Here is a 128,027-nt window from a genome sequence, read left to right as displayed (position 1 = left end):
TACCTCTTCACGGCCAAACCGCTGGACCGATTTTGCTGAAATTTGGCATGGAGATACCTTGGGTCTTGAGAAAGGACAAAGGATAAGTACTTTTCATCCCGGAAAAATGTGTGGTTCCCGCGCGATAAACTAATTTTGTCGCAACGGAGTTACGAGCGTCATCTGTAGCCTTAGCACGGCCACTAGTAGAAATGCGAAAGTATGGACAAACTGTGGAGATAAACTTAAGGTAGCGTTCCGATCTTTTTACGTTCCCAAAAATTCAACTAAAATGCCACTTTATGACAGACTATAGGTAGTCCTAAAAATTCAAAATATAATATCCTACTCTATGACATATATTATAGTCTGTCATAAAGTCGCGATTAGCCACGGTGAAGATCGGAACGGCACCTTTAGTTTATGTCCACAGTTTGTCCATACTTTCGCATTTCTATTGGTGGCCGTGCTAAGGATACTGGTATGCATATAAAATTTGGTTAAAATCAGTAAAACCGTTTTATTATAAATTAGATTATAAAATACCGGCTCGTTTGAAGTATAAGATAATAAGGCCGAGCTGGACTCAAAAAGAACTCGGAAGTTACGAGATGACAAAATAAAAGTCACTGTTACGGATTCTCCGCGAATTTCTCAAAAGTGGACCAGCACACCCGTGTTAGTCAGACGGTTACATAACCCGAATAATTTACGATGGTCCGTTGCCCTTATGATGTGCATCGTTTTACATAACCCGCTGGAATTTGCCGCTTTACATATTAACGCGTGAGAAAGTGACGCGAGCTAGAACATGTAGTACTAATTGTCCAAGATTCCGCAATTAAGTTATCAACTGGTTTTTTTGTAAATATAAAATAAGGGGGCAAACGAGCAAACGGGTCACCTGATGAAAAGCAACTTCCTTCGCCCATGGATGCTCGCAGCATCAGAAGAGCTGCAGGTGCGTTGCCGGCCTTTTAATGGGTAATAGGGGAGGGTAGGGAAGGGAAAAGGGTAGGAAATTGGGTTTGACCAATAAACTAGATGACGCCTGCTATATGTTGCACCAAAATTCGTTTATCGCGTCGGAACCGTACATTTTCCGGGATAAAAGTATCCTATATCCTTTCCCGGGACTCAAAGTATCCCTATACCAAATTTCAGCAAAATCGGTTAAGTGGTATGGGCTTGAAGACAGACAAACAGAAACACTTTCGCATTTATAATATTAATATGGATTGGTCAAAGTAATACAGAGGTTTATATCATTCTTCCGTAACGTAAACGGATGCTGAGTGTGATTATATTTGCTAATTAATTCATATGCCCTGAATTGTTTCATCATCCAAGAAACTTCAATACTGCCTAATAATGTCATTAAGCAGTATTCACTGTATTCAGGGGAATAGGAAATGAGGGGAATGGAGCGCGTTCAGACGTGCGCGTGTTCTGCGCGTGTTCTACGCGTATGGAAAAACACGCGCGGCACGCGCTGAATCCGCGCAGAACCTGCACGCAGGCCGCTCGCGTGTTTTCCCATACGCTATAGTACAACACGCTCAGAACGCGTGCACGTCTGTACGCGCCCTTAGAAAACCTGCAGCTAAGCTAGGCTAGCAGTCTCAAAAGAGATTGCTAGGCTAGCAGTCAGTCTAGTAGCTAGACAGCTAAAAGGGTAGCAGGCGCTTCACCTCACTTGGTTCTTACTATACAAAGTCGAATTTTACGACCTCTGTGGCTCAGTTGGAGGGCGAGTTGGTAGCTCAAGCCGGGGGTAACTAAAAAAATTTCAATGTTCCTGGGTCTTTGATGTGGAGTAGTTATGCAACGGATTTTAATGCGGTTTTCTTTAATAGATAGAGTAAATAGGAAAGTTTATAAATATAATAAATAACATTCATTAAATAGTGGCGAAATACTGTTATTTTTGGGGTGTCTAATGTGATATCGTAAATAATTTTTAAAAAATCCGCTTACATTGCAAACGCAGGCTGAACCCTACGAGATTTATCAAAATATTGTACTAAGTATAATTGTAGACTATGAAAAGGTCTATAGAAAACTCCGCGATGGTATATACCGTATACCATCGATTAGACATATACTAGAGATCGCCCAATGGTCGAAATTCGACCTTAGTTTCAACGACATTACAACTACTACCTATATTTTGTAAAAAATAATATTGACTCTTGTCTCTGGGACTTAGCTGATCTCAGACTGGCCGTGTAAGCATTGTCTAATGCATAGACTTAATATATACTGTCGTAGTCTAATAGTATCTTAGATTCAATAAAAAAAAACTATAATCCATTTTCAATTTGTCAACTTGTTGTCAACAGACTTCAACCATAAATAAAAGAGTATAACTCGTATGTATAGGCTTGTCACTCAAAAATCTGACATTTCTCATGTGTGTGTGTTGTAGTGTGTGTAATGTTTTATTTGTTAAAAAAATGTATGATAAAAGCATAATTTCAAAATAATATTAGCTCGATGCACTCCTTCACCATATAAACTATAACTGTGCAAAATTTCATGCACCTACCTAAGGTTCGTAAGTAGAAGTTTTTCTCACCCAAAACAATCCTCCTTAACCCATGTCACCAACATTTAATTGACGTAGGTTCCTAAACCTTAGCCAAATTTTTCTAAGTATTTTCACCATATAGGCCGATATGTGACAAGGGTCACATTTCGGCCTGTCATTCGACGGTTGATTTTTGAGAAAAGTTTATCTGAGCTTTTTTGCTTCCCTTGGCGCCCCCTATCGATTGGTATAGTAAAAAGGGGTGGACATAGGGGGTAGTATTTTTATCGTCAACATTTTTTTAAGTATTTTCTCCGTACTAACGAGGGTCACATTTCGGCCTGTCTTTCGACAGGGGTTGATTTTTGAAAAAAGTTTATCTGAGCTTTTTTGCTCCCCTTGGCGCCCCCTATCGATTGGTATATTCAAAAAGTGTGGTTATAAGAGGTTAAAATTTTGACCTCTTATAACTTTAATATAAATAAGATTTAAATACTTACCTGGTGTGTACCTTGGCTTCGGCCCGTACATATCAGTTTACCGGTGAAAGCCGAGAAAATCGAAATAAAATATAATAATAATAATAATCATTTATTGGAGGCAATAAACCCATATAAAATTAAATTATTAAATTAAATTAAAAGTTAAAATTAAATAGTACATAAACATTGTGAATTTTAAATAATAATACAAATAAAATAAAATGCTACAAAAATATTGTTTAAAAATAATTCTAAAAGTCATTTCTAGTTTCTGTCGCGATGTACCGATAACCAGTAGGCTGGAAACGAGTTCTCCGGACACCCGGCACACACACCGAGAATTTCGTGAAGAATTTAAATAAGAGAATTTAAATTAATATTTTCGAAGATATTACAGATTTAAAAATTGCAGGACGTAGCTTTTGCGGCAGTACCGACCAATTCGGGCCACGGGTAGTACCTAATAAATATAATTGAGAACTACTGAATCGATTTTAATCATTTCTTCAGTGAATGACATGGGCTATAATATATTTTATACCCGTGCGAAGACGGGGCGGGTCGCCAGTTAAAAGTAAATTATTTTTTTATGAACAGGAAACTCTTTTGTTTAATATGATACTACTGAGTTCACATCTGGCAGTAAAAGAGAACAAAATAAAAAATCACGTGAGATTCCCTCAATTAATATCTCATTTGGCAGAAATGATTGAGGAGGTTGTCGCAACTTCAGTCACTTCCGGTAACGAGACGTACATTAAGATGCGCCTCATCTAGAACATATTTTTATACAGAACCGTCTTTTTTTATAAAATTGGGGGATAAACGAGCAAACAGGTCACCTGATGGAAAGCAACTACCGTCGCCCAACATCAGTAAAGTTGCAAGTGCGTTGCCGGCCTTTTAAGAGGGAATTCGTTAAAGGTCTGTTCAATTATGCAAGCTCAGGCCACGACGAAGGAGAAAATCGAATAGTCACTAAATAAATGCTTGTGAAGTGCTGAAAAGACGACCATTATTAAGTACTAGGTTGCCGATATTTGTTTCTTAGAAAAATATAAGTCGATGTTATAAGACTAAAGACGATTATAAATAACTTGCTAAAAGATACGGAAACGGTAAAAGAATAAAATATTAATTTCTCTGCTTTCCAACCTTATAGCAGCCTTTTCTAAAGTAGGCGATAACGCCGCCTTGTGGGCGCTGAAGGCCTAAAGGGGGGACGACGTGGGACCCATAAAAAATGAGGCGTTGTATAGAGACTCGGGTCGGTCGGTCGGTTTGTAATTTCATTTCATCTGGATGCATTTTAAATTAAATGCTATAATTCTATTCCCTCACATTCTTTTTAATTTTTGGCTAGCAATTTTTGGAGGCGACTTTTTAAGATATAATATGTTGTTAAACAAAAATCCCGGAATTGCGGAAATTTTAGAAAATTCGGTAATGCAAATTAAGTCGGTGGTAATGGTAAAAATATAGTTTGAAAACGACTAATTTAGCATTTGAATTTACATATTTTATAGAATTTCCGGCACTTTTAAAGAAAGATAAGAAAGTAGGTGAAACAATGGGGGCGCTAAAAATAATTTGTTCTCAATGTGGGCAGTAGACAAAATAAGTTTGGGAATTATATCATGTGAATGTAAAACTTAAACGCCTAATTATTTTACGTGAACATCTGTCTCTGCTATTTTATTGTTTCATTTTTCCGCAATTTTCTACCTCATCTGTCTTTCATCTGTACTTATAGCAATCTACCATCACGGCACTATGCTCGTCTGATATAATCACAATTATATCAGACGAGCTAGCTCATAAACACACTTTAATGTGTTAATTATGTATACAGGTGGTTGCTACGTTAGCGATTCCGCCGGCACGTGCGCAGCCTACTTCCTATGTTGTCAATTCTGTTGAGAATGCAATAAGTTTCGATTGTGAATTGTAATGTTAAAGTTTTAATACCTCGATCGTGGAATCGCAGACACAATAGATTTTCAATTGCTATTCGGCAGCCGGGTGCCGCTTGGGGATTGATGGGGTAAATAAAAAAAACATTACTAATATCATAAATGCGAAAGTGTGTCTGTCTGTTACATCTTTAAACCCAAATCGCTGAAAGGATTTTACTATGTGGAGATACAAGTACTTACTCAAAAGTATTGTGTCCCGGGAAAGGATATAGGATACATTTATCCCGGAGAAATTTTACGGTTCCTGAGCGGTAATCGAATTTTAGTGGAACGGAATTACGGACGTCATCTAGTTGACAAAAAATGTTACAAACAATGCACATTGCAAATTGACGAGGCGACGCGACGCATTTTCAAAATGAACATTCAAAATTGCAATAGGCAGCCCGACACGGCAAGCTGGAACTTGGAAGTTTGTCAATGCAACGTGTATCTTATTCTGTAGTAAATAAAGTTCAGTGTAATACCTTAACCTGAATCAAGCCTTCATGGATTTTATAGCTTAAAAGTAGGCTTAAAAGGAAAACCTCTCAATTTTCAAATAACAGTAAGTTGCGTGTTTACTGTAAGAGTAACTGGTAACACTGGGTATAAATAATTGCGGGTTTTTTTTTTAATACACAAAAAAGTAGGACTCGGATTTTTTTGCGTTTTAAAATTACCGTTTTCTTGTTTTAATTTCTATTCTTATAGCCAGTCTACGGCACCAAATTTAAATACAGTAATAAATTATACAACAAAATAAATAATAGAATAAAATGTGTTTAATTTTGTATTTAAAAAAAAAGCTTATAAATTACAATGGTGCACAGATTGGTCTGCATGTTTGTAGCATGAGATAACATAGCCAGACACGTTTTTATATAACCCGACCAGCTTTCGTTTAACAAAATTAGATAAAAATCTGCGCCAAAACTATAATAACATAATGATTACATAAACCTGATAAGTATTTTAATAATTTGTGGGTCGAAAGGTTTTTTTCCGATTTAATTAATCCAAAAAATAGTGTCTTTGCAGCTTAAAATCGTTAATGGTAAAAAGTAGGGACCGACCGAACTTTCGGTTTCGGTTTAGGTTTCTGCCAGTTTCGGCCAAAAAATCTAGTTTCGGCCTTAGTTTCGGTTTCGGCCAAAATATAGCCGAAACCGAAACCGAAACTCATGCATCGTTCGGTAAACTTCGCAGTTAACTCGAGCTTGCTTGCCAGCGAGGCCCTGGCACAGTTCGCCACCATCTATTTAATGATGTTTTGAGATTATGTATTCCAGATTAGTCTCAAATCAAAAATTAGCACTTCGTTTTATTTTCATTAAATTGCCTTAACTTATTTTTATCGAAATTATATTATTGAATTTTATTTCTACGAAAAAAACAGGCTTATTTAATATATATAACTGTTGGCAAATTACGTGCTATTTTAACAATGTTTCCCAAACAAACGATTTAGTAAATGCTATGATAAATTGATTATAATATTGTGTGTGAACTTTATTTACTTAAGAATTTTGTGTAACTGTGAGATTATAAGATATCTTAGGATATATCTTGTGAGATTTATCTAGTAAATCATCTCGCCTCACTATTTTTTTTGGACACGCAATCTCTTAGGACTTAGACCGTTCCTACCCTGCTAGAATCTTATCTAGTCCACTTCCCCGTAAGCTTCACTCTTGCAGCCCTCAGTATATTTTTCAGGTTTAGTGGCAAAACGCCTTCTGGAGAAAAAAAATGTGACGTCAACTGCAAGTTTGCTTAGTCATTTCGTTTTGAACTTCGACCGCGGTCGTGTCCATGTCTCCCATAAAAATAGTATACTGCAATTATTGATTTTGTTTTCAGTAGTACGTCGTTCAGTAGTATGTCTAAGGGAGGATTTCGCCAATCGCACAACTTTGTTTTATAATAACACTTAGTTCTCATTAAACGCGTTCGTACGGGGATCAGTAAAAAGCAAGAATCGATTTATATAAACTACCCAAACGCATAATTTTTTTCGTCTATGATTTTCGATTCGCCATGACATTACAGTCACTACACTGGCAGGACTTTAACAGCTTTAATGAAGTTTAACCGTGCAACATTGGACGTTCTGAAGATAAAACTCGGATTTGTTGTGAACTTTATGTTAGTAAAATGCAATTTGGTGCTATGAACGCGTTTATACGTGTAGAACCATTTTTGTGTACACTAAGCGCGTTCTATTTCTCAGGTGAATCGCACCTAAATAAAATGACTTCAAATAACTTCTGCTCTTGTTTCTTAGGGTAATCCTTCGTTTTAATACATTAAGGGGAATTTCACCAATCACACTTAAACGTTTTTTTTTTTTTAATGAAATAAGGGGGCAAACGAGCAAACGGGTCACCTGATGGAAAGCAACTTCCGTCGCCCATGGACACTCGCAGCATCAGAAGAGCTGCAAGTGCGTTGCCGACCTTTTAAGAGGGAATAGGGTAATAGGGGAGGGTAGGGAAGGGTAGGGAATAGTTGAGGGTAGGGAAGGGAATAGGGTAGGGGTTAGGGGATTGGGCCTCCGGTAAACTGACTCACTCGGCGAAACACAGCGCAAGCGCTGTTTCACGCCGGTTTTCTGTGAGAACGTGGTATTTATCCGGTCGAGCCGGCCCATTCGTGCCGAAGCATGGCTCTCCCACGTATAAAACTAAGTTCTCATTGAACAATGAACGCATTTATATGGCGACGTGAATCTCGTTTTGTTTCTAATAGATTTTACATTCTTCATTTAATCGCAATTAATGAATCTAAGTTTACGTTATACGTTTGATTAATGATTTTTATCATCTCTGAGCCTTGTCACGTTGTTTTAGTAACAAATAGCAAGAAACGATAAATAAGCTAACCAAACGCATATCTGTGAAAACTGTCAACTTAACAATTTTTCGCCTATGTTTTTCGATCTGTCAGGACTCAGGATATGTGTTTTATGAAGTTAAAACGCGAATACTGGGCGTTCAGAAGATAAAAATCGGATTTGCTGTGAATGAGACGAAACGCATCTACTTGGAATCGTATAAAAAAACGGAATATAGTACAAAAAGTTATTGGAGTCTAAGAATAATAATATTTATGGTAAGAAATGTCGCAAAAAGTAAAAAATTCAATGTGGTACTTTTTCTTTAGTTTAAAAAATTGTAATTTATGTTAAAAATCAATAAATTTCAGTAAATAATCGTAATTTTCGGTTTCGGTTTCGGTTTCGGTCGAAACTAAGGGTAAGGCCGAAAGTTCGGTTTCGGTTTCGGTTTCAGCTGAAAAATCAGTTTCGGTCGGACACTAACTAGTAAAAAGAAATCCATTATCATTATAATATTATAAAACTTATTGATATTATTATTATTCGAAGTGCATTTTAAATGCAGCCATTCTAAATGTTACGTGATGATAGTGTTACAAACTAATAATTTAAAAGATTTTGAACTTCAGCTTTCCTTACATATAGAACCAACACAAATATGCTGTAAGGGCCGGGACACTAAAATACGACACAACGTCGTGTCGTACCACGACGCCACGTCGTTTCACGGTGCGACGTCGTGTCGTGGGAATCTCCGACGCGCGTCGTAAAAAACTACGACACGACATCGTACGACGTTGTACGACGTCGCGTCGTAGAAACTCATCATTGAATTTCTACGTGATTCATTTAATAATTTGTGGGTCGAAAGGTTTTTTTCCGATTTAATTAATCCAAAAAATAGTGTCTTTGCAGCTTAAAATCGTTAATGGTAAAAAGTAGGGACCGACCGAACTTTCGGTTTCGGTTTAGGTTTCTGCCAGTTTCGGCCAAAAAATCTAGTTTCGGCCTTAGTTTCGGTTTCGGCCAAAATATAGCCGAAACCGAAACCGAAACTCATGCATCGTTCGGTAAACTTCGCAGTTAACTCGAGCTTGCTTGCCAGCGAGGCCCTGGCACAGTTCGCCACCATCTATTTAATGATGTTTTGAGATTATGTATTCCAGATTAGTCTCAAATCAAAAATTAGCACTTCGTTTTATTTTCATTAAATTGCCTTAACTTATTTTTATCGAAATTATATTATTGAATTTTATTTCTACGAAAAAAACAGGCTTATTTAATATATATAACTGTTGGCAAATTACGTGCTATTTTAACAATGTTTCCCAAACAAACGATTTAGTAAATGCTATGATAAATTGATTATAATATTGTGTGTGAACTTTATTTACTTAAGAATTTTGTGTAACTGTGAGATTATAAGATATCTTAGGATATATCTTGTGAGATTTATCTAGTAAATCATCTCGCCTCACTATTTTTTTTGGACACGCAATCTCTTAGGACTTAGACCGTTCCTACCCTGCTAGAATCTTATCTAGTCCACTTCCCCGTAAGCTTCACTCTTGCAGCCCTCAGTATATTTTTCAGGTTTAGTGGCAAAACGCCTTCTGGAGAAAAAAAATGTGACGTCAACTGCAAGTTTGCTTAGTCATTTCGTTTTGAACTTCGACCGCGGTCGTGTCCATGTCTCCCATAAAAATAGTATACTGCAATTATTGATTTTGTTTTCAGTAGTACGTCGTTCAGTAGTATGTCTAAGGGAGGATTTCGCCAATCGCACAACTTTGTTTTATAATAACACTTAGTTCTCATTAAACGCGTTCGTACGGGGATCAGTAAAAAGCAAGAATCGATTTATATAAACTACCCAAACGCATAATTTTTTTCGTCTATGATTTTCGATTCGCCATGACATTACAGTCACTACACTGGCAGGACTTTAACAGCTTTAATGAAGTTTAACCGTGCAACATTGGACGTTCTGAAGATAAAACTCGGATTTGTTGTGAACTTTATGTTAGTAAAATGCAATTTGGTGCTATGAACGCGTTTATACGTGTAGAACCATTTTTGTGTACACTAAGCGCGTTCTATTTCTCAGGTGAATCGCACCTAAATAAAATGACTTCAAATAACTTCTGCTCTTGTTTCTTAGGGTAATCCTTCGTTTTAATACATTAAGGGGAATTTCACCAATCACACTTAAACGTTTTTTTTTTTTTAATGAAATAAGGGGGCAAACGAGCAAACGGGTCACCTGATGGAAAGCAACTTCCGTCGCCCATGGACACTCGCAGCATCAGAAGAGCTGCAAGTGCGTTGCCGACCTTTTAAGAGGGAATAGGGTAATAGGGGAGGGTAGGGAAGGGTAGGGAATAGTTGAGGGTAGGGAAGGGAATAGGGTAGGGGTTAGGGGATTGGGCCTCCGGTAAACTCACTCACTCGGCGAAACACAGCGCAAGCGCTGTTTCACGCCGGTTTTCTGTGAGAACGTGGTATTTATCCGGTCGAGCCGGCCCATTCGTGCCGAAGCATGGCTCTCCCACGTATAAAACTAAGTTCTCATTGAACAATGAACGCATTTATATGGCGACGTGAATCTCGTTTTGTTTCTAATAGATTTTACATTCTTCATTTAATCGCAATTAATGAATCTAAGTTTACGTTATACGTTTGATTAATGATTTTTATCATCTCTGAGCCTTGTCACGTTGTTTTAGTAACAAATAGCAAGAAACGATAAATAAGCTAACCAAACGCATATCTGTGAAAACTGTCAACTTAACAATTTTTCGCCTATGTTTTTCGATCTGTCAGGACTCAGGATATGTGTTTTATGAAGTTAAAACGCGAATACTGGGCGTTCAGAAGATAAAAATCGGATTTGCTGTGAATGAGACGAAACGCATCTACTTGGAATCGTATAAAAAAACGGAATATAGTACAAAAAGTTATTGGAGTCTAAGAATAATAATATTTATGGTAAGAAATGTCGCAAAAAGTAAAAAATTCAATGTGGTACTTTTTCTTTAGTTTAAAAAATTGTAATTTATGTTAAAAATCAATAAATTTCAGTAAATAATCGTAATTTTCGGTTTCGGTTTCGGTTTCGGTCGAAACTAAGGGTAAGGCCGAAAGTTCGGTTTCGGTTTCGGTTTCAGCTGAAAAATCAGTTTCGGTCGGACACTAACTAGTAAAAAGAAATCCATTATCATTATAATATTATAAAACTTATTGATATTATTATTATTCGAAGTGCATTTTAAATGCAGCCATTCTAAATGTTACGTGATGATAGTGTTACAAACTAATAATTTAAAAGATTTTGAACTTCAGCTTTCCTTACATATAGAACCAACACAAATATGCTGTAAGGGCCGGGACACTAAAATACGACACAACGTCGTGTCGTACCACGACGCCACGTCGTTTCACGGTGCGACGTCGTGTCGTGGGAATCTCCGACGCGCGTCGTAAAAAACTACGACACGACATCGTACGACGTTGTACGACGTCGCGTCGTAGAAACTCATCATTGAATTTCTACGTGAGTTTCTACGACGCGACGTCGTACGACGTCGTACGATGTCGTGTCGTAGTTTTTTACGACGCGCGTCGGAGATACATATAGGTATCGTGTATCCCTGTAGTTACTTAAAAATGTAAGGCCCAATTTAACAACAGGATAACTCCAATTGCGATAGAAATGCTGTCTATATTGATACAGTAGCAGATTCCAGTAACTGGATACTTAAAAATGAATGAATGAACTAGAAAAAATTAAACACAGTGCTTTCCACCACATCCATATTCCATACATAATATGCCTGTTAAGTTATTAGGATAGCTTCTTCCAGGCAAGACTATGCAAAATATATCACGTTGTGTGTGTATTACGCACAATATAACAGTACATAAACAAACATGTTTTGTATAATAGTTAGAAAGTTGTGTATAAAATCTATTTTTCCATTTAAACGAGCAAACGTAACCTGTTACGACTAAATTAATGGCTTATTGCTGTAAATGTAAGTTTTTCGTAACAATATGAGCATAATATCTCACCAGCCCTTATGTCGCTCGTTTACATGATTGATAGCGTTCCTAGCATTTCATCATCATCAACCCGCTCAGTGCTGGCAGATTTAGAGTTAAATAAAAAGTACAATATTATAAATGAATAACATACTAATATTATAAATGAGCAAGTGTGTCTGTCTGGCTGTCTGTCACCTCTTCACGCCTAAACCGCTGAACAGATTTTTCTAAAATTTGGCATGAAGATACTTTTAGACCCGGGAAAGGCAATATTATACACTAGATGACGCCCGCAACTCCGTTACGCTAAAATTCGTTTATCGCGCGGGAACCGTACATTTTTCCGGGATAAAAAGTATCCTATGTCCTTTCCCGGGACTCAAAGTATCTCCATGCCAAATTTCAGCAAAATCGGTTCAGCGGTTTGAGCGTGAAGAGGTAACAGACGGACAGACAGACAAACACACTTTCGCATTTATAATATTAAGTTTATTTATTATACATTTTGTCCTGGAAAAATGTACGTTTTCCGCGCGATAAACGAATTTTGGAGCAACGGAGTCATTTAGTATTTTGTAATTTGCAGATTCCTGACATACTTAGGTACTTATATATTTTTTTTTTTTAAATAAGATGATACCAGAATACGAACTTTAGCATGGTTTTCGTGGTGGCCACAAAGTCATGTTCCTATAGTAACAGTGACGTCCCTGCGACTATTACTGGGGTTGCTGAGTGTGCAAAACGTATTTCGCCTTGAAAGGAAGGAACTTAAATTTTTAAGCTATCTTCAAAATGATTTGATCTGATGATTTGACGACCTCTGTGGCTCAGTGGTGAGCGCGTTGGTAGCTCAAGCCGGGGGTCGCGGGTTCGAATCGCGGAACGGAATTCACAACACGGAACAAAAATATTTTCAATGTTCCCGGGTCTCGTGTGTTATAATAAAAATCTTAAATATATGTATAGTATAATAAAGTATTAAATATTATTCCGTTGTCTGGTACCTGTAACACAAGTCCTTTAGGTACTTAGCACGGGGCCAGACTGACGTGGTGTGAAGCGTCCATAGATATTAATATTTATAATTTTTTATGACGCACGAAGAGCGAGGTGATTATATCGGCCAATCGACACTACAAAGTATTGCTTACGTAGTATCCGTCATCTGAGATATAATTTCGTTTACATAAGTTGTACATAAGGAATACGGCCATTCTATTAATTTATTGACGTTATGCATTGATAATGGCCGGTTTACATTTTTCTAATCCAGTGCTAGATTGCTAAGGCCTACGCGGAATAACGTCAACGGGCACTGGAATGCCATGAAAATTCTTAAAGCATAGGTACACTTAATGGCCGCAAAGAGGGCATTAAGGAGGCGGTTGGTGAAAACGAGCATCACTCAATGTCTACGTCAACAACACTAGGTCACGAGTTTTTTTCCAGTATACTGATTACTGGGCGATATTTTGAAACGACCATCACTCAACGTCTACGTCAAAACACTACGTCACGAGTTTTTTCCAGTATACTGATTACTGGGCGATATTTCGGAACGAGCATCACTCAACGTCTACGTCAACAACACTACGTCACGAGTTTTTCTAGTATACTGATTACTGGGCGATATTTCGGAACTCGAGCATTTTCTACACAAGCAGGTGTAATCGGCACGTCACCGGGACGGGACGTCACCTTCTAATAAAATTCCACTTTATGTCCTAGGCTATAGGTTTCATTTTCCTCTACGACACTACAAAGCACGACGGCATAGGTCTAACCAACGGTCGTCACACTTTACTGGCCAAGAACACATATGAAAATGTGAGTGCCAACACCGGGCCGCAGAGTATTTGAGGGGCGCTCCAAGAACGGTTCCATACTAATGCTTTTTTTACACCTATCGAGTAGAGTGGCGAGACAGTACTCTCGGCAAATTTTAATGGTAGAGAACATAATAATATTGTCTCGCCACAAACTTAACGACAACCGGCCAAACTGGCCGCTTAAGTTTATCGTTAAATATGGCGTAATTTTAATCATTGTGTAGTATATTTGACCATTAAATTTTTAATTTACTTTGTCGCGAGCCGCACAAATAACGGCCTCGGGCCGCAACTTGACGACCACGGGTCTAGACTAACTTCTTTTTTTTCGGTGACGGTCCAGCGACAGTGGCGGTGGAAAACGACCGTAGGCTGTGTTCACGCTAGTGTGCTAGCCTAAGCGTTATATCGGAGAAATGTGTCTGAGCTAAAGCGATGGGCATGGCGGCTTCAATTGTCCAATTACCTTTCCCAAACCACCGCCCTGTGCCATTACGTAACTGGATGAGTAAAAGTCCACTTCCTAGTGATTACCGCGATAAAGACAGTTGCCTGAATCTGAATGAAATAATGGTACTAATTTAGAAATAGAATGAGTAATAACTTGTTAAAATGGCTGTAGATGTTGGATGTCCTACTTATTTATAAATATAGCTTAGGAGAGAAACAATTTTGATAAAAAGTAGGCCATCTGGAATTTGAACTACGATACACTTTTTAATAGTTCACCTGTGATACCATTTCACCTTAAGAGGTAAAATGTAAGCATTTTAAAGACCGTTACCATGCTGATAGCTAGCTGTATTCTAGATGTGATAAAAATTCAGTCAGATATCATTATAGAAATGCTAAATGACGCCCACGTCCATTGTGCCAAAATTCATTCATCGCGCGGGAACCGTACATTTTTCCGTAACAAAAACTATCCTATGTCCTTTCCCATCTCTCAAAGTAATTCAATACCAAATTTCATCTCAATTGGTTTGTCCGTTTAGGCATGAGGAGGAAACAAACAGACTGACACACTTTCGCGTTTATAATAATTAGTCGCTATTATGCATTAGTATCCTAACGTACATTTTTTTGTTGTTAAATTTTGAATGCAGTCTTGTTCTAAATAATCTAAAGAACATAAATGCATTCATATCTCAATACGTTTTGTGGGTTAGCACTTAAAGGAATGCTTAACAGCGTCCAATTATTAGTAAAAATAAATCCCACCAAAACATTAAATGTAAAAAGGAGCCAAGCAAAATATTGCATAGCCATGCAATATATCTATCGTAAAAAGTTTTCAGATCACATTCAAGCCAAGCCTTCAACTTATTTTGTAATTTAAATCAACATTAAGTGAATTTATCAATAGTTTTCTTTATTTTATAATTATTACAGTGGCTAACTTAAAAATCTTTTCTTTTATTTAATAAAGTTAAATTATACTTTTCAGTTTTTAGGTTTCCTTGCCCAAAGGATGAAAACGGGAGCCTATTCCTAATGAGTCTAGACTTCGCTGTCTTCTGTCGTCCGTCCGTCTGTCACGAGGCTAGATCTCGAGAACCGCAATAGCTAGATATTTTTTTTTTTTTATAAATTATGTACTTTTGTTTTTAAGCTAATAGTCCAACTAAAATAAAATAAAATATGATTAATGGAGGGTCTCATACAACAAACACGTTTTTTTGCCCTTTTTTGCTCTATATCCATAATGGTAAAAGTAAGGTTTTTGAAAATTTTAGAAAATACTAAGTTGTATTTCAATTTTAATAATAAGTAATAAAAAGTACATAAACTTGTGATTTAAGGGGGGCTCCCATACAAATTTACGGTACGGAACCCAATGTACGCCACTCCGACTCGCACTTGGTCAGTTTCATAATTTTTCCTTTCATTGTGGATAACTACCTACCTTTTTGCCAAATTACAAGGTTCTAAGTCTGCTAGAAGTACCTTAGAATTTTGATGATCTGTCAGTCAGTGAGTGACAAAATGTAGTAACTTTGATCATCCGTAACTATTAAACTATTTATCGCAATGTTATGTAATTTGGAGGTTAAGCTAGTTTTAATACTTGCTCCTAGTCACCGAAATTCTAAGTCCCTAGCTTTGTTAACATCGAAGATAAAGGGGGTGTGAAAAAGCCGCGAACCGCTTCGAGAAAAGTATGCTACGACCGTGCCTTTGCTAAAAAGCTTGGCTGGAGCACTGCCGTGCTCCCAGATATAAGATAACATTGAGAATATAAGTGTCTTTATTATATAGTATAGCAATTGCAGTTGGCTCTTATTCTGACGTTAATACAGCGACTAGCAAAGCGGACAATACGTAACTAACACAAAACAAACAAGAGTAGCTTTTGTTCATTTATTGCATTCACTGACGACTTTTACTATCACTATGTTCTAAAACTAGTTTAAATATTCAATTAATCTATATTTAACACACTTTGAAACGGAAGTCTGAACTGAAATTAGTGGATGAAGCAGGTAACAATTGAAAAATTGCTGTTTTTTACATAAGTGGAGGCTTTAGGGCCGGGAAAATTATTTCATATAAAAAGTGTAGATGTGTGTAAGTATTATGTATAGCCAGATATATTAGCCAGATGATTAAGTAGGTAAGTTACAAGTTTTGTTCAAATTAGAAAAAAAATGAGTATTTTTCCTCATGTTATAAAACGTTAGTTATCTGGTTCACGTTTTCAATTCCACTAACGCTTGTCACAGTTACCTAATCGTTTATCTTAATATTATGCCTTCTCTTTCACATAATAACGAGAATAAGGGAGATAACATGATATTTAATTAATAATTAACTTTAACATTAATGAAATTGGCTATTATTATAATATCTTATTCATCGTCTTCTAAATAAGCCAACATCAAAACTTTGGCTTCCGAGCTCGTCCAAATTTGTGAAAATGGTTTGTTGGCCGCCATAACCCTGAAAAAATAAAACACTGTTTTGAACATAAACTTATATAAATAAGTCTATGGTTATGAAGCTGTCGAAAAACGATATAAGTAATATTAACAATAAATAATCTCTATCAAATAATATTTTTTTTATCCAGAAAAAAAATATGGTTTCCGCGTGGTTTCCGCGTGATAAACGTTATAAACGTTTATTTATTTATTTATTTGATAAACTTATTTTGGTACAAAGGAGTTGCGGATATGCTATAATAAAGTAATATAGTGGTTTAATATTAAAGGGGTCCATAATTACATTATAACGTTGGCTCCAAGTCGTCGTTCCTAGAACACCAGGCCCGACCACATTTGATGAAGCACAAGCGACGACAAAACACAACATGAAAATTATCTGAAAAATTTTAACACACTTTAATTACCTATATGACTTTGAAAACTTTTCTTTCCTGATTTAGGGTCAATTCAGACCGCAACGCGACGAGGCGAGGCGAGGCGAGGCGCAGCGCGGCATTTTGTATGGATTTGACAGATTCCAATTACGGGTGACGTCTTGCGAATCTGTCAAATCCATATAAATTTAGAAATGCATCTACGCGTCGCGTTGCGGTCTTAATCAACCTTAAGTCGCGTTAAGTCAAACCCATCCGACTGATCACAGCTAACATTGTATTGACATAAGCCGACCACATGACGTAGGTCCGTCAACTGCCTAGGAATCAATTTCCTCGATGGTACATTCTTCTTTGTCATAAATACAAAAGAGGAACCACATTAATCAACAACTTTAATCCAAATTTACACAAGTTGGTCTAACTGCCGCAATCACAGACGAATACTAACTACCTAACTGTAATTAAATAACGATTTTGACATGAGCGCCACATCTGTCAAACTCTTCATTTAATTACTATTGCAGTAGAAGGTCAAAAAGTATTGAACTTGAAAAAAAAATAACTAACTAAATACGTACAAAGTACTTCATCATACTGACCAAGTTGCGTTCTAAATGCAAACTATATCGGTAGAGGAAGACAGGCAAGTTATATAGAGCGACACAAGGTCATCTAGTATACAAAGCTTTTATTATGATTAATATTAAATAGAAACATTGTTTAAATATCATCAAAGTTATAAAGTATTTACGTGTTACTTAAAATTTTAATTTTTAATTATTATAATATGATTCTCTACATTATTATTTAATATAATAAGTACATTTCTTGTCTTGTCGATCTTGTTTATATACCTAATATAAACAAGATAAATAGAAATAATGCACTCAATTTTTAGGTAAAAGTTTTAATTTAATTGCAAATATTATAACTACGTAGAACAACCAATTTTCAAATCGTTGCCTAAGAGAAGATCAAATCTAATAAAAAAATTGAAAAATATCAGTCCTCCGAAGAAATGAATTTATTTAAAGATAATTGAAGTAAGTCGAAGAAGTTGTAATACATGTACTACCAGAGAAGGCAGGTGGTGGACCTGAGTAATTTGGTCGCGTTAAGTCAAAGTCATCCGACTGATCACATCTAACCTAACACTGAATTGACATATTAAGCCGACCAAACTACGTTGGTCTGTCGTCTGCCTAGGAATCAATTTCCTCGGGTATACTTATGAGTAGTACGTGCAAACGGAGGAGTGGGAGATTCGGAACTGGAAAAGTTTGTAGATTGAACTGTGTGTGAGAGAGTTTATATTTTTGACCAGAAGGTCTAGACACGCGGTAGCGTGTCAAGCCAAGTTCCAGCATAACAGAACTGGCGAGCAGCACCGTGTGTAATATAAAACATACCCTATACTATTATTTTTAAAATCTATATGCTATAATTTAGTGATTTGAAAATTTTCTCGAATTAAGGAAAAAAATTAAATGTTATGTTTCTTAACACAAAGCCGTTACTGTTTTTGAAATAAAACATACCAGAAGGTAAACATTGGACCAGGGATGTTGCGGATCCCGATTTTTTCACATCCGCGGATGCGAATGCGGATGCGGATTTTTAGAGGTTCACATCCGCGGATGCGGATGCGGATGCAGATGTTTCGGATCCTACATAAATATAGATTATAAAATGAAAAAGTATTATTTTAATTTTTAATTAATGTGTTACAAAATAATAGTACAGGTTCCCTAGAACAAATTTTTTAATTTATATCAAGCTAATTTTTTGTGAGTAGCTTCATTTTGAAACGCATTTTGAATAGAACAATCCATATTTTAAGACCATCAAATCGAAATATTAAATCATATTTATCTTTGTTAGCTACCACTGTCGCAGAGGAAATTATTGTTCCTTTTATCAAAATGAAACTACTTACAAAAAATTACCTTGATAGTATGATGATAAAAAAAATTGTTCTAGGGAACCTGTACTATAATAATATTTTTGTATTAAAGAGATAATAATTTGTAAATGAAAATTACATTAATTCCCCTGTATTTTTGTTAGTATGTACACCACTTTTTTGTTAGTATGTACACGAATTTATAAATAGGAGCATAAAGCATAGCAGCATTATTGCTATTAAATATACTTAAATTATTTAATAGTAATAATGCCGCTTTTTATTAAGTAAGAAGCACAAACAAACATGTAGTGATTAATTTACACAAGACAGTAATTAATGCACCACAATAAACGCGTCGGATCATGTGACCGTTTTTAGGGTTCCGTAAGCAACAAGGAACCCTTATATTTTCAGTCCATCTGTCCGTCTGTCTGTCTGTTTCTCCGCGGTTTCGCTCAGAGAATAGCCTACGAAGCCGAAATTCGGCATGAATGCACATACGTATAAACGGTGTCGACAAAATGGTATATAAAACCTTTAAAAAAAATTATGGGACTTCCCTTACACACCAAGCGGGGATAAGTCTTTTTATTTTGCGTCCACTCCACTGAAAAATTCACGGGAGTAGGAAATATGCTAAATTTAAAGAGAAAATTATCACGGCTAAGTAGACTTTATAAGTTATTAAGAAGTACAAAGGAATTTCTCATTCAAATTCCTTTGAATGAAACTGAGATGATGTTGTTAGTAGCGCAAAACATGTTATAATTGTACATTCATTGACGATACAAAACTTATCAAAAACTGACGGTACTACGGTACCCTCTATTATGCGTGGCCGATACGCACTAGGCCGTCTTTTTCGCTCCCAATGGTCATTTGTCACGCGCAAACGGCACGCGCCATTCACAGACCCCGCCGCTTTTTTTTTCGTGTTGCAACTCGTATGACATTCGCATCCGCATAAAAATCCGCATCGATTTAATGCGGATGCGGATGTAGATGCGGATGTCGAAATATATGCGGATGCTCTGCATTTGCGGATGCGGATGCGGATATTCGCAACATCCCTGCATTGGACTATTGTAAAGAAGCTTTTGTTCTGAGACAATACCAAGCGTATAAGAGGCATTTCAAATTCATTTTTCACGCCTGACTTGTCGACATAATATTAACAGCAAAGCTACTGGTTTCTTTAGAGTGTAAACTGGACGCCTTCACATAACGTCGCCAGTAGTGCGTCAGCCGCGCGACTGGCGACGCAATGTGGTCCTAAGATCCTAGGCGCTACATATATTTTGTTGAATTAAATAGTATCAAATCAAATAAAAAACAAAATTAATCGTTTTGTTATCATAATTGGGGCAATTTAAGTTGCCAGTCCAATTGGGACTTGTCATTTATTATATTTATTTTACTAATAGAATACCAACAAAATATCCAGAAGTATCTCTATCCCTTGGCAGGGAAAGTGAAAAAATATGAAAACTACCTAATTGAAACTTTAAAGAAAGTGTACCGACTTTAATGGTCTATGGATTAATTATTATAAAATATTATTTGCAAATATTCCAGAGGCCGTAGCCAAAGTCGAAAGAAGTCTCTTTCGTTAAAAACATGTTAAAAACGATGATGAAATTATCAAAATGTATGGGATTTGACATTAGTCTTCGAAAGCGAAATGTCATTTAGCGATGACTTATGTCAAACCGCATACATTTTGATAACGAATTTCGTCATCGTTTTTAACGAAAAATACTTTTATAAGAGGGCAAGCCTCAAATATAAACCAAGTTATATAAATATAACAATGGAGTAGTTTGTTATTCACGTGCGAGCCAAACTATGCCACTCCACAGTCAGCCGGCCAATCACGTACGGAAGATAACGAAAAGAAACGTAGTTTGATACACTGTATTTAGTTTAGTTTGCAAGCGAGTATAAAATATGTAATTAATGCCCAATAATGCTTAGGCACAGCAGGGAAGTAGATAATCTAATTTATACAGGGTGTAACAAAACTAAGTGATAACACTTTAGGGTATGTACCAGCGTTGCCAGTTTTTTTTTTTTGTGCCAAGTCGGGACTTTGGAAATTTTAAAGTGAAAAACCGGGATTCTTCAGTCAAAAGCGGGAAAAAATAAAAAAGGTATAAAATCTAAAGATTTTAATTTTTATCTTTTTATTTGCGTTAAAATAACGTCCATCCACGTTAAAGAAAATCCACCCCTCTACTCCCACACTCTTATTTTCATTACGCACCTTTCTTTCTCAGCACGCTGCACGCGCTGCACGTACGTTCGGGCTTTCCCCGAAAAACGGGACTAAGCCTGTCCCGACCAGGACATTTAATTTTGATGAAAAAATCGGCAACGCTGGTGTGTACCCATACACGTCATGTAGAGTTAGCTGTGAAATTAGTAGCGCTGAAAGAGTAATTTTTTTTTCATCTTTGTATTGAAAAATTCATGACGCGCAGGCCGTAGGCGCTTGTCTATACAAATCCCAAAAAAATTTTTGCTCTTCCAGCGCTGCTACTTTCACAGTTAACTCTATATAAGGAACACATACACACCTTAAAATATTATCACTTAGTTTTGTTACACCTTGTAGGTATACGAAAACAGAAATAATTTTCTGAACAATTTCATAAATAAAAAGATACCATTTTATTCACTGCATTTTATTAGTCAAACGTGACAGAGACGGAAAATTAACCGGAAACGGAAGTTATATGAGACCGACGACTCCAGGGGTGATGATGCGGCTAAGTCCGAGCGGGGCCACGCCGTTGACCACAGTTGGGCCAGCTACCACGGTCTGAAATGATTACAATATTTTAAAAGAGGTTTATAAGGCACTAGATGACGGCCGCAACTCCGTTGCGCCAAAATTCGTTTATCGCGCGGGAACCGTACATTTTTCCGGGATAAAAACTATTCTATGTCCTTTCTCGGGACTCAAAGTATCTCCATGCCAAATTTCAGCAAAATCGGTTCAGCGGTTCGCGCGTGAAGAGGTAACAGACAGACAGACAGACGGACAGATAGACAGACAGACGCACTTTCGCATTTATAATATTAGTATGGATGTCATTTTTGACGGGCATTTGGCCTGCCACATTTCGATCATTGTAACTCCTATAGTTTAAGTTTAACCGTTCAACTGTCCAGCCATATTTTTTTTATTGGCACGTCTGGATAATACTAGATTTATTATTATTATATTAATATCTTCTAAAATATGATAATGGCCACAAGCGCGTTGAAGTTTTTTTCTCAATACAAACTTTAGCCACTCTTTTCAAATTCATAGCGATTTTTTTGTATCAACAAAAATAATATGTAGCTATACATACAATGTGTCCCGACACCGGTGTCCGATCCATTAATGTCATGATGTATGGCATATTTTATCGACAAATTGGCTCTCAAATTTTTTCTCTCTCTCACGGTTGTAAAATGGCAGCCATTTTAGTTTTTCTCGGGCGTTCACACTAATCTAAACAGTACTTCTCATGTAAATATCCTATGAAGATAAAAAAGGTCTCATTTGATAGCTAAACTTGTGGACTACGCTTACACAGGCAATATGTTATAAATTTCGTGGAATCAAACATAGAAAAACCAAAGTTTAAGAAAAAAAATTGTGCATTTTTTAATTAATTTGTGAAAAATCTAGCACATTAAACTGGTTCTTTTTTATTTAAAGAAAATAGAGGAGGTTTTCATCTTAAATAAATTCTTTACTTCAATGCTCTAAGTCAGATAGTTTAGAAGTTATAATGATTTTCCTATGAAGTATAAGTCAGATTAGTATGAAGCCAGAGAAAAAATATTTTTTTCAAAAGTTGGAGAAAAAAATATTTGAAAGCCAATTTGTCACTTAAATATGCCATAAATCATGAGTTCAAATTATTTTTCTCCAACTTTCGAAATAAAAAAAAATCTCTGACTTCATACTAATCTGACCTTTACTTCTTAGGAAAATCGTTATAACTTCTAAACTATCTGACTAAGAGCATTGAAGTAAAGAATTTATGTAAGATGAAAACCTCTTCTATCTTTTTAAGACAAAAAAGAACCAGTTTAATGTGCTAGATTTTTTAGAAGAAGCCATTAATTAAAAAATACACAATTTTTTTTCTTAAACTTTGGTTTTTTTATGTCTAATTCCACGAAATTTATAACATATTGCCTGTGTAAGCGTAGTCCACAAGTTTAGCTATCAAATGAGACCTTTTTTATCTTCATAGGATATTTACATGAGAAGTACTGGTCAGATTAGTGTGAAAGCCTGGGAAAAACTAAAATGGCTGCCATTTTACAACCGTGAGAGAGAGAAAAAATTTGAGAGCCAATTTGTCGATAAAATATGCCATAGATCACGACATTAAAGGATCGGACACCGGTGTCGGGACACATTGTATATTTACTACGAAAAATCTAATTCAACGTCTCAAGCTTTTTGAGCTGCAAGAGTCTAGTGCCTGACAAAAAAATAATATACTTAAATATTAACCCGTCGATCGTGGAAAAATGAGGCACAATAGAATTTCTGTTGTGTCTTGGACACTATGGGGCTTGATGAATTAACAAAAAACAGTTTGTTTGTGAATTAACAAAAAACAGTGTGTTTTGAACAAACCTTTTCTTTAGTGAAAAGTAAAGCCGCAAGCGTGTTGAAGTCTTTTTCTTCGTACCTACTAATATTTTTTTCATTGTAACCCTTGGCAAAGTTATCTATACATATAAATAAAATTGGAGTGTCTGTTTGTAATATTAAAATAACCGTTTTTTACTACATGCATATGAATATTTAGATGGTACTTACACCAAAATAACAATTTTTATAATTTTTGTCTGTCTGTATGTCTGTCTGTTTGTTCCGGCTAATCTCCGAAATAGCTGGACCGATTTTGACGGGACTTTTATTGGCAGATAGCTGATGTAATAAGGAGTAATTTAGGCTACTTTTTAACCGACTTCCAAAAAGGAGGAGGATATTTTTTTACTTTTTTTATTTTTACCTATGTATTTTACATTTTGTTGACGCGGACGAAGTCGCGGGTAACAGCTAGTTTTTAATATAATTTCAATAAAAGACAATGAGAAAAAGTGGTCCAAAGGCCTTCACTGATGGGACTGGTGCGAAATGAATTTTCATATGATTCTGATAAAAGGTTAACATGGAGTAAAAAAGTTTTCCCTGGACGGATTTTGATAATATTTTGCTACAATCATAAGACAAGTACGTACTTTCATTTTCCACTAGTCTCATCAGTGGAGGCTCTTGAACCAATCTCCATACATTTTTACTCATTGCTTTTAATCATGCCATAGCTGTATGCATGGCCCATAATATCATGGTATCGTAGCAGACACCAAATAGGGTCATATTAAAAATAATATTATTTAAGCTATACAAAACTAAAATCTTTTATAATTTGAATTTTTAAATAAAAAATATAGTCAAGTTACCCTTGGACCCACAGGAGTGACCAGGCCATTCAGGAACAGCTGAGGCTCAGCGGCCGCCAGCGCCACGAAGCAAAGGACGAAGAAGATCTGCAATAGAATCCATACTATACTAATGCGAAAGTGTGTCTGTCTATCTGTTACCTCTTCACGCTCAAGCCACTGAACTGATTTCGCTGGGCATGGAGATACTTTGAGTCCCGGGAAAGGACATAGGATACTTTTCATCCTGGAAAAAATATGTACGGATCCCGATAAACGAATTTTGGCGCAACGGAGTTGCAGGCGTCATCCAGTATGTTATAATCATATCTGAAGCTTAGTAATCCTTTCGCGATACTGATCTACACGCTGTAACAAAACTAAGTGATAATGTAGTATAATTAAGACCTTGGTGAAAATTTCAAGTGCCTATCTGTTGCCGTAGTTGAGATCACGTTTATTGTATGGGGCCCGCGCGGCAGAATTGTGCTATGGGAATCGATATTTTTCGAAACTTTGAATGCCTATATAATCAAAACTACTAGGTATTTTTGACTGCAACAAAAACTAGTGTATTTGTATACACACAGGCTTTACTGTGACAAAATTTCAAGCAATTTGGCATACCTAGTAACATTCTCCATTGTCATTTAAATCGTTTCAACAATTCGATTCGAATTAGATTTGATTTACAGCGACCATTCATTGACTTACGGGCAGAGAAGAGTTTGAGTCCAAGATATAGACCCAAGAAGAAAATACTACTAAAGGGGAATTATAATGAGTAACGACAATAACAATAATATAATATCTGAATTTCATACTGTATATAAAAAATCCTTATTATAATACCTTCTTCAAAATACTTTCAAGTATTAGCTATAGGTAAAGTTAGTAAATTTTTATAAAGGGTCTACCTACCAAGTATTTCATTTTTTAGGTTCTGTTGCTAGCCCTTCAGAGAACTGACTATGCCTACCATGAAGGTTTGGACTTTATATAGCTAGGTAGAAGGTCGCCTGGTCTAAGCTCAGCTCTTTGATAAGAAAGCACATTTTTATTGAATACATATTGCAATTTAAATCATCTGTACGTAGGGTTGTCACGTCACCAAACCGAATAGCCAAATACAAGAATCTATGCCTTATATTCAGGACTAATCAAGACTAGATGACGCCCGCAACTCTGTTGCACCAAAACTCGTTTATAACGCGGGAACCGTACATTATTCCGGGAAAAAAGGTATCTTATGTCCTTTCCCGGATTCAAAATATCTCCATGAAGAGGTAACAGACTGGCAGACAGACACACGTCTTTCAAATATATACGATAATATATAGGAAAACCTAACGTTATTAATAATTCATTTTTAACCAACTTCCAAAATCGAGGCGTTTAAAATAACAATAAAACTTTGAAACTGTTATAATCTATTAAAGTATTGGTCTTTATGTTTTCTTTTTTGTAATTTGTTAAGTTTAGATTAATGAGCACGATAAAAATAGCTCACATAGCTAATATTTGTATTGTTTTATCAAATTTCTTTTAAATCGTAATTAAGTAAATGTTTTAGCTACGAGTGCCAACATCTCTAGCTTTTTTGAAACTATAAAACTTAACTCATAACTGCCAAGAAGAAACCATTCGATGTTTACTTACGATTTTTGAAAGCCTAGAAAAAGCTGGACTGCCCGGACATAGTTTATTCTATCCGGACATTTAATCACGCTGACTGTGTCCGCCTTTAGCTGGACGGGTGGCAATCCTTTTTTTTTTGATGCGCAGGGGAAACCCATCATGGGTGCCCCGGGTTGAGGATGTGCCTCAGTAAGCTGAAGCACCCCGGGGGTATGTGGGACTCTCACCCACTAAAATCACCTGCGGTTTGCCTTCAGCCGTATACGTCCTGGATCTGTCTTACACAGGACTCCCTCCACGACCAACCGCTCTACCTCAAAAGGAACCGGACTTCCACCAAAGTAAGAGAACGCTCCGGCAAACTGAAGTGTTTCCCTCGGTGCGGGACTAGGTAAGCCGGGCAGGTTCCCATCCTTGCCCGGAGCCCCGAATTAGACGGAAGTTTGGAGGTTCACGTAACGACGCCTCCGCACTCGACGGGTGGCAACCCTAGACATACATATTTATGTACACGATATTCAATCACAATTGTAAATGCGTAATGAGTATGCAGGAATATGGAACAAAGATATTAGTCGGGTGTCTTCTGTAATAAACAACATCATGTCGTCATCACAGTAAAGCTTCAAGTGCGTTTGAATCTAAAATTCATAAGTCGCCTTATTCCCAGCCAAGCATGAGTTGTGAAGTTGTCATAATCATTACACTAACTGCCGTACTTAGAGATGAATATTCGTATAAGCACGACACATTATTATATGTCAAATTCTTCATTAATTAAAAGTTATATAAATAATGTTCTCTTATTGTCTTTAAGTGCAGTAGTTAACTTCCGAAGATATGTACTATCCATAGACTTAATATATAGCATTATAGGTTTATGGTACTATCCATAGACTTAATATATACAGAGAAGTTGATTCCTAGTCAGATGGGGTATCTACGTAGTTTGGTCGCGTTACGTCAAACCCAGCCAGACAGATCACAGTTAAGGTACAATTCCTTGCATCGCGACAGTCGTAAGCCACGCGCGACCTACGACTGTCGTCGGTCGCTCGCGACAATAGTTATTGTATGAAAATGTATGGCACCGTTTCTAACTTAGACAGACGCGCGCGGCCGACGACAGTCGTAGGCCGCGCGCGGCTTACGACCACAGATTACTAGTATATATATGCTTACGACTGTCGCGTTGCACGGAATTGTACCTTTAACATTGAATTGACATGATCCGACCAAATGACGTTGGTCTGTCATCTGCCTAGGAATCAATTTCCTCGATGGTACATAATAACTTTTTAGCTGATTAAGACGAAATTATATAAAAATACCTACGAATACCTAATGTTGGCGGTCTATTCATAACGTACTGTATATCAAATACAATTATCTTTGTCTAAAAGTTGTCTAATCTGTAATTAAATAGCCATCCGATGCATAATTGCATGTTTTCACCAAAGCTCCGTGAAGAAAAAGAACTCTCTTTCTTTCATTCTGACGAATAAGATGGACGCTGTTAAGCATTTGTGTATCATCCCACAAAAAGATTACGTATTGAGTTCTGAATGCAGTGATGTTCTTTAGATAATTTAGAACAGACTGCATTCTCAATTCAACAATAAAAATTGTGGATTAGTACACTAAATGCTTAACAGTGACCAGATGACGTGCATCGAATGGGCATGTAAGAATTCTGCGCCTGCTTTTTCGTGTCAGTTTATCCGTCCTAATGTTTTAAGCATAGAATGGTTTTAAGAGAGTAAAGGAATATCGAGTCACCTTGTTTGTTACACATACCTACACTTATACAATATTGAGCCTATTACGTGTGGCTTAGTTTTAATAAAAGATACCAACAGTCAACACGAAAATCAGTGGGCTTCCCTTGTGTTTCTATTTGCCGCCGCGGCGGCGAAAAACGCTGCCGCTGCGTTTTCCGTGTGTAATCACACGTTCTTCTTCTTCTTTTGGCGTAAGCCTCCCCATTTAGGAGTTGCCATAATCACACGTTGGTTGAAGTCTGCTGACAACAAGTTGACAAATTGAAAATGGATTATTGTTTTTTTTTTATTTAATTTTAGATACTATTAGACAATGCTGAATCGGCCAGTCTGAGATCAGTTGAGTTCCAGAGACAAGAATTGAAAAAAACTATGATGAAGTCAAAATTTTTTACTAAATATAGGTAGTAGTCCTAATGTCGTTGCAAGAAAGGTTGAATTTCGACCATTGGGCGATCTTTAGTACTTTAGTACTTATAATTTAAACACGAAAGTGTATTCTTCTGTCTTTCTGTTAACTCTTCATTTTTAAGCAATATAACCTAATTGAGTCCAAAGAAAGGAGGCGAACGTACTGTGGAATTACCTCTACAGGTACCACAATTCGTACTTGTAAAAGTAAATATTCATCTCTTTAGCAGTACTTAAAAATCCACCATTATTTTGGCCCTAGTCCTGTCAGCAGTTTCTGCATAATAATAACATGTAAGTATTAAGTAAGTATGTCAAACTTTTATTCTTAATACCTCGGTCGTGAGAGTCGCAGACACAATATATTTCAGCCGGGTGCCGCTTGGGGTTTGATGGGTTAAAAAACAAATCGCAGGTTTTTCATTGGGTAACATTTTTCATGGAAACATTCATAGGATGCCACTATATTATTATGTAAAGGCGAAGCTGAGTGATATATCAATCCACAAGAAAACCCTCATTGGAACTAGAAAATTGTGCACTTTTATCATGCAGGCATTCACTACAAGAGAAAAATCTTTAAAAAATTAATAAAGGATTAAATTGTTATGCTACTCATCGTCATGCAAGTAAAAAACCACCTTCCTTTCAGAGATAAGGAAATTAGAAGCTTATTTATTGTAATACCCACTTCCAATCAAAAAGCTTTGTTTCTATTTAGATGGCGACGCATAAATCTAGACTACGTTTATAATTAGAGAAAAAAAAATCAGGCGAGAATTAAGTAAGGAAAATATGGCATTATGAATATTATTGATCTTGTACAATGATATCTTTATTCATGATCAATATTACTTTGATTGAACATAGTTTTTTGTCTTATGTCTGAAGTAAGTTCATAAAACTAAAGGGCATTGGGTAACTTTGTATGGATCTGTGGCGTTATTTTTTTTTTCCAGCGGCCAGGGATAAAACCATAACTATTTTGTAGCACTACATTAGAGAAACACATATTAGTAATAAAAATTGTTCTAAATAATATCGGAGCTGAGCTACGATAATTTTAGTATATTTATTTTTGCACCTTATGTTCACAAAATCAATAGTAATTAACGTTACTTTATGGAGCTATCCTCAACAAACAGGCGTAGAAAGGGTAGGTATATTAATCTGTTGGATATATATTTCTCACTAACTATTGCCCACGACTTCGTCCGCGTCAAATATAAACAATTTTTGTACATATTTTCACACTGGGTTTAACTCTCGTCCGGCTAAAATACAGTGGATTTCAAAAGGCCTGATGCAATATTCGGCAATTATAATAATAATTATTGTTCTTGTGTATTAATGTGTTGTGGGTAAAATGACTCTAGGGTGTTGTTCCCGTAATATAATGTCGATTATTTCCACTATTTAGCGAATTTTGCAGTATGCAAAGTAGTATGACGGCCAACGCCACCAGCTTTCGGCAGAATTTTCAGTCCAGCTTTTAATCTACTTCCCGGCTCATTATAGAATTGTACAGCTGCAGGAATGTTTTATAGAATACTAGCTGTCCCGGTGAACTTCGTGTCACTTTAAAACCTTCCCTGGACTTCTACGAATATATTTTAAGACTAAAATCAGCCCAATCCGTTCAGCCGTTTTCGAGTTTTAGCGCGGCTAACACATTTGAAAATCTATTTTTATAATATAAGAAGATTAACTATGTACTCACACAAAAAATATAAAAAATCAAAACGAGATTAAGAAATTCGAGAAAAAATGGATTTGAATTTTTTTGCAAAAGCAAAATAAATAGTTAAAATCTCATTGTATGTTAAATGGTTAAGTCATTCTCTAAAATGTACAAATAACTAAAATTAAAAATAAATGATGAAATGAACAAGTATTTTTTCTTGATATATCTACAGTTTTTAACATAAGACGTGATAATACTTTAGTTAGGGTAAGTATATAATATTATGTGTCCCTTGTATAAAGTTCACTCTGAATTTTTTTTTTTGTGATTTGCATTTTTTTTAGGTCGGGAAATTGGCTCTACCCACTAAAACCCGATCGTGTTCCTTTCTGCATGGGCAAGCGCCCTGGCGTAAAGAGTTTCCCCATACGAAAGTGAAAAAAAAAATGTTCTCTTTCAGCACTACTACTTTTACAGTAAACTCTGTACACGGGACTCGTACACAGTACACACCCTAAAGTATTATCACTTAGTATTGTTATACCCTGTATATTATGAAGCTGAAGTGTTTGTGTCTTTGAAAGTGTTAATCTCAGGAACTGCTTGTTCGATTTGAAAATATATTTTTGTGTTGGATAGCCCATTTATCGAGGAATACTTTAAGCTAATAAATAACGCCATTTTTTTTTGTATTTTCCTGAATATTCAGGTTATTATTGAATTTACGTTTATTTGAAAATGCCTAATATCTCGGCTCCGATATAGTTTAACTGTATGTCCCCCATAATAAAGTTTACTCCCCTTCATATGCTCTTTCATAATATGCTAGTTTGGTGAGTGGCCGCGAGATTTGAAAATGACGCCAATATTACCCAAACCCCTTTGAGTGCACTACGGTACAAACTTATCGTTATCATATTTAAACTTTATTCTACAAGTATAACATAAATCTTGTTATTATATTATGGTGTCAGTCAGTAGCGATTGGGGAAGGCTTATTTTTCTTACATTAAGAGGATTCCACACCGCCGTTTTTCCATACAAACGCTGTCCCCTGTTTCCTCCCTGGATAATGCCGGTAGAGTGATGTTTTTTCCTGAATATCTATGGCCACTATTAGCATGTCCCTATGTTTTCTTTTTTTTCATAATTTAATAATTAAAAAAGATAAGAACGTCCAAAAACCCAAGAAAATGGCCAGATTTTCCTCTGTGTTCAAACACCCACAAAACAAAACTGGCTAGAATATACAAAAAAATAAAACATAGGAACACAGCTCAAGCCTTGCTTTAATTTTTAATAAAAAAATTACTTAAATCGGTTAAGTTTTGGAGAAGGAATCAGCGTACAACGAATCGAAAATTTTCTGTTCTTTTATTAGAACTTTTGTCGTGTTGTCTCTATCGCGCTCTGCGGTGGGAGACTTGAGATTGGTAAGACAGCAATACATTTTCAAATACCTATTTTCAATTTCTCTCGCCCCTGGTGTCTCTTAAGAGGAGTCCTCGCACCGCCGTTTTTCCATACAAACGCTGTCCCCTGTTTCCTCCCTGGATAATGCCGGTAGAGTTATGATTTTTTTCCTGAATATCTATGGCCACTATTAGCATGTCCCTATGTTTTCTTTCTTTTCATAATTTTATTATTAAAAAAGATAAGAAAGTCCAAAAATCCAAAAAAATGGCCAGATTTTCCTCTGTGTTCAAACGCCCTGAAAACAAAACTGGCTAGAATATACAAAAAAAATAAAACATAGGGACACAGCTCAAGCCTTGCTTTAATTCTTAATGAAAAAAGTACTTAAATCGGTTAAGTTTTGGAGAAGGAATCAGCGGACAACGAATCGAAGATTTTCTGTTCTTTTATTAGAACTTTTGTCGTGTTGTCTCTATCGCGCTCTGCGGTGGGAGACTTGAGATTGGTGAGACAGCAATACATTTTCAAATACCTATTTTCAATTTCTCTCGCCCCTGGTGTATCCTCTTAAGCACCTTCCCTACGGAGATTCCGTAATTTACCGTATTTAGAGCCTTATAAACTCATAATTTGAAAGCTACAAAGCTATAATGAAAATACAGCAATAATCTTCAGTAATCAACATTCTTTTCCACGTTTAAAATTTTCTATTTTAGTTTATTATACTCATGATATCAGCTTCCAAAGTAAAACCAATTTATTAAAATTCAAGCATACATTCAGCATCTCCTTAGTATTTACTTTATTTGAAACACACGCTAATAGATCGACAATACCATAAACTACATATTCCACGTTTAATTTTTTTAGGTCAATTTTGAAAATAAGTAGGTATAAGTAAAAAAATAGGGTTTTGGTGCGATCTCGGCAACGCGGCAAATGTAAGTATGGTCAAGGTCGTTTGCTCGGGGGACGGCCTTAATGAAAAATCATAACATAGTAGAGCATCAATATATTGTAATAAGACAGAGACGGAAGATGCACGGTTTATATAACGCCGATGACACCGGGCGCGATGACGCCGCCCAGGCCCAGCGCGCCCAGACCGTTCACCACTGTTGGGCCGGCTACCACCGTCTGAAAGAGATAGACATAAAAAGAGATAGATACATATTTTAAGCAAAGGTAAAGTAATACGCAAGGTTTTTGCTGAAATATAACTGACTACTGCAGTTGATTAGAATATTCCCTAATATTAGATAGTATTGCAATTTCAATGACTTGCTGAAACTCGAGAACGACTGGACCTATTTAGCTAAAGGTCTTAAAGTTACCATTTTTGATCCAGTAAGTATTAAGTGCTATAACATTAATTACACTTACGAAAGCACAAAGTTTCTTGGGACAGCTAATATTTAATTAATATAATAAAGCTCTTCACTGTAAAAAAAAATAATTTGAGGTGTGTTTTATGTACACTTACCCTAGGAGCCAGTGGCGCCACTAGGCCAGGCCCAACCAACACCTGAGGGTCGGCTACGGCCAGGGCCACAAAGCACAGAACGAAGAAGATCTGAAAATATAAAAAAATGTATATCATATTTCATATTCCAAAGTATAAGCAGTTTGTGTGAAAATCTTCATGATAACTTGTCTTACAAATTAACAATAAAGAAGTTTAAACTTCTAATTGTTTTTATTTGCGCAGTATAATACAATACTTTGGATAAGCTTTATTTACATTCAGATCAAAATGAAATAAAACCAAAATTGGAATAACCAAGTTGGCTAACAATAGCCGTGACAAAAGGAATGGAAAACCTTTTGAAAGATCTTTGGCCAGCAGTAGGACAACATAGGCTTATAAAAAAGTTGATTTTTTTATTTATTGCAATAAACTATTACAATACTTACGAGGAATTTCATGTTGTTGTCGTAGTAAAAATGATGCTGATCTAAGGGCTACAATGTATTATATAGGGTGAACGAAGGCCAACTACAGCTAAACTCAACTCCTCGGGAAAGCTCATTTGACAAACAGTTCATCAATATTAATGCATTAAGCAATATTTATTAATATTACGTGAGCTGCATTATAAATAACTACATATTTATGTGCCGGGTATATTTATTTAGGAAAAAAAATAAAAATGTGAATCTATAATATATCAGGTAAGTAGGTATCCTAATTTTGCAAGAACTTGTGATTCCAGAGATGATACACAGATTCCAAATTTTTTGCCAGTATAAATTATATTATGGGACATCACCCTACAAATACTGTTTTTTTTTTTCATGAAATAAGGGGCAAACGAGCAAACGAGTAACCTGGACTCCACGGTAACCACGTTTTCGTATACGTTTGGATACCGTGGACTGTGAAAGTGTTAAATCATCACTCGGTCAGTCTCCGAAGGAAAAAATACCACAAATATAAGACGGCAAAAGTATAATATTCTGAATTAAGTTAGCAAAATAAATATCAAATATTTTTGTACCTAGACAGGGATTAGGGAACGCTAAAAGTTCTAAGCTGGTTAATAAATAACCATTTTGTCTATGAAGAAAACTTGTAAGAAAAGCTTTAACTACCTAATTACCAGGAAACGAGGTGATAGATCACGGTGGTAATAATAGAATGGCTACCGCCGCAGAAAAGTTTCATGTGCCCTAGTCCCTAGTCCTTTTTTGCCTATTGAGCCATGGTGACTACCAAACTCAAAATCCTTGGTGCGAAAAATCGAAATAATAAAATAACGAAAAAAGGATATGGGCGAACAGTCCATAGACGGCCCCAATTTTATAATAATAAAAAAAACTCAAAATCACCACCGTAACTTTTCTCGGGGGTGAAGCCAAACGAGCGTAATTTTGTCAGAATTTCGGTCGCGTAAATTATTTTTCATCCAATAATGACATACAAAATTACGCTCGTGTGAATGAAGTAAGAGAATTTTCTATGAAACTGAATGCAGCAGAATTTCTACCAACCGAAATTCTGCGACTCACGGCTTACAAAATTACGCTTGTTTGGCTTCACCCTTACGTAGGTACTCTATAGTATTGGATATACTTAAATAACAAGTGCGTGTATGCTATACTTACCTTTTTTTAACTTAGCTGTTTATGGGTTACGATTTACGAACAGACATACCTACCTTTGATTTTTTAGATGCAGTGCCAGTCGCAAGCTCGTTAAGCAGGATTCATCTTTGGAAAATTCTCCATACCCATCAAAATTGGACATACAGACGGATACACTTCCGCGTTTACAAAATTAAGTAATATGAATTTTTATTAATTGTTAGTAATTACTGATCTAATAAATTTCTTTATCAGGGCGAGAGAAGCGAGCCCTAGTATATCACAACTAACATTTTGTGGTACACTTTACGGGAAAACTATCACGCCTATTGATTTGTTACGCACGCCTTTAACATAATAATATTTTTTATTTATGTGTACATGTGTTATCATCAGTCAGTCAAAGTGGGACGACGCGAGCCTTCAACAAAGCTCGGCTTTTAGCTAGTCTAAATAATTGACTGCCAAGTGGTAACTGTATTTAAATTATAATGTATTGATAATATAATTAATGAGCTCATATTATTTGCTTTTGATAGCCTTTTCAATTTCCATAGATGTAATTACAATAATCCATTAAATCGTATGCAGGTGTTTCAATCATGTTTTCACTTTAACGAAAATTAATCATAATTTCTACAGGTCTGGTGTATCCACGGTGTTCAAGCTTTAAGGAAATCGTCGTCGTTTTCACAAATTGTCTGTCATTTGTAAAATAGTTATAATGTAATGAAAAATTAAAATTGCAATTTCACTATTATAGCTTCACTATTATAGCGCGGCCCTAAGAGGGATACTTACCAGGGTTTTAAAAAGTTTTTAAATTTGACACAAATTTTGTTGACACCGCGCGCTATAAACTAAAGTCCGCGCGGACGTATTTCCTCTAAATAATACATAATATACAATGTATAACAAAATAAAGTATTACCCATACCTATACAAAGTGTAACAAAACTAAGTAATAATATTATAAGGTGTGCATGTGTTCCTTGTAGAGAGTTCAATGTGAAAGTAGCAGCGCTGAAAGACCAATTTTTTCACTTTTGTATTTAGAAACTCGTGACGCTGGGGCGCTCGCCCATACAAAAGTGAAAAAAAAATTTGGTCTTTCAGCGCTGCTACTTTCACAGTGAACTCTCTACAAGGAAAATGTACACACCCTAAATTATTATCACTTAGTTTTGTTACACCCTGTATAGTTCATTGCATAAATATATACTTGTGCATGGAAAAAACGCCAACATTATGAATATGCCATAAAATAGTTATAAAGAAATACTATATTATTTATCATATTGGCGTACTTTCCATAGAAACATGGAACTCAAAAGTAACTCTTTTAGCACTGCTACTTTTATAGTGAAAATTATAATATAATCATATAGCGCCTGTGGAATTATAGTAGCAAATTCAAATCAAATCGTTGCTTAATTGTAAAATAACAAATCGTTTGAATTTGTGATCTAAACTACTTATTTTTATTATAATTATTATTTATCAAAAACGAAGCTGACCAGGACCTTCGAAATCATAATTTAAACATTTTTGTGTAAAAATATTTTTTCCTGCATTTATTTTCGCTGAATTCTAGTCGAAATAAAATTTTGAAAGTATCATTCTTTATTACTCTTTTTTTAGTAGTAAATGGATTTAAATCAAAATTCTAAGCTGTCAGGAACCTTGGAAAGGAACGTAACAAACCTACAAAAAATGTTTAAATGCTTATAATTACTTCTGGTCAAAGTTCTAGTGAAAATAAAAACATGAAATTTCACTAATCGTCGTTGTATACGGCCTTTTTGTGTGTGTGTGCTGTCCGTAGCGTCCAAACGTTTCAGTCAATTTCGATCTGATGGATTTTTTTAAATATAAAATAAGCAAACGAGCCCATACGAGTAAACGGGTCAACTGACGGAAAGCAACTACCGTCGCCCATCATGGACACTCGATTAGAAGAGCTGCAGGTGCGTTGCCGGCCGTTTAATCTATGTATTAAAAGTTTTTTATCAGGTATTTTGTAAACAAAATATAATTACCTAATTATCTCCTTCTATTACATAATATATAGGTAAATTGCTTTTAGTGGTAAGATTGGATAGTAGAATAAAAAACATAAAATAGGATGTAATTTTTTATTGCGGGATCATTCTAATCCAAATATAAGGACATCGGGGATTTTGGTTTGTTGTTGGAGGAATTTGGAGGAAATAGGGGTTTGTTGTTTAGATGATGATGCCGGGAGCGACGATGCGGCCCAGGCCGAGGGTGGGGGCGGTGAGGCCGTTCACAACAGTTGGCCCGGCGACAACGGTCTGCAACAACAATGAAATTAGACATAAGAAAAACTGAAGATAAAAAATATCAAATCATAAATAATATAATACAGCAACAGCTTTTGTATGGAGAAAAGAAAACATTTTAATTTTTTAGTGCCAATGTCGTCTCCTGTGGCTTAGTTGATATCTGGCCAAATTTTGTCAAAATTGGTACTGTTGCTCTAAAATATATTCTTAGATACTAACGATAAAGTTATGTAAATAAAATATAAGTTGTTTGTTACAAGTTACAACACGAATACAAACTTTTATTGTCTGATTTATTCTATTACAGTTAAAATCTCTACAAGTCAACTCTAACTCATCACGTGTAGAGTTTACTTGATTCAAAACTGTATCTGGCAAGTTGTAGCAAGTGATCATGAAATAGAATATTTACCCCTCCCAGTCCAGTAGGTGCGACGACTCCTGGCCAGATCAGCTGGGGAGCTGCGCTGGTCAGAGCGATGAAGCAGAGAACGAAGAATACCTAAAAATAACGAGTATTGTTTAACACGCTGAAGTTAATTAGGCACTTGGTATCAAGGAAACTCTATGGGAGCAGGTGTCCAGTTAATTTATGCGTGTTGCATCAATATTATAGTAAAAGTGATGTTAGGATGGATGATGACCCTACAACTTTGACAAATAATAAATTACTAGCTATTTGACCGAGCTTTGCTCGGTATTCGATAAAAGACGAATAAAATTACATTTTCTAAAAATTATTCCTAGCTAGATCGATTTATCGCCCCCGAAACCCCCTATATACTAAATTTCATGAAAATCGTTGGAGCCGATTCCGAGATTCCAATTAGGTATATATATTATATATATACAAGAATTGCTCGTTTAAAGATATAAGATACGAGAAAGGCATATAAAAGTTTTAAGGTGACGCGAATACTCCCGGTGAGGGAGCACCTTTATGCGTTGAACAATAAAGTATACAATATTATTATGAACAATTAATCGCAGCGCAGTGCAAATGAAAAATGATTTAATGCAAGTGAGAGAAATGCAAGAAAATAACTATGATAGAAATTTTGAAAAGTCAACTTGCAACTTCGAAATATAAAGAAAAATATGAAATGCTAGTTTTAGTAAAAAAGTTAACATGATGTGCTTTGTGTGAGCTTTTTCGCTGAGCTTTCGAAGCTAAGACCCAATTTCACCAACGACTGTTAAAGTTAACGATCGAATTAATATAATTTTACCTCTCTCGTTTTTCGTACGAATGAAAGAGAAGACATGAGATTTTAACAAGCTGTTAACACAGACGTTGGTATGCCTAAAGGAGCCAACATAACAAATCGATTAAAAAAATGAATACGTACTAAGAATTTCATTTTGATAGATTTCACGAGAACTGCTGTCGAGCCTTCAAGTGCAACTGTGCTGGTCTACAGAAGACGGGCGCGTTATATAGGTCTACAGAAGGTCGTCTAGTACTAAGCTGCGAGCCCTAAGGTCGGCATAATCAGCTGGAGCCCTTAGAAAAATGCCTTACACCGATATGGTCACGCTATAATAATTTATAGCGTCCAGTTTTATGATAGATTCATTAACTGTGGAAGTTTTAAATAATAACTTTTTAGTGACTTTGAAAGCTATTTATCATTAGAACTACATTATTATAATTTAAATTCTATACGTGGGAGAGCCATACTTCGGCACGAATGGGCCGGCTCGACCGGAGAAATACCACGTTCTCACAGAAAAACGGCGTGAAACAGCGCTTGCGCTGTGTTTCGCCGAGTGAGTGAGTTTACCGGAGGCCCGATCCCTTACCCTATTCCCTTCCCCACCCTCCCCTATTCCCTTCCCTTTCCTACCCTCCCCTACTACCCTATTCCCCCTTGAAAGGCCGGAAACGCACCTGCAGCTCATCTGATGCTGCGAGTGTCCATGGGCGACGGAAGTTGCTTTCCATCAGGTGACCCGTTTGCTAGTTTGCCCCCTTATTTCATAAAAAAAAAAAATTGTTGCATTAGGTTTCAGAATTGTACTAAGTGTAAGTTATTTTATAATAAAACGCAAACGTTTCTTTGCCATATAAAGGATTTCGCCCAATAATTATGTTTTCGCCCGTATCATTCTATTGAAGTGACTAAATAAGTATGTCACCATGGCAACGTCCATCGCTATCCCGTCGCACAAACAATGGTCGCCATCAGTCTCGAGCTGCTGTAATAATTTACTATTATTTATTCAACAAATGCACTTATGAATATAAAATGTACCCAGTAGCCGATTCTCAGACCCACCGAATATGCATATAAAATTTGGTTAAAATCAGTAAAGCCATTTCGGAGGAGTACGCGGCCTAACATTGTGACACGAGAATTTTATATATAAGAAGAAGATATCACATGGCGAAATAATTTAGATGGTAAAACAACGTTTGCCGGGACAGCTAGTAATTTTATAAAATGGCAATTGTTGATATGTTTATAGCCGGTTTACATTTTTCCAGTAGCAATCCAGCGGTATATTGGACCACTGGATTGAAACAATTTAAACCGGCCGTTACCCAGTGACGGATTAGCCCTTAATCAAATTAAGCAATTGCCTAGGGCATCACGTCTGAGGAGTTAAGGTTCAAGTACCAGAAGAGTAAAAGTTCAAGGCTCCATAAAAACAAAAAAGTTATAGAGCAAATTAGTATATTATACAATAGTTATATTTATATCTCAAGTATGCCTACTATCTACTAATAATTCAAGTTATTTATACTTTACACCTTTCAATTAGAACCTTCTATATTATAGTTTTATAACACAGGACATTCTGTTAACGTTTAAAAACTGTTGCTAACATTGACATCGTTTCCTTTGTTTACATAGGTTTACATTGTAGAAATACGACAGTTTACATCTTGATTATTGATTGAAATGTGGGAGTGGAATATCTAGATAATATTCATAATAATAACATGGTTCATGCCTATGTTCGTTTATAATAGCTTGCCACATGGAAACGCCCTTTCCCGGTACCTAATCATCTCCATGTCAAATTCCTTGTAAATAGCTTCTGCGATTTGTAGTACGGGAGCCATAGAACAATTTTTTTTATTACTAAGTAGTAAGTTTCAAGCTAATTTTTTGTTTCGAGATTTTTCGCAAATAAAAATGTTGTTCGTCTTAGCAAAATAAAGCTACTCATAAAAAATTAGCTTGATAATAATTAAAAAAAAAATGTTCTAAGGTTTTTGGTACTTATACGACAATACCGATCCCGTATGGAAGTTAGGTAAGGAAAGACCAGATAAAAGAACAAGCAGCTTAGGTAGAGACGAGAAGCTAATGATTGTAAATCTTGTTACAATTTATTAAGACGCTACCGAGGTGCCGTAATTTACCGTTTTAGAGCTTCTCATAATTTGAAAGCTACAAAATTATAATAAAATACAGCAACAATCTTCAGTATTTGAACGTCCCTTTTATAGTTATTAATTTCCTATTTTTGTTTTTTATACTCATGATATCAGCTTCCAAAGTAATACCAATTTATTCAAATTCAAGCATACATTCAGTATCTCCCTAGTATTTACAAATTACGGTTATTTGAAACACACGCCAATAGATCGATAATTTCATAAACTACATACTGTACGTTTGATTATTTTTAGGTCAATTTTAAACTAAGATAATTAAAAAAATGGATTTTGGCGCAATCTCGGCAACGCGGCAATTGTATGGTCAAGGTCGTTTGCTCAGGGGATGGCCTTAAAATGCAAAACTCCGTCAACTAGACACATTTTCATCAAGCAACTTGTTCAAGTTTACCAGAATGTCATTTGCCCTTAGATAGTTGTTATTATATTCCTATTATGTATTAATATATTTTCTGATGCATGTTCGCCAAGCATTGCATCATAGCAGGTAGCTTAGATCTTTGTACTGAAGGCGTGGTACTTGTGACCATCATCATCATCATCGTATCAAAAGGAATCAACAATTTCTGGAAGTGTGGCTAAGGCGGTGGCGAAGCTAAAATTTATATTTGGCATCACCTAGGCCTACGTATGCTATATAATTATTATTATATGCTAAATATTACCTGCCTCTTAGTTTATGCATTTGTAACGAAAAAACATATAATACTGTTGTGTCTGGCCCAAATATGTAGAGGATAAAATTTTATTCATAATATTATATTATGTGAAGATTTCTTTTTCATGTACCGCAGAGACAGATGTGGTGACGCTTTCTTTTCAGTAAAGGGCCTGCTTTTAATAAATCTATGAGAAAGTTGAGCAATTGAGCCGAATGACTCTACATTAAAAGAGAGAAACACTGAGTGCCATGACTCTGCATTTAAGCCGTGGGACACGAAGACTCGACAAGCTATATCTCTCTAACCTAGCAGATAAGTGGCGTGTGCGCGTCGAGACGCATGTGGTCGTCGGCGCCCGTGTCTTCGATGTCCAGGGCGTCCGCGCGGTAGACAGCGCGCTCTATCCACACTGCTATGCGGTCGGACACGGCTACCATGAAGCGGGCGAGGCGGCCAGGATGCGTGCGGGATGGCTTCGGCTCACCTAGAGAATGTCACTACTCATTTACTCAATAGAAGATATCATGTAATTTTTTTTTGTAGTCAAAATGCAGTATTTTCAATAGGTCTGTATTGTCTGGACGTTGTGTAGGATATCCTGTATACTTTTCACAGTTGTAGATAGTGGTTTAATGTGGTTAATACTTAATTGTCGGGACAAAATGCTGCAGGGCTGAATGAGACTATTTATATTATACTTACTCAATTCAGCACTTGATTCTTAAAACTTATGAATATTTAGGTAGCTGTTTGAATCCTAAGGCTGCCTTCACATTACGTCACAAGCACTGCGGCAGCAGTACTGCAGGCTGCAGCCGCGGTGCTTGCGATGCGATGTGTAGGCGCTCTAAAGAGGCCATATCACGCAAAGGAGAATAAAGCTTAGGCCAAACCTACGCGACCAGGCAACTGCGAAGCGGGACATCAAGTTGTCAAATGTGTGTTTTGTATGCAAAAAACACATTTGACAACTTGACGCTCCGTCACTGACGTGTAGGTTTGTTCTAAGCTTAAACCTTTGTGATGTGACCCGTGCGTAGGTTCCGTTCGAAAAGGATTAAAACGCGAGACCTTTTCAGTGACGGATTAACCCTTAACCAAATTAAGCAATTGCCTAGGGCATCACGTCTGAGGGGACACCAGAGGAAGCACAAAAAAAAATATGTCCTTAGGGCACGTTCACGTCTCACTCTCACCCTCACGTCACCAAAAACCACATCAAAAACAGTTTCTAGGAAAAAACTGATGTTTTTAAGCGGCAAAGGTTTAAAGATTTATCCGATTCTAGATGACATAGTACAGATAGGGGGGCCCGCAGGCATGGATTGCTTAGGGCATCAAGTAGCCTTAATCCGTCACTGGACCTTGTCGATCTGTTTACAGGCCCTTTCTTTTTCGTTTTTTTCCAATAAAGAAAGGCGCGCAATACAAACTAGTACAAAGTAATATTACAAACCTAGAATTTCTGCGACTCGTTCCAAAACCACGTCAGCTATACTTCTCAGTCGGTTTGTCACCAACATCTCCTTCTGGCCTTTCTCGACATAGTCGCATAAACGATACGCCACCTAAATAAAATAATAATATTTTATAGATGTAAGTACCTAATAGTTACTTGGATTTATTTTAAAAGATCGTATAGGTAACTTGAGAGTATAATCCAAAAGTGGCACAACAAATATGTCCTCAACTGTTCTTAATATTTTATCAAGCACTAGAATTTGACGCCCGTAACTCCGTTGCGCCAAAACACGCTTATCGCGCGGGAACCGTGCATTTTTTGGGACGAAAAGTAAAGTATCATAATATTATCATGTCCTTTCCCGGGACTCAAAGTATCTTCATGCCAATTGCCAACAGCCAAATCAGTTCAGCGGTTTGGGCGTGAAGAGGTCACAGACAGACACTCTTTCGCATTTATAATATTACATAGTATGGATTTCGTCATTACTCATTAGTCATTACTTAAGTACGTAGGTGCTAAAACCTTTATAACCTTGAAGAGTCAATAAGAATAATTATTATTATTATATTAGTACTTATTAGTTATTATCTACTATTGAACACTAATAAACACGGAATTTCCTTTTATGATTTCTTAATTTTCCTCTTTTCGCAATTAGGAATATAGCTAAGATATTGTTTCTGGAAAATTATTTGTAGAAAACATTGAGATGTATGTAGAAAACTTTTTCCACTGGAGCTGCATTACGATTTGCCAGGAATATTACTCGTATGTTTTCATAACGATCAAAAATAATCGCTAAAGCGAGATCACGCAAATTTTTGTTCTAATTGTTGTAGTTATAGTTATAAATTACTTGTGCACTAAAGTCCACAAGCCACTTCTGTCTCTGCTGCAGCTGTCTCTTTCGCTCCATCTCCGCTTTCCTCTCGTCAGCGCCGGCCAGGGACCGTCTCTTCATGGTCTCATTTAATGCCAAGAAATACTGCTCCGTTTGTCTACGGGAGGAATAATAATTAATTAGTAAAATTAATACGTGAGAGAAAAACTTTGTAACCCTTATAACTTTTATACGTGGGAGAGCCATGCTTCGGCACGAATGGGCCGGCCCGACCGGAGAAATACCACGTTCTCACAGAAAACCGGCGTGAAACAGCGCTTGCGCTGTGTTTCGCCGAGTGAGTGAGTTAACCGGAGGCCCAATCCCCTACCCTATTCCCTTTCCTACCCCCCCCTATTCCCTTCCCTTCCCATCCCTACCCTCCCCTATTACCCTATTCCCTCTTCAAAGGCCGGCAACGCACCTGCAGCTCTTCTGATGCTGCGAGTGTCCATGGGCGACGGAAGTTGCTTTCCATCAGGTGACCCGTTTGCTCGTTTGCCCCCTTACTTCATAAAAAAAAATAAAAAAATCAAACGCTTATTGCTTACCTACTGGAGGATACCTAATTACCTACGTAATCTTTCTGTGGGGCGGAGTCTTATTTATCCCTCTCTTGATGTCAAGGTCAATGGTCAATTTGATGCTGAGATTATTTGATGAACAACTTAAGTAAGTAGGTAGATACGTACCTACTAATTAGTAATTACATTCGAATGATAGCAAATAACTATAGCAGGTAGAGATAGCAGATAGAGGACAAGATCTGCTGTGAAATGCCTGTCGAAAATATTGTTTACCTGTCGCAAGATACGGAGTTATTAGGACCAAGTGGCGATATACCCAAATTACGGTACTAATTTAATTCTCGAATTTCTACGTGTTCCATAACCGTGCTATAGTTTCTCGAACACTATTACATACTCGGGTGTCAAAAAGTAATCCTCCTCCAAGGCGCTCTTGATCTTATCCCGCCTCTCCTTGGGTAGCACCGCGCATTTCTCCTGCCATAGCGTGCGCAAGCGCCGCGCGTTGGGCCGTGCTAGCATTTCCACTCGCTCCTGGTTACGACGGCGCCGGGATTTGCGCTGGCTGGGATCCGTTGCTATGAAGACAGTGGTGTTTGAGACTTATAAAGGAGCATACGGATCAGGTGCTAACTTAAATTGTAATTATTTATGGTAGACCAGATGTAGGACGTAGCGGCCGTATAGGCGGCGGCCTAGCAGCGTGCTAATGTGGCGGTAGTTTTCGCAATTGGGCGGGGGAAATAAAGTGGCCTACTGCCAAGGGCGTCGCCAGGGGGGGGGGGCATAAAGGGGCAGCTGCAATTCATACCTACTTTTCTCATTCATAGAGAATGAGAAAAGTATGAATTGTAGTAGGTAAAGTAAACTTGCCCCCCCCCCTGCACCATCGGCTGGCGACGCCCTTGCCTACTGCACTCATTAAGAAATATAAATCCGACACTGCTATTGCCTCACAGAATCACAACTCCCCAAAAGCTCTTGATGCAGGATAATATTATAAATGTTTTCAAGCACTGCCAGGAATCTGTGCAGGTTAAACTTATTTTGCAGTTGAAATGCGGTCCCTCTGTATAGACCTTACTTACCTTGAGTTGCATTAGTGACAATTTTTACATTTTCGCCAGATTTGTTTGAATGTTTTGATGTTGTACTCTTTGGTTCCGTTTCTGATCCTTCCGAACCCGAACGCGATTTACCTCTAGGCATCTTGTATATTATTTAACAAAAATTTACGATCAAAACCAAACATTAATCATTAAAAATTGAAGTTAAAAATTAAAATGACGAGTGACGAATCTTATTTCATAACAGCTGTCTAATCAAAAAACGTTTTTTATAAAATATAAAAGCCAGTAAAGGCCATCTAGATTCATAAAATAGCTCTTTTTTTCGAGTAAAAACCATCCCATGTTCTATATTGTTACGGATGCGGTGCCATCTAGCGTCCACTAGTGGAACACAGACAACATAAATCCCCTACTCGATACTAGATGGCGTTAGGTTACGATTACATGCTCATGGAAAACGTTCAACACGAGTCAGGTGCGTTCTAGAATAGGGTTGTTGAGGAAGTGATTATGGAGAAGAGGAGGAGGAAGAGGAATTGTCACACGCAAATTTAGAGGATGCGGAAGAGAAAGCGGATGAGGAAGAGGATGATAGGAAATTATAAATACTAGCGGACCCAACCCAAAAGTCTTTGTCCTGCCTGTACATAACTAGGTACATACATTACACAAAAAAAAGATGATAGACTGCAACAATTCTCTGGCTCTGGCGTGTGCGTTGCCGTAATTGGATACGCCACGCGCATGCGCAGTGTAATTCCTCATAAATTCCTCTTAAATTTTGAGGAAGCGATAGCGGAAGAGGATTTTTTTATTTTTATTTATGAGGATGCGGTAACGATTGAGGAACCCAAAAATTGCGGAACTTCCTCATTATAAGGAAGCGGAAGAGGAATCCTCAGCAACCCTATTCTAGAAACGAACTCTCTTGAACAGTCTGGGACTCGCCTCGGTCCATATAAATAGCCACAGGGAGACGGGCCAGTGAATCAGTTCAGTTTGAGCTATCTTCAAGGCGACTTCGGAGTGAAAAGTAGTGTTCAAGACTCAAGAGTGATACCAGTGATACCTACGACTTGGCTATGACCTAGGACATAGTGAGTGCTTAGTGTTTGGTCCTAGTGCTTTGTGTTGGTCAGCCGGTCTTTCTCTCCAAATCCTTCGAACCCTAACACGTAACAATATTATACTTAGGTACGTCTTACACCCATAAAATTTGCAGTCTAAGCGTGAAAAGGCAAGAAGCAAACAGGTATACTTTCACATTTATTAAAATAAGATCCACGCCTATGTGCGGCTGTCAGTTTAGTATGAGAGTCTCATACTAAACTCTGTTCTTCGTTGTGTCGCGACCATAAAGTTAATATACCTTTTTTTTTTTTTTTTTTTTTTTTTTTTTTTTTTTTTTTTTTTTTTTTTTTTTTAAGTTAATATACCTAGCGGAATAGAGAAACAAAGGCCAGAGCAAGAGAGATGTCACTATCAGTAACACTACGTGGTAAAAAGAGACGGGTGATACATGACAGCAGCACTCTTTTTTTGACGTAAAGTCGGCACGTGCCGCACGTTGACAATTTAATCTCATAGAAATCATGTTTAATCATGTTTGTGTAAGTGTATAAGTACGTACACATATTTTTACACACAGATGAAATCAACTTCGGTTTCGTTTGACAGATCGAGATTGTTGCTCTATTCCGCTAGGTATATTAACTTTATGGTCGCGACACACTTTTATTTTTCAATAATAATACAACAATGTGTAATAAGATATTTAAATATATTTGAACGAATCATGACTTAGGTAACAAACACAGCCATCCCATGTTATCAGAAACCCCGGTGACAGGCCGTAATTGTACATCAGCGTTCTTCCTCTCGTACGGTAAATGCCAACCTTTAGAACTCTTCTGAGCGCATGGCGTAAAGCTTAGTGGCGGCTGAAAAGTAAAAAACACATTTTAAATAGATACACACATCCAAATATTATCATAGTAATGGACATTGCCCACAACTTTGCATACAACTTTGTAAGTTATACGGAAATCGGCAATCGCATATTATGCCGCCAAAAACGATCCTACGTCGTAACACTCCCAGCACATTATCCCCCTTACTAATAAACGCTGTATAAACTTTGAATAGTTATACACCCCCTTACTAATATAAACGCTGTATAAGTTTTGAATAGTTATACAGTGTTTTGTCTTCTTCAATCCAATTAAAAATGTCACTTGTATGACAGGAACAAAACACTGTATAACTATTCAAAGCTTATACAACGTTTATAAGGGGGGTATTACATTATCATTTATATTGGATCATTTCTATGATCATATATAGGATCCAATATATATGATCATTTGATCATATCTGCTTATTACATTATCATATTTCATTGATCCTATTTTACGTCATATGTGGTTTCAATAGCCAATGGAGAGCGCTAACGCTGACAGGTATTGACGTCAGGGTTACTAGATCTCAGAGAATTCGATGTGTCAAAAGACATCGTCATTTTTAATATGGCTTGTTTTTTATTATTTCAGCAAGATTATCCAAGTATATAATTAGAAAAATAATTACATTACATTATTTGAAACATATTAACGAACAAGAAATTAAAAACTCTTTTTTATATTAAATAACTGGCAACACCTATTTCTATGACCGTATTGGATCCAATCTCTCAGCAAATGTCAAAAATCTATGATCAAGGAAGAAATGAATCATATGTCTATATTATATTATCCAATATCATTGACTCAATGATCTTGGATCCAATATATATGATAATGTAATATCCCCCTTATGCCGCCAAAAACGATCCTACGTCGTAACACTCCCAGCACATTATCCCCCTTACTAATAAACGCTGTATAAACTTTGAATAGTTATACACCCCCTTACTAATATAAACGCTGTATAAGTTTTGAATAGTTATACAGTGTTTTGTCTTCTTCAATCCAATTAAAAATGTCACTTGTGTGACAGGAACAAAACACTGTATAACTATTCAAAGCATAAACAACGTTTATTAGTAAGGGGGATAGTGTTTTGTCTTCTTCAATCCAATTAAAAATGTCACTTGTGTGACAGGAACAAAACACTGTATAACTATTCAAAGCTTATACAACGTTTATTAGTAAGGGGGTCAATCTCTAACGGCCGTTCCCAATATTTGATCTATCTCTGGTTTTGCCCTACTAGAGATAGGAATAGCTCACATTAGACATTAGAGACATATATTTTATGTCAATTGTGAGCTATTCCTATCTCTAGTAGGGCAAAACCAGAGATAGATCAAATATTGGGAACGGCCGTAAGTAAGTATATCTAATTGTATATAAATCGGTTAAGCAGTTTAAGCGTGTTCCTGAAAGACATACACACTTAAAAAAAATCTAAAATAATATTTCAGGCGAATAATATAAACGTGTGGCGTCGCATTGGCGGCTTAGTTTTATTAAATTTATTAAATACCTAATAGGATAGGATTATGTTTTACAGCATAATATTAGGTACAATTCTGCATCAGCAGACTGCTAATAGCAGTCAATATCTAAAGGTGTAAAATGCTAATAGCAAGCCGCGTAACGCCGCGTTTACATGTCGGTAATCGCATCTGTTGATGCCCTCTCTTCACGGTACAGAAGGCTTCAGATGACGGCAGTACGTCAGACATATAGCGGCTTGGTACAATTCCGTGCATCGCGATCGATTGCGGCCGCGCGCGGCCGACGTCTGTGGCGGGCCTCGGAAGCGGTGCCATACATTTTCATACTCTGACTATTGTCGCGAGCGGCCGATAGTCGTAGGCCCGGACTGCAGGTGACTGTCGCGATACACGGATCTGTACCTTTAACGCAATGAGGGATATAATATTATATTATGGTGCTATGTAGCCGTAGGGTCTATCCTGTCAATTGTCGTGTGAAACAGCTGCCATATGTCACGAAATAGTTTCCACATGTCCGATATGATATAGATGTCATATGTCTGTCTGACACATCACTTGACTAGAAACCATACCTCTGGTTGCAAATGATATATCAGTAATCCTCATTCCAAAAGGATTGTATGGTATCCTAACAGCATTTGAATTAATATTAACAAGACCCACACCTGAATGATTGGAGTTCTCTTCGGCATGAACATCATCCACTGATGCTGCCACTGCCACCTTTGGAACAGCCTCCTCAAAGTATCATCTCGTAATATGAACTGATGATTACGAAGCAAGTCTTTTGACAGTATATCTGTGTTAGGCCCACTTAAAACTGCCGCTGTGATGAAGTAGGGATCATCTTGTGATCTGGAAACAAGAAGAAAAGGATGTAAGATAAATAATAATTATAAGTAATCAAATTTTTTGCTACCTACGTAGTTTGGTCGCGTTACGTCAAACCCAGCCGACAGATCACAATTAACATTGAATTGACATGATCCAACCAAATGACGTTGGGTTGGTCTGTCAACTGCCGAGGAATCAATTTCCTCAATGGGACTTTACTAGAGCAAATGAGAATTAATACTTATATACTTATAGAAATTTCGCAGTCCAAATACCAATTAAAAATATAATTATTATATTTGACGATTTTGCAACAAAAACTTAAATAGGAAACAACTTATACTTATTTAATATACTTATACTTACATATCCTCAGTAAAGAAAGTCAGTGCCTTCTTTGATAAAGTTTGTGCAATATTGGACCTCCATTTTAGCATATGTTTTCTTCCTAGCAATAGCACTTTTTTATTTTTTCTTACAAAATAATCGGTTACAGAATTAACTGCATGTAGTCTCTCATTCACACTAACTACTCCTCTTGAATAGGATATATTCAGAGCGTCCAAAACAATATCATAAGGTGCAGTTTTGTTGATAAAATCCAAAAACCTCTTCAATTCTTCCGGTGATGTCTTCAAAAACAAATCTTTGCCAACTATCAACTTGTCCTTAATATTCTTTTGTAACTCTTCAAACTCTATATCAGATAATTTTAATAAATTTAATGTTTTTTTGCAGGCCGAACATTCACCACTGAAATGATAAAGTATTTAAATTATTGTTTCTAATCTAATTATATTAATAAAAATATAAATCGGTGAAGATTGATTCAATAAATAACAAGCAAATACAATATTACAAATGGATATCTAATAATATATTAAATTCTCGTGTCACACTGTTTGTCCTCAAAAACGGCTCAACCGATTTTAATGTTTGTATGTACATTTGTTGGGCCTGAGAATAGGTTCTTATCTACTTTTAATATTGATACTAGAAAAAATTTATAAGGAAAAACAATGTTTGCCGGGTCAGCTAGTCATATTTGTATACAATGTGTCCCAACACCGGTGTCCGATCCTTTAATGTCATAATGTATGGCATATTTTATCAACAAATTGGCTCTCAATTTTTTTTTCTCTCACGGTTGTAAAATGTATTTTAAGAACAGCAATAGATGTGACATATTACATGGAAAATGTAGAATATACCAATACCTTCTAATATGAACTGAAGAATAATCTGCCATCCAATCTAAAGAAATGAATGTATTTTTTAATATTCCTGCTGCCTCTTCAGGCAACACTAAGGAATTGTTAATAAGATGAGAACAAATTTCATTTAAGTGCTTTAATTTTGTTTTTTTATCTTTGTACTTTCTCATAATATAATTGATCCATTCCTCATAGGCAGAAGTTAGGAGTGGTCTACGATTACTCAAACTTCTGTCTATCAATTTCATAGCTTCAACTTTTTTATTATTTCTAAAAAGAGTTCCCACAATCATACTAAATGCATTGTGGCTGGGTGTACTCGACAAAAATATGTCATCCAAAACTTTTATACTCTTCTGCCATTCATTTATTGAACATAGGGCTTGGATGAGATTTTCACAAGTTGTATAGTCTAAAAACTTATACTTATGATACAGTTGGTGGTATAACTTTAATATAAACTTCTGTTCTTCCTTAGACAATGCATTGACATTTGAATATTCAGCATAATAATGCAATAGCCCATTTATTACACCCAAAGACAAATCACTCTCATTTTTTGTTATGTGATCAACAAATGATTGGGCAGCTGCAAACTTTTTAGTATTCACAGCAATCTTCAGGATAACTGCGTCTATATTTTTTTGGTTAAACTTTCCAGGAATACTTGTAACATTCTTTTTTATTTCATCCCAATCAAAGGTATTGTTTTCAGTAATTGACTTGATGTACTCTACCTGTTCAATTGAGTTTTCTTTTTGAACAAATTGTGTACCGTACCATAAACCTACAAGCAGTAAGAAGTAAGTAGTAAGACATTTTTTTTCTTAACTATGAAAAGTTTATAGAAATAAAAAGTGTAGGTAATATTTTTTTTATTATGTTAGTAAAATATACATATTTTAAGCACTTTAAACCAAAATTATTATCGGAAAACCTACAGGAAGTTTTTCTGTACGTCCTACGACTAAATAAAACAATTCTTGGCACATAATTCATTACGAATTTCAATATTATTTCATTGAATAAATATTAAACTCATTTCTAATTATGGTTCATTAATTCACACTTTAATAACAAAAATCATTTTTTTACATGGACCAGACAAATTTTAAGGTTATATTTTTAACATCCACAGATCTTCTTCTTCTTCTTTTTTTTTTTTTTTTTTTCATATAATGGCACTTCGGCTATAACCATGGCCAGTGTCGAGTATAATATTATGGCGGGACAACAATATTCTTTAATACAATTTTTTATATATTTATATATTATATTATCGTCAGGTCAGTCAGGTCCAAAGTCTACGTATAAAGTCAATACAGTCAAGAAGTCAAGTCGGTCGATTCAGTAAAGTGGTAGGACGCTTTACTGAAACTTTTGATGGAGTTTTAGAGGGAACACACACAAGAGCACGTTTCTGGTTACTACATCACTCTCCCACACTTGTGCACGATAACGAATATTTAATGGTTAATATCCTACCAATATTACACATTAAAAACCCAGATAACACAATTTTAGGAAAATAATATAAAAACACAACATCACTCTTTCACATTCTCCCAAAAACTCTTCTTCTTCTTCTTTTATTTATGGCAAACAATCGCACAACATCCACAGATCACTAGTTAACATCTGAATGACATCTGACAACTGGCAGTGACAAGTGACAGTTTTTGTTTCTTATTATGGCACTTTGGCTATACAGTTCGACAAGGCTGTATAGCCATTGACGGGGGCGCTGCTGGTAAAGGAGAACTGTCAAACACATATCAAAAATGAAATTTTTCTATGATAGAAGCGTTTAGTTCCTTTTCTTGCCACGTTCAAATAAAGCCTTGTCGAACTGTATAACCATGGCCAGTGTCGAATATAGTGCGTCAAGAAAGTGAAGAAATTAAAAAGTGGCAACATCGTAGTGTCATCCCTTTCAAACCAATCTATAGAAAAAAGGGATGACACTACGATGTTGCCACTTTTTAATTTCTTCACTTTCTTGACGCACTGTATATTATAGCGGGAAGATAATATTATATATTATTACAATTTTCATCATCGTTTTACTAAATCGTCAATACAGTCAAGAAGTGAAAGAGCACATAGCCACAGTGAAAAATCGCCAGACAAATAAATCCGCGGTAGCAGAACATCTGCTTGATATGGGGACTAATCACTGGATGGAGCTACACGACCCTAAAATCCTCTCTACGGGTCGTAATTACCACACGAGAGTAATACGTGAAGCCATTGAAATTAAAAAGTACAAAAATTTCAATCGTGAGGACGGATTTAAATTGTCACCCGCCTGGACTCCAGTGATTAATAAGTGCAAACCGCGTGTACCACCTGTGTCTATAAGTGTAAACCCGGATACAGTAAGTGTTGTGTGTCGCAGTGAACCTACTGACTTTCAGTGTATTGGAACACAAATATTGGACAACTCGAGGGTAGTCGTAGAACAGACCGCCCGGTGCAAACGAAGACGTCGCGCTACTGTTGTCCCCTCGTGACCACGGCCGTTGCAACACGGCCGAAACGTCGAGAAAAAGTACGTACTCGTAGTACTAGCATTACCACCAGTGTTAAGACCAGTGTGCAACTTGTAGTAAGTATAACATGGCAGATGCAGAGAAAAAAAAGAGATGGAAGCTGACTTATTTCTGCATATTATAAGTAAAACAGAATGTAATGAAGCAAAAACGCTGGATAAAAATAGATAAGAAATTGACCCAACATTTAAATCAATCACTTTTGATTTACAGAGTGTGTTGCAGGTGCCCTTTTCTGCAGTGTCAACTTTTTATTACTTACGTAAGATCTGTATTTATAATTTAACAATTTATGATGCAAATGGCAAAGCCTTTTGCAATGTTTGGAGTGAAACTAACGGAAAACGAGGTAGTAATGAAATTGGCACTATTATTTTAAAGTACATTCAATCTGAAATTCCTGAAATTGTGACCGAGTTGTCTATGTTCTCAGATACGTGCGGAGGGCAGAACCGTAATCAACAAATGGCTCTTGTACGCTGTACAGAACACCCACTTACAGATTATTGAACAAAAATTTTTAGAATCTGGCCATAGCAATATGGAATATGATTCAATGCATGCTGCCATCGAATACGCCAGTAAAAACCGGGAGATATTTATGCTCAGAGATTGGATTGATGTTTTCAGGGAAGCTAGATCAAAAAGAAAAAAATCAAGTAATGAGCCATACATAGTAAATGAGCTGACTTTTAAAGACTTTTGAGATTTGCATTCATTTTCTACAGCAAACATAAAGAATAGAACAGTGGATGAAGACGGCGATAAAGTATCGTGGCTAAAAATAAAATGCTTAAGGTATGAGAAAGCCCATCCTAATACAATACTCTATAGATACGATCATAAATCTCCATACAAAAAAATTGACGTAACTCCTCGTGGCAGTCGCAGACTAAACCAAAATGTCGAGCTCAAACCGGCCTATGGTCATCAGCTTCCTATATATGTTAAAAAAAAAAAAAAGAGATCTAGAAAAGTTGTGCAAAGATGGACTCATTCCTATGGAACTACATGGCTGGTATCAAAATGTACCTGTCTCGTCTACATTGCCCGAGGATGAAGTATTTTTTGATTAAATTATAATGAATGTTAATAAAGGAATAAATCCAGTAACGTATTAAATTAAAGAACAATTTCTCTTTATTGATATTTTTTATTCACTAAGTGACCTTTGATGGAGTAATTATGAAAAAGGTAAAACTAATTATTTACTTTTTATTTATTTATAATTGAAATAATAAAAATGGGTCTCAAATAGTATTAGTAGAACATTGTAGTATTACTAGAACATTGTTTCCCGGGGAAACTTCCCCCCATAATTTACTCGACACTGGCCAATGGCCATAGTTTTATAGCCGAAGTGCCATATTAAGAAAAGAAAAAAGTTTGTGGTAATATGTCAATGTCACTGTCAAATCGACTCGTTGCAAGTTGACAGTTGTCAATTTGGTTTACAGTTTGACGTTTGTACTGCCATGGGCCTATGCATTTTATTTAAATTTATTACAAAATAGTGTAATAATATAAAATCTTCCTCAACCTTTTGAATAATTATAACAAGTTTACACCCTTCTGAAACAGACGACCATAATACAAGTTTATAATATGGAGGGAAAACCTGCGAAAATGCCCAAAGTGGCTAAGGTATAAACAAAGCATATTAATATTTTAGCTACTAAAAATTACATTTACACTCCTTTCATAACCTTATTAATAATTTTGTACATTTAGGTCAAAAACAAAGCTCCAGCAGAAATACAAATTACTGCAGAACAGCTTCTACGTGAAGCCAAAGAACGAGATTTGGAAATATTGCCACCACCACCAAAACAGAAAATCTCTGATCCAGAAGAACTTAGAGATTATCAGCACCGCAAAAGAAAAGCATTTGAAGACAATATAAGGAAAAATAGATTGGTAAGTAAACATTAATAAAAATACCAATAATTTCTCTATAAGTACTTACTTAGTAGTAGTGTCCTATTTCATTTTTTTAAAATGGGTTATGAGCCTATTAAGCTTGTTTATGCAAATACTAAATACATATAGAAACTGTATATTTTAAAGCATGCTGTAACTGTGTTGAATTTACATTTCAAGTTGTATATTATATATATATACAGTGTAAACTCCATGTAACGTCACTCTATTTAATGACAAACTCTCTAAAGCGTCGAAATCAATTGACTTTGGTTGGTTTAGCTTGTCTACCATACAATGGTACACTCTACATAGCATCACACCCACTCTCAATAACGTCAGCATTACAACAATTGAACAATAAAAAGTACCTTTTAAATTACTAAATTTAGTAAAAACTGCGCAGCTGTGTACGTTTTTTTGACGCATTGTTATCCTAGCCCGCAATAAACTCGACTTTCGGTATCATGCATACAGAACTTTCTAAAAAATTAGTTCTTTTGTTTACAAATTGAGATGATTGTACGTGTAGGCTGTTTTAGACCCTAGTCCATAACTAATAATAAGTAGTCATGGATTATTAATATCTATTCGTTATCATATTCTCAGTTATACATAAACTTTCAAACTGTAAATACGGTTAGTAAAAGAAAATCACTGTATATTGACGAAAAAGTATTGATTTTTTCTTCTCTCCATTTAACGACAACTCTATATAACGTTACAAAATGCACGGTCCCTTCAGTGTCGTTATATAGAGTTTACACTGTATATTTATATATATTTTTTTTTTAATTTCCAGGTAATAGGAAATTGGCTTAAATATGCTCAATGGGAAGAGTCACAAAAGCAGGTGCAAAGAGCCCGTTCCATATATGAAAGGGCCCTGGATGTGGATCACAGAAATGTTACCCTATGGTATGCCTTATTAACTTATATTTTTTGCTTAAAACTAACTCCAAAACTAAAAAAAATATTAATCAAAATATAGATAAGATATATCTTCTAATATATATAAAATTCTTGTGTCACAGTGTTTGTGCACAAACTCCTCCAAAATGGCTCAACCGATTTTAATGAAATTCTTTATGTACATTAATTGTTAGGCCTGAGAATAGGTTTCTATCTACTTTTTATATTGATACTAAAAATAATTTATATGGCAAAACAACATTTGCTGGGTCAACTAGTATTTTTATAATATTATGTAGCCGTCTAAGTCTCATGCTTGGAACATGCTCTCATGTTATTTACCAGAAAAATCCAGCAATATTGCTTTTAAACTTGAAAGAGACTTATTAGTATTTCTTGTTTTCAGGCTGAAATATACAGAAATGGAAATGCGCAACCGACAAGTGAATCACGCTAGGAACCTCTGGGACAGAGCGGTGACTATACTACCAAGAGTGTCCCAGTTCTGGTACAAGTATACTTACATGGAGGAAATGTTGGAAAATGTTGCTGGTGCCCGACAGGTAGTAATAATTTAAAACAGAGGAATATGAAACAATATCAGACATTCAAAATTAAATCTATGTCACTTATTTGTAAGAAATGAAACAAAATGTTATTTAATTGTTCTTCATATTTATTAACCCGGAGTGAATGAAATAAAAAATGTTTACACCAGCACCATGAGGTGGGTATGACAATACCCCAATATTGAAGGAAGGGTTAAAAGGAAATCATGATATTTTCACAAACTACTAAAAATAGTAATAATTAATTTTCCAGTGTAAGTGCTAATTAACCTAGGAAGCTTAATTAAGTTTTTTTTTTTCTATTTTAGGTTTTTGAAAGATGGATGGAATGGCAGCCAGATGAACAAGCATGGCAGACTTATATCAACTTTGAACTCAGATACAAAGAACTGGATAGAGCCAGACAAATCTACGAAAGATTTGTAATGGTGCACCCAGATGTAAAACATTGGATAAAGTATGCAAAGTTTGAGGAAAATCATGGATTTATCAACAGTGCCAGAAAAGTTTATGAAAGAGCTGTTGAATTTTATGGAGATGAGGAATTAGACGAAAAACTGTTTATTGCTTTTGCAAAATTTGAGGAAAATCAAAAGGAACATGATAGAGCTAGAGTTATATACAAGTATGCCTTGGATCACATCTCAAAAGACAGGAACAAGGAAATTTATAAAGCTTACACAATACACGAGAAGAAATATGGTGACAGATCAGGAATTGAAGATGTTATAGTCAACAAAAGGAAACATATGTATGAACAGGAGGTTGTTGAGAACCCGACTAATTATGATGCGTGGTTTGACTACATCAGACTTGTTGAAAATGAAGGTAATGTTGATGATATCAGAGACACATACGAGAGAGCTATTGCAAATGTTCCACCATCTAAGGACAAGCAGTTTTGGAGGAGATACATCTATTTATGGATTAACTATGCTCTGTATGAAGAATTAGAGGCGGAAGATATAGAAAGGGCTAGGCAGGTTTATAAGACATGTCTTCAGCTGCTCCCACATAAAGTCTTTACTTTCTCTAAAATATGGTTGATGTATGCCCAATTGGAAGTGAGATGTAAAAATTTATCAGTAGCCAGAAAAACACTGGGCATGGCTTTGGGTATTTGTCCCAGAGATAAGTTGTACAGAGGCTACATTGATTTAGAAATTCAGCTTAGAGAATTCGATAGATGTAGGATACTTTATCAAAAGTTTTTAGAGTATGGCCCAGAAAACTGTGTGACATGGATCAAGTTTGCAGAGTTGGAGACGTTGTTGGGCGACATAGATCGAGCGAGGGCGATATATGAGATAGCTGTAGGCCAACCCAGACTTGACATGCCTGAATTGCTGTGGAAGAGCTACATCGATTTTGAAGTATCCCAGGGAGAAACTGATAAGGCGAGACAGCTTTACGAGAGATTGTTGGAGAGAACGGTACATGTAAAGGTCTGGTTGTCCTATGCCAAGTTCGAATTGAATGCGGAAAATCCTGACAACATAAATGTCGAGCTGGCCCGGCGTGTTTATGAACGCGCTAACGATAGCCTAAGAAGCGCCGGAGAGAAGGAAGCGAGAGTGCTCCTATTAGAAGCTTGGAAAGATTTTGAGACTGAAATAGGAAATGAAGTTAAGTTAGAGAAAGTCTTGGCCAAAATGCCTCGAAGAGTTAAAAAGCGCCAAAAGATTGTCAGCGAAGATGGCGTCGAAGAGGGTTGGGAAGAGGTATTCGATTATATCTTCCCCGAAGATGAGATGGTTAGGCCCAATCTTAAACTTTTGGCTGCTGCTAAAAACTGGCGCAAGCGGCAAGAAAAATCTGATGATACAGTTTCGACCAATCAAGAAGGTACAGAAACAGAACCTGGTAATGACAAAGAGTCGGGTAACGATAAATCTGGTGAGAATAAAGAAGCTAGTAATCAAGATAGTGATGATAGAGATTCTGACAGTGATGATTCCTCTGATAATGATGCCAGAACTCCACCTATGAATAGTGAAAAATAAGTGCATAATTAAAATTAATAAATTTTTTAAATCTTTATTATTTTATCCTCAAATAGAGAAAAAATCTAAATATTCTTATTGTAAGCATAGCACATTTGAAATAAAACTCAGGGAGGTACTTAAAATTCCATTTTTTATTGCATATACCGTCAAGATAGTATCGGAGGGTGTTGATCACAGTCCATGAAGAATGCAATATAGCTAACAAGAGCAATCATCATCAATAAGCTAACTAGTCAATCTACATCCTCTGGTTTAACAGGATGAGTTAGAGCTATCACTGATTTTTTCTCAATATCTCTAGAACACGCTTTTCTCATGTCTGAAAAAAAAAGTATTTTACTCATCTAGTCAGAATTAGATTTACAATAAAAACAATGTTTTATTGATTTATTGAAACAGATTGATAAAGCTTTTACTGTAAACAGCTACAAAATAAACAACAAACTTAAAACTTTGCAACCCATGATTCTTCAATTTCTTTTGAATATTTAATATACTACACACGATAAGAGCAAGTGTCTAAACACACTAGGCCGTCCGCAATGTCAAGCATACAAAATACGGATGGAATGTGACAGAATAGTGTGTCATCGGTAATTTAAAATACATTGCAGGCGTAATCATGCGGAATTTACGCCGCGTAACTTCGGCCTAGTGTGTTTAGACACTAAGATTGATATTTATGTAAGCATCTTAAGGACTTATAAATAGGAATAATGTGGTTACCATAAGCATCTTCGTCTGGATCTCCAGAATAATACTCCAATACTGTTCTATACACAATATATCCCAAATTTTTATACATATTTATTGCCACTTTATTGCTGACTCTTACAAACAAGTCAACAAAGTATGCCTTTTTCCTTTCCGATACTTCCTCAAGTATATTCATAAGTGTGGCAGCAAGACCTAGTCGTCTATAATCAGGGCTAACCGTGAGAGCTGTAACATGACCATGCCAATTCTCTCCAAGGCCTTCAGCCTTTCCCATGACTGTAAAACAAATATTACTATGAGAATACTTTTTTGTTTTATAGAATACAGACTGGATTACAATAGCAAAATGCTGTCTATTCTATCAATCCTAACCACTGATTAACTGAAACCAGAGCTGAGCTGCCCTTATATGCAAAGCGTGTAGTGCACACAGGCGCCAAGACAATAAGGGCGCCGCGGCGTAGCCAATTTCGGTCAATTTTAACTAATTAGTATTTAATTAGTTTTAGTAATAAAAATAAGTTAAAACATTTAGATTCGAGAAAAAGAGGTGCTTCATATATTTCGCACACACGCGCTGTGTGGATTTGGCGCGGGCCTGGCTGAAACTTACTGTATCCCATGATTTCACCACTAGGAGATTCAGCAACTTGGAAATACTCTGGCCAGTGAGCTAAGTATTGTGTATAAAACGACAGACCATAAGTTTCTGTCAGTGGGTCAAGATTCCTGAAAAAATGTATTCAACCATATTATGTTTTCAGAGAAATATTGTGATATCGATAAAAAATTATGGGAGTTCAATGACCCCGTTGTTTACAAACATTTTTATTAACAAGAAATTAGATAGAAATAACTACTTAGGTTATATTTAAAAAAAATAATACCAATGTTCTATGGATAAGAGAAAGTTTATTATATATGTAATTCTATTTTAATTAAGCGGCAAAAGGATGTTTATACAGACACATTATTGAATTTAAGCATATCTTCGCATGTAAACGGCCGTATTGTTGTCATCCTAACAAAAAACAGGTCAAATGACTTGTTTGTGTATTTCCTGGATTATAAGATTTGGTATGCTTGTAGATTATAATATTTAAAATAGAAGGTTGTAATTTTAATAAATTATTAAACACTAAAATGAATAAATTTAAGCCTAATAAATTTTACACTGCAAAAAGATCTCATACTATGTTGAGTGTGTTCTTAAACACTTCACAGTACATAAGCCAGTGCAATTTGATGTGTCGACAGCTAATCAAATCTTATTGAATACCATGGCCATTACACTGTTTGAACTTAGGAATACACCAATTTTTAGGCATTTCTTCATCTTCTTCTTTGACTTTTTTGAAGGAGCTAATTGCCTGAATATATGTAAATTGTCTATGGAAGCCGATAGGATCAGAAAAGTCTGTCAAAAAAGTGAAGAAATTAAAAAGTGACAACGTCTTTAATACCTCAATGGTCATCCCTTTCAAATCAATCAGAAAAAAGGGATGACACTACGATGTTGCCACTTTTTAATTTCTTCGGTAATAAAACATATTATTACCTACCTATACTATTTACTAAATAGTATAGGTAGGTAATAAATTAATAATATGTTTTATTTTGAATCTGCTGCCTTATATTCATAAATCATATTAAATAGAAACCAAACTTGTGAATGAATATTATTAAATATAAAATAATATTATTATTAAATAATAAAATAATATTTTTTACTTATCTTTAATATTAGTAAAAATTATTTTTATACGTGGGAGAGCCATGCTTCGGCATGGGCCGGCTCGGCCGGAGAAATACCACGTTCTCACAGAAAACCGGCGTGAAACAGTGCTTTGCGCTGTGTTTCGCCGAGTGAGTGAGTTTACCGGAGGCTAAATCCCCTACCCTATGCCCTTCCTTACCCTCCCCTATTCCCTTCCCATCCCTACCTTCCTCTATTACCCTATTCCCTCTTAAAAGGCCGGCAACGCACCTGCTTCAAGCTTCTTCATTCTTCAATCAAGCTTATATATATATATATATATATATATATATATATATATATATATATATATATATATATATATAAGCTTGATTGAAGAATGCAGCATTAAAATTTAAAGCTACAGGTACACTACACTAATTCGTGATTCGACATACATGAAGAATACTGCATGCTGCACCTGCATTTATGCATTATGCATAATATTGCGTATAGCATATTATTATTTTATGCCATGCAACTACACTTTTCGTAAAATGCATGACCTACTTTTTTATCTGTAATGTTGCCATGATCAACGACTTTCATCAAACATTTTTATACGTGACATCTAGCTCCTATCCTAGCTCCATTCAAAGACATAATATTATCTTACTCGTTTTACCACATGTCGAAAGCCATATTTATTACTCTTTTTATTCAAACCAAGAGCTCAACTGGAGCGATCTATGGGCATCTTGCAGTTTACCAACACGACAATGGCCGAAATGTCCGTACATGATATTTTTTATTGGCTCGTACATCTCTACCTGCCATGTCTTTGGTTTTAAAAATGGCGTATACAAGCTTTTTGTTTGCCGGTTTACGCTGCTGAATGAATACTTTTCAAGATCTTGTGTGTATTCGGAGGACACGTAAACGACGTGAATATGAAAATAGAGTACAATGTGTAGGTACAATTATCTTTACCGTAAATCAGTGAACATATTTTTGTAAAATTATGGTGAATTAGAATGGTGCTTGTGGTTTGTCAAGCTCGCACGTCGACAGGTTACCAGTTTGAAGCGTAAATATCAATCTGCGGGCGTTTTATATTTCAGATATGACAGCGTCGCAAAATAATAGATAATGGAGACTTCAGAAGAGGATGCGGGCGCCTCGGCAAACGCTTCCCGCCGCGTATCGGCGCGGGAAAAGGACGTCGGACGGATTGAGGACGTCGATGCAACCAATATCGCTCACCAGGAGCCATCTGAGCCTCGAGCATCTAACGAAACTAACGCCATGTCGGAGGATAATTTCGATGGCGATAGCGTTCCTTCGCCCTCAACGCAAGACGTCAACACCAGCACGGAGGCGATCTTGGATATGATCGACGAAATTGTCGACGGTCCGGGAGCGCCTAAGAGGTTGAGCGAGTCGCCAGAACAGAGGAGCGATGCCAAGACCGACCCCAAAAATCCACCTGTCACCGACGTACCGACCGAAAGTGATGAACCAATTTGTTCCACAAGTGTCTCCGTCTTGTCGAGTGAAACGAACGCAAGTGAACCCCAGAGTGAAATAACGGAAAACGTTAGTAATTCACAAGCTACATCATCTGAGCTCGAAACAAGTGTATCAACGGAGACAACTGACAACACTGAACCTGTGCAATCGTGTTCAAAAGAAATTTCTGTTAGTTCTGTAACAGATTCCCCGTCTAGTAGTGAAGTTACGAGTGAAAAAGACTGTGGACCTAGTGAAAGGACAGTACAGAGTGCGGCATTATGTGATAAAAATGACAAAATAAATATAGAAAGTGCTGTATCAACCTCTAGTGACAATAATCATGACTCCAGAGACTCTAGTGTTAGTGTTTCGACACGGTCGCCTTTGAGGCGCAGACTCGTCCGTCCTGTGCCCAGCCGACCAGACTCAACTGTGACCTCGTCCTCATCGGTAGACTCAAGTGTAAATAGTGAAGTGACGCAGAGTGAGTGTGCCGTCAAGGATGTGTCCAGTTCTTCTGATGTTGTGACCACTTTAAATGAAAGTAAGCCCGAAGAGATTAGAAATATTAGTGAAGTAAGTCCCTGCAGAGCAGAAACTTCAATGGGTTCGCCCAAAAAAATTAGGCTTATTAGACAGAAACTACCCCAAACAAATGTTGATAATGTAGATGTTAAGAAAGAAAGAAATATTGATGAATGCCATTTGCTTTCTACAAATTCTCAGTGTCAAGGCTCACAAGCTACTAAACCACAGAGCAGCTCTTTGCCAGAAGAAACTGTTCACTCGAATGTTGAATTACCCTCAAAAGACTTAAGTGTCGAGGCAATAAATATAAAACAAGATACATTAGAGGTCAAAGCTCAAGAAAATACTCAGGAAAGTATAGAAGGCTGTAAAGAAAGTCACAATGAGGCCTCTTCTATAGAAAAAACTGCGGATGAGCCTAAGAAGGTGCCGCCCATTAAATTAAATTTACCTGTAAAAGAATCACCACCAAACACCAGCAATTTGACTAGTGGAAATGAAATAAGTACACCTTGCAATGACTCAGACAATCAGAAACAAGTTCCCAAATTAACTATAAAAATTGGTTCAAAACCATCTGAAGAAATGAAATCGCCAATACCTAAATTAACTATAAAAACTTTGAGGCCACCAGAATCCGAATGTAAAAATGACAGTATTATTGAGCAAATCTCTGTTGAAAAGTCCCAAGAAATAAAGTCACCAATACCTAAATTGACCATAAAAACTTTGAGGACGTCTGAATCAGAATCCAAAAATGAAAATGTTACTGAACAAATAATAGTTGAGAAGTCAGAAGAAATGAAATCACCTATACCTAAATTGACTATAAAAACCCTGAGACTGCCAGAAACTGAATGTAAAAATGAAAGTTTCAATGAACAAAAGTCTGTTGAAAAGTCAGACGAAACAAAATCACCAATACCTAAACTTACCATCAAAACGCTAAGGCCTCCCGAATCTGAATGTAAAATTGAAAATGTTAGTATAGAAATTCCTTCAATTGAAAAATCAGAAGAAAAGAAATCACCAATACCTAAGCTAACAATAAAAACCCTGAGGCAGCCTGAGTTGGTACATAAAAATGAAAATGTCAGTGAAGAAACATCATCAATAGAAAAATCTGAGGAACAAAAATCACCAATCCCTAAATTAACAATAAAGACATTAAGGTCGACAGAATCTGAAGGTAAAAATGAAATGGTTAGTGAGGTAATGTCAACTGATAAAAAATCTGAAGAAATGAAATCACCAATACCCAAACTGACAATAAAAACTATGAGGCCACCAGAATCAGATAGTAAAACTGAAAATGTCAGTGAACTATGTTCTATTGCAAAATCTGAAGAAATGAAATCACCGATACCCAAGTTAACAATAAAAACCATGAGGCCACCTGAAACAGACACCAAAAGTCAAATTAAGCTACCAGAAAAAATAAATGAACTACATAGAAAATCAAGTAGCAGTGAAATATCAGAATCTGAATGTTCTGAGAATGATGAGAGTTCAAATACATCAGACCAGGCATCAACGTCTGACCATGGTCCTTCTGACGTTGTACCAAAAGTAACCATTAAACTTGGAAAACCAGGCACTGTTGCAGAAGGACAATTCTATACTGAAAAAAATAGTTCAAAATCAACAGTAAAAACAATACAAAGCTCAGAATGTGAAGCTCCCCTATCTCCATCCAAAATGCAAGTTTTTATAAGTCAACCTGATGAAATGCAGTCAGATAAAATTCCAAAATTAACTATTAAAACTGTTACTAGTAGTAAGTTTGCAAGCCAACCACTGAGTCCAAAACTGACTATAAAACCAATAAGACCGCCTGACACTCATCAAGATAATGTGAACAGTCAAGATACTGAGACAAATGCCTTAACCGAGGATTCAAAAGATAATCTTCATGTGCCTAAAATAACGATTAAAGCTATACCTAAACCTGATAGTGATTTAAATAGTAAATCTAAGAAATCACACCATATTGTACCTTTAGTTAAGCCGACTGACAGTATAGATATAGAAGAAAATGATGATAATAAAGTTCCTGTAGTTTCCAAATCAAATATTAAATCAATTGTAAAGCCTAATGATAGTGTTATAGAAAGTAGCAAAGATGATATACCTAAAATCCCTAAATTAAATATCAAACTTGTGAAAAACCCGGCTTTAAATTCTTGTCAAGAAACAGTATGTGATGATTTAAAAGTCGAGAAACAGGAATCAAACATTCCTGTTGTTAAGAAAATCAACATCAAGCCAATTATTAAGCCATCAGATGCAGATACAACAATGCAAACAAAGAAAGAATCCCCCGAGATAGCTGATTCAAGAAATGAAAATGCTGATAACATTGTAGAAAGCACAAGAGCAGACATAGACAATACAGAGGAAAATGTTCCTGTTGTAAGCAAATTAAGACTCAAATTGAATATTAAACCAGAGGAAACGAGTGGGCCCTCTTCACCAAAAAGTCCAAATATCACGAAATTGAATATAAAACCCATAATTAAACCAGATGAACTAAAAGAAAAAAATGATGAGCTAAGTGAAAGCCACGTTAAAAATCCTCCCCTACTGTTAAAAATTAACATGAAAATGGCCGAATCACATGTCGGTGATCAGCTCAATTTAAATAAAAATGACTATGGTCACTGTAATAATATTGACAAAGATACTTCAACAAAATTAAAACCTATATTTAAACAAAACACAGACTTCAATCTGGAAAATGTAAATAAAGAAATAGTACATGAAAAAGAATCGCCCAAAGTAAACTGTCACAGTCCTAAGGACTCAATATCAAAGGCGAACAAATTAAGAAGCGAAAGTGATACTGAAAACCCCGTTAGCATATCTGCTATAGTGGAAGTAAAACAAAACTGTGATTCTAAATCTGACATTAATCCTCATGTAGACCAGAGTGAAAAGGATAATATTCAAGAAGACATAAAGGCTACACAAAATAAACAAGATAATGCAAGTTCTCTGGCAGTTAATAGTGGAGTATTGCCACATACTAAGACAGTTCTACAGGATTGCAGTGAAGAACCTGCTCATGTAATAAATACAAGTAACACCAATGATCTTTTCTCAGAATCTATAGCAAAATCAAAAGTTAAACATTTATCAAGTAAGCAAAATTGCACATTACTCAAAAAGCTACTTGAAAGTAATACAGATAGTACAAGTGAGGATAAAAATATAACAAGAATTTCTACTGATAAGAATCAAGAGGAAAAAATGACACCAAAACATTTCAATTCAGTAGATGAAAAGCTTAATATAAAACACCAAAGCAATGTACAACTGAATCATGATGACCTCGCTAATGACAAAAAAGATTTAGCTTGCAATAGCTTAACTTTGAAGTCAAGTATGCCTCCGGACAAAAATAAGAGAGTCAATGAGAATTTGACAAAGCCATTAGAGATAAGTGTATCTGAAAAACTTCTTCACAGTCCTGACCAAGACTCACCACGGATAATACTAAAAATTAATAAAGTTGACCTAACATCTAAAACATCCAATGATGAAACAAATGTCCATAACGCTTCGGAAAGTCCAGGAGAAAACATGAATGAAAAACAAGGTAAGAATCTCACAAACAGAAGGAAGAAAGTTCATGTAGATACACCAATGCCAGATGGGAAAAGGCTAAGAAGTTCCCGAGTTGTAAACAGTGTTGAAAAGGGGCAAATTTCAAAACAGATTCTCAATAAGAGGCCCTCAACTGACAAAAGTCCTCCTCAAAAGGATTTAAAACTATTAGACACCAAAAGAATGAAGCTTGGTCATTTGATATCAACTAAAACAATAGCACCAATCACTTCAAAGGACTCATCTTTGTCGCCACCTACTAAAATCGTTGAAGAAAAACAGGATGTAAAAATTTTAAACCACACATTACTAAATAACGAGAACTGTGCTAAAAATGGAAGTTCGAAGTTGCATAATATTTTGACAAATTTACAAAATAAACAGTTGCATAATTTGCCATTTAATGATCTTACACATAGAGAGAATAATGAAAGTCCTGATTTGAAATCTAGTACATCAACTGGTAGCATAGAGATAGAGATTGAAAGAACATCTCCGATAAGGCCAAAAATTCATGAGATGATTTTTCAAGAAAGTTCCGAATCGCGTGATTTTAATATTGCTGCTGAAGAAATGTTAAAAGATCCTTTGGCAGTGGACACAAACATAAAGGATACTCCTTCCTTTTTACTCGACAATTCAGACATTCCCAAGACTGTAGATATGACGCCGCAACCAAAGAAAAGAGGGAGGCCTAGAAAAATTCCCCTTTCAGAAGGTGCCAAAACTGTTCAACTGCCGGTAATGGCATTAGAAGAAAGACCCCAAAGATCATTGCGATTATCAAGGTAAGATTTTATTTCAAGTGTTAATTTACTATTTTCTATTAAAACACTTTTACATGTCTTTGTCTATGTTGAGGCTATGTGCCAGAAATATGCAGCAGAACTTGTATTATTCACTGTGTAAATAAGAGGGTAAGTATTTAATTTCATTATTTGCTAGTTAAGTGTGTAATGTGCACATGTTAATTTCATTTTCATGTTATTTGAAATGTTGAAAATAAATTAACAAGACTAGACTGAAAATAAACATAGTAATTTATGTTCAATACAAACTAAACTTTCAGGTATGTTTTTTATTTTTTTTTCCAGGGAGCGCCCTCCTTTAGTGGTGAAACCCCGAGGCAGGGGGAGAGGTAGAGGCAGAAGACTGACCACTGAACCCAAAGACCCTGAGTGCAGCGAGGACAAAAAGTTCCAGCCCGTTCAACTGGTTGAGCCGAAACAGGAGGAGGAAATCGATCCAACGAGCTCCCGGATCAAACTGCCGCGCATGACCGAAGCGCTCGACAAAATGCCATGCTCAACTCCATTATCGAGTAGAAGAAGAAATTCTTCTTCGTCCGACCTGTTGGAGGAATCGCAAGACTTCAAAGGCGATATGGAGACAGACACGAGTCTGCCGAAGATGGAGAATCCGTTTCTTAAGTCTCCGGAGATGTTCGGCAGTGGCCGGAGCTTGCGCGGGCGCGGGAGCCGCGGGGGGCGTGGCCGACCCGCCAAGACGCCGCGCGGCCGCGGTAGAGGGCGGGGTGGCGGCAGAGGTGCTATGTATATGAAGGTATGTAATAAGTTCTGATTATTTATTGACAATAATAAACATAATCTCAATTAACTTAAATTATGAAGATATTTTTAAAATTGAATGTAATATATTTTTAATGTTATTCATAGAGAGTGTAATTTATGTTATAAGGGAAGAAAGGGACCTGTACACATATTCATTCAAAGATCAAATAGAACGAAATTACAATGTTAGATAATTTAAGTAATTAGTAAAGGACAAATGTAACACCATTTCGTCTTCGATCATTAAATGCAATTTAATGAGCTTTAACAAGCTCATAAAACGTGAAGGTTTAACAAGTTTGTACAATTTCAGGAAACAATGGGTATATACGGGCGGGTGTGTGGGCCCGCCACTACCACCGTGCAGTTGTTTGAAGAGGAGACTTGCATGATGGACGATAATGCTACACCTTCAAAGTAAGTACAGTAGGGCCTCGTTATTCCGGAGAGGAAAAAACAAGACCCTTAACGGATTATCCGGATTATATTATGCAATATTTAATATTAATAAAACACATGTTTAACCTTAGTTTTTTAATATCAATGTCGAATATTTACGTGGCGGCGCCATGATCTTAGCGTACGCGCTAAATTGACACTACTACGTAATTACATGAAAGGCGATAAACAAAAGACGGCGCGTTGGCTCATGACAACCCCTACACTCGCCGGCCTCCCCCGCGAATCCCATTGGCCGGCCGGATTACAGCGATCACCGAACAAGCGGGAGTCCGGATTACCGAGGCCCTACTAATTATTTTTACCTTCGATCGCCTCTTATTTAAGTCTTATAATTTATAGTTTAGGTGTTTAGAAAAGACTGATAAGGATAGCGACATCAATTAGCAAGCACTTGGAGTAAAGAGGGTTAGAACTTAGGTGTTTGATTTTTTAAATTTTTTCCAGACCTGCACACCTCCTCGATGAAGATTCACAGAGTTCTGTCAAAAGCTCCACCAACGAGAGCAGCAAAATGAAGAAATCCAAGTTTGCGGATCTGTTTGACAGGTATATAATAATAATGATTGCAGTACCAGTGTGAGATACAAATTATAGGAAACGTAATTTAGTCTTCGGAAAACCATATTTTTTTCTCCCTAGTGTGTATTTATTTATTATCTTTTACTTAAACTTTATGGAGTGTATGCACAGTAAACTCTATATACAGGATGTAACAAAACTAAGTGATAAGAATTTACTGAGGAAATTCTCGGGTTAAGGTGTATCCAAAAAGTAGTACTAAACAAAAAAACGCATTTGAAATTTTTGGAAAAAACGCATTTGAAATCTTTGAAAAAAAATTGAATTACAGCACTGTCCACTACTGTACACTACTGCACGTGGACTTTCATTCATTGACTCAGATTCGAACGCATCGATTGGTCTAACGCAGGCGGATCGCGTGATCGCGTGAACCAATCAATGCGTTGAAAATTTTTCATTTACCGGAGCCACAAAATTAAAAAGCGGGTGGAGCTACACCCGCTTTTTAATTTTGTGGCTCCGCATAATTAACTTAACCCATTTAGACCCAAATGAAACTGAACCATGGAAAATATGAATTTTCTTTATTAATTTATAGAAACCAATAAAATTATTAGGAAAACACAAAAAACTTATTTTTTTTTAATTCTTATATTAAAAAAAATTGCCGTCCTCAAATGGGGCCAATGGGATCATACGGTGTGAAAATTTTCGATATATATTTTATGAATGTTCCGTGTTTTCACACATTTCACAAATTGTCTTTGACCTTTTTCATGACGTAATGCTAGCCCATCAGAACAACGCGATTGTTGCGACAGTTTTTCGTGAAATTGACCCTTCATGCTGCAGGTTTGGCAGTACAGATATGTATTGCTGGTTGCAGGATTCTACCGCTTGTATGTCTCAAGTAATGACGACCAAATGCCGTCGAAATTGGAGCTGATTCAATTCTTGTTTTTATTACTTTGATGATGCAGCCGCCATGCGTTTGCTACTGCTACATCCAGCATGTGCGTAAACAGTACCTACCAGTTACCACCAACTTTTGTTTCGTATAACAGTGCGAGAAAATCGATTGACCAGTTGACTTGACCCCACGCATATCCTTGTTATAGCTTTGATAAAAATGTAGGAAGCTAACGTCCACATTCTTTCAACAGTAATACATCTGTTTAGTTTTCCCAGAAGAAAAACGCTGTAATGGCTTCCCCCGATTGCATAGACATTATAATCCAGCCGATGTAAAACAAATTCTGATTTAGTTGGTCGAAACAGTAGTCAAACTCGTCGTTTTCTTTTTTTTTCATATCCCTTGACGAATACGAGAGGACAATTTTCTGTACTGCCTTGGCCAACAGTATCAGTTGCACAATAGCCAGCTACCCCTTGCAATAGTGAAAAATTGGTATAGAGACACATGGTTGCGAAGGAAATACGAATAAATATATCTTTCCACTGTCATCTTCTATCATAGCAACTTCCTGAAGTCCATAGTATTTATCATAGCTATTGAATACCCTTCAGTTCATTGATTATACGACATTGATCGGTGGACAAAAATTGGAATAATTTACATCCAATGTGCCCATTGGCCCCAAATAGGGACACTTGTATAAAACTACTCCTAATCTTATAAAGACTAAAGCTTTTCACACTAATATGTATATTTTTATATGTTATAGTGTAAAGAGCTCTTTCAAGTAAAAAAATATAAATGCTTAAAAGAAAAACTTGAAAATAAAAAATACTAACTTGGCGTCATTTCGGATGTTAGAAACAGCTTCAGAAAAATCGTTATAAAACACTGTGAACAATTTTAATATTATTTGTTCCTTCTGGGAATAAAAATATACTTTTAGCAAATTGACACTTACAATAAAAATAAGTATAAACTTGAAAGACAAAAAATTTAAGTAATTTTAAAAGTGTCCTTGTTTGGGCACGGCGGGTCTATATGGGTTAAGGGAAATAAGATTGTAAGTTTGTTCTTATGATTTTATTTTAATGTATTTCTATACATTATAATAGAACAATAAAATAATAAAACAATAAATATAATAGAACAATAGTTCTGGATTAACGGTATGAAATAATATTAAATAATATTAAAATCTAAAAGTTTTACATTATTTTAAATAAGAAATTACATATGTAAATGTGTTAAACTTTTTAAATTTTAATCAAATAAAAAATCTTGCGTTACTGAAACCTCCAGTGGCTTCGATCACCTGATCGAGGTCATTGCGCTCTGGCGTTGACAAAGATTTTTACGACGCGGTGCTTAAGAGGAGTCCACACCGCCGTTTTTCCATACAAACGTTGTCCCGTGTTTCCTCCGTGGATAATGCCGGTAGAGTTATGATTTTTTTTCTGAATATCTATGGCCACTATTAGCATGTCCCTGTTTTCTTTTTTTTCATAATTTTATTATTAAAAAAGATAAGAACGTCCAAAAACCCAAAATAAAAAATGGCCAGATTTTCCTCTGTGTTCAAACACTCAGAAAACAAAACTGGCTAAAATATACAAAAAAAAATAAAACATAGGAACACAGTTCAAGCCTTGCTTTAATTCTTAATGAAAAAAGTACTAAAGTCGGTTAAGTTTTGGAGAAGGAATCAGTGGACAACGAATCGAAGATTTTCTGTTCTTTTATTAGAACTTTTGTCGTATTGTCTTTGTCGCGCTCTGCGGTGGGAGACTTGAGATTGGTGAGACAGCAATACATTTTCAAATACCTATTTTCAATTTATCTCGCCCCTGGTGTATCCTCTTAAATAAAAATGTATGGAAGAAAATTGAGGGACACATGCACACCCTAAAGTATTATCACTTGGTTATGTTACACCCTGTAAAAATGATTTTCTAGTTACACAATATAATGAACTAGAAAATATTTTTTTAGCTTTTCTGTTGTTGGAGGAAAACTCAGTGACATTATTCTATTTCAGCAACAAAATATGGACTGCTGATGATGTAAAGGAGTACACATGGCCGCTGGAGGACTCTGGAAATGGGGAACATCAGGTTAGCAACATTATTTTATAACTAGACGTTCTGTGCGAAATTTATAAAAGGAATTCCGCGGGAACCGGAAATTTTCCAGCTAAAAAGTACCATACATCCTGTTCTATGGTCTAGTGTTGCCTGTGCCAAATTTTATAAAAATTGTTCCAGTATTCGTGAAATTAAATTGTCCCAAGAAACTTTTAAGATTTATAATATTATTAATAAAAATTGGGCCCACTTACTCAGATGTGGGTTAAAAACAACTCCGAGTTAGATTTCTAGTTATTAGTCTTATATTATCTGTCTTATTATTAAACTCTTTTCTTCAATTTATTCTGATCTGGCACAGATTAGAATTTATAATGTAAATAAAATTATTATAATGTTGGATACGACGGTACTTATGTAATTATAATTTTAAGGTTATGATGATACAAGAACAAGTGGCCATGTTTCTTGGCATAAAGAGCTTTAAAAGAAGATATCCAGAATTGAAAAGAAGAACTATCACAGGGGACGAGAGGAACTATGTCCTACAGAAAGGACTGGTGACTGAAGCCCTATGTGACCTAGGTATGTATTTATTTACTTTTGTTTTTATAGTCAGGGAGCCCTAGAACAATTTTTTTTATTAGTATCAAGCAAATTTTTTATGAGTAGCCATTTTGATAAGGCAAACAACATTTTTATCTGCGAAAAATCTTGAAAGTGACTAACAGAGATAGAAAGGATTTCATACTTTGATTTGATGGTCCTAAAATATGGATTGTTCTATTTGTAGGACAACGTTACTCTTAAATTATATAACTATTAACCTACCAATATACAAAAAATCAGCTGGTTAGGGTTCCGTTTTAGGGTACCGTAGTCAACCAAGTTTTTTTTATTACAGAACCCTATTTTGGGTTTACATACTAACTAATCTCACGTCAGAAAAAAGCCAACACATCTGAACCGACATGAAAATAATAATAATTTTCCTACTTTTAGTTAACGCTGGCAAGCCATTCCCACCACTCGATTTAACATTTTTTTTTGTGCACAGGAAGTACATAGCAACTGTGTAGAAAAAAATTGAAAGTCCTGAACCTACATTTATTCCACCGCCTGCCAGCACGCAGATTATCAGAAAAGGTTGTTCAGCTAACTGGCTGAAGCCACATGACCGATTTAGTTATCAGCTCTTAGTCGATTACCTTTCATATATTGATTGTTAGGAATATTCTTACGAGAGTATAAGTTACAGTACTTTTATCTATATTAGTACTCGGGAATTATTGTGTTTATGGCTAAAAGTTGATAACATCAAAATGTTTCATTTTAGGTATAACGGCAGTTGATGCCAGTGAAGTATTAGACATAATGTTATCGGACTACCCACACAAGTATGAGGAGTATCGCTCCCATCAGAGAATCAAGCAGCTAAACGAACCGGAACCTGAAGAGATAAAGGTCGAGGTTAAAGTTGAAAGAGTTGAGATAAAACCAGATGCGAAGCCAACCGAAAGCAAACCTGAGCCACCAAAGGTCGATCCGGAGAAATTGAGACTGGTATGTATAATATTTTTTACTAAAAAAGTTATGTTTCTGTATGTTAGGAAAACTTTCCCAGGACACAAAACTAAATCCATATACATATTATATGGTTGCAGATTGATGTAGCTAAAAGCTATGATTAGTAAAAATAGAATGTGATTTGGACCACCTGTCTAAACCTTCCTTTAGTTCGCTATAGTTAGTCCTGTGAGTCTCGTAATTTGGTCACACAACATTCCTGACTTGCTTTTCTGTTTATCGACAAACGATATGACCAATATCGAAAAAGAAAATTTATATTCATAATAAAGTCGTGCTAATAAAAAACATCAACAGGAAATGGCGGCAGCGGCAGTCGCGTCCGCTTCAGAATGGAACACGCGCATGAACACGCTACGGCGCGGTGCGTGCGCGGACCTACAGTCGCTGACGGTGCTGCGGCGGCGCGCCCCGCCCCCCGCGCCCGTAGTGCGTGTGCGCCCGCCGGCCGGCTTCTACCCGCACGCTCTGTTGCCCGGCCAATACCAGCACACGTACCGCCGATACACGCCGCAGGAGCTCAGGTGTGTATCATTTTGATATTCGATTTTTTTAATGAAATAAGGGGGCAAAAGGGCAAAGGGGTCACCTGATGGAAAGCAACTTCCGTCGCCCATGGACACTCGCAGCATCAGAAGAGCTGCAGGTGCGTTGCCGGCCTTTTAAGAGGGAATAGGGTAATAGGGGAGGGTAGGGAAGTGAAGGGAATAGGGGAGGCTAGGGAAGGGAATAGGGGAGGGGATTGGGCCTCCGGTAAACTCACTCACTCAGCGAAACACAGCGCAGGCGCTGTTTTACGCCGGGCCGACCCCCTCCTTCCGGCTCACCTCCTAGACGTCAGGACTTTTAGTATGTTTTGTCCGTTATCACCCTGAATAAGTTCCAGTAGAAATCGCTTAGGTTCCCGCTCACGCACTCTATACCCCCGTTTGAGTCATTCGTTAACCGGACTAATTATAATAAGAGCTTTTTACGTTTGGCTAGAAAATAGCTACCAAATCACAAAGTCATCACATTTTTTCTGGGGACACGCCCACCATTTAAATTTCTCTATATTACGATTTCTCTAAACGTCTCTATATAATGATTAGATATTCCAAATTATTAATAATTAAAATAATTATTTATAATTTGGAATAACTACCAAAACCTTGCATACATCTTGAATTTATTTTAAGTAATAATTAATATGACTATAGTTTAGTAAGAATATGTATAGTCTAAAGTCATATAATGTTTGTATAGTCTAATTTCAGATAATAACCTTTCTTCACGGTGATTTTAAAATAATTCAAGTAAAACTCAGAGATAATAGTTTTAAAGGCTAGGATATAATATCATGTTCTTTCAGATATTTCCCGCTGAATACTGTGACGGCGGCGCCGCCCCCGCCCCCCTCGCCCGTGGAGTCGAGCTCGGAGTCCGAACAGGAGTGGGGCTCGCAGTATACCAGTAGTGACGACTCGGACACCGACACACATAGGAACGCCAAGGTAATATATTATTTTGTTCAGTCATGCTGACTGGTGAGATATGTTCAATACTCGCGGACGTGATATTTAGCTATTATATTAGTTGAAAAAAAAAAATGTAAAAAAATAATATCAATTGATCATTGAGTATTTGTAGCTTAAAGCAGGCCTGTCCCACTCGCGAGAATAGGCATCGAACTGTAAGTACCACCCGCGGGTGGCCAATCAGTAGGGACTCACAAGCGAGCGGTGACGCATGGGCAAGATTTTTCGTCGCGTATCTACTGTTTACTGATCCTAGAGGAATTTTATTCATGATACTGATTTAACCGCTGTGAAAAAATCGTTATAAATCTTATAAAAATGAACAATTAAAAAAGGCCTATGAAATATGTATTTGAATAAGGTATTTAAATACAAAAAGTAGATAAAAACTATACAAACATAGCAAATAAACCAATTTCATACAAAGAAACACACAAACTACACAGAAATAAACACAAGTTACTATGTTTAAATTGTAAAAGTTTCCTGCACTATAATCGAATATATAAAACTACTATAAAATATAGGTCGGATTCCTAAAATTTTATATTACTATAAAAAGGTTTGCTATTCGTACCAATAGTAATTAAAAAATATTATTTTGTTTTCTAAAAGGCGAAAACCTTGATTTCATCAGAAAAGGTACGAGTTATGCGATAGACAGAGAGTGGACATGTAGGTGAATATAATTATAGGCACCTAGCACTGCGCGGTCGGAATTTGAACTTTATAATATCGTAGCATGAGTCGTTATTTATTTAAACGGGTTTCGCCAGTGGGAATTCTGTTGGTAATACTAATATAATATATTCTGTGCTTAAAGTTAAATAATTATTTACCCAACGCATGGACACCGTGCGCGGGAGGGGTAGCGCGCGGCGCGGGGCGCACGTCGCCGCGCCAGCCGCATAGTAATTTACTAAGTGTCCATGATTCATTTATTTAAAGGGAAATTTGGTCAAAAATTAAGTACCTATCTTTATTACATAAATAATAATTTTAATGAGAATCGAGTACCGAGTACTCTCCTTAAGTATTGATCATGTCTCACCAATCTACTACCATACCATTACAGTAAGTAGTGTCTCACAACAACGCGCAACGGTGTATTTACGTATAATTATCCATAAAAAAGTTTTTTATATTCTAGAACTTAAAATTGATATTAAGGCGGGGATTAATCTCAATCAAAAACGATAACCTTGCACACAACCAAAGACCAAGCGTATACGCATCGCAATAAGATTCATTTTAGCTTAGCATAAAACTATAGGTTCTCGGGCGGATCTTCTCTATTTTTCATGTTTTTTTTAAATATCTTTGGAAATAAATATTAAGAAACAAAATTGTTCGGTTAAAGAATTTTTAATATAGATTTACTAACAATTTATTCAAATAAAATGTACAATTATCCTAGTTAATACTTATATTTCGATGAAATAGAGTTTTTTCGGAGGTAAGTTTGTAAATTAATTACAGCCAAAGTATTACGTTTTATTAAAATGTTTATGGTTTAAGGTATTTTGAATATTGTGCTTTATATCTCATATTTTTTAACACTTCGTTATTATATTGGAACTAGGTAAACCGGGAGTCACGGAATAACAAATTGGGGTTTATCCTCGCCTTAAAAGCAAAACGTCGTTCAGGTCCCAATACCTTCTAACTGTAGGTGCTTATTTTGCAGGAGAAGGAAAAAAAACGATTAACTTTTTAGGTCTTATTTACCGAATTCTATCTATGACTTCTAATGAACTTATTACATACTAATAATTTAAATAATGTCTTGTATTCTTGTAAAACCGTCAATTAAGAGATATTGATCTTCAAAACGTAAAGTTGTATGTTTAATGTAGCTAATAACATAACCCTGGCAGTATCACTACTATTTCAACTTATAGCATTATATTATTTTTAAATATTCCTTATACTTAATTTATTCAGCTTAATATTTATTCGTATTAATGCTATTTTTTTTAAATGAGCCGTTCAAAACTGAACTTTATATTTTAAGTACAAACATGGACAAAAACCTTACAGTCAACCTTTGCTTTTTTAAAACAAAAATTTTTTTCAGCGGAAAAAGTTGACAAAGACGAAACGCATCAGCCAGGACGTTAAGGAGGAGGAGGTGGACTTGTGCCGCAAGTGCGGGCTGCGCCTCGAGGCCAACCGCAAGTACACGCACGAGCGGTTCCTAGTGTGCGCCACATGCAACTGTAAACGTGAGTTTGCTTTTTTAGGGTTCGTACCCAAAGGGTAAAAACAGGCCTAAAGTTTTAAAAAAAGTTTACAAGCTAGTCAAACATACTATTTGGCCTCATTAATAAACAAATAATAGTAATACAACATCCACTAATTTCAGGGGCTATCGTGTCTGCTCTCTAAAATAATCTGTATGGTCGATATAAAATTGTCTTTGTGACTCCATGGGACTATACTTTTAAGAGACTCTTAAATCGTTACATTACAAAAAGTCATTGGTCAGCCTCATTGACATAGCGTACGCCAAGGCGTCCCCCACATTAGGCGTGAGCGTTTCTCAAGCGTGTGAGCGAGTGAACGCCGCAAGCGCGACGTATATGCAGATTACAGTGCACTCTTGGCGCTCATACGCCTGAGGAACGCGCACGTCTAAGGTGGGGTCGTAACATAACAGGAACATTGTGGCTAAATGGCACATTATTCCCAGTGCACCCGGGCTGCGTGGACCTCCAGCCGGACACTATCCGCAAGGCGCGCGAGTACGCGTGGCAGTGCGCGGAGTGTAAGACGTGCGGCGGGTGCGCGCGCCCCGCGGGCGATATACGCTGCGACCTGTGCGACCGCGCGTACCATACGACGTGCCTGGGCCTGCAGACCCCGCCCAGTGGTCAGTATATTGGAGATATTTGTGAGGGCTTGCGTCGTTTTTCTGCGTAGTAATAATCTTTAAGTCCGTTTTTTTAAATATTTTAAATTTTAATAGTAACCAAACCTTGACTGACCGATGATAACACTTCTATATAAAAATTACTAGGTTAAAGCATAAATCAGTAGGCGTGATAAAATTTCCGTAAAGTTTACCACAAAAGTGCTCAGGTTCTGGGATATACTAGGGCTCGCTTCGCTCGCCCTGATCATATTTTATATCTAAATTAAAACAAAATTTTAACTACTTCCGTCTGCGCCCACGGCGTCAGCTAAAATCGTAACAAATTAATTTGTCATTGTATAATATGTAAAATAAATTTGAACAAACACAGAGCAACTTTAATATCTCCTCTTTTACATATTGTACACAATAACAAGGGCGTCGCCAAGGGGGGACAAAGAGGGGCAGCTGCCCCCCCTAGAGATTCTAAAAACGTTGCCAAATATAAAAAAAAAAAATTACAAGTTTTTTTATTGCATAGTCAAGAGCTCGTGCTCGTGTAGCTTTACACATTTGACTCTGTACTGTCACAGAATATATGGCTGCTGTTAAGCATTAGTGTTTCATCCCACATAAAATCGGATTTTGAGTTAATAATGCAGTTTTGTTCTTTATAACATAAGGTTTACGACAGTGAAATCCATTTATTTGAAAACCAACTGTAGCATAATCTAGAGTACAAAAATGATTAATGCTTATTCCTGTAAGTGAGGTTTTGTATATAGCATTTATGTACTATGTTTCTAAAATGATTTGCGCTTAAACCGCTGAACCGATTTTGATAAAATTTTGTATGCAGATACTTTGAATCAATTAAAATGACATTAGATACTTTTTGTCCCGAAAAATGTATGGTTCCCGCGCAGTCAACAAAAATGAATTTGGCTTATGATATCGATATTGAGTACATGTAGATATTACGTAAGGTTTTGGAGAAGGATATCCATACTTCCATAAATGCTAATATTATAAATGCGAAAGTGTGTCTGTCTGTCTGTCTGTCTGTTACCTCTTCACGCTCAAACCGCTGAACCGATTTGGCTGAAATTTGGCATGGAGATACTTTGAGTCCTGGGAAAGGACGTAGGACGTTTTGGCGCAACGGAGTTGCGGGCGTCATCTAGTAGGATAATATTTTTTATCATGGCAAATGTTCGGTTTTCACGCAATAAAAATTTTATTAATTTACTAAACCGATTTTAATTAAATTTAGTTAATGTAGAAATAATTAGTTTATCACGTGCAGAGTTGGGCAAAAAGTAATTAGTAATTTTAATCAGATTACAAATTAATTAGATTGATGAAGTAATTATTGTGCATCTGAAATTACCCGTAAGTTGATTAATTAATAATATGTATAAAATGTATTCTAATTTTAGTTTGCAATTAGATTAATAATTTAATTAGGCTAACGAGTATTTCAATAATTATGCCCAATGTCCAATGCTCTGGTAATTATAATAAATAAAAAAACTCCCACACCGGTTTCGATGGCGGTGGCCGGTTTCAATAAAACCAGGCCAGTTACGCAGGAGTAATATCATAGTGCCCAAGTGTGTGCGCAATACACAAGAGCACTCTGGGTTCAATGAAACCAGGCCAGCTACGCAGGAGTAATTTTATAGTGCCCAAGTGTGTGTGCAATACAGAAGAACACTCTGGTTTCAATGAAAACAGGCCAGTTAAGAAGGAGTAATTTATAGTGCCCAAGTGTGTGCGCAATACACAAGAGCACTCTGGTTTCAATGAAAACTGGCCAGTTAAGGAGTAATTTTATAGTGCCTAAGTGTGTGCGCAATACACAAGAGTACTCTGCGGGGAGTGCGGGAAGGGAGGAAGAAGCGGGAATTCTCTGTCCTTTCCCGATACATAACGTATCTGCATACCAAATATCATCAAAATCCATTGTAGCGGTATAAGCAGAAATCATTTTATTTAACGCCTGGGAACCGTACATTTTTCCGAGATAAAAAGGATCCTATGGCCTTTTCCGGGACTCAAAGTATCTCCATACCAAGTTTCATCAAAATCTGTTCAGCAGTTTAGGCGCAAAATAGGAAACTTTATAACGCGGTAACCGTACATTTTTGAAGACAATAATTATCTTATGTCCTTTCACGAGAGTCAAAGTATGTGCACAACAATTTTCATCAAAATCGGTTCAGCAGCTTAGGCGCAAATCATTTTTGGTTATCATACGGGTACCGTACCTTTTTCCCGTATGTAAAGTATCCTATGTCCTTTCCCGACACATAACGTAACTACATACCAAATATAATTGAAATCCATGTAGCGGTATAAGCAGAAATCATTTTTATTGAATGCCTGGGAACCGTACATTTTTTCGGAATAAAAAGGATCATATGTCCTTTTCAGGGACTCAAAGTGTGGGCGTGACGAGGTAATTTTATACAATAGGACATTAATGTTATATGTAAAAAGCCCTATAGCAATATAGCATTAACCATTTTTATACTTTTTCTCTTAAAACCGAATGTAAAATAAATTTCTTTTTTCATAATCATAATCTACGCATTTCAACAAAAAAAAATTATACCGCAAAATAACATTTTTTTGTTAAAAATAAGCAGATAATAAAGATTATCCAAAAAAAACAACGCCGATTACTCAAAACTAGTCCGATGTGGGATGACACACCAATGCTTAACAGCATCCATTATTATATTATGTATATAGTACTAAGATACTGTATTTACAATCGTTATAGATGTAAGGCTCGTAGTACAAGTAAAAAGCTTCATGTGCTGTCTACTTTACAATAGGCATGAGGACTATTTTTTTTTCTTATCGGTAATTGAAAGACACTTAAAAAATAGAAACATCGTTGAAAGAATGACTCTGATAAATTTACCAAGATATGACAATTCAAATATCTCATAAAAAAGACCTGCCCGAAACGCTCCATACAAAGTGCTACGAAAGTATGACGTCAGTCTTTCGTAGTTTGTATGCATCAGGAGACAACTTTGTTCGACAGGTATATTAAATATTGCGTTTATGAAAGTGGTTTCATAACAAAAGTTGCTTTAAATTGCATAAGTTATCGAATTGTATAAAAATATTAAGAAATTTAATTTAAAAAAAAATTCTACTTGAATTTTTTTTCAACTTTGATAACATAACAAAAAAAATATAAATGCTATGAAGCTGAAATTTTGGGAACACTTATATTTTTTACCGTGATTTCTTTATTTTATTAACAAAATTCGCTCGTCTTTGACCTTGTCATCATCCCTATTCATACCTACTTTTCTCATTCATAGAGAATGAGAAAAGTATGAATTGTAGTAGGTAAAGTCAACTTGCCCCTACCCTGCGCCATCGGCTGGCGACGCCCTTGCACAATAATGTTAATTTTATTCATTAAATCATTCAAACACAAGAAAAACAAAACGACACGTCAATCCATTAAGTCAACCAAGACTCACTGTGTATCCTCAGTACTCCTCAAAATAGTGGCGTCAGTGAGACCATAGTCTCTAATAGTAGGGGGTGGAGGTGGTGCTCTTTTTGAAAAGTCATTTCATACCGAGCGAAAATCGTAACAATAATAGGAATAGTATTCTATAATCTATTAATACATAAGAGTTTTGTTCGTCGGCGACTTCAGTATGGGTGGTATAAAAATTGAGAGTATCTCAAAGTTGTTGTTGGGAATACATATTGTATTGACATTATAAAGATTCTATTAGCACCCAATAAAGGTTCATATTATCTAGATTATAGACAGGTTCGATATGTGTTATTTTAGTTTTAGTATGTAACAACAAATGGCGGTTTATAAGTAAAATCTATATAGTTGTTCCTCACAAATATTGAGTATCGAATTAATTACTTACCGAATAAAATTGCTTTTGCCGACAATTTTATGGTTAATTCAAACGAAAATCGCAGTCAGCTGAATGTTTTTAAGTGGAAATGTCGTCTACGCGACGTGTAAAACCCACCACGGGTGCGCTCATTATGTTGATTATTAAATATTAATCTACTACTGGACAAAAATTTAGTCGGTATGAAATTACTTTGCAAAAAATAGCATCACCTCCCCTACTATAATCTATCGTGATTCGTAATTACTAATTAACTTAGATACACCCAGTAATGTTACATATTAATATAATGACTGGTATCTCTAGAACATGTGTTTTACAGGGCGGTGGCACTGCGTAGACTGTTCGGTTTGTAAATCGTGCGGTGCGCGTTCGCCGGCTGGTCTAGGTGCGGACGACGCTGGCATGAGCACACCCGGTGCTGGCACGAGCACACCCGGTGCTGGCACGAGCACGCCCGGCGCCGGCACGAGCACGCCCGGCGCTGGCACGACTACGCCCATCGCTGGCACGAGCACATCTGGCAACGATGAGCCGCGCTGGCACCACCAAACCCGACGGGGCCCCGGCGGACACAAAGTGTACTCGCACTCGCTCTGTACGCCGTGCGCAAGGTACGTATACGCAAATGCGTACGCAAACGCCCAGTAGTTAGGTGGGACTTTCGATATGAACTCCATTTACTTTTCGAGTTGACTTTTGTCATGTAAAGAGGGGGTTGCAATTAAAATAATAGTGTGTTTGAAATTATCGAGTCAATTTTTTTATATTGATTGAACGGCTAGGCCGCTAGTTTATTATATCACCCCCCTTACGAATTGAAATAACTTTTTATAGTTCTGTGCTTTTATAAAAATTTGAGAAGTAAATTGACAGACAAGATTAATTTTTATTATGTAAGTAGTCAGATTTTTTATTAGTAGCAAGTAAGACATTGTTTCCATAAACTTTTTAAAACTAAATTATGAAATTTGTCCAAAGTATATGGAGTTGATTTTGAAGGGTCATAATATTATGTAGAAAAACAAACTTATTTAGCCTGTATTAAAAATACTTACATTGTATCTCAGATATTTTATTGACTTAAAATACAAATTTAGAATCAGGCTAGCTATGTTTGGTATTAATTAAATTAGTGTAAAGTTTTATCCATAAATTAGAAATGTAGCAAAATATCTATGACCGGTTTTAATATTAAATTTGAATTAATGCGACAGTTGAAATTGTTGTTTTTAAGTATATTTCACCTTCTAGACCTTTGTGACTTAGGTTTTTGTAAATACTTTTTTGTGTAGGAACTACAACCACTTATGTAATAAAATAAAATAAATATGGAGTGTGGTAAAACCAATTAATAAATAATCTATTGATTATGTATATTATTGTATAGTTGTCGAGGCAGAAGAGTTATTATTATCATATTATTTAAAAAAAATATGTGCAATTATGCGTTTTGCAGAAAGGCTCACATGAAATGCTTTTATTTGGAGTAAGAACTTTCTTTTTCTGATATCTTTACAAAAGCATTTGATAAAAATATGTCCAGAATATTGTTATTTGATTTTGCCACACCTCATATATTGCACTTGTGTTAATACATCCAATACAATGTGGTTATGGTTTTCCTAGAATTTTTTCCTTAAATAGGGTCAATAATAATGTTGTGACAACGATTAAAAACAATACCGTATAATGTCACTGGATATTATCTTTTCAAGTAAAACCAAGAGGCGCTACAGCAAAAAGCGAATCCGTAGTCCAATAGTCGACGAAGGATTGTAGCGAGGGACACTGCCGAAAAAGTACAAAAGTTTTCTTTAAAAGTTCCAAAGTTTTTTTTTTAATCTATGTGTAATTTTGTTAACTGGTCTTGGTAGAACATTGTAAGTCACGTCATTTCATGCGTGTTCAATGTTGACTAACACATTCTGTCCACTGTTACATTCGCTTTTCTGGTATCAGCATTTTGGACCCCGCATTACTTTGGACCCCGAAGCGACAGCACTCCCTTGCTAATCTTATTCTACTAACGAATCACCAAATATCTGTAAATGTTTAAAGTTATTCTTTAGTAGAATTTATAAATTTTTCGCATGCTTCACAATTTTAATGTAAATTTTAATCATAATAAGTTTGTCATTGCAACGAAGATGTTGTGATGACAAACTTTTTTATCGGTTGATGGCAACTTTGTACAAATAATTTTGGTGATATTTTTAAAATCTTAATTTTTTAGCTTAAAAACTTTTGTCAACTCAAGCCATAATGAACCACATTTTTTTTTTCACCATTCCATTTTGAAGTTTCTAACATTTCATTATTTTTTACTAATGGGTTTTATATCATATACTCACTAACTGTATACTTTGTTACTTTTCTGTTTTCTGGCTCGCTGTTTACTTTTGTTGTATTTTGTTTTATTATGCTTAACACTTCCCTCGAGTTTTCTAAAATCTTGTAGAAACTAAATTCTCTTTAACAATTTAACAACATCTGCGTTCGATCGAACGGAAGTCGGAACATTTATATTTCTTATAAAAATTACCATAAAAATATTAAGTTGAAAGAAATGTGCACTCTTGTTCGGACGAATGCAGTTTTTATGTTACAAATTATGCTAGAAAAATTTATAAGTGAGCCTGGGGAAGTAACAAAGCATCGAACAGTGGTGTCGTTGTGTCGTGGTCACTACTATGATCATTTGGCCACTATAATAATAATTATTCATGGTTGATTACTACTACTACTACTTATGTAATCGCTGATGCCATGGTCTCATTTCAAGTAGTGATCACTTCTAAAGTGACTCCTCCCGTTGTGGCCACAACAAAAGTAACACATCAGTCGTGGCCACATCCGTCATGGTCAAGCAGTGATCACTTCTAACGTGACTACTCCCGTTGTTGCCACTACTGGCTGGGACCGTCTGTGGCTAAAACAGTAGCTGCCACTTGTCACTTCAGTCGTGTCACTAATGTCACTAAGCAGTGATCACTTCTATGGCGACCACAGCTGGAGTCACTTGTGTCGTGGCCGCAACAGTTGTTGTCACTTCAGTCGTGGCCACTAATGTCGTGTTTCTGTTCCGGTGGTTGTGCGCTCGTGTGGGTCGGTGTGTGTGTGTGCGTACGTAGGGCGTATCGCATCGGTCGCTACTGCCCCCTGTGCGACCGCTCCTTCATCGGCCCGAAGGGGACAATGCAACTCGTCATTTGTAAACTCTGCGATAGGCAACTACATCAAGGTACGTCACTAGGCGTGCGGTATTAGCGACATCCCACTAACCGTAGACCGGGTATCGATATCGGACCAAACGTCGCACAACATTCATTTTTAATCTGTGATGCGAGTCTAGTTTTTTAATGACATTGTGTTTTTTAACAACAGAAAAGTGGCACAAGTATTTTTAATAAATGCCTGGTTTTGTCGTTGTAAAATAAAGGATACAAAAAATGCAAACTTGACTTGCATCACTAGTTAATACTAATATTTAACATTCATTATTTTTCTAAAAACAAATAAATAATTTTTAGATAATTTTAATAAACTAATATTTCCACATTATTTCCTAAATCTAAAAGTTTGGCCTCATATTGTTACCTGTTATTAGTATAGTTACAGTAAGGCCTATTTTGCTTTTTTTCGAAACTTTTTTTATATTTTGCTATTTACCTTTTATTAAACCAAAGATGACCCTAAGCAAAATGGTTTTATTGTAGTTTGCAATCATAGTTGTACTGCACATTTCATTTCACTGCATGGTTCATAATTCACTGCTTAACAACCTGGTTGTGTGATGTATTTTTGCTAAAACTGAAAATAATAAAATAACGCCAAAGTATAGATATATTATGAATACAATAAAAAATACATCACATAAAGTGAAGTGCTTATTTATCAATTGCGCTTTGCCTTAATATTATACAGCATGACTGGTGAGACATGTTCAATACTCGAGGACGTGATATTTGGCTATTATATTAGTTGAAAACAATTACTTAATATAAAAAAATATCTATTGATCACTGAGTAAATGTAGCTTAAAGTTAAATAATTATTTACCCAACGCATGGACACCGCGCGCGGCGCGGGGCGCACGCCGCCGCGCCGGCCGCATAGTAATTTACTAAGTGTCCATGATTCATTTTTTATTACATAATTATAATGGCCTAGAATCACACCATAGAAAGACCTTCACCGAGCTGGTTAATAGATTAATGCAAGTGGGTTGCCTAAATTGTTTAATAGACATTTTCCGTACCAATCGAAAGTATGGAGAATATGAAAACGTTTGGTTGTTTATTTCTTTCCCGTCACAACTCTTGGGTAGGCAGGTAAATCGATACTTGTATCGGTCTGGTTAATGCTTAATGCATATTCTACGGGCTTCATACTTTCGACTGGTATGGAATTTGTCTATCAACCAAACCAGAGAAATGTAAAAATATTTTTTTGTTTTTTTTAATTTTTTTATTCTGGACTGAAATTTTTTAAGCAACCCACTTGCAATAAATTTATTGACATACGTAATTATATATAAAATACTTTTCATCCATTAACCAGCTCGGTGAAGGTCCTTCTATGGTGGGATCCTAGGCTATAATGAGAATCGAGTACCAAGTACTCTACTTAAGTATTGACGATGTTTCACCAGTCATGCTGTATTCGCCTTTCAATTACACTATTGGTTGGTTAACTATAAGAGACCCCTATTTTCTTTTTCTACTCCAAGGCATTAGAAAAAGACAGCAAACCTTATCTATACATATAAATAAATTGGAGTGTCTGTTTGTAATATTAAAATAACCGTTTTTTACTACATGCATATGAATATTTAGGTACTTACACCAAAATAACAATTTTTAGAATTTTTGTCTGTCTGTATGTCTGTCTGTTTGTTCCGGCTAATCTCCGAAATGGCTGGACCGATTTGACGGGACTTTTATTGGCAGATAGCTGATGTAATAAGGAGTAACTTAGGCTACTTTTTAACTGACTTCCAAAAAAGAGTAGGACATATTTTTACTTTTTTATTTTTTACCTATGTATTTTACATTTTGTTGACGCGGACGAAGTAGCGGGTAACAGCTATTTGTTATATAAGTTTTTTTTCCTAGTATAGATTACTTCCTTACGATTCAAAATATTAACACTATTTATATTTAACCAACCTTGTATCATGCTTTTCATTTCTCTTAAAATATCTATTTCCATCTTATTAGAAACCATGTGTAAGACATGTTAGCAAAAATACGACTATAAGTGTAAAGCTACATGTTAGACCTCTGATGCCTTCAGATTTTTATTATTATGAAAAAAGCATGTTATATCTATTTTGTTGCCAAAACGCATAATAGGCTGAAGCTAAGGAAAGGAATAATAGCTTTTAGGCCGGTATAAATAGTCAGTACTTAAGATGCGATCCGGTCTCAAGACGCGGTTCGGCTCTGTGATCGGTCCAAATTTTGACAGCCAACCAATCACAGAGCCTGAACCGTGTCTTGAGACCGAGATGCATCTTGAGTAGTGACTATTTATACCGGCCTTAGTTACATACTTATTTGTTAAAGGAGTGTTTCTTATGTTATTGGTACTGTTGTGTCAAAGAGCCACATAAATTAATATAATAAATAAATAATAATGTTTTCTGAAAGACATAAATATTATATTATAAAATTATAGCGTGAGAGTATGTTTTTGATGTTATATTGTGCAACATCAACGGAATGATTTATTACTAAATAAATAATAATTATTTAGTACAATTATAACTTATATTTCGTTGCATGATACCTATTCAGGTACGCTTAAATGTGTTGTAGTTTATTCGAGTGGAGATGTTTATATTATATTTTAGCCTGTGTATCTGTAGTGTGTGTTTTACCTGACTGCCGTGGATTTTTTCTTCGACAGTGCCCTATTGCCTTAAGTTTTTAGCTTTAGAAGTACAGTAAGAATAAATGAAGGTTTTCAAGGTCATGGAATCGAGCAACAGGCTGGACCTGATGCACTTGAATCGCCGTCTGGTGACAGTAAGTGCCTGTTTCAGCACTTCCTGATAAGTGCCGGATAAGCTGTCCACAACTTTTTTGACAGATGGAGTATCTGTCAGATAAGTTGTGGATTGCCTATCCGGCACTTTATCATGAAGTGGTGAAACAGGCCCTTAGAGTTATATCTTAGATATACTTAGATTCAAGAGATATCTAGATAGTGTTGACAGCTTTCGATGATTACCGATTCCTGAACATAGAAAACCCTCATTGTTTGTTTATTTGAGCCGATTAGGGTTAGAGTTAACCGCAGGTTAAACAGTATGTTGTTTATTATAGATGGCATGATATTTAACGAATAATTGTAACCTATTTGAGGTATAGCTCGACGGTTTTTTAAAAAAGGCAATAGGGTTTAAACTTTAGGGTGTGTTCCTAAAGTCCTACATAATGAATAATCCAGTACCATCTGTCGTCAATATTGTCAATTCACACTCGGCAGCACAGCAGTGTAACAACACGATGAAAATTGCAATGCAGTTATAAATGAGCCATTCAAAATTGGAACAGCCCAACACAGCGGCTAGACTTTCAATACGTTCAATTTCGGATGGTTCATTTAGGTAAAATGCATCTCTGCATCGCCTCATCACATTGCAAAGAAAGTGACTTTAGCAGTATTGTGGCAGGTAGATTTGACAATATTGGCGTCAGATGGCACTGGCTTATTCACTTTTAATGAGAACTGGGTCAGTTACTAACTTAGGGAGATCGCAGACGCCACACTTTTTGTGTGATCGAGTCTGCGGCGCACATACAGTCGGCATGGCGCGTCCATGCAGGATGTATTGCGCCGCAGACTCGATCACACAAAAAGTGTGCCGTCTGCGATCTCCCATAAGGAAACTTTCCGATCTTTGCCGCGAGCGGCCGCGACTGACAATATATAAAATAAAATGCCACTTTATGACATAGGCTATAGGTTTGATTTTAATCTACACCAGGTTTTACGCCACAAGCGGTGGCAGCATGGGTCACCACACACATGTCTGTAGAAAATTATACCTATAGTCTATGTCATAAAGTGGCATTTTAATTCATTTCTAGTCGGTCGCGGCTAGCCGCGTAAAAGATCGGAAAGTCACTTTAACGTGTGTTTGTATTACAGAATGCGTTAGGCAGACGGTGTCGCAACTCAAGGTGTTGGACTACACTTGCGGCGAGTGCCGGCGCGGCGGGATAACGTCGCGCGCCGCGGCCGTGCGTCTCGCGCCGCGCACCATCGCGACTCTGTTCATGGCGAAACGACGCTTCAACAAGTACGCGCACCGTCAGTACCTCCAGAGCCGGCAGCAGGCGGACGCGCAAGACGACGATTGATAGAAAAATGTGTCGTGTCAGAACCCAGTGCAAGTGTAATAGTGAAGCGCGGTCACAGCCACAAGTTGAGGGGGGGAACCTCACGAATATTAAAAAGCACAACGCCTGACTTACTTTATGGTAATGTGACCTTGGAGCGCGCATGTGAAGTGTGACGCGGAATGCTGCTGACTCTGTTAGGTACTGTTGCCGCAGTGTTAGACCCCAGTGCAGTGTTAGTGAGTGTTGCGAGTCCCGCCAGGGTTCCCCGTGTATTATAGTTGTTACGAGACTTTCGCTTCGATTAAGGTAAACTGTTACATAAATCTGATTAATATAACGAGTAGCTGTAAGGGTATGTACGAGGGTATACTAGAGTATGCGTGGTGCGGTAGAAGCGATGAGAACTGTGTGACGGACGCGCGGTCGGTAGGAGCGCCGAGTTATATAGCCGTAGTGATCGATTCGCTAACAGAACTGTACAGTAATTTAATACTAACTTCACTATATGGGTAGCTGGGCAATCATACTATTTTTAATATTAATCTTTTTTTAAATTAACTGCGAGACAGATCATGTATGCGACTCTATGATTATTTATGTTAAACGATTATAGAATAAAAGAGATTGAATATTATGCTGTTGTTTTGTTGAGAGGAGTTTTTCAATTTTTACTGATCCGTATTGTTAATAATTTGTGTGTGAATCGTTTAGAGGGAAGTGTCTCATTTGAGTATACATTGTTTCTTTACAAATTATTTCTTAAATCTTATAAATAAAATGTATATTATAAAACCTGCCTTTTACTGCATTTTTCGTTTTGAAGAATCCGGTTATCACTTTTTATCAAAAGAATCTATAAATGGAAGACATAGCGCATTTTGTTCTTTTTTTGATAGACTTTATTCATAAGAAGTATTGTTTTTATAAGGTATTTATTTTAGTTATATGATTATATGGATACAACTGTATACAATGATATACCCGATTAAAAACTTAATACAAAAAATGTAATGTACTTTAAACTCAGTTATCTTAAATGATTTTATTTAACCACAATATAAAAATCGTTATCCCTAATAATTATTACTTTAAGGATGTTAGATTTTAGTTTAATTTTATATTTGAGTAAAATCAAGCAACTCCTTCGAGTGACAATTTGGTTAAACTTACTTAAGGCAGAGTGCTAGTTTGTAATTTTGAGGTATGGGGTAGCCATATAAAGTTATTCTTTTCTTATTATCATTATTAGCTAGCACTATGTTTTATATTTCATAGTACAAAACATAGACTTCTATAACTTATTTATTTACTTATCACCACAGAAATAAAAACGCCTATTTCACACAAATTATTTTAATCAGAGTATTTTTATTTTATAATAAAAATTATTTATGCACACGAATTAGAATTTATTTCTGGGGTGATTAAAACACTAACAGTTGGCAATGGTCGTAAATATACGTACTGGTTAAGTGTTTACTAACTCGGGCCGTCTAAGAAAAGTGAGCGTGAATTCATGGAGACAGCTAATCGTAACATTATCGAATTTTAAATATATGGAAACTGTCAATATTTTCCCACAAATAATTTTCGATAACTTTACGATAATGTCTACAGGAACTCATGCTCTCCCTGTATACGTTTTGGCCCCAGCCCCGCGCAATTTTCTGTACTTATTCCCCGCGCATGTCTTCTCACACCTCGTGTGCAATTGTCCCCAATATATTGTGTATTATAACTTGTATTAGAGTATATCAGTAACATCAATAAGTATAATGTAGTTTAGTTTATAATTATGCTTTCTTTATTATTATTAATCATAATTTACGTAGTGACATTACATTGTAAGATTCAAAAATGTCCGTTATGATTTCATGATATCGAGTATCTTTTTTATGATGTACGGTTCGGTGTACTTGAGACGCAACAAATTGGTATTGCTTTATTGACACAGGTGAAATATTAAGACTTACTTATAAGAGAAATAATTATAACTTTATGTCTACTTAATGCAAGTGTAAACGTTCTAGAAATCTCGCACTGTTCGGTCAATTTTGTAAAAAAATAAAGTAAAATTAATTTGATATGTGTTTGATTTACGTCGCCGCACTGTATAAATTAAACCAGCGTTTGCAATAAAAATAATTTATAATATTTGACTTAATATAATATGTAAACTCAGCATAATTAACAAAATTTATATAAACATTTAAAATATTCAGCAAATATTGAAACGGCAACAAAGCATGTGTACCCACAGTTTACTCGCTGAAGCCTGAAAGAGAAAAATAATCTTTGTTTAATATTATCCAGAACTCAGGACATCACACTACATAATAAACGGCGAGCACTATTTAAATGTTTTATAAAATTTAAATTTGTGTTCTCTTTATTCAATTATACATTTGCTAATTATTATAAGTTATAACTACAACCTTGTTATAATGGTGGGTTATTATTAGTATTATTATTAGTATTATTATTAGTATTATTATTAGTATTAGTATTATTATAAGTGGGTGACGTTTTTAAAGGCTGACAACGCACATGCAATTCTTCTGATGTTGTGAGTGTCCATGGGCATTGGGCTTTCCATCACGTGACCCTAATTTTATGTAAAAAATGTGGTATACATTATTTTAACGTATACCATACGCACACGCCTACAATATGTGTGTTGTAACATGTATGCGAGCACACACATACACACAGTTATAAACACACTATACACATGCACACACGTCCACACGTACCGGTATCACTCGTCTAGCCGCAGCCCGCCGATGCTCAGAAAGGTGTACGCGTTGTGCAGCGCCAGCACCGGCACCGCAGTGAGCGACACGCGCGCGCCCGCCTCGCCCAGCTGCACCTCGTCCCAGCGTGCGCGCACGCAGCCCGCCTACAATTTAAAAAAGTTATCAAAAATAGAATTTACTTTATCGCATACATTTTCTGGGGATTAAAGTACATAATGTATCCGAGACTCAAGGTTATTCTATACCAAATTTTATTCAAATTGGTTCAATGGTTAAAGCAGACAGTCATGTCAATTTGTTGTTATTCTTCTATGTTATAAGCTCTGGCTGTGCTCTGTCCTTGTATGTTTAGTAAAGATGTTTTATTATTATTACTTTCGCATTTAAAATTGAAGTACGAATTTAAATTTAAAAAGTTGTAATGTTTTTTTTTTTCATTTCGTAAATTTTTATTTAATTACTTACTTTACACTGGCAGAATATTGCAAAAACCGATTATTTGCCGTAAATAAAAGGAGTTCATGTTCATCAAAGTACTGCCCACCTGGTAGAAGACCCGCAAGCACACGGCGGGCGGCGGGCTGCGGTCGCTCCGCAGCTTGGCGAGCGCGTACGTCAGCACTGCGCGCAGCTGCTCCGCCGTCATCGCGCCCACCAGCGCCGCGTGACGCCGCCGCGCCTCCGCGTCCGCGAAGCCCGCGCTCCACGACGATGGAGATGAACCTTATAATATGAATAATGTTAAATTAAAAAAGTAAAAAACAACGATTCAAAAATTTTAAGCAGATAAATCCATTTTTCATAGATTTTTTTCAGCAATGAACACAGGCTGATTATGACGAACTTTAGCTATGAACACTCTCGATAATGTCAGCTTTAAAACAAAAAATTAGATCAAAAATAGGTCCACCCGTTTAGATGCTACGGTGCCACGGACAAACACACAAGCACAGACATACAAACACGTCAAACTTATAACACCCTACCTTGGTAACAGTCACTAACAACCCTATTAACGACGCGATGTTGCCAAGGTCAAAGATTAACAGTTTTTTTTTTTTATAAAGGTTGGTTATGAGCCTTTAAAATTAGATAACATCGGCCAAACTCTGACCTCGTCGCTATCCCTATAATTTCAAATGACATAATTTTACCGCTTTTAACAATTTAAACTTCATGGATATAATGAGATAACGTCCGTCGGGCCCGCTGATTGTAAAATAAAAATAAAACAACACATACCTGTGGAGACATTACAGACGATGGCGGCGACGGTGTTGTCGTAGTTCCACCGCCGCGTTATAGCCACTTTGTACTCGCCCACGCTGCAACCGGTTTCCTCATCTGTATCAATTTTTTGAATTTAAGGGTTTACTATTATAGTATCATTATATATGTCGCAGGCACATTGTATAAAAATAATATGTTTTAAAAAACGGCGCTGTTTTGTAATGCGGCGTGTCGACGTTTAGCCGGATTGTAATTGCGATACGTTCTTCAATAAGGTGGCCCACGTTTAGCCGCATCGTAGTCCTAGGTAAGTTATAGGGTGACCATGATTGCAAAATAAAACAATGCTGCAATGAGTGGCCTTCATTAAATTTTGGTAAGCACTCAGAGAATAAGCAAAAAATTCTGGATTTATCTTTTGTTTTATGACGGTCGCCGGCTGCTGCTGCAGCACGCTCGCTTCGCTCGCTCGGCTCCCTCTGTGTTGTGGTCTAAGTTCTAACCTAACCTACTTTTGGACTTTCTGGATTGTGTTTGTTTTTATTTTGGCGGGGGGGTGCGCCCCCCGAGCCCCCCTTTCGGGGGGGCTGCGCCCCTCCGTCCCCCCGCTTCGGTATCCGTGGTAAGTAGGCCTTAATAAATAAATTAATAATGAAATGAAATAAAATACTGAAATGTTTTCTCTGCTGACCGAATGTATAATCTTGCCGACCAAGTAAACTTTAGGCTCACACATTTTAGTAACTTACACAAATTGGCATGGGTAAGTTTTGCTTGCTGGATGGATAGCTTAGAATATCAAAAAGGATCACATTCTTATCTAAACTGTGTCCGACCACACCAAATTTTTGAACACAGTATGTCTAGCGTTAATGTTTTGCGAAGTTGAAGAAGCCAGTAACAGCTGTTTTGAGCGATTATAATAATTATTACGATTTGTGACGTCATGTTGCAGTTGTGGCGTGAAACTCAGGTGTAGGGGTATATACATAATATTAATTAATCATTCGTATAAAGTTATATTTTGATTTTTATTGCTTAGATACTGTTGTAATTTGCCAGTATAATAAATTATTATGTAATTAATATTTATTTTATTTACTTCCGAGTTCCGACCATATTATAATGAATAATATCATATGTATATTATACAGGGTGTAACAAAAACAAGTGATAATACTTTAGGGTGTGGACGTGTTCCTTGTAGAGAGTTCACTGTGAAAGTAGCAGCTCTGAAAGACGAACATTTTTTTTCACTTTTGTATGGGCAAGGGCCCGAGTGTCACGAGTTTCCCCATACAAAAGTGAAAAAAAATTTTGGTCTTTCAGCGCTGCTACTTTCACAGTGAACTCTCTACAAGGAACACGTATACACCCTAAAGTATTATCACTTGTTTTTGTTACACCCTGTATATATTTATAATTTGTATTCTTCCTGATTAGTTTGTACTGACGCCAGTGTACATCTGTCGAGCGATTTGTCAACTAGCAAGGCCTCACAGAATACCAGGGATCGCGGTGTAGGTAAACTATGCCGCGATCATCACCTGAGTGAGGTCCTTTTCGGCGGCATTCGCATTGCACCGCATTGAATGTGCTATTTTTTATAATTGTAAACTTCATCACTTTACATTGTTTTTTTTTTTTGTACTTATGTTTTTTTTATGTTTTTACTTTTATGTTGCTGTAATTTTATGTTTTTTGTACTTTTTTTTCTTTACTTCTTTTTTTTATAACTACTTACTTGTGTCATGTGAACCAAATGTCCGTTGTAATGTGGTGTAATGTGTATGTGTTGAATAAATGTTTATTATTATTGTTTATTATTATTAAGTTATTCACAAGGCCGGATTTATAATTTTTACTAGACGTTCCGCGGAGCTTCGCCCGCATAAATTAGATATTTCACAGAAAAATTATTCCACAAGAAAGATCCTTCACGTGGTTTTTTTTTTATGAAATAAAGGGGGCAAACGAGCAAATGGGTCACCTGATGGAAAGCAACTTCCGTCGCCCATGGACACTCGCAGCATCAGAAGAGCTGCAAGTGCGTTGCCGGCCTTTTAAGAGGGAACAGGGTAATAGGGGAGGGTAAGGAAGGAAAGGGAAGGGAATAGGGGCGGGTAGAGAAGGGAAGGGAATAGGGGAGGGTACGGATGGGAATAGGGGAGGGTAGGGAAGGGAATAGGGGAGGGAAGGGAATAGGGGAGGGTAGGGAAGGGAATAGGGTAGGGCATTGGGCCTCCGGTAAACTCACTCACTCGGCGAAACACAGCGCAAGCGCTGTTTCACGCCGGTTTTCTGTGAGAACGTGGTATTTCTCCGGTCGAGCCGGCCCATTCGTGCCGAAGCATGGCTCTCCCACGTATATTACTTCTTATATGTGCCAAATAACAGAAAAATTGCTCCAGTAGTTCGTGAGATCAGCCATTTCAAATAATTTCCCCCGTTTGCTTACGCTCCTTTTAGTCTTAGCGTGATAAAATTTAACCTATAGCCTTCCTCGATAAATAGGCTATCTAACACTGAAAGAATTTTTCAAATCGGACCAGTAGTTACTGAGATTAGCATGTTCAAATAAGCCCTTTCCAATAATTTCCTCCGGTTTTTTTCCAATTCCTTTGCTCCTATTAGTCTTAGCGTGATAAAATATAGCCTTCCTTATGCCTTCCTCGATAAATGGGCTATCTAAAACTGAAAGAATTTTTCAAATCGGACCAGTAGTTCTTGAGATTAGCGCGTTCAAACAAACAAACAAACTCTTCCGCTTTATAATATTAGTATAGACGAGTATAGGCCACTTTAATTTTGCCGCCTATACGTACGAACTCTGCCGCCATCCTAGGACGCTGCCGCTCCGCTCCCCCCAGGGCGCCATAGGACGATGCCGGCCATAGGCCATGTCCTATTTCCTATATAATACATAAATCCAGAGCTGAGTTATATACGTACAGTCAAACCGGTCGTTGTCAGTGTGCGCCCAGGCGTGCCACTCTAGCGCGGCGGCGCGAGGCAGCGCCGGTATTAACACAACTTGGACCATCGCGCCCGCCGTGCGCCGCTCTAGCGCCCGTCGCGCCTCCCGCGCACCGCCGCGACGCGTCACGTAGCATACGCTCTGGAATAATATAGTTCAAGTTAAAATAGGTTCTCAACGCAACTAGAGATATGTCGGCTCATAGAATATACCTCTATAGTACTATCAGAGAAAATGATTCCTAGGCAGATGGAGACCCCGTAACTTTGCCTAAGCGGTGAGTGGAGCACCATGGGGTTTTAGTGGGTAGTTCCTCGGAGAGTCCCACATACCCGGACGGACCATTTAAAGGCCGGCAAAGCACCTGCAGCTCTTCTGATGATGCGAGTGTCCATGGGCGACGGTAGTTACTTACCATCAGGTGACCCGTTTGCTCGTTTGACCCCTTATTTAATAAAAAAAAATACCCCGGCCGATGTCCCCAATTCGCCGGGGATGCGTAATGCATTTCCGCTTCAAAAAAAAATAAAGGCAGATGGCGACAGATTCGGCAAAAATTGACTTAACTTAACCCGACCAAGTTATTTAGGTTTGCCATCTGACTATAAATCTTATTAATTATTCATAATTCTCTGGTAATATTTACCACAAATAAATAATGTTAATTATAGTGTAAATACCAATGTTTTGTGCTTAAAAAAATTCTCTCGTTTTTTGTGAATACAGAATTATTAACTTTAAAACCACCTATAAATTCTGTATGTATGAATCAAAATCAGTCGTATATCGTGTATGTATGAGTCAAAATCAGTCGGTAACTCGCTATGTAACATGGCGGCCGTTTAACCGACATGATGGCGGCCGTCATACACAAAATGACCGCCGTTGTACACAAGATGGCGGCGTACCTGCACGACGCTGCGTATGTGTGCGCGCGGGTGCACCGCTCGCAGGACGCGCGTGAGGTGGCGCAGCGCGAGCGCGCACTGGCGCCGCGTGCCGCCCTCCGCCAGCCGCATGGAGCCCGGCACCAGCGCGATCTGCCCGCACGTGCCCACTACCTCGCCAACCTTTTTCAAAAAAATAAATACTCATTAATACTTGAGATATCATAATACCTCTTGACTTGTTGTGATGACGTCATTACCACGGTAATAATATCTACAGTATTTTGTCTCGCGCGTTTCTTAGAAGTAAACGCAGCATATTTTATGGTCCGCTGTCTATATCATTTACTTTTCCAATATGCCAGACAACAAGCAGATCTGGTACAGTTATTTGCTGTGTAAACATCTTCATTAGGTAAGGCCTTATTGCGCTGATACTGTCTTTTCAACGCGAATATACTATACTAGATGACGCCCAACTCCATTGCGCCAAAATTCGTTTATCGCGCGGGGACCGTACATTTTTTTCGGGTCAAAAAGTTTCATATGTCCTTTCTCGGGACTCAAAAAATCTCCATGCCAAATTTCGGCAAAATCGGTTCAGCGGTTTGGGCGTGAAGAGATAACAGACAAACTACAGTGTGTTAGTGTAAACCCCATTATCCTTGAAACCATCAAATGAGCCTGTCAAAATGAACAACTTTTTCTATGAGAACAATGCTGGGAACTAAAAAAAAAATGTCGTGTTCTGTCATATGGATGCCCGGATCAGCAATTTGTATGGATATGAAGACGGATTTTTTTAGTTCCCAGCATTGTTCTCATAGAAAAAGTTGTTCATTTTGACGGGGCCATTTGATGGTTTCAAGGGTAACGGTGTCTACACTAACATCTTGTATAATATTAGTACTGGATTACCTTGATAGCTTGACTATAAGGTCCTATGTTGGCGGGAGCCCAGTGCGAGATCCCCTGTACATGCATCGTGACACGCTCCTTAGTGTTACAGTTATCACAATCTTGTATCTCGTTGCTGTCTAGTTTATACGCCACCTGAAAAACGCAGCAATGAGAAGTTAATAACTATGTACCAACTATAAATATTATAAATATAAAGTATATGTTACCCGTGACATTATCACAAATATTTTGACATCTCATTAATAATATTTGGATCTGTAGTTTAGACATTATGGCTTAACAAATATACACACATGTAGACTACCAAAACTGTCAGATAATTAAATTTTTGTGTTTGGAAAGTTGATTAAAAGCACAAGTCACAAATGTAACCATCATAAGACTCAGCTTTAACTTTACACAAAACACTATCATCAAACAATTACACAAAAAACAAATAAGTTTTCCTCATCCTAATATTATTAGTATCAGAAAGTTGAATAAGCACTATCTATTAATGTGTAAAACAGGCTCAAAATATAGTTTCCTAATATGCGCAATAAGCATTGTCTAGAATCTAGACCAGGGGTCACCAATTAGTTTCGCTCGTGGTCATTTCATGTTTTAAAACAAACATGAAATGACCTTCGCGCTCCACACATTTTATACAAGGTGTAACAAAAATAAGTGATAATACTTTAGTATGCGTACGTGTTCCTTGTAGAGAGTTCACTGTGAAAGTAACAGCGCTGGAAGACCAAATTTTTTTTTTTCACTTTTGTATGGGGAAACTCCTGACGCTCGGACCCTTGCCCATACAAAAGTGAAAAAAATTTTTCGTCTTTCAGAGCTTCTACTTTCACAGTGAACTCTCTACAAGGAACACGTACACACACTAAAGTATTATCACTTATTTTTGTTACACACTGTATAAAAAAATTATTAAACAAAGGTAATTACGGAAATTAGAAGATTGGAGTGAAATATTGGTGCAAGCTTAACGGCGCATTTTCACTGGTCGATAGGGTCCGCATGCGGAAGATTTCTGAAACGCATGCCACGACCAGTAAAAATGCGCCATTCGTTGTTATAGACTCCCCGTATGCCGTATATCGTACGAGTTAACGACTAATGAAAATGCGCCCATAGATATTGACATTAAATCCTGGAGATGTTGAAGTCCTAAGATGAACGAAGATCATCTTCGAACATGCTCGGTCCGCACACAATGTGTCGGCGCGGCGGCGCGGCGGTCCGGATGCGGACCGCGGTCCGCCATTTGGTGACCCCTGATCTAGACTTTAGTGGCTTCAGGCATGATATAAAACAGTAGAGTTGAGTAAAATTTCCTCTCAGATTTAATATTATAAAGAACACATACACAGCCTAAAGTATTAACTTAGTTTTATTACACCTTGTATAAAAGAGGCTTAAGATTTACTCACAGCATCCAATATGAGTCCAACATCGTTTGGTAAAGGACATTGTACACACACTCGAGTCGGGGGATTAGAGAAGGAAAATGTCTTCACGTATACATTATTGAGCTGTGTGTACTCTCCCATGTCCCTCATGTAAATGTTGACCGAACAAACATCCTGTAGCACCAGCCCTTCCGACTCTAGTAAATCTGAAATCATATAATATTGTAGATGTAGATTTAGGGGTTGATCATTTTAATAAGGAAAATATCTAGGCGTTCTGAGGACAGACATTTGAGAACAGACAAGTATTTTTTGCATCTATAAAAGAAAAAAACTATGTGTACAGTTGACAGAAAATAAGAATCTTTTTGACATCATTGTTTTGAGTTTATGACATTGATGTGCAAAAACAATTTAATGCTACCTTTAAAATACATATTAAGTATCAAATTACAACAACTAACAAGCATATTAATAATATCATGATAATTAACAATTTTTTTGCTAATTCCTCAGTTTCTTTTCAATCGATTAATTTTATTACTAAGCTGAAAGTACAAAGTCCACATTTTCAATTTTGAAAAGAATCTTGAGAAGACTAATGATTGCTAAATAATGTTCTATAATATGTCAGCAGTATTTTATTTTGTGATAAACAACGTAGGTATGTAATTAGAACTAGATGTTGCCCGCAACTTAGTTTGCGTAGAAATTCGTTTATCGCGCTGAAACCGTACATTTTGCCGCTATAAAACGTCCTTTTCTGGGACTCAAAATATCTCCATACAAAATTTCATTCAAATCGGGTCAGCGGTATATTATAGTAAGGTAAAATGGTGAAATTGGCACTAAATACTTAAGTAAAAGACACAGTTTCAGACTACTTGGGGGGATATTAGATTATCATAATATATATTGGATCCGAGATCATTGAGTCAATGATATTGGATAATGTAATATAGACATATGATTCATTTCTTCCTTGATCATAGATTTTTGACATTTGCTGAGAGATTGGATCCAATACGGTCATAGAAATAGGTGTTGCCAGTTATTTAACATAAAAAAGAGTTTTTAATTTCTTGTTCGTTAATACGTTTCAAATAATGTAATGGAATTATTTTTCTAATTATATACTTGGATAATCTTGCTAAAATAACAAAAAAACAAGCCATATTAAAAATGACGATGTCTTTTGACAAATCGAATTCTCTGAGATCTAGTAACCCTGACGTCAATACCTGTCAGCGTTAGCGCTCTCCATTGGCTATTGAAACCACATATGACGTAAAATAGGATCAATGAAATATGATAATGTAATACGCAGATATGATCAAATGATCATATATATTGGATCCTATCATATCATAGAGATCATATCATAGAAATGATCCAATATAAATGATAATGTAATACCCCCCTTAGACTGATACTTTTACTATTAGGTGGGAGAAATTGCGTTTAACTTACATAAATATTCACATGGCTGCAGCTAATTTGATATAAGCATTCATGATTTTATACCTCAAGTACGAAGTGGTTGCCAATAATAACATGAGAAGCTACCAAATATCAATATTACGTAAATCATCAAAGCTGATAATGGAAAAGCAAACACCCTCGTACAAATAAATGACTCTTATCATTTAGCTAATTACAACTGAAATGTTGTCAACCTCGTTTATCTCTGCATCCATACGTATTAGATAACGTGCAACAAAATAAACATGCATTCTAAATAAAAAGCCCTGAACAAGTTTACCTACTAATAAGTTTATTTAAAGCATTCTCCGTCGCCAACGCTGTGTCCACTCCTTCGCCGATGATGCCTCCGATGAAATACCATCCATGATCGTTGCTGTAGATTGACCTATGATCTAGCACCGGCGCCATCGAGCTCAAATCACTAATCTCATCGTAAAAAAAGTTGTCCTCCCCCTCATCCTCGTCGTGGCTATCCATCATATTGAGCTCGGAGGTTATATCTGTCTCTTTCTTCCCTGCTGACAGCAGAGGATTTAAATCCTTCTGTTTCAATTTCTCCTCCTTTTCTATTTTCTCAATTGAATCTAGCTCAGATTCACTATGCTCTAAATCACTTATGTCACTAAAAACTGTATCATTTAAATCTTTTATAAAATCTAAAGAACTTTTCACAGTTGGAGGTAGTTTGATTGTACCATCAAAGTTTTCTTTGGGTTCAACATGCAGTTTCAAGTTTAGGTAGCCAACTGGCGCGACTGGGTCGTCTGTGTGTAAAATCATTTGCTTCTCATCACTGGTAACAAACAGGAAATTCATGAATATAACACTGTTTAAAAATTTTTTTTTAATGGATAGTCTTGAAGGCTTTTTTTAAACATTATTGTAGTAAACTTAATACTTACATAACTAATTTCTTCTGGAACAGGGGACAATCAAGAGTAAAAGTCTCATATTCTCCACCTTCCCCACAAACATTCAGACCATATTTCTTATTCATGACTAGAAGATGTGGCTGTATGTCTTTTAATTTCATTCCTAAATGAACTTTTGGATCTAAACCAAGTGCTGCAACCTTAAAAAAGAGAATATCTGATAAATATTGAATTAATGCGTATACAGATAACAAAATCCGACGTCATGACTATTTTCTAAGGAGTTATTACTGAGTAATGGCTATTTTTAGCTAATTTGCATTTAGCCAGTAAGTTTAATATATTATTAATTATGAAATTTGCTTCTAATTATTAAAACAGTGATTTATATGAATCCTTCGATTGCGGCTTTTTGGAAATCAATAGATTTCCAAGAATCCGCAATCTCGCGGCCACATGTGGCCTCTTGGGAGTTGAAGTGTTAATTACCTTTATGATGATTGCATCAACTTCACTAGCAATCATCTCTTGCAGTAAATCTTTTTGGTTCCTTCTCCACAAATATGCAAGTGATAAAAGACCCAGCCTTTGACATCTAAAACATTAGAAATAATCATTTTATCGACTGTTAGATGTTTCCTGCAACTTTACATAATAACACATTTTTCAATATGAAAAACTTACACATTTTCCACTCTTACTCTTTGGTAATCTGACAATATGGCCCCACATGAAACTGCTTCTACATCTAAATCATTCTGGAAATGCAAAAAATATTTTTAGAGGATTTAATTTTAGCTTAGCTTTACATAAGAGTAACTTTTTATTAAAGATTTATTTACTTTAACTCGAGACAAAAGTCTGTATAAATCCTCTACTTCATCATTGCTCGTCGGCTTATAGTCCCGGCCCTGATCGACCGCTTCTCCCGATATTATCTCCCTGTAAAGAGGAAGGCCCATCGCCTCTGCATACAGCTCAATGCCTTGGTGCCCAACTGTTTGATACATGTAACTGTCGATCTCGTCTGAAATGTACGTAACGAGTACACGGCCATAAATTTACAAAGAAACATGTCAATTAGCAACACATTTGTTTCACTTGTTACTTTTATTTTTATCACTGGTTACACTTAAGTGTAATGAACAATAAAGCACTCTAGTTAAAGACTAATCTAAATTTACATTAGTGACTAAAGTAACCTTTATTTGATGGTTGGAGATTGGCCAGAGCCACTATAGTGTGGCCGGCGCCGACGCACTGCATCATATTGTAGCAGCTGTCCTTACCGCCACTTATCAACGCTACCGTCCTCATATTGTTATTATTATTTTATCACTTTAAACACAATCGCGTATATTACATAACTTTTATAAAAATAATACCGTGCAAAAACAATGTTATGCCAATTTCACAATTTATTATTTTCATATCAGCACCATTTCTAAAAAAATTACTGGCGGTTGTGAGTATTAAATAATTACAATTAATAAATAAGGAAAAGCTCAAGATGTAACATCTTCGTTATCTATTTAATTAACATTTTTTAAATAAAATGTGTAACCCCACACGTTCACACATACAAAAATGACAATTTTGTTTGACAAATCACAAATTTGAAATGTCAAATGACACTTTACGATTGGAAAATGTCAATTTTTTTTTTTATCTAGACTAGTGTTGTAACAAAAAACTACTTTAGGGTCAGCTTCTCACTGTTTAGTAATTGGCAAACTGCCTGTTAAGTGTTATTATTATTATTACAGAAGCAGCGTAAGGCGTGGGCACTGGGCGGTGTAGGCGACCGCCCACGGCCTCGCGGTCCTAGGGACTCCTCCCCTTGGACAGCGCGTTTTTTAGGATTTACGAATATCAAAAAAATCTTTAAACAAAATCCGTCTTCTTGCATCATCCATCAACCATCAGGGGGCCTCGCAAAATATATTTTGCCCACATAAAATTTAGGTCCTGCGCAGTTGCGCTGCCACTGTATTATTATTACTAGCCGTTTCAAGTGTCACGCTGCTGGGCAAAGACCTTCTCCTCTTTCCTTCCACGCGTCCCTTTGCTGTGTTTAGACTTTGGCCACTACTTATTTACAGCGTCTAGACTCTATTTCGTCGCGCCACCTTTTCTTGGGTCTGTCTGCCCCAGTTTCGCCAGTTTCGGTTGCCATATTTTCATAACTAGACGCGCCCATTTGTCCGGGTGCATGCGGGTGACGTGCCCTGCCCAGCTCCACCTTACCAGCAGCTTTTCACCAATACCATTAGGATAATGTATTTAGTGTGACTTTTGGTTGTAAATTGTGCTGTCTTGTATGGTATTATACCATACAAGACAGCACAATTTACAACCAAAAGTCACACTAAATACATTATCCATAGCTGGGCACCGTTAATCAAATAGTTAACTTCGTTAATCGTTAATCCGTTAAAAAAATGTCAGCTTCGTTAAACGTTAAAGCGTTAAAAGACCTATTCACGGCAGGACTGCATGGCAGTCCTGCAGTAAATGGGCCTCACTGATTGGTTCACACTCGGTGTTGCCGGCCGGAAATCTCCTTTTACATTTCAGACGAATTAACGCAAGTTAACGTTAATCGTTAATCCGTTAATATGTGTAATATGGCCTTGTTGTAACTTATAATTATCATTGCGTTAGTGTACATACAAAACCTGTTGGTTTAAGGTTTTGGAAGTTAACGGGTTGGAGACAAAACAAAATATTTGTATAATTATTGTATTCTACCTAACCAAATTATATTGCACTCTTCTTTGTCAACATGCAAATGATTTATAATAACAATAAACAAATCACTCTCTCTATAAGCACCGGCGCTGAGTAATGAAATGATAAAACGAAACAAATCTCTTCTCACTCGCATGCGCCTGAAAATGTATATTATCTAGTATTATTTTTGTTTCGTCTGAACCTGTTTTCGCGCCGCGCCGCGGTGCCGTGCGGTAAATTGTAGGCATTGGATTAACGATTAACGGACTTCTGCATATTAACGGTAGTTAACCAGTCCGTTAATATTTTTAAAAGTTAACCTAAAAGTTAATCCGTTAATCAAAATGTTAACTTCGTTAATTAACGATTAACAAGTTAATGCCCAGCTATGACATTATCAATCTAATATATAAAAATAAGTCGGGTTTTCCTTCCTGACGCTATAACTCCAGAACGCATTAACTCGTTTCCACGGCATTGCATTCGTTGGAAAGGTTTCGGGCTCCGTGAGGTCTATAGAAAAATAATTAAAAAAAAAACTTCAAAAGAAAAGTATAAAAACAGGGAAAATCATTTTTGGCAAAACAATGTTTGCCGGTACAGCTAGTAATTTTTATAGACGGTTACAAACTGGGAGTGTAAGCGCCATCTTTTGTCGAAAAAAGTAAACCACCAAGACAAGAATGTAAATTAAATATAAAATTATTTTAGCATTCTACAGGCATTTTCCACATTTTTGAAGTTATTATTGAAAAATAAGAATTCATGTATGTGAAATCATAGTGAGATTAAGCAGGAAAATATTGCAAATGAAGATAATACTTTAAATCTTAATGTATTGAGTCATTTTCCAGCGTCCGTATGTTAAGTGTAGCCGGTAAAGAAAAAGATTGAATTTTACTCAAACTTAAAAATATTCTTATTTTATTGAATTATAATGACCTACATATGGATAATATTATGTAAATATTTATTTTCGTATTTTTAAATATAGCGAAATAATAAAGAAACCGACTGTTTTCAAGATTTTCAAAGTGAATGTTAAATCTACGGACGCCAACTAATGAAACATTACAACATGGTGGCAATATCGTTGTCAAATTATTGATGCGGTGGTTTGAATCACGTTTGAATTTAGGTGCGAAGCTTCGCAAATAAATAATTTTATTAGACGTAATTAATCACGAGTAACATATTGTGCAAATGAATATCTAAATATTGTGTTTTAAGGTTCTTTCGAAAAACAGTGAATTAGGAGATAATCATGGTTCTCGCTGAACGCAGTAGTGATGTTCGAAATGGGAAACGATCGAGAGGACCAAGCCCCAATGGCCATGGAAGTCCTGACTCAAGTTCTGAAGATGAAAACGGTAAGTAAGACGAAAACATTTTATTTCTGAAAGTTTTTTTGTGGGCGTCTAGTGTCTACCCGTAAGTAAGTAAGTATAGGTATCATCTCATCGAGGCTTATTCGCATATGATCAGAACAGTCTGCTTCTGCGGAGTCTGTTCACAGGTTCACAAGTCCTATCACTATAAATTTATTTATTTCATATCATGCTTTAATTTTGTGCTTTTTCATTTGCTTTCATGCTGCGTTCATCTCATCAAAATTGTCACACCCAAACCAAGCAGTAGTGCCATTTGCAGCTGAGAAAATAAGAGTGGGTCGAGATTTCCAAGCTGTATGTCCTGACCTGGAACCGGTGGAGCAACGAAAACCAGACCAGATATCCGACAGAGCATTGCTTGTGTGGTCACCAACATCAGATATCTCAGACATCAAATGTAAGTCTTGGTTTATAATATCGATGTCTTGTCTATCATGTCTTCTGAAAGGAAAGCTAAAATACAAATTTAAATATTTTGGGTATTTGACATTATTACTTTTTTAGTGGATGAATACATAACAACAGCAAAAGAGAAATATGGCTACAATGGGGAACAAGCATTGGGTATGCTGTTTTGGCATAAACATGACCTCAATAGAGCGTCCATGGATCTTGCTAATTTTACACCATTCCCTGATGAATGGACTGTTGAAGATAAGGTGTTGTTTGAACAAGCATTTCAGTTTCATGGAAAAAGCTTTCATCGAATTCGACAAATGGTAATTATTATTATTGGGCTTAACTGTCATATTTCTTTGTAACTTTAAATAATAAAAATGTCTATTTAATATGTATTATTAGCTAACTGTTTTTCAAAGCTTGTAATGCATATTATTTAAAATTTTCCATGACTCATAAACAATCTTTTTTAGCTTCCAGATAAATCGATAGCATCCTTAGTGAAGTATTATTACTCCTGGAAAAAGACAAGGGCAAGAACATCTCTGATGGACGTAGTGAGTGAGGGTCGAAACGCTACTGGCTCTGGAACTGGTAAACGGGAGTCGGGAGCTGGATCGGAACCGGGCGGCTCTGACAAAGACTCCGACAATGATGATAAGGTATGTATAATACTTACTCCAACAATTTTGTTTGTTAGTTCTGTTAGGTTTATTGTATTTCCATTTCTCACATAGAAGACCATGAAGTAAAAAGTATATCTGGATTGTCCAATTTTAAAATTGTGGTTTTTTTCAATAGAAATGCAGAGTAGATTTTTGAAGCTTGTTCCAATAAGTACTCTAGTTCAATAGAAATTTGTCCATGATTTATGATTACTTGTCCAATTGGGCATAAAAATAGTGCTATCACACTCTCATCCTATGTGTGAAAAGAGACAGCAGTATACTTATGCCAAAGAAGGAAACAAGTAGTAATAAGCCAATGTATGAATTTCTATTTGCTTCTCCACTGGACTATGTATCCCTCAATAGTCAATATGCACTACAAAAATACCAATACCTAAATAAATTGACTACATTTTTACTGCTTTTTCTACACATAGCAATGAATTGTAATTTTTGATTATTCCTTTCCTGTAAGTATCTATCCATTAATATACTTTAAGTTTTTTTTTATACCCAATTTGTTTAGGCATACTTTTTACTACATAAAATGTTTTGGAGGTGCATATTCAGCCGAAAATTAATTTCTAGTAAGAAAGCTGGAAATTGTCACAGTAATGTTGAAAACCAGTGATAGGTACCCATTCAGGAAAAATAATACACCAGAATTATATAAACACTAACTATTTATATACAGGTTGTAACAAAACTAAGTGATTATACTTTAAAGTGTGTGTATGTGTTCTTTGTAGAGAGTTCACTGTGAAAGTAGCAGTGCTGAAAGACCCAAATTTTTTTTTTCATTTTTGTATGGACAAGCGCCCCAGTGTCACAAGTATCCCCATACAGAAGTGAAAAAAAAATTTTGGTCTTTCAGCGCTGCTACTTTCACAATGAACTCTCTACAAGGAACATGTAATAATAATAATTATAATAGCCTTTATTCAGATAACATATTTTATATGACATTTTGTTTTGTTTATTTACTTAATCCTAGATGATTCTAATTTCTAATTTCCTATAATATCCTACAACATATTTCTTTTTATTATCTGTTTACTGCACAGTATAGGCCTCCTCCAACTTATTCTAGGTGTATCGATAGTTTGCTGTTCTAAGTGTGAGTGAGAACAGCAAACGATTGATACACCTTGAAGGAACATGTACACACCCTAAAATATTATCACTTAGTTTTGTTACAACCTGTAAATAGGCATCTTGCGTTTAGCGATTTTTTTAAAGCTGGGGATGAGATGGATTTGATAATGACAGAGTATCTATTAATAATGACAGAAGTGGACTTTCCACCGTGGTATAGTGAGAGGAGGGAAGGCGTTTGGTCCGACTCTCCGGGCTGCACAGAATAGCGAGGTGGGTTGCTCGTCCCACGATCATACTTCCTTTTGGATGTTCAGTGTCTTCTTACCTTTCCTCACTTGTCTATATATTGTGTGTCCTAGTGGCTGTTCTAAAATCGTAAAAGTCTGTTTTCTTGTCATTATCATTGTCATGGCTGCACTGCGATGAATTACTTTTGGTTCATATTATAAAACTCATATTAACCAATGTCTCAATCTTAGGGACTCGCAAGCTTCATCTCTCATTTTATATGTATAGGATAGGATATCTCATAGGACAGTTTGGCAAGTCTCTCAGAAAATGTTTTGAATTTAATAAGTAAAGGAAATCGGCCAAGTGCAAGGCGGACTCGCGCACGAACGGTTCTGTACCATTATAGAGCAAAATGCCAAAATGTGTTTTTTTGTATGGGAAGTTCCCATACAAAAAAACACATTAAGGGGGGTTCCCATTGGGAACCCCCCTTAATTTTTCATTTTATTTTAATATTATTATTAAATATTAAAGTAAACATATAACTAAAGACTTTGAGAAAAATTCAATTACCTACCTGTTGCCATTACTGATATAGAGCAAAAAAATTTATTTATCAAGTTAGACATACAGTTATTAAACTAAATTTAAACAGCATTAAAAACCAATAAGGTTTGTGCAATGCTGCGATACAGTCCTATTCACAGGTGTGGTTATAAATTAAACAAACTACAAAATATTATATTAGCAGTTGGTACTATAAAGTTATTTTATACGTTAGTAATTAGGAACAAGATAGATAAATATTTGGTACTTAAATGTTTGTTTGAAGAAAATAGGTTTTTAGTTTAGATTTGATGTTATTCTCAGTTAAGTTATTTGTTACATCTTTAGGTAACTCATTGATAAGGCGCGGAACTATATAGCTGGTAGTTCGCTCGCCGTACCTATTGCAGGCTCGAGTCGTCAGGAGCCGGTTATGTGTGACTGCTCGAGTTCTTACAGGGTGTTCAGTTAATACTTTTAAACTTTCATTAAAATATTGTTCTTTTAACACAGTATACTTAAATTTCGTAAAAATCGGTAAAATTTTACAATGCTTAAATAATCCAACATCGTTATTGTCATATTTCTGTTTTATGTTTGGAGAAACTATACATTTTAGAATTCTTAGTTGCAGAGTATATATTTGATTCAAGTAGCTTTTGTAGGAAATTAAATGTATATTAAGTAGTATTTCAACTTCTTGCTAAATAAAAAGGAGTGTTATTGAAAGTCCAAAGTTTAGAAAAAAAAAATTCTAAACTTTGGACTTTCAATAACACTACTAGGTACTTTCAAAATTTACTTACACTGCACACAAAAAATGGATGCATTATGCAGATTGCATATTCAGATTTAAAAATTTTTACTCCAATTTTTATACTTAATATAATCTCATAAATATTTTCAAGAAACATCAAATGTATCTACTCGATTTTTATACAATTTAAATGTTAGCATTTCATGTCTAAGGTCAAATAAACTCGTCAGTCGTCACGTTTTTAAGCAATCATCATTATCAATATACTGCAAACTTATGCAATCATGATTTTCACTCTCAATATCAGTGCTAGTGATGGTGATTCATGCACATACATTGTTGAGCAATTTATTATACTTCTTGGTCGCATTAGTAAACAATTTTACAATATATGTAATATTGTAAAATTGTTTACTAATGCGTATGGTAACACATGAACTGAAATATTTCAATTTTGTTCAAATAAATGGTATTTACTATTTACACAATTATTTGCCGCTTATAAACATGCTTTTATTTATTTAACTGCTCTGCATTTTTATTCTTTCCACAGTAACTAGCATTATTGTTCATAATAAAAAAAAATCATTATTGCACTAATCATGTTCTTAAACCATAATATTATTTTAGTTTTTTTTATATTATAAGTACAAAATTACAGTTAGAGGTTCAAATATTTTAATTTTTTTATCTGTATTCACAATTCCCTTTCAATCAGTTCACCTTTTCCTATATAACCTGTGCTCCCGCATGCTTCCTTTAAGTACCCCCTAGATTATAGTTCCAAATGTGTGCAGAATATATTCTAAAGGGTTTTTAAACGAAGTGTACGGGTCACACTAGGGATGTGCAAGCAAAATATCGATATATCTCATCGTAACATCTTTTAAATGTAAATATTAAAGTTGGCTAGTGTTGTTCTATTATCATATCGATATTTTGTATCACAGTACACGTTTAAAGATGGGTTAGTAAAACATTGATTGGGGTGTAGGAGGATGGCGGCGGAGAGGCGGAAAAAAGGTGCACTGTTTGCGGCATTCTGTGCTCCCAGACCACAGCGCACAACACCCAGAAGTTGTGCCAGGCATGCCTAGTGCACGCCAGGTCGGTAATATTACGCATTCCCTTTTATTACATTCCCAATGTTTGCCACGCGGTTGCGTTGTCTAATAGGAGTTTTTAACTCTTGTATGATTTATAATATAATATTTGAAGTAATTTAACAAGAAAAATTGAGCAATTATTGTATAATTTAATCACCTAAATTTTCGTTCCGAAAACTAGAGTAAGTATATTAAAAGTTAAAAACTTGCTTTAGACACTTCAAAGTTTGACCATCGTGAAATAATCTCTTAAAGTTTGTTTTTTTTGCATTTAAATAACTAAATCTTTAGGTATATCGATATTTAATACTATTGTGCAAGTTTGTAATCTGCAATAATTATTTATTTAATGTAAAATATATTATAATGTTGTCTTATTTATTTTAAATATCGATATATCAGAACAATTAGTAGTGTAGTGATTAAATTTCCCCTTCTTGAAATTAAAAAAATGATATTTCACAAAATCGAGAGTCTGTTTATTAACTCATAACATTTATCGATATTTAGCATCGATAACTGCCCGACCCTAACATCGTTAACGTTCTCGAAATTTCCCTTAACAGTTAAAATCTCTTTCACCTAATTATTTTTGAGAAATAAAAAAAAAGCAAATATATGAAAAAAAAGCTAGAGCTAGTCTAGTAGGCGGGGCTTAGCGCTCGCTGACGTGGCGGTACTGTGCAGACGTACGGGCACGATGCGGCCCCTGTGCGGGCCGAGCGGGCGGCGCGGGCCGGGCAAGCCGCGCGTCAAGCACCGCCTGCCCCGCGGCATATACATCAACCACGACGACTTGGTCGCCATGGCGACGGGGCCGCAGCCCGCCGACGCGCCGCAGCCCGGCCACGTTAACCGCGGCGAGGCCATACTCAAGGCCATGGACAGGGAGATCGTGTCGTATAAGAGACAAGTAAGACGTGCCCGCCACTGTGAGCAACCATACGTATAGGGAGCGGAGAACAACAGTCTAGTCCAGCCTTTCCCAAAGTGGGCGACAACGTCCCCTTGTGGGCGTTGAAGGTCTGAAGAGGGGCGGTGTGGGACCCGGAAAAAATGGGGGCCTTGCGTAGAGGCTTGGGGGGTAATTTATTTCATCTTGATGCATCTGGATTTTAAATTAAAACAGGGGGGTGTTTAGCTCCTAATATAATTTTTCTTAAAGTGGGCGGTAGACAAAATAAGTTTGAGAACCTCTGGTATAGTCGATAATTCAATCTACAGTACTTTACTAATAAGAATACATACGCAGCCAATAACTAGATACAATATCTGTATGTCTCTTTCTAACACATTTGAAAGTCACGTGATAGACAAAGCCAGCTGCGTAAATATCTTTATTAGTAAGGGAGTAAAATAAAAATCCAACCAGACTTTAATCACATTCTATTTGTCAGACTGATAAAATGTCTCTTGTGAAGTTGTGGCTTCTCACAGTGGGCCGGGTATAGTAGATTCCCACCCTTACGTTAAAACTCGTGTGTATTAATGGAAGCAAATTAAAATGAACTTCGATTCTATGTGACATTGACTTAACGATGCAGAATGCGTATGAACTAAATTACAACTAATAACTGCACATACAGTGATGTTGCGGGGAGTGTGATCCGTTCTGATTAACAAATATATTCTGTACACATGTCCTATTTATTTTTAACACTTCCCCTACCATTTTACCACAGTGAAAACTTTGGATAATCCAGATATGCACTAAATCTAGTACTTTTTTTTCTAGAACAATCAATAACAAATAATGCTTGCAGGTCCAGCAAAATAAACAGCAGTTGAGCGCTATGAAGCGGAAAGTGGGAGACAGTGGGGTGGAGGAATTGAGACCTGGAGAGCCTCCGGCTAAGGTCAACTCTCGTTGGACTAATGAGGAGCTGCTTATGGCTGTCACGGCTGTCAGGAAATATGGTATGTAACAAAAGATGGTGAACAACAGAAAGGCCTTTGTCTCCAATACGACTTTATATTTAAAGCAATAGACAGAATGCCCAAAATATCTGTAATTAATATTTCGACACTTTATATCAAACTGGTGCCTTTCCTTTCTAATGTTAGTAAAGCAGTTTAGGCGCTATTACTTTTCGTTTTGACATGCCTTGTCATGACTTATCTGTAAAGGTGCCCCTTTACAATGGTCCATGCTGATTGCTGGACTACTACAAGCCATCACCATTGTGTAGACGCGATAATGGTGTATGACGGCAGACAATTTCCAGACGTGGCGCGCAATGGCGTGGCCTGCAGTGGGCCATCGTGCCATCGGGCCATCGTTGCGTGGGCCCAATGGCCCACGGGACACAGGACACAATTGTCCTGGTTACTTAAAGTCTAGACTAGATATACAATTCTTGAATTGAGCATCAGTTCTAACGAAAGAATTGATATTTGATGATTCAAAGCATGCGTGTGCGGCGTGCGTGTTGTACTCACGCAATGTCTTTTATATTGTTAAATTAGAGTCGTCTCTAGGCATTGCGTCCCTATTTTTTTTTCGTTTTTTTAACAAACTCACACCATCTTATGTTACAGGCAAGGACTTCCAAGCGATAGCGGAGACGCTGGGCACGAAGTCGGAGGCGCACGTGCGCACGTTCTTCATCTCGTACCGCCGCCGCTACAACCTGGACGCCGTGCTGCGCGAGCACGAGGCGGACCGCGGCAATGCCAATCATATACAAGCTGGTAAGTTCCCCGAAGAATCGACGGAGAGAGACTAGTAGTACTAGACAAGGATATAATAACTCCCACACCAGTTTCGGTGACGGTGGCCGGTTTAATTGAAACCAGGCCAGTTGCGCAGGAGTAATTTTATAGTGCCCAAGTGTGTGCGCAGTACACAGGAGCACTCTCTCTTCCTTTACTCTCATAACCCAGTGGGACGGAAGATCGACACGACTGGCGAGAGATCAGGCGCAGGACCGACTTTTTACATGCCCATCCGACTCATGGATCATCTTACTTGTCACACAATCAGGTGATCACCCTGCATTGTCCTAACCAAACTTGGAAATAACATGTTTCCAACGCGGGAATCGAACCCACGACCTCCGAATCAAGAGCCGCGCTCTAAACCACTGGACCACGGAGGTGTCAGAGACGTAATGTGTATGAAACAACCCGCACTAGCAGATTTCTAAGTTTGAACTTACGATTCCTTTAGATTTTTAGGTTATTTTTCCGAAGTTTATAATATTATTTTAAAGAAGGTTTTCTTTTCCAGGCATTATGAACACAGAATCAACAGAAAACGACGTCGACACAAACAATGGCACTAAATCACCGCAGACAGCTAAGGATGAAAAGGTACTTTATGATATTATAAATAAATAAATAAAACTTTATTTCAGACTAATTTTGTCCATAGATTTGTTAGTGACAGTTAGTAACAATTAGCTTAGATAAGTATTCACCAGACCTTCATTTCATAGAGCAAAGTCTTTCAAACCACTCTGACATTGGCAACTCACTGAGTCGGCCATTTGTAAAGAAGAAGAAGAAGTATGTTAGTAGTTTTTTTGTAGTATCAAATCAGTATATATATGTATATATATATATATATATATATATATATATATATATATATATATATATATATATATATATATATATATATATATATATATATACGTACATACCCTCAAGTATTATCACTTATTTTTGTTACACCCTGTATATATATATATATATATATATATATATATATATATATTTCCACCCCGGAGTTGATATTGCGTCCTACATGGCGGTTTTTACCGATGATATTGCGTCCGACTGACTTGTTGCATCCTGTATACGGACGCAAGATTGACCATCTCTCAAATTCAGCCAGAAGTAGTGTTAGGGTTAGTACAATGGCTGGGTGAAATATTGGCATGGACGTTGTTTTGTCACCGGAGTGCTTTTCGGCGTATTTCTTAGTTCCGCTATTTGGCGCGCGAATTTTGGAGGTCGCTACTGTGCGCCGTATATCAGTGGCGTATATTCGATACTTTGTTTACGTATAACACGCCGATAATGTGGATTCCTGTATATAATAAAAGTTTTTATCAATTCTAATGTGTGATTTAATTACGTCCCACAAAACGACATCGTCCCAGAGGAGACGCGGGGGTGACAGAGGCGAGGGGGCGGAGTTCGCACGCGACATGCAAGGGCATGTTTTTGTTTATATTTTTTGCCGGCCAGCGCGGACGTAATGACGCTTGTGGTATAAATATTGTGTAGTGGGGCGAATATTTGAGAGAGACTAAATTCATGTCTTCAAAGTTGGGTTCACAACGCCTTCGTAAATTTGATGTAACATTACACATTTCAATGTCTAATTAACTTACAAAAATGCTGCTAAAACTATTTGAAAGTAGAGTTAATATTTCAAAAGTTATTATAAAAAAAAGTACCAAATTATGAAATTTTTGCGTGTCGTTTCGATACTGCCGCTTACAATTTATTATTTATAAAAAAAATGAGCTAGAAAGGATTAAAAATTTAATGTTAATTTGAAGATAAAGAAGAGAAGAATCCGATACCAACAAATAACACATCAACTTACATTAAATAACTAAAAATTATATTTTTAAAATGTTCATAAAATTCGCGTCATTGTCCTGCGCATTGTTTGTTTTGAATGCCTTGCCGATATACTCAACGTGACGGGTTGAAACCTATTTTGCGATAAAATCTGCTGGCTCACTTTATTTGATCGCAGTGCTTTGGTGTGGATAGAGGTCTTCGTTTTATGCTCTCTCTCTCTCTCTCTTTGAAATACGTTCTACAAAAATTTCCAAATAAGACGTCATTTACATTTCTCGACTGTGCCAACATTTGTCTGTTTTTCACTACTTTTTTTATACCAAGTTATAAAGGCCCGCAACATTTCTAAGTTCTTAATAATTTTCTTTATATCAATACTTAATTATAAACGAATTTAGTGAATTCCTCATTTTCCTTCCTGAATAGCCCTAAAACGACGATCATTCAGAATAATGATTAAATCTGTAACTGTATTTCAGGAAAACAGGAACAAATATATCGAATCGATGCAATGTCGGTATTACAATTAGGTAGTTATTTGACACATTTTCGAAAAATAGTAGTAGAATAGTAAGAAAAGTAGTAAAAATGTTATCTACACTTCAATATTATAAAGCAGGAGAGGTTGTTTGTTTGTTTGAACGCGTCAAGCGCGTCAATCTCAGGAACTACTAGTCCGATTTGAAAAATTCTTTCAGTGTTAGATAGCCCATTTATCGAGGAAGGCTATAAGCAATATTTTATCACGCTAAGAATAATAGAAGCGAAGAAATAGAGGAAAATGTGGAAAAAACGGAGGGAAATTATTTGAAAGGGCTTATTTGAACGCGCTTATCTCAGGAACTACTGGTCCGATTTGAAAAATTCTTTCAGTGTTAGATTGTCGTGTCAATGGTTGTCGTGATTGATGTAGATCGTTTTTTTTAAAAGAAGTGATTTTAAAAACTATTTTAAAGACAAAATAAAATGGCCTTGGCCGTCGACCCATTTTGTAATACAAAAAAAATGTTTTAATTGTGGTGCAACGACCAAGAATAATATCAATATTATTACAAATAATTTTGTTCTACCTATGAAACGAAAGAACATAAAATCTTTTTATAAATCTTCATTTTTCTGGTGCAGCATATTTATTTACAAATAAATATGCAATTTACAATTTATTAAATATTTAATTTATCCTGACGTCCAGTGTCCTGTTTGTTGTTGAACTGTTTACATACTTACCTGTCTAAAAGTATTTTGGATCGATTGTATTAACTACTATATCCCTACCTACATACCTACGTATATGATTTTCTTTGATAAGTACTTACCTATTGTATATTTTAAACAAAAGCCCATCAGTGAGTGAGTTTAGACTGCGAATTGGGTTGGGACTAATGTATTTTTAAATATCTATACTTACTAATATTGTAGAGACGAAATATTTAATCGTTTGCTTATTACTATTTAACTTACGAGTTACGAGACTACTGAACCAATTTAAATAATTCTTTCGCTATTAGAAAGCCACGGTAATGAGAAAATAGCCCAAAGTGCATCGAAACTCAACGTCAAGTGGTTACCGGGTCATGGGCTAGGCTGTACACTGTACAGTGTTCTGAGATTTTTTTTAAATCTTGACTTTGTTCATTCATAAATCGACACCCTTGACAAGATTTATAGTAACTGTGATGGCATACTTATAATAATAATAATAATGTACTTTTGTTCAGCTCGATAACATAAAAACCTTAATCTAGACAATTACAACATGCAAATTATTTTATTTTCAATGGTTTTTTATATTAGAATGTTAAGATCGCAACCGGCAGCTTAGCTAGGTTACAGCATAACCTGTGTTAAAGCCACCGGACCCTTTCCCAACTACTGATCGCATATCGCTGATTTTACATTTTAGGCAATTAAAATTAGATTACAAATCAAATCAATGTTTAAAATTAATCAAACTTGATACAATAAACGGGGGCGGTGGTTACTCGCGTCCGTAGGAATTACCTTTTACTACCCTACACGTGTCCCCCGGGTGGTGCTAAACGAGTAACAACGCCGAGTCTCAGGCGGCGGATATGATAACCTGACTCCTAGGCAGTAGTGGCCTTGAGGACTAAATACCCTCAAAAAGTCTAGCGCGGAAAGCAACGGGAAACTACCGCGACTATAATCCCAAGAAAACCACCATGATTAAGAACGCCACCAGAGATAATATGATGTCATGCGACCCGACTAACGCTTGGCGCCAGCTTAGTTCCGGGCCGACTGGTGTGAAATTGGCTACCGGCTGCAGTTGGAAACATAACATCTTACTCTAGCAAACTAACACCCAAGGGAAGGGCAATAACAATAGGAACCTGGAATGTCCGTGGACTTTTAAGGCCAGGAAAAATCGAAGTTGTTGAAGCGGAGATGGAGCGCTATAATCTGGCTATACTAGGATTGAGTGAGACCCATGTCAAAGATAACGGATACCACATCACTCCTGAAGGAAATATGGTAATCTACTCTGACAGGCAAGACAATAGTTTTAGTGGTGTGGGCTTCATAGTTGCTAGCTGGCTACGAGACAAGGTATTGGGGTATAATACCATCAACAATAGAATTATATCCTTAAAAATTTCAGCCCATCCACACCCAATTAACTTTGTACAGGTCTATGCGCCGACCACTGCAGCCACCGAAGAAGAGATGGAGGAATTTTACCACGAGCTAGAATTAACCTGCAAAGCGTTACCAAAGAAGGAATGTACTATCATCCTGGGAGACTTTAATGCTAAGATAGGGCACACTGATAATGATCAACACCTAAGGAATGTTATTGGGGAATACGGCTTAGGCGCCTGCAACAGTCGAGGTGAGATGTTGTTAGAGTTTTGCATTGAAAAAGGACTATTCGTAACTAACACGGCATATAAACAACATCCAAGACGATTATGGACATGGCGATCGCCAACAGGTCATAAAAATCAGATTGACTTCATATTAATCAGCAGCAGATGGAAGTCGTGCATAACTCTCTCAAAGACTTTTCCGGGTGCAGATTGTGGCAGCGACCATCAGCTGTTAATAGCTCAATACAGAGTCCGCCTCAAAGTAGTTTCAAAGCCTCCACCATCCAAAAATATTCTTCTAACACAAGAAGCGAAAGCTTTTGAGGACACACTACAAACTCGACTGGACAGTGAAACGTATTGCCCATTTGACTCAGCCAATACATCATGGAATCAGCTTAAGGCCGCATTAGAAGAGACAACTAAAAAAATCACAAATGGACGGAAAGTAAAACACCCTAGATCTGAGTGGATGACCACTTGGGAGGCAATCGCACAAAGAGAGGCTCTAAAGACTGGAGGAATTCGTTCAAAGGAAGAACAACAGCGATACTCTGAACTTGACTCACTAGTACAGCGTCTCTGTAGACATGACAAGAATGCATATATCAATTATATATGTAGAGATATACAAACACACTCTGATACCCTACATCCAAGAGACATGTTCCAAAAGTTAAAAATTCTCACACGGGAACGAAAATCAAAATCTTGGAACATAGAAGATGAAAAGGGTAACCTGATTTTAGACAAGAACCAAGTGATGACAAGATGGAGGAACTACTGCCAAGACCTGTACAAATATGACGCTGATGAACCTGACACTAGATTAGATTTTACAGATAAAGAACCCGACATCGTTCTCCATGAAGTAGAAGCAGCTATAAATAAGCTAAAAACAAAAGCTTGCGGTGGAGATCGTATACAGGCACAAGTGCTTAAGAGCTTGGGTAAGTGTGGAATCAGAGTAATGCATTCAATATGTCTTAAAGTATGGAGAACAGGACAGTGGCCAGACGATTGGACAGAATCTCTCGTGATACCACTACATAAGAAAGGGTCGACTAAAAAGTGTGGAAATTATCGGACCATCTCACTAATTTCACACGCCAGTAAGATTCTTCTCCATGTTATAAACAACAGATTGGCACACTATATAACTAGACAGATATCCAAAGAGCAGGCGGGATTCGTAAAGGGCAGGGGTACCCGAGAACAAATCCTAAACATCCGTCAGCTGATAGAAAAGAGCAGAGAATTCAATGTCCCAATAGTACTCTGTTTTGTGAATTACGCTAAGGCCTTTGACTGCATCGTCTGGTCCAAAATGCTGCAGGTGATGAGAGAGTTGGGCGTCCCCGATCATCTCATATTTTTGGTACAAAACCTCTATCTGGAAGGTCGATCAAGGGTGCGATTAGACAATGATCTGTCAGAGCCGTTTGCTACAGAGCGTGGTGTCAGACAGGGTTGCATCCTCTCTCCACAGCTGTTCAACCTCGTAGGCGAATATATAATGCGTCGAGTGTTGGAAGATTGGGAGGATGGTATTAAAATTAACGGATACCTTCTCAACAACCTAAGGTTCGCTGACGACACCACGCTTATAAGTACTTGCGAAGTGAAACTTGCTGAACTTCTAGCGCGGCTCGAAAAGATTAGTCGAGACTTTGGCCTCCAAATCAATCGCAATAAAACCAAACTGATGTACGTCGATAAGCTGAACCAAATACAAAAGACATCCTTACTACAAGATCTCCAACCCGTAGAGGAGTTTGTCTACCTGGGATCGTTGATTAGCAACAATGGTAACTGCGAGAGGGAGGTTGTCCGACGGGCTCAGATGGCTAAATCTGCGGTTGGGCGCTTAGAAAAGATATGGAAGAATAAGAACATCTATCGTAGCACAAAAATAACACTAATGCGTTCCCTAATCTTTTCAATATTTTTATATGCCTCCGAGACATGGACACTAAAAGCACGTACTCGAGCTAAGATTGACGCTTTTGAAATGTGGTGCTGGCGTAAAATGCTCGGCATCCCTTGGACCGCACACCGGACCAACACGTCTATACTTCAGCAACTCAAAATTACCACCCGCCTGTCCACGCTTTGTCTACAACGATCACTTGCCTTTTTTGGCCACATAGCCCGCCGGGAGCCTAATAATCTTGAGAGTCTCATACTAGCTGGGCAATTAGAGGGGAAAAGAGGCAGAGGCAGAGTGGCTACACGATGGACAGACGCGATTGTCAAGGCTGCTGACTGCACGTTCCAGGAGGCATTTCATCAGGCCAAAAATAGAGACAAGTTGCTCTCCCTATCCCAAAAAGCAAATTTTGGTGGTCACGTCCCTCAGCCATGAGGATACGACTAGGAAGAAGAAGATACAATAAACAATACAAAAAACGATCGAAACGATCTACATCAATCACGACAACCATGATTGACTATGACTATCACAGCACAGAACGCAACGTCGCGTCGTGTTTGCTTACGCGCGCGCGTTAACCAACTACTTACGAAAAAATTTATTATTATTGTGAACTTGTATTATAATCAAATACCGTCCTCTTTTTGTACAAAACAAATAAACAGAAATAATAGGTACTATTATAGATAATAACCATAATTTAAATTTACAAACAAAGTATATAATATATTGTTGTGTAATTTTTGTGTAGTTGTGTAATTTTTTGAGATTTTGGACTGTTTTATCTTATTTTTGATAGGTACGTTAATAATTTTTTAAACGTTTTTATTTTTCTTTTCGACGCCTAAAGGGCCTTTTTTTGAGACTTTGTACTGATAGGTATGTCTGATATGTGATTCTTCAGGTTAATATTTTTCTAAGCATTTTTGTTTTATTTTTTTAACGCCTAAACGGCTAATAACGAATTTCAATTTGTTAAATTTTATCAACTTGTCACGTGGGCAGAGCCACGATTGAAAACTAGTATTGCTTACATACACAAGTTAACTATAGTCAATGTCACAGTAAATTAGCCTCTCAACTGGTCGTTCTTAAAATTGTTAATTTCTTAAATTACTTTTATGTTCCTATTTCGGTGTATTTGATTTGTCCGACACTTTGATTATTATGACTACGGGTTTATTATTGTACCTACTTGATTTTAAACAATAAAACTTAAAAATACCTACTACCGAAACAATTGTTTTATTTTGTGTTCATACTTAAGTTCAGAAGAAACACGCTCACATAAATAAAATGATCATATCTATCATAATTATTCTTAATATTTTTTAGTTAGCCTAGCGGACTTACCTAATTATAATTTAAAATTTAATTAATCTATGTAATATAGGGATAACTTGTTTTTAATGTCTGTTATGTACTCCAAGTTATAGAAATAAGTATTTCATTTTAATCGACTTCATAAAGAGGGATGATTCTCTATTTATACATACATATCGTCACTCCTGTCCCTCATTGGGGTAGACAGAGACCACATCACGCAATGAATTTATTGGGATCTATTATATAGGTACCTATGTATGTATCGATATAACATATAAGGTTAGGAGGAAGCAACAAACTCAACAGTTTATGGCGTACATAAAAAAATAATATACGGTACCGATATAATCTCAAATATAGTAAGGAGTCATTTAATTAGTAGAATGCATGGAATTAATATAGTACAATATACGGTATCAATATAACCATACATTTAAATGGATGTAGGAAAAACGATTAAATGCATGGAACGAATACAAAAATATACAATGTGTCACATGATTTCCATCGAGAACGGAAGCAAAAAACCAGCGAGAATTATTTGAAATTGAATATCTAATTTTCGTACGTAAACAAAATTTCTCGTCGACAATAGAATTCACATGACAGCAATGTAACTATATTCGCACGAATAACAATTAAAAAGTCATTGGGAATGGTAGACGCCATAGGGTTCGACTTTGAAAAGACGCAACAAGTCTTCGGCGATTTAAATATATATATATATATATATATATACAGGGTGTAACAAAAATAAGTGATAATACTTGAGGGTATGTACGTATTTCTTGTAGAGAGTTCACTGTGAAAGTAGCAGCGCTGAAAGACCAAATTTTTTTTTCACTTTTGTATGGGGAAACTCGTGACGCTCGGGCCATTTCCCATACAAAAGTGAAAAAAAAATTTCGTCTTTCAGTGCTGCTACTTTCATAGTGAACTCTCTACAAAGAACACGTACATACCCTAAAGTATTATCACTTATTTTTGTTACACACTGTATATATATATATATATATATATATATATATATATATATACTTACGAAATCAAGCCTTTTTCTATCTTTATCCAGTGTTTTTGAATGGGACAGTCTAATTTAGAGGCAATGACCTTCAGAAGGCTGTTTTCACTGCTACGAAGTCTCTGCAATAACGATGCTACTTTTTTGCGCATCAGTGCGTGAAAACCGTCGACGCGAGACTCGGCAAACATTTTTGACGCACTGCAGCGCCATCGCAGCCCAAGCAGCATTCTGAAGATATATTGGACGCGCAGGACGCTGTAGGTTCGGCGCAAATATGTCAGCCACAGGCCACCCGAATAAAACGACTGACAGAACGCTTTGAACAGAGTCGTTTTAACGTCCGTAGTACAGCGAGAGAACCTGCGAGCTATCATATTGCCCCTAACCCGCCAGCGCCCTATGTTCCCTTTCAATGTCCTCATCGTCTGTGAGGTCACTCGTGACAATATGACCCAGGTACTTAAACCTGTTGACCAGCTCCAAGGGAGTGCCACTGAGGCATATCGGAGGCACACGGCGAACTATCTGCTTCGGCGTTAGGAATATTAAAATGTTGCTCTTTTTAGTGTTATAAATAAGACCGTGTGCCTCAGCATATGCCTCACACACATTTAACAGCTTCCTCAAACCTGCCACCGAGGGACTAAGAAGCACCATGTCGTCTGCGGTAAATCATGTGTTACATTTAAACGTGACAGAATAGAGATTTTATTTATTGAAATAAAGAGCGTTCTATTTCTTTCACAGACGGAGGTCGACAGCGAGGGAGTGGCCATTGGCGCGTCCGCGGAGCAGGGCGGGCCCCCGACCACGCCCCCGCACAAGCACAAGCCCGCTAAGTGATACCATCACACCGCTAAGTGATACCATCACGCCGCCAAGCGGAAATAACCTGCCCGCGTACAATCTCCAAGTTCCATCCAACCTACATACGAGTTCTATGGATAAAAATGGATCATGCTCATACTTAAAGAATGGAGGAACCAAATACCACCAAAAGCAACAATAATTAAGAAGCCGAATTTGCTAAAAATCCTCTAACGAAACCCCTATTTAGCAAGTTCTAAAACATTCCAACTCTTGATTGCTAACACACCTAATCCATAGTTTACAGTCTGTCATCTAAAATTGAATTTACAAAAGATTCCAGTTGCAAATTGTAGGTGGTATTAAAATTTTGTATTTGTCCTCTGTCACTAACATGGCTAGACATTTTTTTATGCCATATAATATTAATGCAATAGATTAAAATTCGATCTGCAAATAGTCATTGATGGAAATATCTCAGATAAAACCACTTATGATGTAAATAATACTTTACGAAATAAGTAAAGTTAGCTTGTATATAGTGTAAATATTAGGCATTAAAGTAAGGTTACATTTAAGTTCAATAAAACATGAGATTGTATAGATTTTGGGTATGCAATACAAGCCTGAAAAATAAGATTTATATTTACTATGATTACAAGTATGTGCTTTTATATAAGTACCTTAAAATAATGTTATATTTCAAGAAACATCTTTCTGTTACTCTTGTCCAAAGCTCTTAATATAGAGAAAGAGAAGAATAAAACGATAAGCATTTAATGAAGATAGCGGTTTAATAGGGACAGCACTTTATTTTATATTTAGGTTTTCGTAATTTCACAATGTCAAATAATGGGAAACTATTTTTTTTATTTAGACACCATAAACAGTTATTCTATTTGAAACCTTCGACGATAGGTCATTTGTGTGTTATTAACTAATTTTTCTATTAATCAATGTTAACAGGTGGTTGGTAGCTTAATTCTCTCCATTGTAAAAAAAAATTATATAAACGTAAAATTTTATACTTTATTCCTAGTAGCTGATAAAGGTATATGTTATTGTAAATATTACATTAAAATTATATTCCTACGAGTGATGTGAGTATACGCTTACGGAGTGGTTTTTATTGTGGCTGTTGTATGGTGAATTGGTCCCTGTTTATTGACTTTAGGGGTTTTAAATAATATGTACTAGTTACAACTGTTTTAAAATATACTGTCCAACACATGTTATCCACAATTCATACAATGTGTAGTGAAAAAACTCAGTTTGGACACTGATATTTTGAGATAATTGTACTTTCCTAGTTAATTAAGACTGAAAGAAATGTTTGAAAGGTTCTATAGCAATAAAGTTTGCTTCTTCTGGCTTCATATAGCAAAATTAGATTTACCGTTACGGTTAAAATTTGTATTTATATGACTTAATAAAAATGACATGTAATAAAATAGTAAAATTAAGGATCAATGACGACAAAAATTATAATAAAAATCATTAGAATAATTTATATCAATGAAATAATTAGGCTTAACACGTAAATTATTATGGTTTATTAAGTTCAAAATAATGCTAAGAATGATATGAACGTATTTATTTAAGCGACTATTTATCCAAATGTTTTAGTGACGCGTTTAAATCTACAGAATGTAGAAAGAAAACATTTTTTAATATTTATTTGCTGAATTTTTTTCTGTGCTGCAAAAGTATTACCACGAAATTTGCGTTTTATATACACGCACTTAAAATGTTCTCACCAGAAGAAACTACTAGTGTAAGCGCATTTATATCGCTACAAAAAAAATCGAGATTTTTTTTAATTCTAAATAATTCGTCTAGGTTTTGATAATTTTAAAGCCACGATTACCGCGCGATATTTTTTCGAATCAGTGTCTAAAAAGGTCCATTCACGGCAGGACTGCACGGCAGTCCTGCAGTGAATGGGCCTCACTGATTGGTTCACACTAGGTATTTCCGGCCGGCAACACCGAGTGTGAACCAATCAGTGAGGCCCATTCACTGCAGGACTGCCGTGCAGTCCTGCCGTGAATGGGCCCTTTAACCGAGTTGTGAAATTCGTTGGTAAGGTTTGAGCAGCATCAAAATAGTATAGTTTCTCATATTTTTCATTAACAGAAATGAATACTTACTATATAGTAAATATAGTGCTCTTACGCAAACTGTTACTGTAAGCTAAAGCGTGAGTGAAACGAGTTAAATTTTCTGTAAATAGCCCTGCGCCATCACTTAACATATTATACTCAAACTAGATTGTAACACGAACTAATAAAACGTTTAAATGATAGTTTTAATATTTAAAAGCAATTAATAAATAGTTGTAGGCTTAGAATAGGAGATTTATCGCAAAACATTTAGACAATTTGAAATATTAGATGTAGAGTATGCCAGGGCTGGTCGTCAGTTCCAAATCATTTCATATGCCATTGTAAATAGGGCTGGCCCTGCGGCCATATGCTTGGTCGATATTAGGCGTAACAATACTGTATACATTGTAGATTTAAGTGACAGATATATCACGATATTTTTGTACACATAAAAGACACCAATTCTGAAATTTAGACACTCATGTTTCCTTTGTGTAGGTGTAAGTTTTATTTGGAATAAATGAGTGTCGTATGTCGATACATAGTCTGTACATCACTATAGATGATTTAGTATAACGTGGTTACCTAATAAGTGATGATCGCTTTGAATTAGTTAACAATGAAGAATATTACTACCATGAAGGACGTTTCATTGTCGAAGATTCCGCCTACGTAGGAGTGCGCATTTATTCGGTTCGTAAGGATCGTTTTACATTTCGATATATCAAGGGGCTGAATGGATTAAAATTTAAAATAGTGCCCAAATTTTATCTACACCTGTTACAACTTAACTGATGATTAACTATCACGTTAGCTTTCTCGTAAATTATATAGAGTAATAAAAGGCAAGTTAATTTGAGCTAGGATTAGCTCTAAATAGAATTGGAGAAGTTAGGGTCAATTTATACTAGCGCAGAGTCGAAGCGCATCGAAGCGAATTACCAAAACTGAACATAACAAATTGAACTTTAACTCCAAAGCGTTAACGCACACATTACTTCTGAGAATTTTTAAAAGGTGCGTGCATTCGTGCGAATGCGCCCGACCAACGCTGATTGGTCTATCAGAAGTAATGTGTGCGTGCTCTGGAGTTAAGGTTGAATAATGAATTTTCTGTGTTCAGTTTTTGGGAATTCGCTTCGATGCGCTTCCGCCTTCGACTCTGCGCTAGTATAAATTGACCAAAGATAGTTTTTATTATTCGTAGCCAAAGAGGATATAAACTACGAAATTGACCCTTAGCTATTCTTGAAACTGAATTTGACAATTTTCAGTATGGCCCGTTTCCACCTATACAATCATTGTCAAGACTAGTTTAACTTTTAGATGTCGTTTCAATCCTCGCGACTCGAGTACATGCGCAATCTCCTATGATTGCATTAGCAAAATGTTTTTTAAGTTTTTTAACGCAAATATTTTAGTTTAAATTTTAGTGCGGTATATGGGAGTATGTATCATATAAATAATCGCATATTAATCGATGCATTAAAATTGAAATCGTGACTTCTACGATGTACTATCAGAGAAGTTGATTTCTAGGCAGATGCGGGACCTACGTAGTTTGGTCGCGTTACGTCAAACCCAGCCAACAGATCACAAATAACCATCAAATAACATTGAATTGACATGATCTGACCAAATGACGTTGGTCTGTCAACTGCCTAGGAATCAATTTCCTCGATGGTACATAGCGAGTGTAAGATGTAGGGTGGACTTCACACTTACCACTCACCACCCCAAAGAGTTACACGAAACAGTCATATTTATTGACGGTAATTAAGAAAATATTATTATACGGAATTAAATTATTTTTTCATTAGGGTTTATTACGTGTTCTCTGTATATTAAGCGTAACAATCGGTTAGTTGATAAAGTGTTTTTTTACTGTAATTAAGTGACAATTTCTATAATTTTTCAACCTAATACTATCTTAATTTTGCTTGTGTTTTTTGAATTTTTAAATTTAATATTCAATAAATGTAAGCCTTGTATAATTTTGGTTTTATTTTTGACACAATTTTTAGGTTTATTGATATGCAGATATTGCGGGTAATTTACACGCAAAAAGTCACTATTCATGTCTACTTCAGTCCCAGGCACGGAGCTCATACGAAGAGGAGCTGGCCTAAGCAACTGTGCACTGTGATTTTCAACTAGGTCCTGACGTCATCATTGTGGGCGGGGCTTAAGTCAGTACCAAAGAGAATGTCATATACTACGTAACAAGAGGTCGGACCATAAACCTATAATGCTAAAGACCAACAAAGAGTGCGAGAGAGAAGAAAATCCTTTATGGAATTATAACAAGATGAAAAGAGAGAGGCAGTCTAATGAAAATTGTAACAACTTTTATTTGACAGGTCGTCAAAAGTCGTCAATCGTTTTTATGCCCTTTCGGTATTTGCAATTTATTATTTAAATCGTATGTTATTTTCAACAAATACTATTATATATAACAATAATAACTTGTGCTGTGAGTGATTGCAGTGTAAATCATAGGAATAATCCTGAAAAATATACCTTTCACCCGTAATTAATCTTCATGTTCTAATTGCTACGATGTGTTTATTTTTGCTATATTCTGTCTTTAGTTCTCTATTTCAAATAAAATATTGTGAATCCTCCCTTTTACTTTCATATTTTGCGTAACTAAAGGTACTATTGTTCTTATATTACACAAATTTTGAAGAATAATTTTTCATCAAAATTTTTTACATATACGCTAGTGCTTGAATCAAATTTATCGATATGCTTATCGATATTTTACAATAACATAAAACTGAAATAAAAATCATTTACCTTTATATTTATCACCTTAATTAAGCCCGGTCGCACATTATCCGAAATTTCTGATCAGAAAAATTCGGACGCCCGGCGGAACGCACTCTGTTCATACATTTTGTTGTAGACCCATAATACTAAAAGAATTTGTATGAGCGGGGCGGGGCGTCCGAATTTTTGTGATCAGAAATTCGGATAATGTGCGGCTGGACTAAAAAGGACATATTATCTTAT

General features: G+C 36.4%; 7 protein-coding genes and 1 long non-coding RNA gene across 17 annotated transcripts; 3 read left to right on the top strand and 5 right to left on the bottom strand.

The window, feature by feature from the left end:
- Nucleotides 1-16,284: 16,284 nt before the first annotated feature.
- Nucleotides 16,285-17,591, bottom strand: LOC121735112. Its single transcript, XR_006036811.1, has 3 exons — nucleotides 17,562-17,591; nucleotides 16,887-16,982; nucleotides 16,285-16,601 (listed from the first exon to the last, which is right to left on the bottom strand). It is a non-coding gene; the product is annotated as an uncharacterized LOC121735112 (long non-coding RNA).
- Nucleotides 17,592-32,276: 14,685 nt separating this feature from the next.
- On the bottom strand, nucleotides 32,277-44,872 carry LOC121735110. Its single transcript, XM_042125813.1, has 10 exons — nucleotides 44,701-44,872; nucleotides 44,010-44,196; nucleotides 43,062-43,203; nucleotides 42,197-42,308; nucleotides 41,070-41,224; nucleotides 37,082-37,171; nucleotides 36,595-36,678; nucleotides 36,250-36,261; nucleotides 32,763-32,852; nucleotides 32,277-32,416 (listed from the first exon to the last, which is right to left on the bottom strand). Exons 1-10 carry the CDS (start codon nucleotides 44,819-44,821, stop codon nucleotides 32,327-32,329), a joined length of 1,083 nt encoding a protein of 360 aa, XP_041981747.1. The 5' UTR covers nucleotides 44,822-44,872; the 3' UTR covers nucleotides 32,277-32,326.
- A 1,571-nt stretch (nucleotides 44,873-46,443) lies between these two features.
- Nucleotides 46,444-51,312, bottom strand: LOC121735098 (mitochondrial ribonuclease P catalytic subunit). The gene is made up of 5 exons (XM_042125799.1): nucleotides 51,132-51,312; nucleotides 50,194-50,977; nucleotides 49,343-49,729; nucleotides 48,808-48,997; nucleotides 46,444-46,622 (listed from the first exon to the last, which is right to left on the bottom strand). The coding sequence occupies exons 1-5, from the start codon at nucleotides 51,187-51,189 to the stop codon at nucleotides 46,476-46,478; spliced, it is 1,566 nt and encodes a 521-aa protein (XP_041981733.1). The 5' UTR covers nucleotides 51,190-51,312; the 3' UTR covers nucleotides 46,444-46,475.
- A 2,899-nt stretch (nucleotides 51,313-54,211) lies between these two features.
- On the top strand, nucleotides 54,212-58,177 carry LOC121735096 (protein crooked neck). The gene is made up of 5 exons (XM_042125791.1): nucleotides 54,212-54,386; nucleotides 54,474-54,659; nucleotides 55,465-55,580; nucleotides 55,981-56,137; nucleotides 56,452-58,177. Exons 1-5 carry the CDS (start codon nucleotides 54,348-54,350, stop codon nucleotides 58,144-58,146), a joined length of 2,193 nt encoding a protein of 730 aa, XP_041981725.1. The 5' UTR covers nucleotides 54,212-54,347; the 3' UTR covers nucleotides 58,147-58,177.
- An 85-nt stretch (nucleotides 58,178-58,262) lies between these two features.
- LOC121735106 (N-alpha-acetyltransferase 20) lies at nucleotides 58,263-60,024 on the bottom strand. The gene is made up of 4 exons (XM_042125810.1): nucleotides 59,834-60,024; nucleotides 59,480-59,595; nucleotides 58,876-59,142; nucleotides 58,263-58,468 (listed from the first exon to the last, which is right to left on the bottom strand). Exons 1-4 carry the CDS (start codon nucleotides 59,884-59,886, stop codon nucleotides 58,383-58,385), a joined length of 522 nt encoding a protein of 173 aa, XP_041981744.1. The 5' UTR covers nucleotides 59,887-60,024; the 3' UTR covers nucleotides 58,263-58,382.
- Nucleotides 60,025-61,251: 1,227 nt separating this feature from the next.
- Nucleotides 61,252-91,071, top strand: LOC121735090 (microtubule-associated protein futsch). 5 transcript variants are annotated; one of them, XM_042125776.1, is made up of 16 exons: nucleotides 61,252-61,532; nucleotides 61,684-66,996; nucleotides 67,303-67,771; nucleotides 68,093-68,196; nucleotides 68,686-68,787; nucleotides 71,718-71,793; nucleotides 72,198-72,348; nucleotides 73,100-73,326; nucleotides 73,648-73,874; nucleotides 74,702-74,843; nucleotides 76,945-77,092; nucleotides 77,560-77,739; nucleotides 81,955-82,246; nucleotides 84,767-84,876; nucleotides 88,794-89,050; nucleotides 89,134-91,071. In XM_042125776.1, the coding sequence occupies exons 2-15, from the start codon at nucleotides 61,712-61,714 to the stop codon at nucleotides 89,003-89,005; spliced, it is 7,725 nt and encodes a 2,574-aa protein (XP_041981710.1). In that variant the 5' UTR covers nucleotides 61,252-61,532; nucleotides 61,684-61,711; the 3' UTR covers nucleotides 89,006-89,050; nucleotides 89,134-91,071. The 5 variants fall into 5 exon arrangements, with proteins under 5 accessions (XP_041981710.1, XP_041981711.1, XP_041981712.1 ...); XM_042125777.1 differs by having other exon boundaries at nucleotides 72,198-72,343; nucleotides 73,095-73,326; nucleotides 88,794-91,071; XM_042125775.1 differs by having other exon boundaries at nucleotides 61,253-61,532; nucleotides 88,794-91,071.
- Nucleotides 91,072-91,146: 75 nt separating this feature from the next.
- Nucleotides 91,147-103,090, bottom strand: LOC121735095 (diphthine--ammonia ligase). Its single transcript, XM_042125790.1, has 14 exons — nucleotides 102,721-103,090; nucleotides 102,361-102,545; nucleotides 102,203-102,276; nucleotides 102,008-102,113; nucleotides 101,549-101,718; nucleotides 100,928-101,439; nucleotides 99,183-99,367; nucleotides 97,756-97,890; nucleotides 96,859-97,020; nucleotides 95,926-96,091; nucleotides 92,986-93,087; nucleotides 92,288-92,466; nucleotides 91,741-91,886; nucleotides 91,147-91,262 (listed from the first exon to the last, which is right to left on the bottom strand). The coding sequence occupies exons 1-13, from the start codon at nucleotides 102,833-102,835 to the stop codon at nucleotides 91,746-91,748; spliced, it is 2,232 nt and encodes a 743-aa protein (XP_041981724.1). The 5' UTR covers nucleotides 102,836-103,090; the 3' UTR covers nucleotides 91,147-91,262; nucleotides 91,741-91,745.
- Nucleotides 103,091-105,333: 2,243 nt separating this feature from the next.
- LOC121735097 (REST corepressor) lies at nucleotides 105,334-124,281 on the top strand. 6 transcript variants are annotated; one of them, XM_042125792.1, is made up of 12 exons: nucleotides 105,334-105,389; nucleotides 105,482-105,621; nucleotides 105,884-106,039; nucleotides 106,147-106,361; nucleotides 106,515-106,703; nucleotides 108,000-108,077; nucleotides 110,336-110,448; nucleotides 111,135-111,360; nucleotides 112,211-112,364; nucleotides 112,986-113,138; nucleotides 113,677-113,759; nucleotides 122,848-124,281. In XM_042125792.1, the coding sequence occupies exons 2-12, from the start codon at nucleotides 105,516-105,518 to the stop codon at nucleotides 122,941-122,943; spliced, it is 1,569 nt and encodes a 522-aa protein (XP_041981726.1). In that variant the 5' UTR covers nucleotides 105,334-105,389; nucleotides 105,482-105,515; the 3' UTR covers nucleotides 122,944-124,281. The 6 variants fall into 6 exon arrangements, with proteins under 6 accessions (XP_041981726.1, XP_041981729.1, XP_041981728.1 ...); XM_042125795.1 differs by having other exon boundaries at nucleotides 105,340-105,621; nucleotides 105,902-106,039; XM_042125794.1 differs by having other exon boundaries at nucleotides 105,340-105,621; nucleotides 105,887-106,039.
- Nucleotides 124,282-128,027: the final 3,746 nt, after the last annotated feature.

This window comes from Aricia agestis, chromosome 16 (assembly GCF_905147365.1).
Source record: "Aricia agestis chromosome 16, ilAriAges1.1, whole genome shotgun sequence".
Lineage (NCBI taxonomy): Eukaryota > Metazoa > Arthropoda > Insecta > Lepidoptera > Lycaenidae > Aricia > Aricia agestis.
This window is presented reverse-complemented; position numbering and strand designations above follow the sequence as displayed.

Excerpts from the sequence above, each read along its gene's own strand:
- LOC121735110 (XM_042125813.1), bottom strand. The coding sequence starts at position 44,821 with ATGCCTAGAGGTAAATCGCGTTCGGGTTCGGAAGGATCAGAAACGGAA. Across the intron at positions 41,225-42,196 it reads ACGAGTCGCAGAAATTCTAG|GTGAGCCGAAGCCATCCCGC; the intron begins GTTTGTAATATT and ends GACATTCTCTAG. Across the intron at positions 32,417-32,762 it reads TGGCGCCACTGGCTCCTAGG|ACGGTGGTAGCCGGCCCAAC; the intron begins GTAAGTGTACAT and ends TATCTCTTTCAG.
- LOC121735098 (XM_042125799.1), bottom strand. The coding sequence starts at position 51,189 with ATGAATTATGTGCCAAGAATTGTTTTATTTAGTCGTAGGACGTACAGA. Across the intron at positions 50,978-51,131 it reads GACGTACAGAAAAACTTCCT|GTTTATGGTACGGTACACAA; the intron begins GTAGGTTTTCCG and ends TACTGCTTGTAG. Across the intron at positions 49,730-50,193 it reads TCTTCAGTTCATATTAGAAG|TGGTGAATGTTCGGCCTGCA; the intron begins GTATTGGTATAT and ends TTATCATTTCAG.
- LOC121735096 (XM_042125791.1), top strand. The coding sequence starts at position 54,348 with ATGGAGGGAAAACCTGCGAAAATGCCCAAAGTGGCTAAG. Across the intron at positions 55,581-55,980 it reads CACAGAAATGTTACCCTATG|GCTGAAATATACAGAAATGG; the intron begins GTATGCCTTATT and ends TCTTGTTTTCAG. Across the intron at positions 56,138-56,451 it reads ATGTTGCTGGTGCCCGACAG|GTTTTTGAAAGATGGATGGA; the intron begins GTAGTAATAATT and ends TTTCTATTTTAG.
- LOC121735106 (XM_042125810.1), bottom strand. The coding sequence starts at position 59,886 with ATGACAACAATACGGCCGTTTACATGCGAAGATATGCTTAAATTCAAT. Across the intron at positions 59,143-59,479 it reads TGGTGAAATCATGGGATACA|TCATGGGAAAGGCTGAAGGC; the intron begins GTAAGTTTCAGC and ends TTTGTTTTACAG. Across the intron at positions 58,469-58,875 it reads TCCAGACGAAGATGCTTATG|ACATGAGAAAAGCGTGTTCT; the intron begins GTAACCACATTA and ends TTTTTTTTTCAG.
- LOC121735090 (XM_042125777.1), top strand. The coding sequence starts at position 61,712 with ATGGAGACTTCAGAAGAGGATGCGGGCGCCTCGGCAAACGCTTCCCGC. Across the intron at positions 66,997-67,302 it reads AGATCATTGCGATTATCAAG|GGAGCGCCCTCCTTTAGTGG; the intron begins GTAAGATTTTAT and ends TTTTTTTTCCAG. Across the intron at positions 82,247-84,766 it reads CTCTGTACGCCGTGCGCAAG|GGCGTATCGCATCGGTCGCT; the intron begins GTACGTATACGC and ends GTGCGTACGTAG.
- LOC121735095 (XM_042125790.1), bottom strand. The coding sequence starts at position 102,835 with ATGAGGACGGTAGCGTTGATAAGTGGCGGTAAGGACAGCTGCTACAAT. Across the intron at positions 101,719-102,007 it reads TTGATGCAATCATCATAAAG|GTTGCAGCACTTGGTTTAGA; the intron begins GTAATTAACACT and ends CTCTTTTTTAAG. Across the intron at positions 92,467-92,985 it reads CGTCTGTAATGTCTCCACAG|GTTCATCTCCATCGTCGTGG; the intron begins GTATGTGTTGTT and ends TCATATTATAAG.
- LOC121735097 (XM_042125792.1), top strand. The coding sequence starts at position 105,516 with ATGGTTCTCGCTGAACGCAGTAGTGATGTTCGAAATGGGAAACGATCG. Across the intron at positions 106,040-106,146 it reads AGATATCTCAGACATCAAAT|TGGATGAATACATAACAACA; the intron begins GTAAGTCTTGGT and ends TTACTTTTTTAG. Across the intron at positions 110,449-111,134 it reads GCATGCCTAGTGCACGCCAG|ACGTACGGGCACGATGCGGC; the intron begins GTCGGTAATATT and ends GGTACTGTGCAG.